Source organism: Lipophrys pholis (assembly GCF_963383615.2).
Source record: "Lipophrys pholis genome assembly, chromosome: 13".
Taxonomy (NCBI): Eukaryota; Metazoa; Chordata; class Actinopteri; order Blenniiformes; family Blenniidae; genus Lipophrys; species Lipophrys pholis.
This window is the reverse complement of record NC_137632.1, coordinates 11358953-11476434: the sequence shown is the minus strand read 5'-3', so window position 1 is coordinate 11476434 and position 117482 is coordinate 11358953. Positions and strand designations below refer to the sequence as shown.

The following is a 117482-nucleotide window of genomic DNA, read 5'->3' as shown; positions in this document are numbered from 1 at the left end:
CATTTCATGGCCAAAGACACAGATAGTACATCGCTAACTCTTACATATATATGTCTATATCTTAAAGAAGGCATTTTAATTTTGTGTTGTATCTATTTAATATTATATATGGTATGTATGTATGTATGTATGTATGTATGTATGTATGTATGTATGTATGTATGTATGTATGTATGTATGTATGTATGTATGTATGTATGTATGTATGTATCTATCTATCTATCTATCTATCTATCTATCTATCTATCTATCTATCTATCTATCTATCTATCTATCTATCTATCTATCTATCTATCTATCTATCTATCTATCTATTACTAAATGAAGACAAGATTTACATACACTTGTAAAAATTATCCTTTAATTTGGTCAAAGGGACGCTCTACCATTTGACCACAAACAAACATGTAATTAGCCTTGAATATAGTTAGTAGTTACAGCATATAACATATATATGAACAAGCAGATCAAAGAAAATGCACATATTCACAATAATTATAAAATAACATATTGCTATTGCTTGATAGCTTGAGACTTCATTTTTAGCAATTTGATTACCCACTTTGATGATAGAATGAAACTTTTTAAGCAGTTAAATCAACAGCATTCATATTATTGTTATTAGTATAATACAACAACAAAAATAATAACAATAATTACTGCTATATAATAATAATAATAATAATAATAATAATAATAATAATAATAATAATAATAATAAAGATAATAATAATGATAACAATTATTATTATTATTGCTATTTTCGTTGTAAATGTTTATGTTGACAATTATGATGTCATAATTATCACCGCATTTAAAGTTTCACTCACACACACACACACACACACACACACACACACACACACACACACACACACACACACACACACACACACACACACACACACACACACACACACACACACACACACACACACACACACACACACACGTAATTGCTTATTACGCGGTACCATATGCACAACACGCTTTAGTGTCCTGATGAAAACGGTCTCAGTAGAAGCGTCTACCACTTTAGCTGTCTCCCGCGGTGCCAGAATTATTCCTGCCACGTTCGGCAAGCTTCATTTGATTGAACACCGACTTTAATCCTTTATGTCCGCATAAACAGTGTAAAAAATATTGCCTCGACACGATGGAAGCAAGAGATTTATTTTATACCCTGTGTTTGTGACTGACAAAGATAACGGTGCGCGCGAGCCACCTCACACCGGCACCTCGGTAGCTGCCTGTTAGCTTCCCTAAATACCAAAGTGAAGTCCTTTGCTGTGTTTGGAAACGAGTCAGCATCACTAGCGGGGTGAGAGCTTTATTATTGGTAACACGGTCAACTGCACGACAAACTGCCGTTTGCATGGAGCACGTCACGCTTGTGAACTGTTTAAAAACACCGCTGTGTTGTATTTATTTCTTTATTTTTTTTAATTCAGGACCATTTACTTCAAGGCTGTGTAGCTAAGTGAACTTCAGTGCGTTGTTGTGTGTGACCCTAATAGCTGTGATTTCAGGACGAGCGAGCACACAAACAACTCCCATGTGGGTTGTTTCCTCCATTGTCAGTATTTTTAGGGGTTTGTATTTTAAGCGTGTGCAGGCGCACCCCGGTGTTGTGAACGAGATAATAAGTTACTGTACATACGTGGCACTGAGTGGCACCTCTGAGCTGGTGGTCTCTCTCTCTCTCTCTCTCTCTCTCTCTCTCTCTCTCTCTCTCTCTCTCTCTCTCTCTCTCTCTCTCTCTCTCTCTCTGTGTGTAGGTACATGATCCGTTGTGATAATGAGGACAGGTATAGTGCTGTCTCTGCTGCTGCTCAACATCCATCACGCTATATCTGCACCCAAAGGCGTCAGTGCCAGTCTGAAAGCCAAGTGGAGCATGACGCCTCTCCTCCTGGAGACAAGGTACGGTCATTTACAGTGAGGAATTCCTAAGGATCTGTCATGAACTGGAACAACACCAGGATGAGCTCAAGCATCACCCCAAATTCCCCTAATGTTAAGTATTTCTGCCAACTGCTGATAAGTTCACATCTTTCCCTGAGAGCCAACTGAGATGACTAATTGTCCATCGATAACTAGATATAATGTTAATTGATCAACTCATCATTTAAGTCCTGCTTTAGTAATCATATAAATTCGACCTGCTACTAAAGTAGATGGAAGATCTTCAGAATAACTTGTGGGTTCAAATACCTGGTGTCCTCCCACTGTCCAAAAACATGCATGTGAGTTTAACTGGTGTCCCTAAGTATGAATGTAGGAATATGTGTTTGTCCTGTGATGGACTGGTGACCTGTCCAGGTGTACCCTGCCCTCGTCCATACAGTAGTTAGTTGAAATGGATAAATAAACCTTTTAAAACCTTCCTCCACTTTGAAATGACTATGTTGAACCGAATTCTGCCATATTTTTCATTGTTTCAATTGGGTGGGCCTGAAACAATACGATAGTGCATGTGTCTTCCTTTTAGCGTGATCAGCATCAGGGGGTTCCGTATTCACTGTGACTTGACAGATTGTGCCACATCTAAAGAACAAACGTTACAGTTTTGCTGCCGATTTATTTCGCAAATCGGCACTTCCGTTAGTTTCAGGTTCAAAATTTAAACGTCCGAGATAAAACAGGTTAATTTTGTGAAATGGGCTGATTGAGAACTGATGTTTGTCCGCTACACTTGTTTCTGGAGTGATCATCTAACATGTTTAAATCTGGGATTACCCTCCGTTACTGCTGTGTGCGACTGACTCTCCTACATCAGGCTTTATCGTCCTATCTGGCACTCTCACTATCAGTTACTATAAGTTCTTGCAAGTTTTCTAAAAGTTGCTGACATTTGTTGATTTTACACGTTACCTTCACGTTTCAAGATCCTTATAGGTCATTCCTTTTCTCACAAGAAGATTGTGAAGCCAAAATTCTTTCTCCCTTATATTGTTTTTTCGGGGGTGAAATTTAGTGTGTCAGCCTTTAATTGTTGTTCACAAACCCTCCTCATACTGCTTAAAAACTCACATTCATCCATGAATCAATAATTAAACCTGACCTAACCTTAATGTCCGCAGTAATAGCTGTATCAGAAAAAAAGAGCTATATTGATGGCAATAAATACAGAATTTGAACAGAGAGGTTTCTTAGTGGCAGTTCTTCTTATTTTTTTTATTGTACACATTGAAACCAGGGACTGTGGTCCCCTAAATTGTATGTCTATCATGCAACAACAACAAAAAATAATTATTACAATAATGATTTATTCCTTTTAACAGCAACTAATAATCGGATGATAACAGCTTTAAACTATAATGAACTTTCTGTAAAAAGTAGCCCAAGGTTATTGAATATTTTTCAAGTATAACACCATTAATGAATGACTTTGCACGAAGCTGTTTTTACAGACCTAATGAACATTCTGGCCATTGACCTATGCTTTTTTTTAGTTTAACTGAATATATTGCAATTCTAATCAAAACCCACTACACTTACTGTGAAGCTTGTATAATGTGGGAATCATTCTTTTTGTGGACATAATATGCACAATTATTTTCACAAAAAAAAGTCTGAACTGATAATGTGGTCTGAAAGTAACTTGAGTGAGAACACGGTTCATGCTGTGCTTGCTGACTTTCATTTTCTGTTCACAGCGAGTTTATTGCCGAAGATGGGAATGAGAAATTCTGGCAGTTTGTTGACACTGTGAAAGAACTCACTGTGTACAAGCACGGAGGTGTGTTTCTTAAACCAAGATATTACTATTGTTTTTTTGGGTTGTTTTTTTTAACAATAAAATGGTGTAACTGCTCTATCAAAGAAATTAACACTTTTTTTGTTCTTGTCTTACAGAGTCTGTGCGCTCATACTACAACCTGATCATTAAGAAGGCTGGACAGTTCCTCACAGATCTTCAACTTAATCTTCTCAAATTTGCCCTGTCACTCCGGTCGTACTCACCAGCTGTTCATGCAGCCCAGCAGGTATGTTGTCAACAAGTATGAATTTAACTACTGCTAACATTGTCTCTTCAATTTTAGCTCGAGATGCTCAGCAGGTTTTACTTGCACTTGCTTGTCAAGCACTTGATCACACTCTCAAAGTGATAGTCTTTCTCAAACAGATCATTTTGGCTGTACAATGAGCGGAGGATGCGGTACCATGCGCTAATGTTGACAGTGGATTTATTGCTATGGCTCGTACCTTTGTCATTTCGGGTTTCTGGTAGCGTTTGCAAGGAGAAAAAAAAAATATTCCTGCTCGGGATTGTAGAGGGCAGAGCTGTGGGAGCGTCAGAGTGAGTAGCTCCTAACAGAGGAAGTGGCTAATTCCCCAGTTGATGTCATGAAGGGAAAAGCTCACATTCGCTAAATAGTGGCGCAAGTGAGGGAGATGACACAATTTCTTCACTTGTCATGCACAGGCTATGGGAACACAGATTACTGTTACGAAACCATCATAAAGTGAATTTTGCATAATATGGGACCTCTAACTTAACTTGTACATTCATCTATATCAGGGTCAGGGCACTGGCATTTTTTGTGAAGGGCCACATGAGGAGCTAGAACTACTTTGGAGAACGGCGCTTTAAATTCATACTAATTCTGATGAATAATAGTTTATACATCACTTAAAAGAACAGCGTGTTGAGAATCTTTACTTCAGACTTCTTGAAATAAGTGCTTAGATTAGATAAGATATAAATTGATAAATTCAAGCGTTTTCACATGTGGCTTTCAGGTACAACTTGTAGACTATCATCCTTATACAAACGGATACTCCAGAGTAGTTTGAGGTACCACAATTCTTCCCAATGGCACAAGCAGACATTAGAGAGGAAGAATATCCTGCTCATGCCCGAAGAAAAGGGGGGGGGGGGGGGGGGGGGTACATGGTGACAAGGTAAGCAGAACATGGGTGGAGAGCACAGGAAAGAGACAGGCCCACTAAATCTGCGGTAGATGCTGTACGTGAGTAAGTTACAGCAGCGGCAAAAGAAAATCTGACAATAGTGAGCAAATATGAGATGTGATAAGAATCCAATGCTGTGGCTAGAAAAGGAAGAAGATTTTTGATATGCTTTTGTACTTATTTGAGATTTTATTTGTAAAATTGTGTATTGAAATATTCAGACTATTTTCATTCAGAGTGAAAGTTTTTGTCAAGTCAGTGCTGGATTTACCTTGGAAGTAGTTACATACAAGAGTAAGTACAGGACGAAGTAAGAGCAGCCTCGGTATACAATGGGGTATAAGTATAACATTTCTCAGCGGTTTGATTGTCTTGATTTCAATAATTACAAGGATAAATTTGGTTTTGATGACAGGGATGCACTCGTTGATAAATTTCTCTCATTTGAGAATGTGTTTAACATTTGAGTGAGTAATGGCCTCTTGCGGGTGAAATGAAGTGTTGTGCTGCATCGTGTAAATTGGTGTGGTGATTAAACTTGCTCTCAGTCGTGCAGCGTACGACTCGCACGTTCTGAACTTGTTCTAATAGTATTAGAAGTAACACAGCTGGAGAGCACGACGATTAAAGTAATCGGCTCGGCCCGGCCGATGTAGGAGAGCAAAAGGGGTGACGCTGGACTCGGTAATTATAGACTCTCTTTGTCAGGTTTTTTTCTTTGATGCAAATTACACCACATGGCCGTGATCACATGCATTTTTAAACTGATGTAACCACATGGGGACAAAAGCACCAGGCAGTCTCAGATCTGTGAGTTACAATCGGCGTGTGTGTGTGTGTGTGTGTGTGTGTGTGTGTGCGTGTGTGCGTGTGTGTGTGTGTGTGTGTGTGTGTGTGTGTGTGTGTGTGTGTGTGTGTGTGTGTGTGTGTGTGTGTGTGTGTGTGTGTGTGTGTGTGTGTGTGTGTGTGCGCGCGTGTGTGTGTGCGTGTGCGTGTGTGTTTTAATGCATTTTCCCTCCTCCCCGGTTCTTAACAGATCGCCAGCGATGAGCCTCCGCCTGAGGCTTGCCCTGCCTTTGTCTCCATCCATGGCCAACATAGCTGCAGTACCAAGGACATTAAGAAGCTCCTGAAGGGAGCTGCAGGCAGGTAACATGGAATGACACTGCACCCCCCTTCCCCAGTATACTCACTGAATCCACCAATATGAAAACAAATCAAAAGTTCAATGTTACTTGGCTTAAAAGTTTGATTATTTGATACTTTCAGTGACTGATTTTTCAAGCGATTTTGACACAGATTCAATTTAGTTTTTGTTTTTTTTAACAGGTCAAAACCATATTTATACAAAAATGAGCACACATATCCAGGGGCCAATAAAACGGAAGTGCCAGTTGTGATCCTTTATGCTGAAATTGGAACCAAGAAGTTCACCACTTTCCATAAGGTGCTGTCGGAGAAGGCCGAGCAGGGTACACTGTCTTATGTGCTGCGGCATTTTGTGGCGGTAAGAAATCTCTTGCATACTTCTTTGAATTTATTTTACTGAGAAATGTGTTTTCCTCTGTGCTTTGTTTAGTGTAACAACGCTTAGTGTGTTTAGTGTAAGTTTATTCACTCTTAGTCAGTAAGACCTGGACAACACAGTTTACCTCGTCTCTCCCCACTTTCATCTAGACCATTACAACAGAAATTACAACACATTTTGTAGATGTATTGCTGTTAATTTAAAGCAAAGCCATTGATTTTCATATTTTAAAAAAAAACAATATTTGATTTGACATATTTTCTTTTGATTGAGTTAACTCTGCTGAACAGAATATATTACCGAACAGAGTTTGAGCAAAGAATTAACAGATGCCTCAAACACCAGAGATGCCTTTAAAAGCATGAAAGGTGCTTTTCTTTGAGATGCGTGGAGAAAAAAAAAAAAAAAGCAGAGTGTGGGTGTGAAAGTCTTCTGATTGTGCTTGTGAAATACTGAGGTGGTGCTTTCAGTCTGGCTGACATTAGTGTCAAGGTTGAATGTCAGTGAATCTGCCGGCGTATATGGCAGTCCCTGCACTTTTTGTTCCCTCTGATAGAATGCTTTAACCTTTATGACTTTCACTGACTGCAGAAATAGCTTGAGAAATAACTGCCGTTAACGGGCATTTTCATACACACATAATCAAGCGAGAGATTATTTGGAAATACTTGGACAATTAAATAGTGGCTCAGAGATGCAAGCAGTAGCTGCAGTTTCATGAGTACGGATTCCTGAATTAAGCTTCTGTGAGTGAAGACCGGGTGAACTGTTCACCTGGTGTATACATTTAATACATTTAATTATATTACGTGAGATCTGCTGCAACCACTTTCCTAGATTGCTCCTCTTACTGAGGCAACCACATTAGCTTTAACCCTCTATATGTGTTCCAGCTGTTTCTTCAGAGCTTTTTGTGGGGGTATTTTTCTTTCCGTGGTTGCCGTCAGCAACTCTTCTGTTTGTCAACTTCCACGATGTCCGCCTGGTAAGCCAGCGGCTGTTTGTCAGTCTGGAAGTTGAAGTCCCACAGAAGCTGCTGAATCTTCCCGTCACTGCACTATCCTCTCTGAGTGGGGCAGCATAGCAGACCTATTGCGCATTTTTGTGATGAAAGCGCAAAAAGCTGGCACAGACGTACCTTATTATGTAATTAACAAATTCAGATAGCGAGCCACTTCAAATTGAATCAGGTGCGGCCATGGGCAGCCATTTTCCAAATTGGCCGCAGAGACAGTTGATCCATTTTCAGAACTGCCAAGTATTGAACACACAACACAAAATGTTTTATTGTCATAAGGTATCCCATCAGTTATACAATTGTGTTAATAGGCCTACTAGTAATCTTTCTATGACTTTTTCTAAATATTTGAAACTGTATAATGTTGCCAGGATCATTTTGCACTTTATTGAACTACCCCATACTTAAAAATGGCTACCGCAGCTGACTGAGGCCAAATCTGTGATGGCTCGCTATCCAGATTAGTTTACACTATAATTGTCTAATAATTGTTTTATGTCGCTCCACAATCTATCATCCTCGTTGAACTGCTTCACAACCTGGTCATTTGCTGGTGTCACTGCCCTAAAACCTATTGAACAGCGTTATAAAAAAAGCCATCGAGGAGTTTGACAAAAAGCCACAGTCACCCCCCCCCCCCCCCCACACACACACACACACACACACACACTTCACAGAGCATAAAACACAGTGTGCTCCTCCAACTCTCACTCTGTACCGTTCTTCTACTCACTGTTGTATCATGTTTTTCACTTTACAAGATATAATTGTTAACAACTGCTCAGATTTGTTGTTGATAAAAAGAGTTAACTCTGAAGAGCTTTTAATGTTAAATCGGGTTAGACTATGTACAATCTCCATCTGTTGTTACACCCATGGTTTGGAAAACAAGAACTATAGTTCTAATTTGCCTCCATTACACTTCAACAAATTCAGCCAGTAATAGTGTTACCCCTCAATTATGTATTTATATTTAAAAGGAAAAGGAAAATTACTTCTGTGAAAGGGCATTCTCCTGAGGCCTGGATTTCTCCTGCCCCTGTGTTTCCCTTGAATTTTTCTTCCTCCTTTTTTACTGTAGTAGCTACAATAAAAAATCTTAAAAAAAAGACTGAATTCATCAGAAAGATGGACTCTCATGAGAATCCCAAGATGAAAGCGTCCAAGTTTGTGGACAGTCCATTATAGTTTATGTGTATTGGGATAAATACATCAATACAGACACTTGGGTGTCGCTGAAATAGCCGCAATTTAAAAGCGATAAACAGGATTCTTTTAATCATGCATTTTCTCCAATAACGTACACATACATAGAAACTGCACTGTTTCACACCAAGCCATTTCTCTGCTTCTTATTGCTGCAGAATCCAAAGCCTCGAAAGATGCTTTTATCAGGGTACGGTGTGGAACTGGCAATCAAAAGCACCGAATATAAAGCTGTGGATGACACCAAAGTAAAAGGTCAGTGGGTGAATTATCAAACATTGGATGCTGGATCTCGCCGCATCCGAGGCAACTAAACGTGGATATTTTCCTTTGTAGATCCAAAGAGTGCGATACATGCTGAGGATGATGATAATGATGAAGTCCAAGGATTCTTTTTTGGCACATTAAAGTAAGAGACGGCAGTGTTTAACATGCTAATCGTGATAAACATGTTTTGGTTTATTGTGTTTTCAGTTATTGCTGCTGGGGGCGCGCCTTGTTGATTAAAAGATTAAAGAAAGTCATTGATTCATTGCGTTATATCTTTTTGTGTCATCCCTTTGAAGGAACTCTCACCCTGAGCTCCAGGAGCAGCTTGCCGAGCTCCACAAACATCTCTTAGAGAGTACCAATGACATGGCCCCTTTGAAGGTTTGGGAGATGCAAGGTACATTTATTGTTAATATTTCTACACATGTAATGATCTGCATCTACCAAGAGTAAATATGATACTGCTTGTATTATTAATCCTGTTCTTTGTCTCAACTATAAAACTGTGGAAGGATGTCCGTTTATCTCACACATACCTAATGCTCATTTATTAGTGACAATACATTAAGGTACTGCACAAGCAAACTAGTATTGAATTGTTTTTAGCGCCTATCCAATACAAACAGCGACTCTGCCGTTGTCTGAAAATAAAAGGCAAAGCTCATCTTGAGAAATGTAAATCAGGTTTGAGTGTAATGAACATGAATGGACATAAGATATGTCTGAAACAAGAGTGGGCAATTCATTTTCCCTTTTTTTTTTTTCTTAATGCAATTTCAGAAAAGTATTTTACCGAGGAGCCACATTAAAAATTAGGACTGCTGGGAAGAGTCAAGTTGTCAATTTAACTCAATTCTACTTGACATTAAAATATCTTTTAATATCAATCACTGTGTTTGATGGTTTCAGGGAATTCCTTTTCTCTCTTACTGGAAGTCAAGTTCCTGCGTTCCTCTGTGGGCTGTATTGCAATGAAAGTTCAAATTGTATTCCTTTAAAACATACATTTTCCCTGAGTATACTCCGTCATTGTTGACCTCCACAACAACATGACATTTTTTCACTATAAGGTAACATTTCTGCTAGATAATGATGAATTTTAATAATTGCTCGCCAATGCAGCACAGACATCTGCCCACATTGCAGCTTTATTGCATGCACCATGTACAAAAATGATTAGTTCAGAGACAACTATGTTGGGAGACTTGTAAAGTAAACACATCGGTGTAAGGTTATGCCAAATCAAGTCAGTCAAGTCAGTCAGACGACAGACAGATTTTTGATGTCATCTGCAAAGGTTTGCAATCTCTCTGTTGATCGGCATCTCCGTATTGGGTACCTGGTATATGTGATTGTAAGTGTGTGTTGTCGACCCAACTTGTCAAACAACTATTGCTTTTACCACAGCCATTTACTGACGCATATGCTGATGATTTTGTTGTTTGATCATCCTGACAGATTTAAGTTTCCAGGCAGCTGCCAGAATCATGTCTGCACCAAAGTTTGATTCTTTGAAGGTCATGCGAGACCTCAGTCAGAACTTTCCAAGCAAAGCCAGGTAAGGAAAATTCATCGGACTGTTTCTTTCTGCCGAAAGCATATAAAGCAGTTCCAAAGTCTATATCAAAGTCTTGCCTTGTGTTGAAATGTGTGTATCCAGGCGCACCAAATGCTGTTGAAATGCTGTGTATTTAAGGATTTGAACCGTTTCAGGTATCCCATTGCCCTTTCACAATGAAAGCTTATAAATCGAAATAAGTCTGTTATACAGAGATCTAATCAGCTCTTTTGATGTCAGCTTACTTTGGCTCAGACAGCTTGTAATAACTGCAGAAACTGCTGAGTAGGAGTGGGGTGTTTACTGGGAACTGACTGCAAAGGCACCATCTTGAAGGCCCACAGGTTTTTGGAGATTAAAACTGGCATTTTACTGCCGACTGGGGATGTGGTAAAAGCTGATGGTGACTGTACATGTTTTACTGTTCCCACAGATCACTGACAAGAGTGGCCGTAAAGCAGGAAATGAGAAAAGAAATTGAGGAGAACCAAAAGGTGCAATATCATAAGCAGTATTCCCACACAATAGTGTTTGTGGTACTTTGATAACATCTGTAACTATTGCACATGATTTATTTTAGAGGCTGAGCTTACAGTCTGATGTAAGTTCCATGAAGACATCACATTTGACATGTCTTTTTCTAATTTGCAAGCACATTGTATTCTTCCTGCTCAGTGCCGGTGTTTCTGTGTGCTTCTGTTCTTGTTAAAAGATTAGACAATAATGGCAGAGTCACTGTTCAGGGGTTCTGGCATTCAACTAACACTTCGAACTTGTTCTTTCAGCATCTCAGTGAGAGCTTTGGTGTTCACCCGGGAGACGGCGAGCTCTTCATCAACGGATTGCACATTGATCTGGACATTCACAACCCTTTCAGGTAGGAACTCAGCAGGAGGGTGCAGTAGCCTGCCTGTGCTCGCCCCAGGAAACCTTAGTTCAACTCATCGACTTTGTCTTCCTCTTGAAACAAGATCAGAAATGGCTGTAATGTAAATCAAATGTTGCACAACAAATATGTAGTAAAAGCTAAGTAGCATGTTTTTTTTTTGTTTTTTTTTACTTTCAGCATTTTGGACATCCTCAGAGGAGAGGCGAGGGTGTTGGAGGGGCTTTACAATATGGGTATAAAGGGAGAACTTCAGGGCAAGCTGCTGAAGTTACCTGTGAATACGGTGGATGACAGCTATGCCTTAGATATCAGACATCCCTCTATATTGGTGAGTTTTGATCAAAAGCATTACTTTCTTGGCACAGATCACACTGCAGGTGTGTGCGCGTTTGTCCAATGGGACTTAGTGTATTGGTCATCAGGCATTTGTAACGTCGAGTCTGCCAGAAACCTCACAACTGGGAAGTAATCCAAGTAAAGTTCAGAAATTAAAAGGTTGCAGCTTTTCCTTTTGCTCTCTGGCCCTGCTGTTATTTTGAGTCTTATGAAAGCATCAAAGAGCTGAAAATATTAACACTTCAATCAAAAATGTTTGTGGTTGTAGCTTGCATGTTTCCTTGAAGAGACTAATGAAGATAGAGCCTATGTTCTTGAATCAGAGAGAACAGGCTGTTGTAAACGTTTGGACAACTAAGAGGTTTAATAGTTGCATAAAGAAAGACTAGTGTTGCAGCCAAAATGACTTAGAGTAATGGATCATTTGGCTTTGGTGTTTTTGATTGTGATAATCCACCATAAAAAGACATGTCTGTTAGGTTTTATTTTTTATTAAAAAGTGTCCCCCTCTGAACCGTATCAGTCAAGTTGACAATATTTACTTTAGACAGTTGAATAAACGAAACGGTCTATTTTGTTCGAGACCTTATGACTGTTATCAGAGTCAAGTACAATTTTCTCATGCAATAAGAGGCCCAGTTACAGTTATCTAAAAAATATTATTTGTTGCGTGGAAAAAGTCAAAATGTTCTCATGTTCTGTCATTTGCCGTAGTAAAACTACAGATATATGTATACACCCCTATGAAACCTTAAACAAATGTAAACAAGCTCCTATGTAATCTCTTGGCACAGATTGTGATCAGCAGTAAGTAGCATTGTTGAAAACAAACATAAGTTATATTCAGAAATCATTAAGCTTTAGGTTCTTGGTCTGACTTGTCCTCAAGTGAACTACTTCATCGCCATGGATTTTAAGGGAGCACTTCTGCAACTCGGACCTAGTTTAAGAAAATCCTCTGACCATCCTTGTTTTTTTTCTTGTTTCTTCCAGTGGATGAATGACATTGAGAATGATCCCATGTATCACAGCTGGCCAGCAGCTGTACAGGAGCTCCTCAGAGCCACTTTTCCTGGAGTCATCCGACAGATCAGACGCAATTTCTTTAACCTGGTGAGGTTATCATGGGGGGGGCGGGGATTAAATTAAAGGATGAATTACAACTGAACCACGAGTGTGTAAAAACTTAATGACCCAGGTTTGACAATGGTGTCTTTGTTTTCAAGGTGCTGTTTTTAGATCCACTGCAGGAGGAAAGCGTTGAGTTGGTGAAGTTAGCCGAACTTTTCTACAGGCACAAGATTCCCCTGAGGTCGGTGCTGCCATTTCTCACTCCGTCACAACTGTTTATGTGGTCCACACTTGGTATTTATAATCTTTACCAGCTAGTGATTCTCAGTTTGCCTGCAAATTGAATATCTGTTTTGTCCCATTTCTATAGAATTGGATTTGTGTTTGTTGTCAACACCAAAGACGAGATTGATGGCTTCTCGGATGCAGGGGTTGGATTTTACCGACTTCTGAATTACATTGCAGACGAGTACGATTTATCCCAGGCTCTGATGTCTATGGTCTCAGTAAGTATATCACAAATATAAATCTCTGTTGTTTTACCAAGCGTTTATTGCCAGCTCATATCTGTCAGAGTGTGTTATTGTCCTACTCATTGAGACATAGTTGAACTACATGAGTCAGTGTGATTTTGCCTCTGCTATCAGATTTTTCAAATGAACTCGAAAGTGATTGGCAGTAGCAGGGGTATGGGGAAAGCGGCAGCCAAATCTGAACGGCATTGCCTCTCTTTCTTTCAGCTCTACAACAAAGTAAATGCAGGGGAGACTCTGGTGGCTGATACAGTCACGGCGTACCTCAAGAGGAAATTTCCAAAAGCCAATCCTGAACGGATTCTCGGAGCAAAATCTGAGTATGATGATAGACGAAAGGTCAGCTAAATCTTTAATTGTGGTTTTTCTATTAGGAAGTATTATTAAATCATGAGACTACTGACAGCATATCCGTGTTTTGCTTGCATTTGGCGTGCTCCAGGATGGTGCCTTCTTCTACAAAAAGAGTGGCCTTGGTGCTCTGCCTCTGGCTTTGTTTAATGGAGTCCCTTTGAGCCCAGATGAGATGGACCCAGAGGAGTTGGAGACCGTCCTCCTGCAGCGCATAATGGACACGACCACTGCCTTTCAAAGAGCTGTCTTCATGGTATGACACGTCTGTGAAGTGAATTAATGAATGAATATGCTATTTATATTCAGACTATAAAACATTATCCCTTTGGGATGGGCAATTATTGTTTACAATAATATACAAACTTACAAAGATTTTGAAAGGTTTGACATCATTTCATTACAGATGTTAAGATTATCAGCAGTATAAACACATTTATTTTTCACTGTGAATTCTTAACAAAAATATTTTTGAACAGTATGTCTTAACAATTTGATAATTTTACCTGGATTCACCAGATTGCAGAGGATTATAGTGTGTTAACTGTATTTACTGTATTTCACTGGTGTTGTAGTTCACATACTTTTTGTTCTTTACCTCATAGGGTCAATTAACCGAAGGCTCAGATGTGGTGGACTACCTTATGGAACAGGCCAATGTTGTTCCCAGGATGAATCCTCTTATCTTGAGCACTAACCGAAAGTACCTTGACTTCACAGCCAAACCAGGTGACCGCTGCTACTCATCTTACAACACAGTTGAATATTGCGCCTCTGTTGAGCTTCTTCTCATGGTGGATCTTCTTGCTTACAGTTGCAGATGACTGGGACGACACAACAATGTTTTCATTCTTTGACTCCAGAGACAAAACAGCAGTAATGGCTAAGAGGATGAAGTATTTCACAAACAGTGGTAAGATTGCTATTTTTTTGCTTCCTTGACAAACGCTACTTCAGTTGAATGCACACACCATCTCAATATGAGAGCTGCGGTGATATAATAACGTTCACACATTTATACACAGATATGCCTGCTATTCGAAATGGAATTAACTATTGCACCTCCTTTCATGGAGTATTTGTGATAAAAGCAGTATTTCAAAAGTATATTATCTACACTGCTTCACTGATCTATGAACATGTGAAATTTACCTTTGTTAAGGCAAATGGGCCATGCCTCCGGTAAGATCATTGCCTCGTCTTCTGAATGGCTTCTGGCCAACAGTCTAAATGGTCATCAGAGGTGTATTTCATTGCTCAGGCCCAGAGTGTAGCCGCAGTGAGGCCGAGGAGGCTGATTGCTATCCTTCCTCTGTGGAATAGCTGACCGGCCGAATGCCTGCTTTTCTAGCCGATGACTGACTGACTTGCTGGGGGGAATATAACTATGACAGGTGGCACAGCGCTCTTATAATGTGCTCTGCTCTTTGGCAGACGTCTTTCTAGCCTTTGACACACAAAATGGAACATAGATTTTTAATTATTGTATCAAATTTCATCCTCACTTTCAACTGATTTTCATTGTGCGTAATCAGAGTGAGACTAGTTAAAAAAGAGCCTGCTTTAAAAAAAAACAAAAAACACACTGGCTGAACATTGATGATGACACAGAGTGAAAGAAATTTTGGGAAAAAGGCAGTGCTTTGATTACACATTTTATGGAGAACTTAACAGGTACACGCCAGGCTGACATCCAAATTTGGCAAAAACTGAAAATCATGCAGACATTCTCAAATGCAGGGGTAGCCAACATGATTTACACTGGCAACTGGTCGCCTGCACAGACCTTCTTGCGTAGCTTGTCGGGCATGTTCTGGTTAATCATCCTAAGAATATTTGTCTAAATGATCCTGATAGTGGACAAAATTGCTGGCACCATTTATAAATCTTCCTTTACGTTCAAACATAAGGTCCTGGGAATTTACAATAATGTGATTGAGGAATATAAATATCTATATTTGACAGTATATTTTGAATGGAACATTGGCAGAATTACAATAGAGGTTGCAGGCACAGTCATAGCTCAAGTGAATATGGTTTCTTTTCATGTGTTGTTAAAAGGCTTGGGCCAATGCAACAACAACAACAAAAAGAAAATATTCCTGGACTGTGGCCTTGTTGTGACGGAAGGGCTTGTATGATCTAATGATCTCCAGAACTATGCCGTCCAGAGTGCATGCTCCTGGTGTTGCCACCCAAGGCAGCAGCAAATCTTGAGTGAAGGCCCAGAAAACACATCCAAACAATAACCCATGAAAAAGCAACACATTAAGTTGTTTATACCCTTCCTGGACAACGGTCACTTGGATCCACCCCCGGAATCTTACAAGCCCCTGGCTAGCGGCCACACAGTGGGATTTTGTCCTGATGAGAGTCGCCTCCCTCCGGTTTAAGGTTGCAGGGAGGAAAACTCTTATTGTGGTTTGTGTTTATACACCAAACAGCAGCTTGGTGGTTATTAGCCTTCTTTGATTGGGTAGAATGACCTGCCCGATCTGAACCCGAGTGGTGAGTTATTGGACTTCTGTGCTCGGCCATAACAAACACCAGGTTCGAACACAAGGACACACATGTATACTTTGTACCGGCGCTCCTTGGGTCACAGGCTGTTGATTGACTTTGTTGTCGTTTCACCTGACCTGAGACTGTATGTTCTGGACATCTCGGGTGAAGACAACCACCGTTTGGTGGTGAGTTGGATCAGGTGGAGGGTTAGACTGCAGGCCAGACCTGGCAGACCCAAGCTCATACTGAGTCTATTAAGGTGAAAGACTAGCAGAACTAGTCTTGTCCCAAACAATTTCAACACCAACCTCCATGAGAATGTTTCCCATGTATCAGGACTTTGGGCACTGTCAATGACCTCCATTGTGGAACCAGCTATGCTCAGCCTTCGTTGCCTCCCATTAGAAGTTTTTAAGACGCAGGGAATCGGCTCCTACAATCATAGTCTTCCATCATCAGCATGCTTGTAGCTTATTGTACACTCATGGCCTTCATAGCCTCAGGACCTAAATCCGTTGGAGTACCTTTGGGATGTAATAAAATGTAAATATGCAGCAGGAATAAGACACAGTTTAAAAATCAGCTACAGCACAGCAGTGCTTTCATGTCTGCACAGACCAGAAAGACCTTAAATACTTCTACGTTGCATTTATGTCACAACAAATGAAAATAAAAGATGTTGGGCTGATTCAGGAGCGAAGGAGAGTTGTTTGGCCGTAGTTAGATATGCTGTGTGAATCCCTTAACTGATGCTGAAATTGAATGCAGCATTAAATGAAACAATTGAGAGAATTACAGAGGCTTTGGTCTTTTATCTTAGATGACGATGGGATGACTGCTGTGACCATGTGGATAGCTGGGGATTTTCAGAAGGTTTCAGGAAGAAAACTATTGCTTAATGCTCTGAAACATGTGGTGAGTAGAATTACTATACTATTCCATTCTCCCTGTTATTTTATCGCATAATCAGGTTGCATGGGGGACATGTTAGGGGGCATAACAAACAAATCTGCTCCCTAAACAATGTATTCAGCTGAACTTTGAATGAAATGTTGCATTTGTTGTACCTACTGAAAATCAATGTCTCACATACAAACAGATAAGATGAAAAGTGATTACTGGGGCAAGTCTTAATGACTCCGAAAAAATTGTCCGTTGTGTGCTCCCACAAAGTCCCCAGTACGAGTGCTTTTCAGCTGAATTATGTACTGTTTACACACTTGAGGTGAATTAGGTGTAATACAAGCCAGCTATTTCTCTGTCAAGAAAAGAAAGTATTACGGGGAACAAATAGAGGAGGAGAAACCTTTACTGTTACTTTTAAGCAATCACACTATCTTCCTGGTGCTTTGGCTCTGTGACATCTGTGGTCTGTGGATATATGAGAATGTGTGATATTAGTGTGAATTATATCACTGCTCTGTGTGTGTGTGTGTGTGTGTGTGTGTGTGTGTGTGTGTGTGTGTGTGTGTGTGTGTGTGTGTGTGTGTGTGTGTGTGTGTGTGTGTGTGTGTGTGTGTGTGTGTGTGTGTGTGTGTGTGTGTGTGTGTGTGTGTAAGCAGAAGGCCAGTCCAGGGGTGCGCGTGGGGGTGATAGATAACCCTAGTGAGAAGCCCTGGGAAGATAACACTGCGCTGTACCGGGCTATATGGGCCTCTCTCATCACCCAGAAGAATAAGGCTGCAGCAGAGTTTGTGCTTAAACTCCTGAAAGAGGAGAGCAGCCAGCTCCTCCAGCAGGGGACCAAGATGAAGGACTTACTGATGCAGGTAAAGAAGGGATTAAGAAAAAGCAGTTACGTTTGTTTTTGTTACTTGGACGATAACCAGAGTCCACATTTGCGTTTCTTTCATATTCCATGCAAATGTAAGTTTTTTACATTCTGTGGTTGTTTTTTTTTTTTTTTTAATTGCATTAAAGTGGAACATTGTATTCAATGGCTTAGGCAAAGTTTATCATCACTATAATGGTATGAAAGTGAAATTGAGCCATGGGACTTAATTGTCGTGGCTGTAATACAGTTGCAACAAATGAGAGGATTTTGCTAAATATATCCGTACAAAAGAATGTTAAAATAGTGAACTAACAGGTTCTCATTGAGGCCTTCATTTATATTCTTGTTCTTGTGTTGCAACTTTCTTTTATAGACAATAAGCAACATTTAAGAGCACTAACTTAATTATAATGTGTTCAGATTAAAGGTATCTGTACTTTCTAAACACACATTTAATCAGCGTTGCTTTTGGAGGTTTACCAAAAGTGAATGATTAATATTGCTGTGTTGCAGACAGTTATCGATCCAGTCTAGGGATATATCGTCAAGATGACAACGAAGGTCTGAATGACACCTAAAGTGAAACTCCAAACATTGTTCATATATGGCAAATCATCATATTTCATAGTTTTATAATTGATTGTATTTTATTTATTGACAATAAAAAAATCACAACAAACAAAACAATTGACTACAATGCAAAACAAAAGTTCCCAAGTTATGAATGACGGGGAGCAGAAGGAAGAATGACTTGTATAATCTGCCCCTTTGTAACAAACCATAATGGCTATTAAGTCTGAGAGGCCTGAACAGCCACTCTCACTTATCACAATCTTTCTGTTATCACAACACAATAATACTATTTCTCCATTTCTTTGTATTTGAACAATATGCTGGTTTCAACTACTTTTTTAAATCTTGTGTGAAATTTTATCGATTTCATAGTGCAGTGATTTTATAGTCACCGCACAAGCTGCTGTCCAGTAATGTGTGCACTGAAACATGAGCCCATTTCATGTGGAAGTGTGATTCAAAGGAACTTTAGAGGTTTAATCAGTGTATGGACTATTGAAGGCCTCTGAACCAAGATTTCATGTTCATAATATTTAGGCGTTCTAACGTAAAAATCCAAAACGGTTTATTCATTTGCCTCAGCTCTGGACTAATGGCATCATGAATGTACAATCCTTTATCCATTTTACCTCAAAGTGGAGGGGATTTCAATATCACATGGGGATAATCTTAGTTTGAGATATGATAACCTACCATAGAAAATCATTGATGTAACATGGCTGATGAGCACAATACTACAAACCTGAAAACAAAGGTTGTGTGTGACCTCTTGTGAGGATTTGTTTGACTCTGCTTTGCTGATGTAAGCACACCGTCCGAGAAAATAGTGATTGATGATCCCGCCTTCTCAAAGCAGAATATGTTTCGGATTAGCCCGCGAGCGCTAAAAGGTGTGCGGCCTGTTTACTGTCAGATCTACTTTAACAGTCACAGCAGCCATAACAAGGTGAGCTGGACACGCCACATCTTTAATTGAAAAGAGCTGGTGCGTACCTGGTGTCGCGAAGCTAATGAATAGCTGCTCTCCTGCTCACCGCTCGTGGTTGTGAAAGCTCGATGTGTCTCGCCAAGCCTGACCATCGCTGCTGCTGCTGTAAGTTTAAACCACTGATGTTCTCCATGCTATATTGTCCAGCACCCACCCACACAATATGTCCCATAAGCAGACAAATTATTAGTCTCTAATCAACAAATCAGCTGACAGCGAAGCTCCAAGCTCTCCCATCAGGAGTAAGTCATAGAGTACATGTTGCAATTGGGACCTACCATAGCAAACTGCCCTTCAATTATACTAACCTTAAACAACAGGGAGGGAAAAGGCTGGAAATAGCAACTGAAAGATAGGTAGGAGCTAGCAGTGTGACTTGAGACCCAAAGCCAAGGGATATGAGTTTATTATTGGCTGCCAGACAGACTTGCTGACTGGATTGTGCTGACATTATTGGTATTTCACTTGTTCTCCTGAGGAGGGATATGTTGGAGAAACTAATAACCTGACTCCACAAACCCTCCATACTCCCACACCTAATTTGTTATAGACCAAAATGGCTGGAGTTTAATTAAGTTTGGTATATTAATTACAAATTGATTAATCTCATTTTCACACGTGCATTTTTGACAGGTCGGCCCGAAGTATTTTATGTCCGAAAACTGTAATAATTATGCTGATGCCAAGCATCAATGATATTGTGAATAATTGCTGGCCCCACATACATCATTTCATCCGTCATTGCATTCACTCTGATGTTTTTATAGACAGGCAGGAACAGGAGAAATGTCCTTCAGCTACTTTACTGGATCCTTCAGTTACATCACCAAATCATGCGTCATCTTACAAATACTTTGAGATTGGGTGAGCCGGCAGTGCAATCAATTAAACTAACGACCTAAACAAACTTTTGCTTTTCTGCTCCAGGGCATGGATGCTGATGCCTTTGAGAAGAAATTCAACACGCTGGAAGTAGATTTTATCCGCAGTCAGCAGCTGTTCTGTCAAGATGTCCTGAAACTCGGTCCTGGACAGCGGGCTGTGATCAGCAATGGCAGGGTGAGTGCTCTCCAGTTTCAACAAAGTTCTACCAGTGTCTTCATCAACAGCCAGACGTTTGGACTTGAGTCAATATGGCTTAGATTTTAGCAAGGCTTAACTATGAATTTTACTCAAGTCTACCTTTTAATATATATAGCACATTTAAAAAGAGGATTATTTGACATGTATTAATTCAATCATCGCACCGCCATGATAATATGAAGATCACAAACAAAGTTCTACCAGTGTCTTCATCAACAGCCAGACGTTTGGACTTGAGTCAATATGGCTTAGATTTTAGCAAGGCTTAACTATGAATTTTACTCAAGTCTACCTTTTAATATATATAGCACATTTAAAAAGAGGATTATTTGACATGTATTAATTCAATCATCGCACCGCCATGATAATATGAAGATCACAAACAAAGTTCTACCAGTGTCTTCATCAACAGCCAGACGTTTGGACTTGAGTCAATATGGCTTAGATTTTAGCAAGGCTTAACTATGAATTTTACTCAAGTCTACCTTTTAATATATATAGCACATTTAAAAAGAGGATTATTTGACATGTATTAATTCAATCATCGCACCGCCATGATAATATGAAGATCACACAACGTTGTGAGCCAGAACAGGCACTAGATACAGTAAATGTCTCTGGTATTATGTGTTACAATGGAGTAGGATCATCTGTGTGCCTGCAGTCTGCAGGATTTTTCCCACTGGTGCTTTCAGAATGTTTGCTTAGCACTGTCAAATCAGCAAGATGTCCATTTCTCAAAGGTCACAGGTGGCACACGCGGCACTGTGTGTGTTTGATCGTCTATGTATGTGCTCAGTGTATGTGTGCACAGAGCCGATGACTGATGTCTCAGCAGTAGCATTGCTGACAGTCACAGATGGAAAAAAAAAAAAAAAAGAAAAGCTAGCCTCGGAGATGGCAGCAACAATTAATACTATCTTACATCCCTCGGCTGCGGTGGAGGAGCTCTGCTCCCAGAATAGAAAGCAACTAAAATAAGGAGCCATCACTGAATACCATGACTTTAAGTGTGTAAAACTCTCTGTCACAACTGCCTGACAGTTAATATCTCCTGAATAAGTTGTAAATGATACATGGTGAGATAAGAATTAGAAAATTCCTGCTTTGACTGCATTATTTCTCCCTGTTAGATCTTGGGGCCGTTTGAAGAACAGGAAGATTTCACTGTGGAGGATTTTCACTTGCTGGAGAAGATTACACTGAGAGGTTCTGCAGAAAAAGTCAAAGCCAGTGTTAAACAGATGGAGATGAAACCAAAACAGTATGTTTTTGCTTTTTCAGTCTTGTTAACTTACACTCAATGTCCCTTATTATTTTCCTCCTAAATGCCTGCAATAGAAATAGTTGCATCCATCCAACCTTTTTCCAAAGTTCGTCGAATTTTATGCATGAACAGGATGTTCATGTTCTCTTTTCCTTTTTGTTGATTAAGTTGTTTGGTAGCTACTTCTATTGTAATGTCAGAGTTGAGGTATGCTTCAGCGATTCCTGAATTCCTTTTGTAAACTTCCATACCAGGATTTTAAAAAAACCAAAAGCTTTATTTTCTTGTGTCTTCCGACAAATATTGTTTATATATGATGGACTGACTTTATTTCTGCCAGTGCCAGTGAGCTGGTCATGAAAGTTGATGCCCTCCTAAGTGCAGCCCCCAAAGGAGAGGTCAGAAGAGATGTCCACTTTCACAAAGACAACCACAGGTGGGAAATGTGTTTTTCCTTTTATTTTTATTTTTCTATGTTTACCTATTGTCCCCTTAGCCCCGCAGGCTCTCGGGGAGGTATCCACTCCCATTTTGTTATGAAGAATCTGAAAATTGCCCTGTCATCATTTCAAGCAGTGCAGAAACACGTACCTTTTGATTTGCGGTTCTGCTGAATAAGGATTGCACAACCTTGCGTTGTTGAATCCCCTTCGGTGTGCTGTTCTCCTCCTCAGTGTACTCCGTCTCTCTCCGCGAGAGAACGAGGTGTTCTATGATGTTGTCGCCGTCGTTGACCCGCTCACTCGAGAGGCCCAGAAGATTTCTCCCCTGTTGATCGTAAGTTGTCTTCTGCTCTCTTATTCCTCGCCTCTATTCTTCATCGATTCCTAATACAGCGAGGACACTCCAAACTCACTCAACATGAGAGGAGAGCGATATAAAGCTTGCTGGAGTGCAAACATTCACACGGAATGAGTTTCGACCTCAGTCTAAAACGACTATGCTTGTATGAACTGATCCTCATGAAAGTACGGGAAAGTATTGAATTGGCAGAACTGATTTAAACGTGAAAATTGATGTTTTTTCCTTGTTTTTATTAACATGCATGAAATGGCATAAATCATGTATCTTACACTGCTCTTCCTCATTAAGCTTTTCTTTGTTTCTAATCGCTAACTGGACCTCTTTTCCAATGAACCTGGCAGGTGCTCAGTCAAGTGGTCAATGTGAGGCTGCAGGTGTTTATGAATTGCAGGGCCAAGTTGTCCGAGATGCCCCTCAAGAGGTGAGATCCAGTTCCAACTGTAATTAAATTTTCCTGTTTGTGTATCCTCTTACTGCTGCAGAGTTAGCATCTCTGCTCGCTCCGTCCCTTTGTAAGATTATACTGCACAGATGCAATCTGCTTAATAACACTGCCTTATTGCTTTGGGCCTTCACTTGCTTCTCTGGGAACATTGCCTACAACTTTCCCAGCTGCAGTTCAACAACAACTACAATAAAAAATAATGATAATAATTATAGTAATGTAAAACGGTAGCGAAAGAAATGTTGTGATTGTCCATTGGCAATATGTGTTTGTTTGTTTGTTTGTTTCTTAAATTTGAGGTGTTTTCTTCTTTGTTTGTTCCATAACGCGCCAAGTCATTTGTGGCATTTGTTGACTAAAGTAGTGTAGAAATACCTCTGACTCTGGAGTGATTATTTACTGAATGACATGTATTAACAAACCGAAATGTGACTGATGACAAGTCTTCCACCACTCATCACCCACATGTCTCAGCCTCCCTCCATAAAGCCATCCATTTTCTGCAATGAGCACCAACAGCTGCACGATACATTTCTGTAAGACACAAACAGGAAGTCTCCATTAGAGCAGCAAACAATCCTGCTACCCAACATATGAGTATTCAGGCACATGTAATCGGCCTTTATAACAAAAATGTTTTCCTGTATTTTTTTTATTTTTATTTTTTTGAATTTATTAAGATTTGGTGTATTTTGTAATTAAGCCCCGTTTAGATGATACGAGCTCAGCGAGCACTAAAGCACACACATGTTGAGCTGAGTAGAGGTTTTCAATCAATACATGATTGTTTTGGATCTTTAATTCATTTGTAATTGTTAAATACTTTTCTCAAATTTACCCACTGAAACTCAGCACTTTTGTTAAGGATAGGCTTCTAAAAGCCAGACAGTGTGAAAACAAAGAACTCGGGAGAAAGTTCTTTTCTGTAAATAATGTTGGTTTTTTTCCAGAGACACTATGCCTTGATGCTGTAGCTTAAAGAGGATGGATGTTGTGACTTCAACAACATCTTGAAATGTAGATTGGATTTGTAACCACAAAGCTCAACATCCTAGTTCTGTGTACCTTTTACAACCAAAAACTTGTCAGTGTTATAGCTCACCCCAGATACTCCTGTCAGTGGGTACACATGAATCCTGTTCCGTGTCTGTGAGTTCATTTCATTGACTGGTATACTTCTCATGGTGGTACGACCGGATCAGAAGCACACAGGGCTGCTCTTCTGCTTTTTCTCAATTTCCCTCTAACTGAGAACGGTTCCAATTCGTGAAATGACCAAATCGAATGGAGATGGTGTTTGTCCTCTGGTGTGCTCGGTTTTACTTCCTTGACAACAACCTGGCTGTCACAGGAAGGCTCCTGTGCTGTGATGGCAGCTCTCATCTCACCCCGGAGTCAACATGGGCTCTGCTGTTTTACTATGAAAGAACTTTTGAGAAAACTTCCTGCGAATAGGAAATGTGCTGGTGTACCGTAGAAGTGTAAAGTCTATCATCAAACGCAGGGGTGTCCAATACTGGCCCTGCATGTTTTAGGTCTCTCTCACTTGCAACACACGTGATTTCACTGAGGGGCTCATTTTTGGGCTTTTTTTTTTTTTTTTTTTACAAGCTTGATGATGACATTAGAGTTTGGTCTGCTGAAGCAAGGTGACATTTAAAGCATGCAGGACCAGGATTACACACCCCTGAATTTACATGTTATCAGTACTCATTATGGTCCTCCAATGTGTCACACCGAAGAAAAGCAATTACCATAAAAAGTTGCCTTGAGCGAGCCACTGCAACTACTCTAATAATAGAGAAAGGGAAGTTGTCTGGTGCACAGGCTGCTCCACCTATTTGGCTTATTGGCAGAGCAGGAACACTGGCAGTAATAGTATTAGGTTCCTCACTTTGAAGAAATTGTATATATCCAGCTGTCACAACAGAGCCCATCTCCTCTGTCCCAGGAAGAAGACTATTGCACAACATGTCATCATTTCAGTACTTGCCGAAGACGACACTGCATTTGTTGTCGGAAATTGCTGTCGGACTTCGGTTCACAAAAAAACCTCGCTTATTATTCCACAGTTTACTGCTCTCAGTTTTTATCTCTATTATTAGCATATTCATTGTATTTCTTGATGGGTAATTCTCATTCGATCAACTCCTGATCATTTTTGTCTTCGCAGTTTTTACCGCTTTGTCTTGGAGTCTGATGTGATTTTCTTGGCCAACGAGACGGTATCTCCGGGGCCCGTAGCCCGTTTCAGCGAGCTCCCAGAATCTCCGCTCCTCACTCTCAATATGATCACTCCAGAGAGCTGGATGGTGCAGGCAGTGCGCAGTCCCCATGACTTGGACAACATCCATCTACAGAAGGTATTGTGTTGCTTAGTCACTACTACCCAGTGGTTTTTATTCTCACCTCCAAGTATGGCAGAGGTCCTTTCATTCCCCCATTGATTTTTTCTTTTCTTTTTTTTTTTGGCCTTGTAATTTGTGGTTCTCTCCAGGTGAGTGGGGTTGTCGCAGCAGAATTTGAACTTGAGCACCTCTTGCTGGAGGGCCACTGCTTTGACCTGTCAACAGGCCAGCCTCCTCGCGGACTGCAGTTCACCCTGGGCATGAGCCAGGACCCACTCATGTATGACACCATTGTCATGGCTAACCTGGTCAGCAGCGTTTTCCCACTCCCGTCAATTACACCAAGACAACTTTGTTGTGTAGTAAGAAATGTTTACATCACTGTTTGTAATTGCAGCTATTCAGATTTTCACTATTTCCACCACAACAGGGATATTTCCAGCTGAAAGCCAACCCCGGTGCCTGGACATTAAGATTACGTGAAGGGAGATCGGAAGAGATTTATCAGATTCTCACGTGAGTCTTTCTGGTCTTATATCCAACATGCATTGATGTGTTTTACTATAAAAAGTTAGTTACGGATATTTATCAGGTAGCTTCATATATTGCTCAGCATCAAGGTTGTTTTCAGTTACCTCTCCGTTTCATACTGGTAGCTCTGAAACCCATCTCTATGGTAACGTGGAGAGCTGCTGACACTGTAGCAGCACAAGGTTTTGATGAGTGCAGGGAGTTCTGCTCAGCATAGAAGGGAGAGAGACAGGTAGGAGGAAAGGGCTGCTATTAAAGAGAAGAGAAGAGAGGTGGGATGATTCAGCTGGTCACCTGCCATGCCATCCACCTCAGACTTTAGAATATCAGCAGCAGAATGTTTTTTAGTCGGGATAGCGTAGGTGTCAAAGGCTGCATACATTAGACTGAGTGCAACGATGCCGTCTCGTGTCCCCGAATGAATAGAAAAAAGATTTCTCTTTAGCTGGTTTGAGAAGTTCCCGACAGAAATGCAACCTTTCGTGCCTGGCAGCTTTTTAATTCAGTGTTTTCACTTTAGATTTGCTTTGGCGCGTTTTATTTTCATTTAGAAGAGGGGTTTGATATGTTGGGGGGGGGGGGGTCACACTTGCACACCACAAAACGTGAAGAACACTTTGTCAACCCCCCTTTTAAAAAAAAAATGAATTAACAAGTATCAGAACTTCCTTGTTCTTTCTTTCTGCGTTTTCCCAGTCGGGATCATCTTCCTCCAATCGGCTCTCTCTCCATCCCCCGTCAGCTCTATCCTCATCGTCTATTTCTCTCCTACAAACTTGACCAAACCATGCCAGCCCCGTCTCTGTCACTTTCCCGCCGTTCTGTCCGACATGAGCTGCCCCACTAATGCACTCATTCCTAATTCTGTCCATTCTGCTCACTCCCAGTGGAAACCTCAGCATCCTCAGATCTGCCACTTCCACTTCAGACTACTGTCCTACTTCTCCTGCCTTCTCGGCCTTTCTCTAGAGGGAAGGCGGAGTATCAGGTCCACTTGATTAAAATCCATATTAAGTAATCACCAGAATGCCTCTGCTGTTCTTACTCTCTTCTCTCACTGCAGATACAAAGAAAGCAACACATCTTGAGTACATGGAGTTGCTAACTAGACGGTTAGACTTATTATCTGGTTTATTTTTCCTGCACTCCGCCTCACGTTCTCTTGTGCCTCCCCAAAGGAAGCACGCCCCACACTTTGAAAACCATTGAGCGACAATAAATCAAATTTGTCCATTTTGAAGGAACTTGTAGCTCATCTCTCCGGTTTCCTCCGCCATAAGGAAGAATGATGGTCCCTCACAGTCAACTGTTGATAATCAAAACAGGGTTGAGTCTTCAGCAGAAGCTGCAGTGCACCATACATGTCCGTACAATCACAGATACGGGCCTCTCTGGCTATCCTCACACAAGATTTAGGACACATACAGCCCTCGGTTCCTTTGGAATCATATCAGACAACCAAGATTTATCCCCCAATCCTCCAGGTGAAGCTAAGAGGTGATGTCATTTTTCACCTTGGCAGTGTCATTATTCTTGTGGTTAGCGGCACTCTGCTCTGGTTAGGTGGCCGATCAGAGCGTAGTGGGAGTGTCTGTGCTCTCCAGTCCCAGAGTGTGCATTTTCCTTCTGAACCCTGTCCTGCTGCTGCGCCTCGCCCTGACAGCGATGAATGAGATGGCCTGCTCTCCTCTGCTCAGTGCAGGGATACAGATTGATCTCTGGTGCTTTCTAACAGGCGCCCTAAAGACTGATTTGCACCCATGACAGCAGAGGGAGCAAAAAACAAGCATCACTGGAACATGGGGTGGGGGGATTCTTTAGGTCCAGTGAAGAGGGGGCATTTATCATAGTGATAAGGCCAACATTTTTGCCTTTAGTAAGCATTTGGGTTGTAATGGCATTTTGTGCATCATAACCTCCTGCTCATCTCTTCCTGACTTCACTCTCTGGCGTTTTGACATCAGACTCTGCAGATTCGGACGGCCAAAACACATTTTCTACAAGGCAAATCAGTCCTAAAACAATTACATTGAAAGGCTGTGTTATTCAATCAATACTGTACAGACTTTGCTCATTAAATCTACCAGTATATACAGCATGGCTGGGAAGTAGTGATGGGTAAAATAATGGTAAGGTGATTCTTAATGATGATGGAGGGTAATGAATATGCTGGAGTGTGACCCTGGCAGCTGTCCCAGCGTTGGCTTTTAAGTGTGCTCTCTTACTGTCTGTCAGTGCTCCGTCCATTAGCAGCTGCTGTCTCCTCCCGTGAAGGGAACCTACAGTGTGTATGTTTTCTCACTCGGTTGCCATGGGTAAAACATGAGTACACCAACGGGAAAAAAAAAAAAAAAAAGGTATTTCTCTTAAGCGGTGGATTCAAGGGAGCAAATTAAAAGCAAATCTTAATCAGAGTGATTGGTTGAAAAGTTCAGTAAATGCCTGTAGAGGCTTTAAAGGAGCATTAATGATATGTTTCCACCATCCTCATTTCCTTTCTTTTAATTATAGAGAACTTGATGTGAAAGCCCTGGAAAATGAGCCTCAATTTTGGGTGATTTCATTAAAATAGACCTTTAACTTTACTTAGTCATTCAGCAAATCATTGCACGATAAACTTCAATATACAGTTTAAATGATACACTTTTAGTAGCAAATCTTCGGTGGACACAAAGTTAATCACGTGGAGTAAATATGCAACTTCACCCCACATTTTTAGACCAATGAAGATAAGTTATGTGGGGTGAAATATCGTTTTTCTTGGGAGCACAAGTGATATATAGATCACTTAGGTTTTGGAAGATGAACCTTGAGAAAGAATTCAAATTTTTATTTGTGTAATTTTTAGTCTCTTAAGTGGGCTTTGTGTTCGACCGCTCGGATTGCTCTGCTCAGAGTATATTTACTTTTTATTCATTCCAGGCACGATGGGACGGACTCTCCTGCAGATGCCGGGGATGTCATCGTGGTGCTGAACAGTTTTCACAGTAAGATCATCAAAGTCAGGGTGAGTATGCTTTTTTACGTATATCTCAGATTAGACGGCTCATATGTCTGCTTGTTACTGGACATACAGCGACATACTTTTCTGCAACGTCTACAACTTTGGCTTCCATTCACTGGTTACAAACCGTTACTGCACAGTCTGAATAATCAGAACACGTCGGGTTGGTTTCTGTTTCATCGATACAGGTGCAGAAAAAGGCGGAGAAGATCGGTGAAGATCTTTTAAGTGAAAGCAGTGAAAGCAAAGGCATATGGGACTCCATAGCAAGGTGTGTAATCTCTTCTCCAACACAGCTAAACCTTGTGTACTGTAGTAGATATAAACCTCTCCTTGTGTTGACCACCGGTATCTACTGTGTGAGCTCATGGATTGATGGATATGCTGATTGGCCTTCCATCTGTCAATTATAAATTGCATTGCAGGAGATCTTACTCCTCTCCTGGATCCAGACTGCAATATTACGCTGTAAGATCTAGTCTTGCAAAAAATATGTGCTTCTGTAGGTATGTGTGTGCATTTGAGTGTTTCCTCCCCTCCCCCTCCCCCGACACTTCCTAACTGTGTGATCCTGTCTCCTTACTTAATGCTTGCTGTGTGAAGTGTTTGGAGCACTTTTGAGAAAAGGTAGGCAGTTTCCCTAGAAATCCAATTAACATCTGAAACTTCTATGTCATCCACATTAGCATGCAATGTTTATTGCTTGTTTTCAGGTGTGAACTACTCCACCAAGTGTAGGAATGAATGAGAATTAGACTCACTATTATTTATCCATCAGTAATGATACTACCGCAGAGCGGTGTTTAATTATGGCACTTGAAATGTAAGTGGTGTTTCTTTGTGTGGTTTTTTTTCTTCATTTAATCTATATAGTGATTTCACTCATTTCACCTACTGAAAAATGCATAAATCATTTGCCCCAAGACACGACGCACTTAGCACACTCACTACAAACATAGTGTGTTGTGAACTTGTTTCATTTCATCTTAAACTCAAACATTGTGATCCATCGTAAGTCTTGTTGTGCTGCTGCTCCAAAATTTACAGTAATGAAAACTGGGGAGGTTTTATAATCTCCACTGACTGCTGGAAATTGATTGGTTTCCTGCCTTTCCAGTGGGACGAAGCCCAACGTAGCGCAGAGTGTCTTCTAGACGTATTTAATGCTCATCCCGCGGTGAGTGCATCCTCTGGAGCCATATTTTAGGACGACCTCAATTTATGGATTTGCCGATGATGACTGTGGGCCGGCTCCATCTGTAGCTACAGCCAACTATATATTACGCTCGTTACAGTATATAGTATACCGTGGTTACTTCCCACCTTTCAGAAACCAAGCTCAAACATTCCAGAAATGCCATTATGTCAAGTTTTTTCCCTGTTAGTCAAACATTAAAGTCTCACCAGAAGACACTCACATTTGAAAATAAATTGAGAGATTAAAAAAAACAAAAATAACTTTTTTTTAATCCATGATTTATACGAGGACCAACCACTAGAAGCTCTTCACTTTACAGCTTCACTTTACAGAAGACGTGTCTTTGTTGCATCTTTAAATCGGTGACATCAAAGAGTTGAAGTATATGTGAGGGGCTTCGTTCTGTTCACTTGTCATTTGTGGGTGATTGGGGTGAATGCATGTGTATATCAGAGTGGGGTTTTTTTTGTTGTTTTTTTATGTCAGTTGTGGTTGGCTGTGGCAACTAACTTTAAAGAACCTGGATTGCCTCTAAGTCTAAAACAGTAAATGTATTCTGTCTGGTCAGATTAAATCTTAGACCTGGCATTACATGTTTTCATAGTTCAATAGGACGGCGTGAACAAACTCTTCATGAAATCAATATATTGAAGTTCTTGGAGTGTCGTGGAAATCAAAACTTGGATTATCATGTATTACTCGCTTCGTCCCTCACCAGGATGACATAAGCTGAAAGTGGGTGAATGCAAAGATGAGAAATTAATAAGGGAATCTAATGAGCAGTTCCCATAGCATGCTTGCATTTAATTTCCCATGGTACACTTGAGTAATAAAAGTACTCATAACATTAAAATGTTACATAAAAAGGTTGAACGGGATGGGTGCAAGAGAAATAATTGCTCCTTAAGTGGCTGTAATGTACAAATGTAAGATTCACTTCCATTCGGCTGCATTTGGAGAGGAAAGTGCTTTTCTTTTGGCTTCATTCCACGGTGTCTCTCTTTTTAAACTGGAGTAAACCAATCATGAGACTCTGAGTTTTCTCATGAAGCAAAAAAAACCTATTCATCATGTCTTTGTCAAACAAGTTTCAGATTAAAAAAGTGCTCTGAATTGTCTAAAGAACATCCTGCGAAGACATATTTCCACCCAGCGGGGGCACTCGATGAATAATGAGAAAAGGACGAACTCTATAGCAAACAGCGAGGAAACCAACAATACAATTTATCCTGCGTTTGTAGATAATAAAATGTAGAAAACAAACAGAATTAAATGTTTTCATTTTCAGAAACACCACAGAATGGTGATAGTCTCTGAAAACTGCATCCAGCAATTAATACTCTACATGAAAATAGCACAAGGATGGCAGATGATAAAATAGTTTCGATGTTTCGGTAGACATATATGTATCTTGAGTTATTTATTAACTTTTTTTTAATGGCTTTGTTGTGGAAGCAACAGGTGACTTGTAGTTGTTTATCTGTCTCCTTAAAATGCTTTGAGGACCAAGGCAGAAGCGAAGGACACGCCAGGTTCACCTTTCGAAGACTCAGTTGGGAGAATTTCTGGCATCAATAAGTCTTAAGTGCCGGGGTTGTTAAACGTCCTCGTGCGTTTACAAGCAGTTTCATCTGTAGACCAACAACCGCGCTAAATGAAAAATGGCTTTCTCACATGGTCGTCGGCTTTGATGTTGGATTTCTTTCATTTGGGCTCTTATTCTCCTTTGCCTCTTACCTAGAGGAAAAGAAGAGAAGCCATGTTTTTTTTTGTTTTTTTTTGCTCCTCTCAGCCTGGGGAACCTTGTTAGTTTAATGTCCTTTCATGCTGCTCTTCAAATTCAGAAACATTGGAGCCATAAAAAAAATAAAAACACATCTTTCTCTAACAAGTCACAGGACTTTCAGCCGGGATGTTTGCCACTCTTTGTTTTTCCAAACTGAATCCAAATATTGACCAGAGTGTTTCTGCCATGTACAATTACCGCGGTACAACAACTCTGCCATAAACTCTACGAACCTCCGTACTGCACAGTCCACTTCAACAACACTACAATCTACTGCCCTCAAAATGAACAGGTAGGAGCATAAAGCCTCTCAGCAGAGCGGCTGTATCGTCCATGTGTTACCTCATAAAGTCAGTTTCTGTCTGACCTTCGTGCCCCGAATTAAGTGATTTGTGTTTTTTTGGGGATTAGCACACGTTTAGGTTGAGCTGTCAATGTCATAAAAGGTTCAGAAGTTGGTGTCGAACAGAGGAAGTGTTGTGGTTTTGTGTGTAAAGAATGTAAATGCAAATATTAGGGAGTGTTACTGTTCCAAGCCGGAGGTTTGAAAGGACGAACAGAAGGGGAGTTTTGTGTAGTTGCTGTTGGATTCATCCGCCGCTCCCCGGGCCCTTTCAGAGGTCCAGATTATCTGGAGTGAGTCAGCCAAACGGGCTCTCACCTGACCCTGTAAAGCTGCTTATCGGAGGGGCGAAGGGGGGGCAGGGGGGGTCCCCATTGTTGTGCTAGAGGTCCTTCATAATGGCTGGCTTAGTCATGGAAGGCAGTCGGTCTCCCCTGACGCCACCGATGTGTGGTGACTACCCAGAAACCAACTCCTTAACTGGAGAGAGGATCTTTTTGTTTGTTTGGGAAAGTTGCACAGGGAGCGAAATGCACTTCACAGCCACACAACTCCAAAATGGCAAAAGAAAAAAAAACAAAAAAAACGATTTCAGTATTGTCCTGGGTCATCGCTGAGTCTGTGCTGCATGGATGTGACTCGCTTACTAGTGAGACCCTTGAACGTGTCTGTCGGAGTTAGTTTTAGAGGACATGTAGAAACATAGCGTGGTGTCTTCCTGCAGCCTGGAGGCCGGCTCGCTGGCTGTGATCGAGTGTGGGAGAGACGCTCCTTCCCTCATCAGCAGTCCGTTACAGACAAGGACACACCGTTGGACTGCAGACACGTTTACCCTCCAGCACAAGTCCTGATTTCTGTCCGCTTAATGTGCCTTGCATCATGAGCCACCGCTCTGTAATAGCGTTTTGGGCATGTGTTCACAAATGCGGTGAACGTCCTCTGGATTTTTCCTGTCCCATTATCTCCTTATGAATGTATTCCGGCTAATCTGTTTGCTCGCCATTTTGTAAATTTGAACTTAATAGTTTAATTCAGTCTGGAAGGTAATGTACTGACATGATGACCACTGTAAAGCGCCACTTTGCGCTTCTTTTTTCTTTTTTTTCTATATGGCTGAGTGTGTGTCTCTCTCTCTCTCTCTCAGTTTTAGGTGACTTTTTAGTGGAAGGTGGAGTTTAAATGAACGACTTTCCTAACTCCACTATTTTCATTAACTTGTGTCCAAACGCCCTCATAAAACTCCTTAAATCCATATATCGTTGTCTTCCTTCACATTATGGGATTATTTATGGCTCGAATAATGACTTAAATCCAAATCCTTAAATCTGTGTGAAATTTAAACTTATTACTCTTTAAATCATTCTCTTTTTTAAAACAAAGAATATCATGTTGCCAGGGGCAACGGCAAATGTAGATCTGATTTGTTTTGAAGGATTTACTTCAGATTTATAGTCGACCAACAAAATATAACCAGATTAGATTGAAATAAGTTTTTGTAAATACTCCTTGTGGTGATGTAGCAGACATACAACTGTGTTATATCCAGTTTAATTCTGGTGTATTACAGCAAAGTCTTTATAGGCTTGTAGTTGACAACGGAGGCCTGTTTATTATTAACAACCTTTCATTGGTGTTTATATAATGTGAAAATGATTCAAATAATGTATTAAAAACTCGTACATTATTATTTAAATCCTAATCTGGATGAGAGTGTCCCAAGTTTAAGTCCCTGCTTTGTGAGTGGAGTTTGCATGTTACCACTGTGTACACATGGGATTTCCCCGGGTACTCCGGTTTCTTCACGCAGTCCAACAAAACATACATTTGAGGTTAACTGGCGACTCCAAACCACCTAAAGATGTGAACGTGTGTGTTAAGCGTGTGTTGTGTGTGTGTGTGTGTGTGTGTGTGTGTGTGTGTGTGTGTGTGTGTGTGTGTGTGTGTGTGTGTGTGTGTGTGTGTGTGTGTGTGTGTGTGTGTGTGTGTGTGTGTGTGTGTGTGTGTGTGTGTGTGTGTGTGTGTGTGTCTCCCTGCGTTCGCTCTGCCAACTCATCCTGCCAAGAGTGAGCTGTGACTGGTTGCACAAGTTGGGGGGAAAAAAGAAACGATAGATGGATGGAATATTTGTTTTAAAATGTTCCGAAGCGTAGCCTAATCAAGGTGACCCTCGCAACTCATGACGCCGATTAAGAATTAATTTTGAAACGTGCACCTACGTGTCTCAAAGGCAAACACGAGTGTCTCATCTGGAGCGGCTGCTTCACATTTCCTGCACCATTACCAAGCTGTCGGTAAACTGCGGCAACGAGAGCAGCTCTTCCCCCCCCCAAAAAAAGAAGAAGAAGAAAAAAAAAAAGTCTGAAAGTTATTTGTCCCCCAACCAGAACACAAGTAACGACACTAAATGCTAATGTGAGGCTAAAACGCACATTTAATGGCGCAGCAGACGTCTTTGACGACAGTGTGCCTGGTATAATAATGTCATTTCTGTTGGCTCCCAAGAATTTATTTCTCATTACATATTTGTTCCATTTGAAACATCTATGTAAAGATCGGAAATTACCCGATGGAAGTGAGTCGCACATATTTCCCGCGTTACAATGTGGATCTTATTAGTTACACAAGTAAAAGTAAACGTTTTCCATGTTTCCCGTACGTGTCTCAACACTTCATTTCAGAAGTATAGACGAGTGCCAGCAGGGGGTAAACGGATCAAATCATACTGCATTTGTTGATTTCCTGTGTCATAACGGGCTCTGCAACAAGCATGGTGGCGACCGGCTCGGTGTTGATTTATTGTCAATATGTGAAACGCATGCCTCCCATCAGGGCACGGCAGCCGCAGTTGATACGGTCTCATTTACAGCATCACAGGTGGTGGTTCAAAGAAGGATGGCGGCGAGAAGAAGAAGGAGGATGTTCTGAACATATTCTCCGTGGCCTCGGGCCATCTGTACGAGCGCTTTTTGAGGTGCGGCACATTACTTCACAAGCACGCGCTCCCTCCCCAAACTCCACACGCCGCAATTCATTTCAGCCCCGATCCTGAAACACGTTCTTATTTCACTGCATCTCTTCAGGATCATGATGCTTTCGGTCCTTCGGCATACTAAAACACCTGTCAAGTTCTGGTTCCTCCAAAATTATCTGTCGCCTTCTTTCAAGGTACGTTTCTCCCAATACTGCATAAGCCGGTTGCCACGCCGACACAAAACGCCACGATCGCCTTTTACCCCGCAGTCGGTTTGATCTTCATTTTTTTTGTCTTTGTGTAGGAGACCATCGCTCACATGGCGGAGTCGTACGGCTTCCAGTACGAACTGGTGCAGTACAAGTGGCCTCGCTGGCTCCACCAGCAGACGGAGAAGCAGCGGATTATCTGGGGATACAAGATCCTCTTCCTGGATGTTCTGTTCCCACTGGCTGTGGACAAGATCATCTTTGTGGATGCCGACCAGGTAGGGATGATGAGTGACTGAGGTTGGTTTTTTTTATCTGTCTCAGCTCGGAGGTAAAGATTCCAAGAGAGTTTGAACTTCACCAAAGTGTCATCTTCCCTCCTCCTCCTCCTCCTCTTCCTCCTGCAGATAGTTCGAGCTGATTTGAAAGAGTTGAGGGATTTAAACCTGGAGGGCGCTCCCTACGGTTACACGCCGTTTTGTGATAGCCGCAGAGAGATGGACGGCTATCGCTTCTGGAAAGCGGGATACTGGGCGTCGCATCTCGGGCACAGGAAGTATCACATCAGGTAGACTCTCAAAGGTTTGGTTGTCGACTTGTAGGGACCGCAGCAGTTGCACCAAAAACATGATTTCCTGTGTCACTTTTACCATGGCATTTTTGTGGGAAACCCAAGCTGGCCTAGATCTGCGTTTCACCGAGCTGATTCAAACGCCTCGACGCACCGTGGCGCGGTGGTGAGCACTGCCTCTTGCCTCCCAGGTTGTCCAGGTGTGTCCTGCCTCCGGCTCCTGCCGCGCTGCCACCCTGAGTTCAATAAAGCGGTACAGAAGAGGGACGGGACGGATGTGATAAATGATCTCGCGCGTCAGCTTGCAGCTCTCCCTCCGTCAGTATGACGGCTAATCAGGTGGCTCCCGGCGTAGGAGCAGACGGGACTGAACTTTCCCTTTCAGCACTGTCTAATGAGGACAGGAAAAGAGGAGTCGGAAATCCACAGCGACTTGATCGGCTGTCAGTGTGGCGCTAAGCTCTTTGAGGTTGGACAAAAAGAAGTGAGGACGAGACACGATGTGCATCAGTGGTCTCGGGGAAAACATAAGGCGGCCAGCGTCCCCGGGGAGACTTCAGTCTAATAGGTGCTAAGTGAAACTCCACAGTCCACACCTTGAGCTTTATTAATTTGCCACGTTAAGCACAGTTACCCGCATGTGCCAGGGGGTGTTTTACTTTATCGGGTCATTATTTTTTATTTCTATAAAGCGCAGGCTTCCTCTTTCAGGATGTGTCTCTCTCTCTCTCTCTCTCTTTTTATTCTCAAATCTTCTCTTTCTGCTCTATAATTTCATATCCAGCGCTCTGTATGTGGTGGATCTGAAGAAGTTCCGTAAGATTGCAGCTGGAGACAGATTACGAGGACAGTACCAAGCACTGAGCCAAGACCCAAACAGCCTGTCCAACCTGGACCAGGTACAACGCCGTACAGCCGCCCGGCACTTGTCCGCACGCGTTTGCTGAAACAGAAGCTTTTCAGACACGTCGGCAAATTTATCACACGAAACAAAACGACCCGTGTCGTTAAGACTTGAGCCCCAAAACTCATTTGAAAACAAAAGCAGCAGGAAGTGAGTGTTTGCGCTGAAACGGTGAGCGTGTGGCGCCAACAACGCACGCCAATCTTCCAAACATGCAGCTTTCTGCAAATGTCAACCAGTCGGAGCCGAACAAACGAAGCTCCATGTCGCGGCTTTGTTTGGCTCTCTCAGGTGTGCGCCGGCCGGCTGGCGGAGCTGCCAGCTTTAGCTGGTACCGAGGTGTTAATCTGAGAATCTGTGTTGTGCCTGGAGGAGCCGGCAGTCTTTCGCTCTCCATTAAACGTGTCTTTTCAGAAAATTAATCCACGACTTAATGTCAGATTTGCGGGAATATATAACCCCTTTTACTAGGAGAGTGGACGGATTTATGTAAAGTTATCAGAGAATATGCATGTGAAGGAGAGCGTCGGTCCCTTTTCCCAGGATATCTTCCACTTTTAATATCCAGCTGTTAATCAATATTACTGTGTGAAGCGAATGTCTCGACACTGAGCCTTGTCTGTGATTGGTCGGCCTTACCGAGTCCTTGAGTTTACTGTTAACTAGTTACAAAGCCTTTTTCCTCTTGGCTGGCAGGTTTGTTTTTTTTGGGGTTTTTTTCATTATTATATAGATATCATAACCAACATAGGAGTTCTGGTAATGAAAAGTAGATTTTCCAAACGTGTGAAGAACAGAGAAGTAGAACAAAGTTAGTTGTGGTTAAGATTATACACTCAAGTGCAGCACTCCTGAGAGGACAGAACGCTTTACTGCATTAACCCAGATGACGTGTTGAGAACCAGCCGTGAGACGTTGAGGACAAAGTGTGTCTGTTCTTTCAGCCGCGCGGCCGTTTTGAAACGAGTCTTGTCAAGCTCCTTTTGGAGGGATGTTAATATCCGATTCTATTTTTTTAGGACCTTCCCAACAACATGATCCACCAGGTGGCCATCAAGTCTCTCCCTCAGGACTGGCTGTGGTGCGAGACGTGGTGCGACGACGCCTCCAAAGTCACAGCTAAAACTATAGACCTGGTGAGTCCCGCAACGATCGCGACGACGCGACTAATTGCCGCCGTCGGAGACAGACTGTCACGTCTGGGAGCCGCTGGTTAATCCGGCAGACCAAATGGTTCATTGTCTTGAAATCTTTAGTTTGTGCCTTCATATACGACTCCAGCTGAATTGGTCACAGTACACTGGAGCTGCGGCAGCATATTCCCGGCCACTAATGTCCATGAGGCACTTGGCATTTAGACGACAACCGAGGAGGAATCCTGTAGTGTCCTAAACTAATTTAGAGAATTACTGGACGGGCTCCAGTAGACTGGAAGTATTGTCTCATTGTGCTATAGGTCACCACTTGGTAATTCAGACACGAGACATGGCCTAATGTCCTTTTAACAGAATTGGAAATCAAATTAAGTCCATATGCTTGTAGCAGAGAGTGCTGGGAATCACTTGTTGGGTGGGGGGGGGGGGGGGGGGGGGGGGGTTGTCATTGGTGGCACTTGTGATGTGTTTTGTCTGTGTTCTCCTGCAGTGCAATAACCCAAAGACCAAAGAGCCCAAGCTAATGGCTGCAGCGCGGATCGTCCCCGAGTGGGTCGAGTATGACAACGAGATAAAGCAGCTGCTGAGCCGGGCGCGGGAGCAGGACGCCGCCGCCGCCGCGTCGCAGGATCACACTCCCTCTACCTCTCACCATCAAAAAGGTTAAACAGAGGGGGGAAATGATTTCTTCTCCGCACGATTTTTACAAACTTGACAGCTCTGCATGATTAACCTTTTTTCCCAGCCAAATTAGTTTTTGTCTGTTGCCGCTGCTCGTTCCCAGCATTGCCTCCTCTCTCTGCCCAGCAGACAACCAGCGGGATGAACTTTAGCACCTGCCAGCGCCACGCTGAAGAAGGAGGAGGCAGCGCCTTTTGCACGCCGGCCACCTGTGAAGCTTGAAGACAGACAATTCCATCTAAACATAGCCATAGTGTTACATCCCCCAGCCGGAGGAGGAGGAGGATGTGATATTTTCAGAGAATGCCATACCTGCCTCTGAAGTCGGAGCGTCGTACAGAACCAACCCCTGAAATTAATTGTTAACTGCCAGCCGTGAACCCGCGACGCGCTCCGAGCTCCACATCAGAGCTCAGTAAAGTGTGTGGTTACGGGAGAATGAGGTGAACACACAGAGAGAGACGGGAGGAGATCAGTGGAAGCGCCCCGACTCTGCTCTGTGCGTCTGGATCGACAGCTGGCGGGTAGCGCACTGACACTGTAAAGGTTTCAACTGAGAGGGCACATCTCTACAAATCTGGTTTTGTTTGTGTCAAACTCCTTCCACACCCCTCTTCTAGTTTGGTGTTTCAGTTTTAACATATAGGAACCAAAGCAGAGTGTTGACTGACATTTAATTGTTGTTACTGTTCCCAGCCTGTTTGAAGGACTTAGGAAAGTGTTACTGATGGCGAAATTCCATCCAGTCCCAGTTATTGATCTGTTTCATCCACGTCTACTTACATTTTTTTTAATCCTCACAAACTATAGAATATGCATTATGAAGTAAACCAGGATGTAAGATTATATGTCAGCATATGAAGACCATTGAAGAACATTTCGCATCGTTTATGTTCAAATTTCTTCTTAATGTGTAAAATGGATGTTTGTGTGCGGTCTTACTCGTCTATTGTTACGCCTTTCACAACACGGGAGTCCCACAATTCTGTGTTATGGAAAGAAATCTATTTTAGTTGGACTCATTAAACCCACCGTGGTGTTTGTTATGTCTGAGCATCGATTCTGTGACTGGCGCTACTTTATTGCTGTTGGTCCGGAAGAAATGTCGAAGCCACCAAACGCGGTCACTTTGCCGATCCCCTCACCACAAACTGTTAATAACCGGCACGCACACAGTCGGAGCTGGAGACGTTCACGGTTCTCACACACACACAGATCATCAAGTCATCCATGTCATCCTGACGAGGGTCAAACAATCGGGACTGACGCACTAATGCAGAAAGACAATCATCCTGGCGGTGAAGTAGCCAGGCGGGAAGATCGGGCAAACACGCACATGCAGGAGGGGCTGCTACGGAATCAAACCGGGGCATTCTTGTTGTGCGGTGGCGGTGCTAACCTCTAAACTGAGACCGATAAACATTTGAAAATAAAAAAAGGTTATCATGGACTAGATTTTAAAACGGAGAATGTTTCACTTTGTGTGTGAAAACTGTGTCGTAATTGGAGAAAACGGGTTGAAACCCAGAGGCCAGGTGGACTCCGCTGGACATGAAGACATGAGGCAGCTGAAGGGACTGACACTAAGGGGCGGGGCTTAACTCATAACGGCGGGCTACACTTTCGAGATCCAGTAGCGTCGACTCGTTCGCACGCCGGAGTTCGGGGGCGTGGCGACGGGAGTCAAGGTTTTAACTTCTCACAGGCACTCGGCTTCACTGTGCTCCTTTTCTAAAAGAACTTCCCCTCTGTTGTAATTCCTCAATGAACTAAGTGTTTTTGTCTCAGGAAGAAATGGGTTTTGCTGCTCGACTGGAGCAAACAGTAATTTATTGGGTTTTTTTTCTTTAAACTCAATTGGGGGGAAAAAAAAAAAAAACCAAGCGGGTGTCATGGAGGCTGCGTTCAGTGCACCCATCAGTCACTGTGCTCTGTCAAACAGAAATGTTTGTTCGCTGTTGGAAAAATAAATAAGTCTTGCTACAAACGTGTGGTTTGAACTGTGTGCTGGGTGGATCTAAAGACACTAGAAGGTATAAATGTTCAAATCCTCATCAGCATTAGCGATCGCATACAGCTTATACTTATGCTCAGCTATAAGGCATTAAATGAAATCCGTTGGTTGTACATAAATAGCTCTTTATTTACAGTTCAGAAATGTTCCATTCATATAAAAATAGTACTGTTTCCTTTGTACAAATCGGTGTGAATGGATCGGGGAACGCAGAGCAAACGGATAACATGAAAGTGATGTCGGATTTAACATCTTCCTCTTTGCCGGATAAAAGTCGCTCGGCACAAAGCAGAGATTTGTTAAGAGCGGAAACCAAAGTTCCTTCAACGAGACTTCAAGTCGTTTTATTTACCAACAGGATGCATTTTTTTTTTTTTTTTTTTTTTTTTTAATTCAAGTCACTGAATCTTTAGTTCCAGTGTTGTGACGAGACGTTGGGTCATCCCCCCACCTTTCTCAATCGAGAATCAAAAATGCTCCGGCTCTGCCAGTTTTTAAAAGTTCCTTCAGTTGAAGTTGAATTTGAAGTTAAAAGGCCCAGAGCCGAACGGGTTGAAGCCCTGGAAGCCCTGAAACCCTCCGTGGAAGTGCTGGTGGTGGCGGCCCTGCTGGCTCTCCGGGTCCATGGGGTCTTCTCCGTGGTCGAACTTGGTTCTCATCTCTGGAACACACAGGAGCCACAAGTCAAACAGCAAGACAAGTATTTAAAAAAAAAAATATATAGAAGTGTCACTTCAAGTAAAACAATCAGGAAATAATGTGACCGGCTTCGTATTGCAACACAGTTATAAATAGATTTTTACTTTTGTACTTGATGCATTTAAAAAACAAAAAATAATCATTTTCAGCTGCTTTCCTGAACAAACATCAAGTGAACCCGAGTGGAGAGTGGATTCTACTTATTAGAAGCTGTCTGACTCAACTGTTAAGGAGATGACGCAAAGTGTAATTCACAATTGAATTCTTGTTATTCCTAAAAATAAATAAGTGGCTCTTAGCGTGGCGTCAGTTTTAGCGACTCCATGCTTCATTACGGCTCCACGAGGTGGCCTGAATACAGTCACGCGTCGAGGTGAAAGGGATTGAGGGTGATGAAGACAATCTGAAGGCTCTTTAGACAAAATAATGAGCCGTTTGCAGAAGCTCCCCGTGGAAGCTGACATTTGCTCTGCGGGCCGCTTCACCTGGATCAGTGAGGACTTCTTTAGCCTGGGCAATGTCGATGAACTTCTTCTCGGCTTTCTTCTTCTCCTCGGGATCCTGGAAGTTGTCCGGATGCCACTGTTGGGCCAGTTTCCTGTAGGCTTTGATGATCTCCTTCTTCTGGGCAGTTCTGTGGCGGTGGGGAAGCATCGTCAGCACATTTACTTTTACTTCCCTTTATTTCCACACAAGCTGAACCTTAAAGGGAGATCATTTGTAATACACTGAAATTTAAACATCCTTGTTGAAACACATTTCCAAAAGCTTCATCAGATCAGAGTCCCCACCTTTTCACTCCCAGGATTTTATAATAATCCCTCTTCTGAGACTGCTTGAGGAGTCGCTGAGCTTTCTCCCGGCCCTCTTTGATCTGACGGTCATTTTCACTGTGCTTCGCTGCCTCGTCGTAGTCTCTGATCGCTGAAATGAAAAACACGCAGGGAAGATTTAGAACCGGGAAACGGTCCGGACTGTCACTTTGTACAGTAAACCAGCTCAACACCATAGAACCTGGAAGAGAGTGTGTGTGTGTGTGTGTGTGCCTCCATTTCTGTTACTCTCACCAGGGCTTCACTTTTCCACATGTTATGTTACGTTATTCCAAAACGGAATAGATTCAATGTTTTCCTTGACAATTCTACACACAAAAGTAAAGAAAGAAATGGCAGCTGTAAATACATTTGGAGCTGCTGACATTGCTCATCTTGAAATCAACAACACGACGAATCAAAGAAAACAGTCCATTTGAACCCAGGTTGCCCGACACGCTGCATTGACGGTCCCGGTTTCCTCCTCCCGGTGCCGATAAGACACATTTCACCCGTCAAGACGGCAACAAGTCACTCAGCTGATCTGCCAGGTGAGAAAACAGGCTGACAGAGAGTCAGACGCCGATCCAGCCGTCAGAGCGGAGCGTTCTCTGGTTGTTCCACCGCCACAAAGTCGGTTCTGGGTTATAGAAGCAGCTCGCAGAGCTACACAGTGTTTCCTTGGAATCCGTGTAACTGTGGTAAAGTCGCGAGCAAATCCCATCAAACGGACCCAGGTGGATTTGAACCAGAGCCTTTTCGGTGTGAGGCGGGAGCACTAACCACTGCACCATCATGCAGGAGGAATTCACAGCGGCGTGCAAAACATGCAATAATCGCCGCACCGATAAAACCTGTAGCCTCAAATGCTAAGCCCACATTAAACAACACACAAGTATTGAGATCAAGAGTTTAAAACTCTAATTATGATTTTGGTGAGTAACAATTATAAATCTACCAAAATCAGCTTGATTGTGTCAAATACATCCAATGTAAATGAACATTTAGATGTGATTAAAATTGTTAAACAAAGTCTCTTGACGCATTTTGAATCATCTCATTGGTCGATTATGTATTTTAGTATATTAGGCCAGAAACATTTGTACAGGGATTTAAAGAAATGTAATGCAATGAAGAGTTGTTGTTCCCCCCATAAATAACTTGTAAAGCTAATTTCAAATTTGCTTCACATGAATTGTGGAAGAATTTTGCTAAACAGGATGGAAATGTTCAGTCGGATAATAAAAACCGTTTATGAGAAGAGATGGACGTTCTAATCACTAATCTAGAATTACTTTGGAAGAATCAACACTGGACTTTCTGGGAACGCAAAACAAAGCAGTGTGTTGCCCGACACGTCTGATCCTCTCGCGACGTAAAGATTACCTCGTGTGATAAAACCAGAAGGATGAAGGAAACTGTTCTAACCAAATTCTAAAAAGCCTCCTTCGCTTTGGATTCCACCAAAACGGCGCAGACAGAAACGATGACCTCAGAGACGTCGTCTTCCTGGCGTCTTTTCAGGATTGTCGGCGCCGAGCGCCAGCGGAGCCCCGTTACCTTCCGACCGCGCTGCGGCAGCTCCAGGCTGTTTGTGTGTTTACGTTTGGCTGCTTTGAGGCTTGTTTACCCTGCGAGGTGCGCCGGGGTGAAGCCAGCATCCACGTGGTGTGGCAGCGCCCGCCGACGTGCTCCTGCCATGTTCATTATGACACGCACACACACACTTTTTTCTTCCTGGTTACTTTTCTAATATAAAAGTTTAGATAGTTGATGAACGTCACGAGGACGCACGAGTGGAAATAAAAGATAAATATGCATATGTACATTTTATTTATTTTTTTATTTCATTTCTCATAATAACGTGTGACTGGGGGACACATATTGCCTTTGCTGCAGCTCAGTGAGTTTCCCATTCCTCAGTATGTGCCAGTTTTAAAAGCAGTTCCTGTTGCATCTTCATTTTATTGTGACGAGGTTGTTGGTTAAGATCCGTGCATTTATTCCTCCTCAAAACCTACAAAGCACTTGTATCCATACTCGTCTTGCTCCTCTGCCATTTGACTTTTATTTGCTCACATTGTGATGATTTACCAAGATCCGATGCGTAACACTTAAAATCACCGATTCAAATTCAGCCAGTGACCTTTTTGTTTGAAATTGTTCTTGTTTTTTTTTTTCATCCTCCAAAAGCTGATTGATTACATCAAAAACGTCTGCAAGACACAAAAGGTACCGTCTGATTCTTTGCAGGAATAGAGCCTGAACATACACCGTGTACCCGTGGCCACATAAAACACTATAGTATTCTACAAGCTTCCCAACTAAAAGAATCTGAAAAGCAGCCGAGTGCCGTCTCATGAATTGAGAGTATTGAAGGAGTGTGATGAAACCAGTGAAGCACATTTTACACGACAGCCGTTCAAGTGCAAACGATGCCGTCGCGTTTTCATTTCATTTACACGGCAATGTCATGACAACGGCGTGGGAAAGGCTGAAAATGACGTAGCGAGCATGTTGGATTGATCTTCCAGGTGACTGGAGTAGAAAACGACTGAATCCCATCGTCGTCACTGTCCATCGACTCAGGCGTGTGCAGAAGAACTATCACTACAGCGGTGCGAGTGCACAATAGCAGCGATTAACACTTCCTCTTTCACCCCGTTTCCAAAAAAGAATCTGGATGAATGTGAACGTGTGACGGGTCCTGGTGGACTGCTCGTACTCTCAGACTGTCTCTGCAGCCACTAAACCATGTCAAGACAATAAAAGCTGCTCTGATTCAAACAGACACGGCCGTCTGATTTACTTTTACCATAAAGACCAGAATAGTTGCGCCGGTTGAAAAAGAAGCACCCAGTCGGTTTTTAAAAACCTTCAGTTTGGACCGGAGGCAGGTCCGGGACCGGAGGCAGGTCCGGGACCGGATGAGACCGCGTCCGAGTCCGGACCCAAACCGCAGTCCGCCATTTGATGATCCTGCTTTATAGCGATGAAGCCCAACTCATTTTAATGAAACAAATACTTTTTTATAAATCCTGTTAACATTTTGCCAATATAACATCAACACGGACAGAAGTATTAAAGCTGGTTTTCATCCAGGTTCTTTGTACCAAGGCCGTCTTACTTTCAATTCAGACATTTTGAACTCCTTGTCTTCATTGAGTAACATTTTTTTTTTTTGCCGTTGCTCCATCAGTGGTTTCCAGTCTGGGACCGGGGGAGAGCCTGGGGCTTCCTGTCAGGATTAGACTCCCTCATCTCAAAGAAAACTAGACACTCCCTGGAATCTAGAGCAGACCTGGAAAAGGCCCACTGCTTTTTATTTTGACGGTTATTTCTTTTGTAGGTTAGTGAACGGCTGTGTCCGCTGTTTTTTTTTTTTTTTACTCCACTGCATTGTTTTGGCAACACAGCGATTTGATCGGGAGTCGTGAGTCACCGTCTTAGCGGCGCTTCTTCAAAAGTTAGGATTTCAGCTCGCCGCTGAGCGAGCACTGCTCATGTACAAGGACAGCTTGGAAGAATATCCATTAGCGGTGTGCAGACTGGCAGCAGTACATCAGGTGACAGGTGACGTACTGAGCGAGAGACGGACTATTTCTGGGGGGGGGGGGGTTTTTTCACCATCTGCTCTCATTTGACAACAGGTAGAGGCGACTCTTGTTTCGGTGTAAACCCTCCTGATAGCAAAGGCTTTAGGGTCATCATGAGTGCACGTGTTTTGGGGGAAACCAACACAGGTTAAGCCTGCAGTACTCTTACAGAAAACACTAATTCGGCCATACGAGATCCGTCCTCTCACAGCTGAGGATTCATTTCCCAGGCTGAAGATAAGCGCCAGTTATATTCTTTAACCAAAACCTAAAATGTGTTGCTGTCTTTAAAAAAAAACACTTGCAATGAATTGGAGCAGACAAGGTCGGCGAGTGTCGGCGTCTCTTCGCCCAGGGTCATTTCTCAATGGACAAACAACTTTGAACAAATGAACTGATGAAGCTATGATGAGGCGACACTTAGCACAGATTTCACACTGACTAGAAGTTGCAGTGTTACAAGGACCCCTTGTGTCAGACCCATGAAAAGACAGCAGATACAAGTAGTGCTTCCACAATACAATGTATTTACAACAAAAACTTTTGTTTCACTTTATTGGGTACAGGCACAAAGTGTATTGACGATCCAATTCAATAGCCCTGCAGTACACCGTCACTTCAAGTAACAAGCTTTGATTTAACTTTCCTTCATTATTGTGAAAGCCATGAGCCGTATAACCACACCTGTACCGAGAGGTGTTCCCAATGTCTTTCCCGCCGTGGTATTAAACCAAAAAGGAGAAACATGCTTACGAATGCATCGACAAGAACGAATTTGCGACGTTGTAATTCACGACGGCGCTTTTAAGAAACGCCACAAATGTGGAAGCTGCCGCATAAAAAACTCTTCACCTCAAAAACGAGGCTGAAACAGCGACTGCAACTCGCATTGTTTTTCCAAGAGCCACAACGTTATTAAAAGTCATCATTTTTACTAATTATTAGTGGCTCTAAATGATCATTTAATTCAAACTATTGTAGTCGAACGTTATTCCGCGCAGTATTAAAAAGTCAAGAAAAATATAGTAACCTGTCCTGATAAAACCCAAAGACAGCCACAGTGGTCAGGATTGACACGTTTATATTCTAAAACTTTCTGGAGAGAAATTTATTTGAACAACTCTAGTTTTCTATTAGGAGCCGAGGACAGGTCGAAACCATAAAATTGTATTTAGTCAAGTTTTCCAACGTAAAGCTGGGGGAGGAGTTGTTGCGTCGCCCAGAAATGTTCCATGAGCAGGCTATAAACGGCTTTCAGGCTTTTGTGAGAAAAGCTCATATCACTGGGATGTCAATTAAGGTCACTTTAACGCTTCTTTCTGAAATCACAGCGACATCTGAGCACCTTGAGGGGTCAGTCGATGCAGGAGTCGAGGCGGTTACATGGAAAAGAGTAGGAAAGAGCGTGCGGCTGTCGCCAACTCAGGGGCGTGCGAGAATCAATGCCGCCCAAAGCCTCGGGAACGGACCAAAGGTTGAGGTAACAGCTTTTTGGAAGTTTTAGAACCGGCAATAAAGTGGCACGGCTGTTACGCTGAACCGAGTGCTGGACTGCAGTAACTGTACCTAAATCACATCAATAAAAAAATAAAATAAAAATGATATTCTTCAAGGGCATTAATCAAAACGGTCCGTAAAGGTTCAATCCAATATTTAATACCCTCGAGGAAAATCAGTACACTCCACCTCTAGCAAGTGTCTGTCAATTTATTATTCTGGACGTAGAGCTCGGGTAAAAAAAAATAAAAAAATTAAATACATAAATAGAATTGCAGTAAGAGTTCATAGCGACCAAGTGAACAGCAGATTGCAACCTGCTGGTAGCAGAGAGCTCAGTGAGTCGAGCCATCTTATCAGCAGTGGAGACAAATTGAGCCATGATGTGATGGAGTTTGTAAAAACATGCAGGCGACAGGATTTTCCCACAATACTCAGAAAAGCAAGAAGATTTTTTAAACCACAAGAAGCGTTCGGGTCAAAGTAGGATAGAAGATTCACGGACGAAATCTCAGGTTGTTCACACACACACAAAAAAAAAAAAAATGCAATCAAAGCAAATATTTCTTAGATATACAGATATTTATCATACTATCGTTTTAGTAGTGCGGCGTACTTAGGATCACAATGAGTTTGTAATCCTTGCTGTAGAAGGTATTAGTTTCAATTGACCATATTTCAATTCAGCTGCAACAAAAACAAGATGAACATTCACACCTGAACATGATCGTGTCCAAGTGGAGGTGATAAACTGTGCAGGTCCGTGTGACGCATCGGAAGCTGTACGGAAGACAACCGAATGTGTCCCCCCCCCCCGAGCTACAGGATTCACAAATAGCGGACACGACAGGTCACACTGACCCTGATCTCCTGCCACCATAATGGAACCAGTGAATGTGTGCGCCCATTTCAAGAAATTCTGTCAACGTGTTTCCAAAGATACAGGAATGAGAAGACGGACAAACTGCTCGGCGGAGGCTGAAAAATATATCGCGTTTTTATCTTACCTTCCTCGTAGCGTTCATCTTGGATGTACGCCTCAGCCCTGTCCTTCAACGTGTTAACGTTCTCTGGGTTTGACTCAAGGACGTCGCTGCACACCGAGACGGCTCGGCCAGCCTGCTGGCTCTGGTGATTCCACAAAGGAAACAGGATGTTTATTATTATTCTTTTTAAATTATATAAAAAAAACAAAACAAACAAAGGCTCGAGTGAATTGATTACTAGCAACTGTTAAAGCAGTTACCTGTGTTAGTGCATGGCAGATCCGCTCTTTGGCGAGCAGCGAAAAGTGCAGCACGTTGGGCTCAGTCTTCATCACGGCCTCGTATTTACCGACTGCGTCTTCATACCTGGAGGAGCAGGGAGCAGGTTTGAACCAGAATGGGACTCTGGGAAATCCAGACGAACGCAACGTGGATCAGTGCCTCCACAAACGTCTCGGCACTGTTATTCTCCGTTTAGGCTCATGGATTATTAAAAAAAAAAAAAAAAAAAAAAAAACAACCTTAAGTGTGTCAAATGTGATGCGACATCCATTCACATTTAGATAGGATTTGCATGGCTGTTTGTAAAACCAGAAAGTGGGGGTGCTTGAGGATAATAAAAAAAAAAAAGCAGTCATTCTGCCGCTGATGTAACCACCGGTATTCAGACGCGACATTATTTTGCTTCACATACACATTTGGACTTCTATTTCTGTGAGGACATGCACAGCCCAAACTTTTCACCACCACAACTCCACATTAAGCTTGAATTTCAGCCCTCAAACTGCTCTTTGAAGTTTCTCTACGCGGCTTTCTGCTTCATGGAGAAGAGAAAGAAAACAAAGATAAGAGTCGGCGTCGTCCTCCAATCCACACATTGGCAGTTTGAGCCCCCCCCATGCCCCCCCGGTCCACACATACCTCTGCTCCTGTATAAGTTCCTCCGCAGACTGGATCTGTTTGTTGAGCTTCTTCACCTGCTTGTAATGACTGTAACACTTCTTGTGATCGGGATCCAGCTTCAGGCACTCGCGCACCTCGCTGCAGATCAAAGGGGAAGGGGAGCCAGGAGAGTCATAAGTGTTGCCTGATCTATGTGCCGCACGCGCCAACAAAAACAACATTTCACGAATCTGTTCAGAAGAAATGTCATCATATTATAAGCTACGATTTTGACGGGAAAAGAATATAAAAAGGCCTTCTTGTGTTGCGAACATTATTTTACAACAGAGCTTTTAGTTTGTGTGTGTGACCTCTCGATATTTTGTTTTTCTACATTAAGTGTTCATGTCGGCCTGCTGAAGGAGCAGTTTTATTGTGTATCTTACTTGAGGGACATCTCATGGTCTCCAAGATTATAGTAGATGGTGCTGAGTTTGTAGAAAGCCTGGGTATTGTCATTTCTCAACTTGGATGCCGCTTTAAGATCGCTGATGGCCTTCCCCATCTCTCCCAGTTCAATAAAACACTCCGCTCGCATTTCACGAGACACCACATCCCAGACGCAGGTCTGTAACATATGGACAACACCTCTGAAGAACTGTAATCGTCATACAGATGCTGGGAACACTCGGCGGCCTCGACAGCAGATAATGTAACGCCCGTGGTAAAACAGAGCACAACTGAAAAGTTGGATCTCACCTCAATGACGGCGTCGAGCAGGGCAGTAGCCGTCACATAATCGTTGCTCTTAAAGCTGCTGCGTGATTGGGCAACCAGCCGCTGGAGCTCGTCTGACTTCATCAACTGACTGTGGGCTTCGTTCTGCTCGCTGTCGCCGGGGTTGGACTTCAGCTGGAAGAGAAATCATACCAACGTGTACTTAATAGATGGGAGCTACACCATTTTAACTGAAGAAGAGAAAGAATAGATTCAGGGCAGGAGGACCAGAGTCCTGCAGGCAGGAATGACTCCTGGAATATGGAAGAATATTTGCACCTCTTGTTCTCCCGTCTTAAAATCGATTTCTGGAATAAGTTTTTGGTGATGAGATTTGAAATAAAGCACATGGTTCTCAAAGGCTAAATGGGGTTGGGGTTTTTTTTGGTGGTCTTTTTATTACAACACAGAAATGCATTACTAGGAACCCAATGTGATTGCACACTTTACAAGTGGTTAGAACGACGACAGTGGTCTTCATGGTCGTTACATCTACATAACCAATTTTGCTTGAACAGCCTTGTTGCGTTCATATTCCTACATTTGTGAGCTGCTCAAACTTTAAAGACAGTGTGTCGACTTCTCTATGTCCTGTAAGATGGCACCGAAAGAAATAACTTTTTTGAAAAAATTGCAAATCTTAGGGTTTACACTCTCTTCTTTTTTTTTAACCCCACTTTTGCTTCAAAATGTCATGAAACTAGTGGTAAACTAGTCTTGGATGTTGTCAAAGGCGTGGATGCGGTGGTACACCAGAAAGTAATCTCAAGAAAACTGAAGTCAGTCTCTTACATTTCTGGTGCCAACTTGTGCCTCCAGAGAGCGGAGTCTAAATCTGAGCCGTGCTCACTCTTCCCTAAATCCATTACATTATAATCAGCCTCATCATGGAGGTCATCCCAGTCTGAGAGCAGCTGATGACACATCCCTTACAAATAGATCGGGCTACCTTTAAAACGCTTCCTGCTTGCTCAGCTTAGGAAAAGAGTGTGATGCATAAATGTGGTGCATTACATGAGGCCAGTGTTGTGGGATTGCTGAAGCAGCAAGACAACTCTGGACAGACCACTTGACATTAGAGCAGTGAAATGTCATCTACGTGGAACTACAGAAACCCGCAATGGATTCTGCATTTCACTTGATTAAACTTACAAGAATTTCTTTGCCTTAGACGGTGACAGAAATTGAGTGTATTTGAAACATTAATCACAGATTCGAGCAGCCTGTAGCACATTACCCTCCTCCAGATTAGTCACCAGGGGGTTCACATTTAAAAACCTGCCCAACTGAATACAAAACACAATTCTGACCTTCAGCCTGGACAGTACCAAGTCAAAGGTTTATTTGGTTTCTCAGCGATTAGCGAAAAAAAAACAACCAAAAAAACATAACCTCACTACACAAGCAAGTCATGCACGATCAGAATTTAAATGTTATAAGCAAATAAAACATAGGCTTTTTGTCTTCAGTAAGCCCTCAAGTCCAAACTTATAAAAAGCACTTTAAATCATACTGAACTGAGTTTCCTGAGATTTAATATAAACATCTATCTAGATGACCGAAGCAAGGGTGATTGTCCTGGGTCTTAATATCAATGTGTCGCTGTACTCAAGAGGGTAAAACCAATATAAGTTAACCTTAAAGTCATAATGACCTCTCCATTTTCATCTATGAGTTACACTTTATGCAGCAGTAGATAATTGAATTCAGAGACATATCTTTGCAATTATATTCAGAATAATGCCTTTATTCTTTGGTGACATTACTCAAATAAATACATTGAATAGAAATGAAATTATTATATAACTTGATTTTCCAGTTTGACTGATTTAACGTCACAGAAAAAAAAGATTCCTTTTAATTCAGTTTCACATAAACGTCATACTACAGCTCAACACTGACACCTCCTGGTGGACTGGAGCATCTCACTAAGAAGCTCCAAATCACTTTAAAAGTTTACCATATGGGCCCGTTTTCCCCTGGCGTTAACGTGCGTTTCAGGTGATCCAGTCACAAGTGACGAGCTCTGAAAACAAGTGTGAACAGGCGCCAAACTGCTTTCCCTCAAACTATGTCCCGAGGTGGTCAGAGACACATCTGACTACATAGGCTTTGCAGTATAAACAGTGGCGTTGCCAACGCGCGAGTGGCTAGCTCAAAACACGTGATATGGACAAGTTTAAACAGTCTGCGGGCCCACGGGCCTCGTCACACGTGATTGGATCACCTTAAATGCATGTTAATACCAGCTGTAAATGTGGCCCAAAGTAATTCTTGTACTTACCACCTTTTTGAAGTCACTTTCCGCCTCATCCAGTTTCCCCTGCTTCAGCAGTAGGTTTCCTCTCTGAAGCCGTGCCTGGTGAGTGAGAAAGAACTTGTTTAGCGAGTGCATACTTATTAAACCAGCTGACAGACCAGAGCAATTTCTCAGCACAAAGGGTCCCTGCAGCTGATATAACCAGCAACGCAAGCAGACAATGACCACTTTTGTGTCTATGACCTTTGAAGTTAAAAAAAACTTAAGATTCTTAAGTGACATCTGTTTAACTCTTAGCAAGTGTCACACAATTATCCTTCATAGATATTCCCTTCAACAGGCACCTGATATATGGAATAAAACATTTTTAAAGTGAGTTTTTATTGCAGTCAAGTCTTATGCTCTCCCTATGAAATACCTAGCCTATAAGTGCATGCATTTCACATGTATAGTACATAGGTCTACTGGTATGATTATGTTTATATACTCCATCAGTGCAGTATTCATAAACACTTTTCCACAGGGTCTGTTTTATTCTAACATTGTTTTGTTTGTACTTTTATGGGAAAACAAATAAAAATGCATAAAGAATATGTGAGGGGAATGCTTTTTCTGGAGTTACTGTTTGATACATCAAGGTTTGACTAGGAAAAAGTTAACAGTTCCTCTCAAATGCACCTGAAAGTAAAACTATATCGTTATATATTAGTACATTGATTCTGTTACAAATAAAGAGGAGAGGTTCCAAAGAAAGGAAATACTAAAATATATGCAAAAAGAACTCTAAAGTGAAGCAATATTTGCATTTCACTATAGCAAACTTACAGATGTGAAATCGGGCTTCAGTTCAATCACTCTGCTGAGATCTGGGAGGGCAGACTTCGACTTCCCCATGGCTAGAAACACCGTGGCCCTCCTGTAGTACGCCATGTAATTCTTGGAATCTCCATCTGACAGGCGAACAGAGGAAACCATGACTGCACACGTCTCGGGGAGCACACCGTGGGGCAGAATCCCCAGGAGAGATCGACACCTACTCACCCACTGCAGCGTGGAAATGAGAGAGGGCGTCAGCGAGCTGGCCAGCAGCGAGCAGCTTCTTCCCCATCTCCATGTGGTTGTCCACACTCCCATCTTTACCACAGTTCACCCCTGGAAAGACGTTATAGCGGGTAAACCGGAGAAACAGTACAACAACAACATGCTAACTAAATGACAGCCAGCCCACGTCGCGCGCGGGGCGCATGAATGTGACGTGGAGCTAAAGACCCAAGTTAAGTTAGTTCAACTACTAAACGACACAGGTTGAAACGTAACTGCGCGGAACATTATACAAACACTAAAGCAGGAATACTTTCTATTCCAAATTAAACCGATGGGTTTCCTCGGGAGATCGCTGGAAGCGATTAGCTAGCTTAGCTGGGTTAGCAATTTCGCAAGCTAACTTGACATTAGAAGGTTAGTTTGACCACAAACAGGTGACTCCACCACGGTCAAAGTCCAACAGCATGAAGGAAAGCCGCAGCTATTGAGGGGCGTTCAGTAGTTAGGACAGCAGAGTACATGCAGTCTGCCTCTTACCTTCATATCTCATGTCCATCAAAACAAAAACATAAGGAATGTAAGTCAGTATTTTGTGAGCGACATGGTCAATGGAAACCATGGTTGCATAGGGATAAAAAGTCCTCTGTCGTTGTCGGCTTCACAGCTAGTGTTGTTAGGTTAAATGTTTCTCTTTTATCTGCTCGGACCCATGTGTTGTCTGGACGCCGCTGCTCTGCATTGCTTCCTCCTCCAGCAGGCACCGACAGGAGCTCAACATACTCAACGGGCCGGTCGTGGGGGCTGTTGATTGGCTGGTTTCTCCCGGAAGCCCCGCCCACCAATGTTGCTTCAACAGAGAAGAGCCACGGCAGCGCGACAGTGAGCGTGCGCGCGCATACGTCAGTGTGTGCGCGCATTCCAATTAAATAGAATAGGATAGAAATACTTTATTAATCACAGAAACAGACAACCACACACATCTGTGGACAATTTAATGTCACTGATTAACCTTTATTTTGTTATTTGATAAATTTCATATGTAATTCTTTTTTTTTAGTATTCCAGGTGAGTTTCTTAGCATACTTTAATTATTTCGCTTCAAATGAGAGCAAGGGAATATGATGTTCTTAGTACTAAATGTAGATCTGTAATTGTCTCATGGCTGCACAAAGCATGTAAAACAACAATTTGTATCTTTTTGGGATTTATAAAAATGATTTATAATTGTCATGGAACATCGGCATACACATGTGAAGTATTTTTATTCCTGTCCAGCTAACTACAATTGCTGTGTCATGATAAAAGTGTTCAAAGACAAAAAAATCAGCACATAAAAAGAAGAAAATGGGTTTCATGAAAAAAACAAAACAAAAAAAAAACATGTCACATTTGGAAATTCAGTTATCATTGTCACCAACATTTTCAATAAATCCAAACTTTCAGATCAGACTACACCAACTGGACAATGCAGATGAAACATATTATTGATTATATATTGATTTAACGAGTTTTCAAAATTTGGTCTTCCCCGGGAGAGCCAGAGATTTGGGAGGATTAAAAAACAGCATGAAAAATCCAGGGATCCGGGGAATACTTTTTCTCAGTCAATTCCTTTCACTCGATCCTTTTTATTCTTTATTTTTATTTTATTTTGACAGTTAAAACGACAAATCATTCAATCAAGACACAAATGTTTAGAACCATATCTGTGTCTAACTGAGCCTAATTAAACAAATAAAATAGGCTGTGATACAAAACCACAAGTACAATAGCTATTACAGTTTCAGATTATATATTGCTTTTTATTGCCTAATAGATGCCAGGAATATCATCTTATAAAATGATAAACATTTGTAATACCAGAATTCAACCAAACATTGCCTCCTGATGTGGGGCAAAGCAAGTATTAGCATAAGAGAAGAAGAGGTTAGAGCAGCACATAGAGAATAAAATGACCAAAGGTGAATGAAGAGAAAAGGACACAGAATGAAAGTTCTTCTCCACCTGTAAGTCAGACATATGCATTAGTAGCTGATGACTTGGTAGTGTTGGTGATGACAGAGACGCTGCTGTCTCTGCTGCTGTCCGTGCTGCTGTCTCTTCTGCTGTCTCTTCTGCTGTCTCGTCTGCTGTCTTGTCTGCTGTCTCTTCTGCTGTCTCGTCTGCTGTCTTGTATGCTGTCTCGTCTGCTGTCTTGTATGCTGTCTCTTCTGCTGTCTCGTCTGCTGTCTTGTATGCTGTCTCTTCTGCTGTCTCTTCTGCTGTTGCTGACTGTGGTCCTTGATTTTCTACTCTCACTTATCACAGTGGGAGCAAAAGATACAACGCTCCTATTTGTTGGAACAACTGTGTAGGCGTTGGGCAGTTGGTAGGCAGGGTGTCTCTTCTTTGAGCTATCAGGATTAAATTCAAGAAATACACTGGGTTTTTTATAATTTATGGAATGATTAAAACACAATAACACGAAAACAATGTTTTTTGTTGTTGTTGTTGTTGTTGTTTTTGTTTTTACCTTGAGCGGCATCCTTCTCTCCCTGCAAAGATGCTGTAAATCAGGCCTCCGGAAACAAGAAGGGTCGACCCTCCCCAGCCAATGAAAACTCCAACACCTATTTCGAATCTGGTAAGAAATTCAAGAAAATAAAGCACTTTCTTTACAGACAAGTGAGACAAACACTAATAGTGTATTTGAAGAGTGCATTGAATGTACACTTTGAAAATGGTACGTACTTCTGAGCTCTGAAGTTGGGGTCTTGAAATTCTGACCTGATTTTGTTTCCATAATACGAGAAAGCGACCATCGAACACATGCCTAAAAACAATACGCACACATTCATTTACAGAGCAGTCGTATTTGCCGTGTCACTTTGTTCGGCGTCCAGTCTTACCTCCTATTAGGTAATTCATTCCTCCGGCAAAGGTCACCCTTGCGTTGATAATTTCCGATCCCCCAATCTTAGTGCACTTCATTCCCACTAATACCAAAATTGAGCCAAAGAAAGCCAGTATAATAGAGATGATGATGAGAGCCCGGCACATGTGAATATCCCCTGTCCAAACACGTGAAAGAAGTACAACATGCCATAAAAAAAAAAAAACTAATTTAAAATGACTAAATGACTTGGCTTTAATCATTTATATCTCTCATATGTGGAGTTTACTTACAGTTCAATGCAAGCATTGATGGGATTCCTTTGCAGTCAGAGACTCCAGTGGAATCTGATATACAGTCCTTCCACAGGTTGGAGAAGTAGTTGGAGGTCGTCAGGACTATGCTGTCAACTTCAGACCAAGTCCAAATCTCTGTTGGCATTGTAGAACAGACAAGGATCCATCCGGAAACACAGATCACAAAGAGGCCAATCTCCATATACATCACCACCGTCCTGTAACCCATTCTTGCGTTGAATTTCTGCAGCTGGAAGAATCCAAATGTGTCTGCTCCCAAATCCCTGCTCAGCTGCAGCATGCAAATGAAAAGCTAAAAGAAAAAAAAAAAAAAAGGCTTGCACAAGGACACAAAGCAGGATTGTGTACATCATCACATGTTTTGCCTTGGACAGCGTGGCTTGTTTTGTAAAGATCACTTTAGCTCATGTGTTTGTTGTTGGTGTCCAAGAGCCTGTCGGGGCTGCACTTCCAGTGATGTGCTAAAGTCAAACATTAGGTGGTAAAGGCACACACCAAACCAGGAGAAAGCTCACTTAATACTTAAATGACGATCATGATTTGTGATATTGACATACATTTTTTCATGAATACTTTAAATCGATTTTAAAAAAAAAGTATCAAAAGTATAATGTACGAGAGAATAGAATAGAATAGAATAGAATAGAATAGATACAGCTTTCAACTATGGTGGGTATTGCCAATACTAATACAATACTGCTACTTTTGACAAAGGATGAATGTGAGTCCTTGAGCTTATGTAGCAAAAAGTTAAAAGACTTCGAGGTATTTTCCTTTAGATTATCACTATTAAAAAGACACATTTCGAGCTCCAGCATGTGTTGGGCATTCATACAGCCTTATATAAGCTTGATGACTCACATATGGAAGAAGCAATGTCAACCAGCACAAACTAGGATTTTAATACAGCAGTAACTTCTACATTTGATTAAAAAAACAAACATATTTTTCTAGAATTACTAATAGTACCAACATGGTAGCTGAAGAGCTTTCCAATAATAGAAATTATAAAATAGATACTACATGGGACCAAGTGCTTCCGTGAGCCTTGATGGCTCATAAACCTGTTAATCGGTTCATCACTTTTTCTCCCTTTGATTAGACTTGATAGACGCTGACTCCTACTACAGCTGCAGTCTGGCCCACCCATCACAGTTTGGTTCCTATCAAACTCTGAAATCTTTATTCCTGTTCATGTCCCCCCCCCCCCGCATCCAAAACAGCAACATCAAGGGCAAAATGTAACATATCCCACTAAAAGACGACATAATAATGAGATCAGTGTTATTCAACTTCACTAGTCATGTTATGGTTAACTAGTGTACAGCTGTGGTGGATGACATGGAGCATCGGCAAGTAAATAAAATACACAATGCTTCCCGAAATGTAAAAGGTATGATTTTATCATATTTCTTTTTTCTATTATTAAATATACAGTCACAGATCATCATCATCATCATCATCATCATCATCATCATCATCATCATCATCATCATAATCATCATCATCATCATCAGTATTACAGTGATATTGTCAATGTTCATACAAGTTTTGTTTAAATCACAATACAGTCAACAATTTAACAGTAAACAAAAGACAGTTTATTTGATTGCAAGAATGACTTGGTCAACAAACACAAATCAAATCTGAAGAAACCTTCTTGTTTCCATTGTTCGTGTTCTCTTTGAAATAGAGGATTGACTATACAAATGCATCTCTGTCGGAGAATTTTGTCAGTGTTGTTTGAGAGAGCTTTGAGATCCTGGAGCTGTTGGTCCGTCCCGATCCGTAGTATGATTGGTACTGCCTGGACGGCCCGTAGTATCCAGTGTACAAGGACCTGCCTCTGGAGTAAGGGGCCATGTAAGTTCCTCCTCCATAGACCTCCACCACTTTACTGAAAGACAAAAACAGTAACATGAAATCAGTGTGCTCAAGAGCAAAAACAAAAAGGTGAAGAAAAGCGCTTGAATTACCTCTCTGGCCCGATCACTCTGCAGACTGTCACTGCATAAAGCAAAGCGCCAAACATGATAAAAAAGGCCCCCACCAGGCCTAAAAAAATGGGGGGTCCTAAGTCATACCTGGAAAAGAGTGAAAGAAAATTGAAATGGTGCCTTTCAATTGCGTTTTTAACAGTAGATATGAGTACATTTCAAAATAAGAGGTGTTTTAAAAGACTGAACCGTAAGACGCCAGGTCCTATACTGGGAGCCAAGGCTGTCCTGGCGACTCTGTTGATGTATAAGCAGTAACCAGCGACATCCGACACACCTGTGAAGAGACGTTTCATCGAAACCGAGAAATAAATGAGGGCAAAACATTTGTGTCATTTACAAAGACAAGTGGGCCTTATGCTCCGTACTTACCACCACAAAAATGAAAAACTGCTCCGGAAAACAGCAGTTTGTCTTTAGTTTTTTCACCTCCGCCAATATAAGTGCACTCCATCCCGACAAAGCAAAGTGTCACACCGAAAAACCCAAGAGCTAAGCCACACATTAGTAATCCCCTCGTTGCCTGGACGTAATCTGTGAGGAAGAGGGAAAGTTCAGGAATTACAACAAAGACAAAAAAAAAAAAAAAGGGGGGGGTCTGTCAGGCTAATCAAGTGTTATCACACAATCGGGTCTGATTTTGGAAGTTGTGAGCATGTTCCCTCTTTAAAATCAATCAACTCCACTGTGTTTTCATTCCTGAATAAGGATGCCACTGAAATCTATATGAAAGAGTTCAATGGTCTTTTTTGAACAACATAGTAGAAATAGTTGAGGCTTCTCGCAGTCATATTGTGAGTCAACAATTATCAGCTGTGCTCCAACATACCCCCGATATCTTTTCAATGTTTCTTTTGAATATGATATTGCAGGAAGCAGCAGTTTACCTAAATTGACTTTGAAAAATAGACAAACGTTCTGACATTGATCTCACATTACAAACTACTCATTTAACACTATTTACTCACTTCATGAGTAAAAACCTGAAAGTGAAATGATTTAAATGACATTAGCTCACATTAACAACCTAAGTTTCTTAGCCGTCGAATGTCAGTAATTTGATCAATTTAGGAAAGTAATCCCACAATCAAAAACAAGCATTTTCTTTAATCAAGTGTCACACGAATTTTACTCCACAGAGTAAACTCAGTGTGCGTGCACAGATAACCCCCCCCTCCCCTGCCTATTTTCAACACGATATTAGAAAACAGAAGATGATTTGACCGACTACTGTCTTATAGTTCAGTGTCTAATGTTTGGCAGCCAGTGTAACTATGAGGTGAACGGAACATACAGGTGACGCTCCAGAGCACTGGGAAGTCCCTGCAGTTGGTGACTGCAGTGGACTCAGTGAAGCAGTCCTTCCACAGGTTGGACCAGTACCAGGCCACCTTGATGATGAAGGAGCCCCCTTGACCCCCCAGCTGGGAAATCCTCCAAAAGTCCATCGCCATAGTGCACAGCACAAAGAGCCATCCCAGTGACGAGATCAAAAAGCCGAAGATTTGAATCAGACGTTTCCTCATTGCTGAGCCGAGAACTCCGCCAGTATTGCGTCAAGTGAAGGGATCCAAAAGCCAGATAACAGACGCTGAGGAAATTGGGAGGATGAGAGTCCGTCAGCGCCACGTGTCTCTAATGTTGATGAGGGCTCGGTGCTTTTGTCTGAGATGTTTACTGTAAACCGACACTTTAAACCACTCCTGGACATGTTTTTTACTTATTTAATCTTAAGCATTGACTTTCATGCAGAAACTATGCATACAATAAACACGTGATGAAAAATCTAATTAAAATGTGTTTTTTTTCATGCACAAACCTTTTTCAAGTTTAAACATGTCGTATTAACTGGAGTTTCAATTTACATCACAGATCAGAACGTAATACAACCTGCTTAGCTGCAGAACTCTGCAGAAATGAAAGGAGCTCGAAGGAGCCAGATGTTTCCCCTGGATCCCCTGAATGCCCCCGGGACCTCATCTCCAACCTGCGATCTGCTAAAACATCACAGTGAAGCCAAATGCTGGAGGATACGTCCACTCACACAAGTAGGAGCCCTTAAAAGCTCTTAAAGAAGGTACCAGGTATCCTAGTATACCGTACATTCATGAAAGCATCAGCTTATGGTTTTGGTTCACATTTCTTCTTTCACCCTTTTTGTAGTTTCCAGTTTTTGGAAAATTTTCATTATATATAATGAAGTATCTTTTAAAAATAAGGGATTTCTGTCCATTTATTTTACCTTATGCATTCTGAATTCTTTCGAATGCAAACCATAGCAGAGTTACTGTTGCACATTTGGTGGCAAGCGTACATTTAATGATTTTATCAATGCCTTACAGTGGCTACAGTGAGATTGGCTTTTAAACTTCTACGTTTATTTACACAAGTGATTTTATTTAGATACTTTTTCTCAATTTCAGGAGGAACCTGTAAAAACGCACATTTAGTTGTACATAATATTACAGAAAGTGAAAAACAGGGCAAGAACAAAAGTAGTATTTGGTTGCCTTTTTTGGTCAGTAATAGAAATGTAAAGCTTGAAAAGGATAAGTACTTCAAGTATCATTGGTAGCTCCTCCGCAGGAATCTGTTGGATGTTAGACTCAGTAAGGAGAATTTCCGGGTGTCTTGTTTTTTATGTCTGCAGTTCGTTTCTCTTTCCCATGAATCATACTTCTTTCTTCTGTCCTGTAGTCTCTTAAGATGATCCAAAGCATCAGAATTCAATCTGAACGAGTAGAAATCGGAGGGACAATACTCTACTGTTTGAGAGGTGGAAAAGTGGAAACGGTTGACAGTCAGCAGAGATTTACAACGACCAACAAACAAATGCTAATTCTAGCAGAAGCAACAGATGTGGAATTTTACCAAGTTGTGTTTGGAACATTTTAAAATTAAAAGTGCATTTTTCTACAATTCCTACAAGGCATTTAAATTTTTTATATTTGGACTGGATAATTCTTAAGATTTTAAGAACAAGACTTGATGGATTAATCAAAACAAAAATTATTCAACTTCAGAAACGTCATTTAATTGTTTCCCATTTCGCATATCGGTCAGATTCCTCCCTAACACACAGGAACGGAAGTAGAATTCAATTGAAAACCTCAAGACTCTATATGAATCAGTTATAATGACATGCACACAGATATCTGAAAAGAAAATTAGGAAACCACACAACAATTTTTCAGATTTCTTCTGAGTGGAATGTGTTTGAGTAAAATTAACCTTTTCATTTTATTCTGTGAACTATTCACATTTCCCCCCAAAAAACTCTCAATTAAAATCTAATTTCAAAAAGCAATTAAGATGTGTTTCCAGACCAGAAATAATGCATTAACGTTTTATTTAACATTTTTAAACAACACTTGATGCAAGAACTTAGTAAAGGTTTATAAATCAATATTTAAAAGAATAACACAGATTTATAATCGCATGCAAAATCTGCAGTGGCCTCTTGACCTGTGTGATCATCAGCGTCAGTGTAGCAGACCTGACCTCTCCTGTAAATCTACATCAAGTACCTGAAGAAATTCTCCATATACTGCTGCTTTATCTGTCCTGAAGCTTCCTCTATTCAGCCTTGTCAAAGGCACGGTGGTTTGATAAAACAGTTCTTATATATATTGGATTAAACCATATTACCTTCCAGCAGGGGTCATCAGCTACATTTGTCTCCGGGCCAGAATATTGCCCAACAGACATATAACATTTTGTTTCCAGACTTGTATTACTTGTACTTCAACACGTCACTAGAGGGCGATAGTGTGATTTTAGGATCAGTTTGGGGGCAAAATGTGTTCAATTAAGTTACAATGCCAAAAATAAATAATAAACGTTTGTATGTGCAATCACTCAGTCTTTTCACCTCCTAACAGGAGCCAGACTGAGAAAACACATCGCCTCCTTTAAATGTATACCCAACTCACTGGGTGAATCAAAGCCTCAGAAATAATTGAAACAGGTTATTCTTCTAGGAACATCACTTACAGCCCCCTTTTCTGTTCTTTAAAACATAAAACATAAATAGTTTGTTCATGTGACAGAGTTCTATATTTATAACATTATCCAAAATATTACACTAATTTCTACAAAACAAAAAAAATCGACTTGTATAAATAACATATTATGGATTAAATATGACAGAACATTCAAAGTAAAACAAGTTAAAATTCAGGTTATCTGAGGGAAACAGGAAGCTGCTGATCTTTCGGTGTGGGTATGGAGGAAAGCTCTTCACCGTAAAATAAAGTGGCACAGCTTTTCCGCAGGTCACAACTGCAGAGATTCATATCCCATACAGATTTATTAGAAAGTGTATCACAAAACTGAGGTGTTATATAATTTTTCAACATGTTGAATTAAAGATGTTTAATTAGATGCTGAATCAATATAAAACACAAACAATAAAAAAAATGTTTGTTTCAGAAAGCATTATAGGTTTTAAAAAGGTTAGTATCTTTCCACATCCTTTGATTTCTGTTCAGCTTGATCATTTGAAGATGAAAAATTGCCTTTTGGGTTTTTTTGTCAAAACTCTTGGATATTAAAACATCTCTCAGAAATAGGTTTGTCATTAATTAAGCATAAAGAATATAATAAGGAATAAGTTTCAAACTGTGTTTGCCTCCTATATAGCTGTTGGTTCTCTGTTATTTAGGTGTATATGAAACTGTGTGCATTAGACAGTATTCCACACTATTTTCAGCTAAATCCCGGTATTTTTCCTATTTACATGCAGCAGCTACACATTTGCCTTGCTCCAGTCACATATTACACATAGTTTGAACAAAGTCGAGGGCCCTCTCGTCTTCATGGCAATCGACACGATGAAGGGTCACTCGGGGTTACATTATCCATGCACAAGAACCAAAACCCAAATCGTAAACAGCTGCAACTAGATTTTGCTTTTCCTTTCTAAATTTAACTTCAGTAAACTTGTGGGAGATTTGGGCGTGCACGTCACCCACCCACACATCTCCAGCCTTCTTGACCTCCTCTTCAGTTTGCACATTACAAAAATAGTTAATGGTTATATCATGTTAAACGGGATAAAATGAGTGCTGGACACAGGTTTAAATGTTGTCATTACAGATTAACAACCCAAAGAGGTTTCGTCCACTTAAAAAGCACAAGAAAACCACAAAACCATGTCTTACAAAAGTTGACAACACTTTTATTAGGATATTACAATAAAAAAACAAAAAAACTAAAGCAGTATAAAGACTTGATTCAACAGGCACTTTTGTCACAAAAATTATATTTAGAGCTTGAAATTGTAGAAATTATACACAAAATGGAAAATCTGGACCTAAAAAACATTTAAAAACTCACCAGTATACAATGTGCTATTCTTTTTATGCATAAAATACACGTTAGCCCAGACTAAAAGTGTTTTAAAATAGTTTTGTTTTTTTTGTGTTCTCATTCATCACACGTACACATTTTTATCAAAGTTTTGCACCCTGGAGGAGATGCTGTATTCTGGAGGAGACCTGTGGTTTGTGGACTTCACCTGTCCCCTTGGGTTAGAAGACAGATGCGAATGCAAGGCGGCGCTCTTATAGATGTAGCTGTTATGGCTGGGGCTGTGAAGACACAATGCGATTAAATTAAAACACAAGTTTGCCAAGCAAATAAAAGGTGCCTCAGTAAATATAAATTCAACGGCGATGCGAACCTTGTGCTAGAATTGCTCACTAAGGAGAAGCAGAGCATGCAGCCTCCCAGGACACAGAGGACTGAACCTGCCCAGCCGATGAAGAGAGCAACACCCAGCTCGTACCTGCAGACACACATTAGCACTTAGTGAGGAATAAAAAAAAAAAATAAGAAAAGAAAAAAGAAAAACTATCTTAGTGGAATTAAACACGTCACTCACTTTTGAGCCACGTACATCGGGTCAAAAAACTCCGACGTGATCCGGTGTGCATAGATGGAGCATGCTGAGAGTGAGCACAGGCCTGAAAACACAACAAACAAAGTCATAAAGCTGCGGGAGTGAAATAGTGACTGCAAGGACATTTCTGTCTGTACGTACCACTGAGAATGAAGTTTACACCTGCAAAGCAAGCAATTCTGGCTTTGTTTTTGTCAGATCCTCCAATTTTAGTGCATTTCATGCCCACGAGGGCAAATATGGAGCCAAAAAAGCCCAGACACACAGCTGAGATCATCAGTCCTCGGCATGCTTGGATGTAACCTGCAAATAAAAAACTGAAGTCAACTTAAGAAGACTTCACTCTGCTGCGCTTCTTTGCAGTGGTTTTACATTTCTTCTCACATTTGCACTATGGGAGGTCAATGAGTCACTGACCCAGTGACCAATTTACACCAAAAACAAGCAATACAATTAGTCAACAAAGATTAGAATCACTTTCGGACTGTGTTAGGATGAAACTCGCCACTGAGATGTGATTTGGAGGCCAATACAGCCTTGGAAGTGTGAAACTAGTCAGCCATGCTCAAAACCGCCCGAGGGTCCCACTCAATCTTTTTTTATGGCTTTCCATCTCTGGGAACTAAAGCTAAACATTGACACGATTAGAGGTAAATGAGTTGGAGACTTACTTCAGGCTTTAGTATATTTATTAGTCGGGGGGTTTCTAATAGTGTGGACATAACCTTGAACATGCATATCGTCGAGGAGAGCGTTCACTTTCTTTGGATGTCACGGATAAACAAGACGTGCTCACAGACAAAACATCGTGTGACTTTGGATGAACCAATGCCCCAAAATCAAAGAAAGAAAAATCAGGACACCCGTAAGGTTAGATCACTTAAGGTGAACAGAGAAGAGCTGCTGACCATCCAGTGCCAGCATGGAGGGAAAGTCTTTACAGTTGGAGACTCCTGTTGAATCGGTCACACAGGTCTTCCACAGGTTGGACCAGTAGGTAGCTGTCGTGATAACGGTCCCGTCCAGGGAGGACACCTTCCAGTAGTCCGTCGGTAAGGTAGAGGACACCAGCACCCACCCCGAGGTCGACAAAATGAAGGCCAAAATCTCCGTATACATGCTGCTCACGGTGCAGAAACGACTCCTCCACACGCTTTGAAGCGGGTGATCGGCGGCTCCTGAAATTGATTAATAGCTTTCGTCCTGGTGAGCCTTGTTGAAAATGTGGCCGGCCTCAACCTGAGTGGGTTCAATGGATAGGCAATGATTGATAGTTAATGTGTTGTGGACTGTTATATTCTGAGGGGAGGAGTTTGGCCTTAAACGTCAACGGGTGACCAATGGTCACTGATGGCCTCTGCCACCCCCTCGCGTCACGTCACGATGACTCAAAGACGTCCTGATGAGGACTGAAAGTTCAGGAAATGTGAGCTGCTTTACAAAGTCACAAAAGACTAAGAATTCATACACAGGATTTTCAGATGTACACAGGGTGTAAAATACACATTCTATGTGTGTCTGTGCAATATATACTCAATGTGCAGCATCTGATCTGCATCTTCAAGGCTTTTTAAATGAGGTTAGCCCATAAAGGATTAAACTGCTCAACAGGTATTTTGTAGGTTTGTCAAATTTAAAACAGTTTTAAACAACCATAAAATGATTATCATGACTTTAGAGTTGTTCAACAAACTCGAATTAAACGCCATTGTCTTTTCACTCTCTTTGACAAAATATGCCAAGCAAATGTGAGACGTGTGTTTGAGAAAGGATGAGTGTCACCCTCGGTCTGTCATCTTTCACCTGCAACCTATGATTAATACACAACAGAAGTGCGTCAACTTCCGCTTGGACTTAACACTGCAGGACTGAGATGACTTATTAACAGCATGTCAGTAACTCTGTAGGTAGAAGGAAAATATTTTCAGTTCAGATAAATGTGTTTGGAGACTGGGTGATATGACCAGATCAGGATGTGGAAATGACATGACCCCCCCCCCCCCCCCCCACCCCCAAGAAGGATTTAATTTATATCACACGTGTCGAACTCCAGGCCTCGAGGGCCGCAGCCCTGCACGTTTTGCATGTCTCCCAGCTTCAACACAGCTGATTGCAATGAGCAGCTCGTTATCTGGCTTTGTGCTGAATGTGATGATGAACCATCAGGACATTCAGGGGAGGGAGACATTGAAAACGTGCAGGGCTGCGGCCCACGAGGATCTGAGTTTGACACCCCTGATTTATATGGTGGTTTTGGGCTCCACCTTGTGGCAATGCCCGACCGGTATAACTCTCTTTGACCATGTTGACGCTTGGTCACCCAGTTGGTCAGATACACAAGAAATGAATGAAAGTGTTTGAGTAACAACAGGAACACAGAGGATTTAAGTAAAAAAAAAAAGTCATTTTAACTGCAGCAAACAGACACTATAAAAAGCATTTTTTTGCTTGATGGACTTATCTATATACACTCACCAACCATGGGCTCGTCTAAAGGCAATAAATAGCTGGGGTTTCTAAAAATGAAGCTAACTGAGTCTGAGAAAATAGTTAAAGGCTGTAAAGTCTATCAATGGGCTTCCACAGTGCTCGGTTTCCACTGCAAAACAAAATGTCATTAAATACAGCAGTTAATGGGGAAGTACAGATTTAAAGACAAGGTCTGGAAGACCAAGAAGCAATTCAGATAAGGCCGTCTGCTGGGTGGAAAAGGAAATGATAGAAAAAAAAAAAAGAATCACAACAAAGAAGACACTTAGATTATTTATCATACGAGTGCTTTAGCACCACTGGGAGGCAGACAGCGTCTACATGGGGGAAAAACTGACAAAGCAACTACTTAGCAAGCAAGGGAAGGTGAAATCTCGATTTTTCTGACCCAGTTACACATGCAGATTTTATATGTGTAGTGTGCAGGCAGTATTTTACAAATGTTTTGTATATCATTATATGTAATGATATGTATTGACAACGGATGGTGATGAATAGCTAGAACAGGAGTATCCACTGCAGTGGGGCTCCTGCAAGGAGTTTGTGAATCGCCCACAGGGACTATGTGTTCTAAAAATAGTGATCAGCAACAAATAACACGGAGGCCAGAAGATGGCGTCTCAGTTTTTTTTTTGTGGAAGACGCTGTCCTTTTGGCTCCACTGCTTGACTGCCTCCAGCATGCACTGGAATGAGTTACTAGTGAGTGGGCTGAGGATCAGCACCTGCAAGTCTGAGTCTATTCTTTTCTCATAGGAAACTCTGGCAACTCCCCTCTCCGGTTGGGGGGAGCGGCATCCTTAATCACCAGCAGTGGAAATTGCGGAGGCGAGTGAGTTGAGCTGTATAAGGTCATTTTGCATCACCACTCTCTCCTATGTTCATGAACTTTGGGTCAGGGCTGAAAGAATGAGATTCAAAATACCAGCTGCAAAAAGGAGTTTTTGAGTAAGAAGCTCAACCATCCAGGAGATACTCAAAGTTGTCGCCCCGTTTCCAGACATTTCATTTGAGGTGTTTCCGGCATCTGAATAGAATGCCATCAACCCAAAAACCCAAGTGGAGAGATTATATCTTTCAGTTGATCAGGAAATGAGGATTGTGTCTTCAGACTAAATGCAGGCTGTTACGGGGCACGGGGATGTTTGAGAGTCGTTGCCCTCCATACTGCCACCACGACCTCGTGTGGACAAACCGGGGACGAAGATGGATGAACAAATAACTTGATGGAGAGTGAGAAAATGATTAATTCCCGACAAATGTCACAAAAAAGGTGAGAATTCATTTAGAAATGTGTGGAAACAAATCACCAGATGTGGTCATTCAAAACTATCAAGAAAGATATTTACAGAATAAATGTTCACTGTCTTTTCAAAGTAATTGAGATGAACAAAACTCCTAGCATGTTGCCACACTGAGCAATTTACTGGCATTAAAGGTGAACGATGTGATTTCAATTCAGGACGTTTCTAACAATTAACCATTAAATTCTCTTCGGTTTCAAAGAGGTCGAGCCCCAAACTCTAGTTGTTTTTTTTGGTTTGTTTTTTTGATAACTCAAAGTAGGCTCTCTCCACCTTTTCCAATAAGTCTGAACAATATTGCAGCCCACATTATGTATACTGCCGTCCACAATTTTACATGACACCTGGAGCAGGATGTATGTATTAGTATATAATCATTAAGCTGTATGTCACATGGCAGCCGATTATACAATAAACAAAACCCAACAAACATGATTAGAGAGACTATTTGATCCAACTGAATTGCAGCAACTTCCATCATGCATTGAGCTCAGAGAGTGAAACTTTAAAGACGGCTCGGCCTCATGTGGACGAAGATATGGAGCACACAGCAAAATGCACTCTGCATGACAAACCCTTTGTCTCTGACCTGATATTAAACATGAGCGTGTAAAGCTGTCTGAGATAACATAAGTCGAATGTCAACAAGAGGATTTTTAACTTGAGATTTTGCATTGAAGTTGAATTTCTGTTTTTTCATACCACTGAAATGATCACTTTCAAAAGTTTAAAGTTTAAACTATTTAGTTTACTGCCTTCATTTCTCCATCTTGCATCAATGAAAAAAGAAATCTCAGTTCTAAAATCTGAACTGTGGCAATCAAACATTTGCCACAGTTAACACATCAACCGCAAACTGCACCGTGAATGAATATTATGAAATGCTCTGACCAAGGAATTCTTCTATTTAATCCAGATAGATTTAAATTGATATTGGAGGGAACTACTAATGAATTCAGTATAAGTCACACACTTTCATGTTATGGGAAAATTTAGACATGTTCTATAAGACGGAGTGACGTAATTAGATAGTGAATCGGATGACCTATTTAAGACTTTTTAAGACATTATCAGAAATACTCCCAATGAAATATAGTGCAAAACTTTCAGCAAGCATTATTAAACAAATGAAATTAGGTGTAATACTTCATTTTATAAATCAATATCAAATCTTTGGTTTTTGGACTACGTCTTTGCTGTTGCAGTTTATGGTTCAGAATTCAACTTTAAAAAAAAAAATCAAGCTGCAGCTTAAATTCATAACCTGATGAATAACATGGTTGTCTTTGTGGTAATCGGTAGTTTATACTGCATTCTTACAGATTAGTATTTCTTTTAACAACACGGCTACTCAATAAACACATTTACATTTCAAACAAAGAAGCTATCTCGCCACTGTGATTCATTTAGTATTCGAAGGTAAAAGTGATCAACACAGAAAGTGGCACCAACACGAGTCGGTATGAAACAATGAGCGCCTGCACTCACCGTCCAGCTGCAGGATGGTGTGATGTGGTCTGCAGTGCACAGCTCCAATAGCATTTCCAGCACAGTTGTTCCACAGACCCTGGAGGACCCAGGTCACTGTGATGACTGAAGATGCCCGGCTGGTTACCCTCCATTCATTGGACACCGTGGCACCAATAATGGCGCCCAGTCCCGCCAATCCACTGAGAAAAGCCAAAATCTGCACTGCCGACATTTAGTGGTTTCAGATATGAATCCCCAGTTTTTTTTTTTTGTTTTTTTTAGGAAAGTAGAAATAAAATCTCCCCAGGCGAGTAAATTACACTGTGGACATGTGTTTCACTGGGATGATTAACAGTCAGGACATCTTGCCTATGGACTGAGTCGCGGGGGATGGACGCAGGCTTTCAAAGTGGAAGGTTAAAGGCTGCATGGGCTGAAAGTTAGGCATTTAATAATAAAAAAAAAAAAAAGGGAGGGGATGGGAGGCAGTATGGGAAATTGTTTGTGTGTTCATGTTTTGGTTTAAACAATGGTTGACTATCATTTTAACATAAAAAAATAAGAAAGAAGTAATCAGTAAACTTAAAAAAAAAACAAAAAAAAAACAGAAAGCAGTGTAACAAAGTCCAGGTACTGGGTCATCTATTTCTACAAGCGATATTTAGCAACACGATGACTAATGATTACCAGCTCATATGTGCACTTCTATGTGCTTTTTCTGGTTTCCTGTCTCTCACTCAAGTGAAAACTTTACATTTAGAACAACAAAACGTAGAATAGAATGGCGGTTTAATATTGAACAGGGTGTGTCCAATGCTTCGTTGATTTTAAAAACACTTTATGCTCCAAAAGCTGCAGTTGAATATCCTGGATGGGAATAACAGGGTAACTTCATGCAGTCAGATAATCCTTTAAAAGGTCATGTGCCATGCATGACTCGGATGGAAATACTCCACTAGAAGTTTCTATGAATGACCCAATGACAGTGCATTGATGCTCTTTATTCTACTTTAACCTTACCATGTTTTTAAAGTTCTATAATGAAGGACAGTCGTCACGGCAACCGGCTCTTTAAGATATCTCTCTGTGAAAAAATAAGAACAATTCGAAGGTTTAGTGACAGAGAAACAATAACACATTTTTATGTGAATCGTATATTTTAAGTACCCTGAAAGCATGAAGCCATAACATTTTCCTCCTACAGTCAAATCCAGAGGTTGGAAGTGGTGGTGCTTCACTAAAGCGCTGCGTGAGCCAAGCGAGAGACTTACTGTATCTTACCTATAGTTGTCACTTTATTCACTGCAAACTGAACACACACGGTAGCCAGTTGTATTATCTTTTCAATTGTGACCTGATATTGGTTGAGTATTAACGCGTGCCGGTAACATTTAACAAACGGGAGGAATCTCAGAGGAGGTGCTTTTAAAACAGAAGCCGTCAGAATCCACAAATGATTTGTGTCGGAATCTGAAATGATCTGCAAAGCACAGCAATATGATTTCATACAGCCATACACAAAAGAACAGAAAACATATACCACATTCAGTAAGTCAGTAGCATTCCAGAATAACTTTTTTTAATTCACATTTGTATGAATCGTCCCAAACATCTCATTACACTCAATGACGATTGTATCATATCTTCTTGAATGAACATATACAAAACCTCAACATTCAGATTTGGATCAAGTTTTAAGTTTGATGACAATGGAGTAAATATTGTAGAAGAAGTGGGTTCTTTTTTCTGTAAATTCAGCAAGTGTTATTATTTATGGGTAAATATCCAGAGAGTTTCCTTCAGAATGTCCTTGGCATGTAAAATATTGCTGTGTTTGTGTTGTTCTACTGTAATTTCAAAATCTGGGAATTCATATTTCGATCGCATTTCAGAAGAAATCATGAGAATTCACCACTTCTATACCCGTATGCTTGTTTGTTGTTTTTTTTTTCTTCCCACAGTGCAGTGCGGAAATCCTCATAACAGATGAATGGTCTGTGTGTTGCCTCACAAAAAATAAATACCCCCGGTTCAAGTCTTCAAGGTCTCTCTGTGTGGACTCGGCATATCCTCCATGTACATGCAGATATTTTATCCAGTGTCCTTCGACAGTCTAAATACATGTGCTTGAAGATAATTAGAGAGCAGGTTTGAAACTGGGCTTGGTGGTGTCACAGTCCTTGTATTTTAACTTTGTGCTTTGCACTTGTTGTTGATTGGAATTCCCTTGTGGTTTCGGGCGTTCTTGTTTCTAATGCTGTTCTTGTTTTAGTTTTTAATTTTAGTCCATATCTGGTTTTATATTGTCTTGACTGTGTTCAGTTCAGTATTCTATTGGTTCACCAGTGTGTCCTCCTCTGTGTTCCCTAAGCTCCTACCATTACCCTTGAATGTTGCCACCAGGGCCTTATTCCAGTCGCTTATGCTTTCTCAATAAGTTGTTGTGTTTTCTCTTGAAAAGTTACTGAAAATCCAGACAGTGTGCAGTTACTTCACCTCTCACTGGTGCTGACATTTCTTTAACTAAACCACCAAGTCATTTATGAGATCTTTTTCGCTTCAGTTACCTTAAGATGAACAACAACGACAACAAACATTATACTCTTGCAATTCACTGTGCAGCAGTACACTTGCTGTACAATGTTACTAGTTTCCCAAAAGAGTGTTGAATACTTGTCTTTGAGCACAATTACTTTGCATGGATTTATGTGTACTCAATAACAAGAAAACCTTATTGTGTAAAAAGTGCTGAAGCAAAAGTACAGAGTACTCATTGTAAAGACTTCTGCTGGTATAATTTTATTCTTAACAACTTTTAATAGCAGGGCTTTGATTCAATTTATCTACCATCTACATTCACATCTCAGACCAACAATAAAATCTTATAAAGTCAGTCAAACCATTGGTTTGATTTAAAAAATAAATAAATATATTCATCTTCAGTACCATTTTTCCATTTAAGGGATACGGAATGCAGAAGCCTATTCTCATTAACTATGAGTGAAGGCATGGTACACCCAGGACAGGTCACCAGTCCAATACTGGTCAAGGACAGAGAGACAGACACACACTGACATTCCTACGCAGACGTTGGAATATTAACTCAAATTGTGAGAGTACAGCTCCAACTCATAGTCGTAAAGTATTGAAGTATAATATTATACTAATTGATTAAAGGTCAGGTCTGACTGTGCTCACCTTGGACAATATTTTTTTTCTCTGCTACCATCTTCTTTAGCAGACAGAAAGCTTGAAAAAGGGCTTCTTTCCCAGGGTCATTAAAGCTGCATTGCGCACACTGCACCTTTTAATATATGTGGTCCTTTTATACATCCTCCTCAATCTGCATATATCTTGGAGCTGGTCCCTCACACATCACGACCAAAACCTCTTGCAACAAAAACTGTTTTTTTCCTGTCCACAAACGGACTCATCAATGTGTCCCTGCCACGCTGCTGACTTTTAACACTTGCTTACACGCACTCAAAACCATCACCGCAATGATCAGCCATACATACATATGTATATGCAAATAGGCCACTTCTAAATATAATAAGTAATTTTTTGGTATTTGTGTGTCTATTACATTATGTTGTTATTGATATTTTTTTTCCTTATGGCTATATATGAATATGTGTAAATGTACATCTTATATGACAATATATAAGTAAGGGTAAATATCTGAAGTTGCCCCCAAACCAACAAAACCCAAGAACCCATGTTTCATGAACATAAATCCTGATTCGGATATGTCTTTTTATTACTGTTCATGCTTAACTATTATTTCCATTGATTGATTTTATTGACTGTTAACATTTTCACTTTTCCGTGAATGAAAAGCTTTAAAAGGAACTTTATTGTATAGAAATGAACAACTATAAATGAGAAAACAATTCACATTCAAGAGCAACTACTTAAACACACTGCTCAATTCCAGTAAAGTTGATATTTGTAGTTGTTATTTCCACCCCTACTGGTTTCTATAAAACTATGATCTAAGCTAGAAATGTTTTAGCTTGTTGTTTTGTTGGGGGGAGGGAAATGAACTTATGAAGTTGCAAAATTAAGTCAATATTTTGGATGAATATTTGAACAATTTGTACTCTTGAAGGTTTAGGCAGTTGCAGAGCAGTAGCAGACGCATTAAGACTATAAAGACACTTGAACTGGAAGGAAACAAAAACAAGAGTTCATGACATTAAGAAGTTTGAGGAGTGATTGACGCTTGTCTTGACCAATCAGAGAGCGGGGTGGGCGGAGCCAGGCAGCGCTGCAGACCCGGCTGCGCTCAGCCTCCTCCGGGGTAATCCTGCCTTGAATGTCGGTAGGTGTAATATTGACAGATATTGCTGTTAACACCAGCGACTTTCCCACTGTTCCCCCCCCCCTCTGTGTGGCTTTCCTCCCCCTTTTATCGATATCCCCTCTCACCGTCCAGGGCCTGTGGAGAAAGTCTTCAGGTTGCTGTTACTGTCGGGGGGCATGGAGCCTCTGCGGAAGGAGGCGAAGGATAATCCGTCAGCTTCAGCTAATCTTCTCTCCAAGATTTTCTTCTGGTAAGAAAACCGGCCTCACACTGACAGCTTTGTGTGACATTAATTGAATGGAGAGCTCTCCTGTGTGACAGTTTGCCGCCACTCAAGGCGGCCTGTCCCTGGATGTGAGAGGTGTGCGCCGAGCATCCGTCCATGCGTAAAGATAAGGAGAGCTCAGGCTCCTTAGAATAACTTTATTATAGCAGGCTGAGATCTTAAAAAGGAGGCGCACTACTCAAATAGTTTAAAAAAGAAATGAGAACTACTTTTATTTCAGTGACACTTTTATTGTTCTTTTTGCCTGTTTCACCTAAATTGTGCACGTGCGCCATTAAACATCGCAGACTGAGCTTGGGTCACATCATGTCGTACTTTATACCCTTTGCACATTTGTTCATGGCTTAATCACCCAATCTGAACTTTGTTTGCGCTTTTTTTGTGATAAAATGGTGTCTAATAATATAATGATATAGTATACATTAATGCAGCAGTTGACCGACTGGAGTCCATGCAACTGTTGATAACTGTTCATTGTGTCTTTAGTTGGCTGAGTCCCTTGTTCAGAATCGGGTACAAGAGTCAGCTGAAAGAAAATGACATGTACAAAGTTCTTCCAGAGGATGCATCGGATAGACTTGGGAAGGAACTGCAGTGGTAAGACACTTGAGTATCTTTGATAATGCATATATTAATTGTCTGTGTTTTGACTTTATCTTTGTGGAATCATTCATGCCTACCAAAGGAACATTTCAACATTAATCAACATTAATCCAGACTCTGTCATACACCTTTTTTTTTTATCAAACTGATCAGTGCAAACTAAGATTCGGGTCATGAGCTCAGCTCAGGTTCAGATTTATCACACCTCTGGAGGTATCCACCATGATGATGCGCATTAAATAAAAGCGGACAACATGTTGTTCTGTTGTGTCCTTATTGAATAACGCCCACAGTTTGGTGTTGGTTGCTCCGGCCGTCACTGCCAACCAGCTTCACTTTTTACTCTCCCACCTGCCTGCTCACTTCCATTTCCGAGGTTTTCAAGAGTGAAGACATAAACGTTTCAGCCTTTGTTGTCTTGTATTGATATGATATGATGATTCTGTGGGTCAGCTTGTCAACACTTTAATGAGAAAGTAACAGCTCTTGTAAATACTTATTACGCAAGTGTTGTGGGTGCGTGACTTGAACAAAAGACAAACAATAACGTGAGGTTGTTGTTGAAAATCCGTGCTACGTCACAGTTTGGAGTCATTGTTGGAGCGTTGACACAGCAATGAATAGCGATCCAAGCTTTGGGCCTTTATTGCTCCACTCTCTTACAGCTGCCTACTACACGCAACAGCCTGAGCCGGACAGCTGTAATAAACAGCTGTCACATTTAACCGACCTCGGTTTCACCTGGGAGGACATCCAAGTGTATGGTTGCACACACACACACTCCTGACTTGGTCTGCTCGGCCTGGATATCCACTTTAGATGGGACATGCTCCCTCCCCTTCGGGGAAGTTGACATTAGAGTTGACAATTTTTGAGCCCACCTATATTTAGATAGTACTTCTCAAACTCTCACATGACGGCTGGCTCCTCCCAATCTCTGACGCATTGCAGTGACGTTTGAGGACGTCACATGAGATGTTTGTAACTCAATGAACCTTGCTTGCAGTGCCCACTACTACGAGGCTGGTCACTTCTGGGCCCAGGCTTGGAGACGACGCCAATGTCTTAGTTCAGTGACGTCATGTGTAATTTTGCCTGCAAGCATCTGGCTTGACCGCATCGTATCCATCCACTTATCTTCTGTACTGCTGTGTTCTACTCTGGGCCATGGGGTGCTGGAGCTGAAGCCAGCTGACTATGGGCCACTTCTTGGACAGTTCTTAAATCCATCACAGGACAAATACAGAGAGAACGACTGTCAAACAAACACACTCACGTGAACACCTACAGGCAGCCTCACATACGTGTTTTAGGACTGAAGGAGAAAACCAGCGTGCTGATACTGAGAGGCACTGAAACCAGGGACACTCGAGACGAGGAGACGGTGGTAACCACGGGTATCCTGTGCTTCACTGTATTTCTATTGAAAATACTGAAGTCCTGTTACAATATTTTTATATCTGTAACAAAAAGACTCCACTTACATAGCTAGTTTTCACCGCTGTAGCACTCTCAAAGCACTTCGCTCTGCTAGTCACTTCTCCCATGCATTCACACATCATTGTCAATAGAGCTGCCATCAAGGGGCTCATCCTCCATCAGGAGCAATTTGGATTGAGTGTCTTTCCCAAGAACACTTGCAAACTTGGGATTGGAGGACGAGCTGTTTTACCAACCGGGCAGCAGCTGCTCAGTAATACTGTTCTATAAACAGATGTTACAATGTGGTGAAAATTCTGTGAGGACAGTTCAGTAAAAATGTTTGAGACTTGCTTTGTTGGAGATGCCGGCGCTTAATTCTCGTATTTTATTCTCTGTACATTAAGCAGAAGAAGATTTTAATAACACTTTTGAGACTCTTTGATTTATTTGTCTAGTCATTTAACCTCTACAGTTGTATCCATGTTAGGTTCATGGGGAGCGGGTAGCAGCCCTGCTAACTGTGAAGTCACCAGTCCAGGAGATACCATTGCTTTTTTGATATTCGTTATGAGGTGTATTTTTAATTTGGGGGGGGGGGGCTTAAATAAATATTTTATTTATTCATAACTCAAACTCAAAGTACATTTTGAGCCCCTTTTGTTATTATTATTTGTTGCTAGTTAGTTACACTAAGAGTTACCACCAGGTGGCCATATTATGAATAATGACTCAAAGTTTACTTAAACAAACGACTGAGCAGGATGTCAGTGGCTTAAGCACTTATTTGTTTGCCTTTTGTTTGCGAAAGTCTTTCCGACCTGAAGGAACATGCTTGTCGTTTTGTTTTTCTTTCCAAAGGTACTGGAATCGGGAAGTTCAGCAGGCGGCCAAAGATCAGCGGCCGCCCAACCTCACCAAAGCTCTCATTAAGTGCTATTGGAAGTCATATTCACTCATTGGAATATACATGTTCATAGAGGTACAGTACAAGTCACCCAGTGACTCCACTCATCTGCATTGAGCAATGTTGCATTATTTAACATCAATCAAGATGTGATTGAGAGCCACACTCCTGCAAATCTCCATTCCATTTCATTTCCTGTTAGGAAATTATCAAAGTCATTCAGCCGCTGCTACTTGGGAAGCTGATTGAGCACTTTGAGAGTTATGACCCCGCTTACCCAGACGGGGTCTATGAGGCTTACAGCTATGCTGCAGGCATCGGCCTGTCCACCATTACCCTGGCTATCCTTCATCATTTGTATTTCTACCATGTCCAACGAGCAGGAATGAAGATCCGTGTGGCTATGTGTCATATGATCTATCACAAGGTCGGTCGTTATGTGTCATACATTCACATTCATGTGTGTTTCATGACATTGTTGAACTCACTGATTTGTTTCCTGTTAAGTTAACTTGGATCGATTATATTGCTTTGCAAAGGCTCTTTGTCTCAACAGTGCAGCGCTGGCCAAAACCACCACCGGACAGGTTGTGAATCTCTTATCCAATGATGTCAACAAATTTGACGAGGTGACTGAAAATTGCAATGTGACCTCACTTTTCAGTTTAAATGTTGCATTTATTACCGCTATAATGATCACCTCTTCTCGGGAGTGTTTTAGAGAGGCATTGATCTGACTTTATGGTCATTTTGAAGCCTGTCGAGTGTGCTGCTGCTGAGATGAATTGCATAACTCAGGCAGGTGCTTCAATTATTTAGTCCACTGCATTTGCTTCAGTGAGGGTACAGATCAAAAACACAAAGATATAAGTTTGGTGAAAGCAAGATTATAGCATTACGTCCCAGTATTTGTTAAATGAGCTCTATTCTAATAACTTGGCACACTAATGTAAGTTGTAGCTTTATTGTATACTGTTATTATGTCTTCAAATTGAGTTTCCTGCATACTACAGTGACTCATTTGATGTTTATTATATTCTGCTTTTCTGCTAAATTTTATTTACAGGTCACCTTATACTTGCACTTTTTGTGGATTGGTCCTTTACAAGCAGCGACTGTGATTATATTGTTGATGTATGCCATTGGGCCGTCGTGTCTCGCGGGAATGGCCGTCTTCTTCATCATGATGCCGGTTCAGACCATGTTTGGCCGTTTATTCTCAACTCTCCGGTTAGTAGGGATTTTTCACATTCTGTACTTAACTGCATGGTTTCAGTCGCGTGTGTCTTTGGTTTCACTGATTCGTGTTTTCTGCTTCAGGGCTGAAACAGCCGTCCTAACGGATGAGAGAATTCGCACGATGAATGAAGTCATTTCTGGCATCCGGGTGATAAAGATGTATGGGTGGGAGAAACCTTTTGGTGCCCTTGTGGATGAAATCAGAAGGTATAGTGCATATTAGCCAGTATACGGATCATCTATAAACACAATGAAGAGTGATGTGAATAATGTCCATGCAAAGAAAAGTCGTAGGCGCTAAACTTTGTTGTCGAGAGTAGGGGATGCTGGTTTCTGTTGTTGAACCCAACAGACGAGCAACGTTCGGCCGCATTGCTACAGACGCTACTGCTGGTTCTGATAGGAAGTGCTTGGATCGCACAGTGTGTCAGACTGTATGAGGCAGAAAAGTGGCCGATAATATCTGTCGTAATGTTGTGGTCGTTCAGTGTGTAGTTAGAATAATTTTTGCAATAAATAATTAGGGGGAAACATTGCTTCATTTTGAGTAATTAAGCCATTTTTGAGAAATAAGTCAAATATCCATGTATCTATTTATTGTGCATTTATCAACTTCATTTTTTTTTTACAGAATGGAAATCTCCAAGATTATGAAGAGTTCCTACCTGCGAGGCCTGAACATGGCGTCTTTTTTCGTTGCCAGCAAGATCATTGTCTTCATCACCGTCCTTGTCTACGTGCTGACAGGAAATAAGTTGACCGCCAGCAGAGTGTTTGTGGCCGTCACCCTCTACGGTGCGGTCAGGCTCACGATCACACTCTTTTTCCCCTTTGCCATAGAAAAAGTTTCAGAGTCTCTCATCAGCATCCGAAGGATTAAAGTAAATGAATCGCCGACGTCACACCGCCATGTAAAAAGAGCTTGTGTTGATAAAGGAAGGACTATAACCTTGAATTTATTATACTTTTTCAGAAATTTCTTTTGTTGGATGAAGTTGCTCCTCAGCATCTGGGTCTTCCTGTGGCAGAGAAGAAGGACTGCATAGTGATAATACAGGATTTAATGTGTTACTGGGATAAGGTAAGAACTCTGTGGGAAGATACTGGATGTCTCTATTTCTTATCTGTATTTTACATCATTTTGATTATTCAGCCATTATTTTTTTGTCTTCTATGCAAACTGTATCCGCAGTTAATGAAGTTTGTTTAAACTGACTTTAACGTATCGACCTTTCCTTGCAGAGTCTCGAGGCACCAACTCTACAGAATGTGTGTTTCACAGTGAGACCCAAGCAGCTCCTGGCAATCATTGGACCTGTTGGCGCTGGAAAGGTCAGGTCTGTTCTCTGGTCTCAGATTTGGCGACGCACACACACACGATTGTAAACCTGAGACATGTAAAGTAACCTAAAGTTGCTTTTATAGTGGAGATGCCTTTGTTCCCCATCAAGACTGGATATAAAGTGTCCCTATCAATATGTGTTTGGTTGTATGAGGCTAAACCGGTTTTAACACTTCATTTTTCTACTTAGTTAAAGTGACATTGAGATTTAAAAATAAAGGAAAACAAACAGAGGATTTAAGTTGTCATTTATATTCAAATGTTTGTTTGTGTGTGTCAGTCCTCACTACTCAGTGCCATACTGGGCGAGCTGAGCCACGAAAGCGGCGTGGTCAAAGTCAAAGGAGAACTGACGTATACGTCTCAGCAGCCCTGGATTTTACCCGGTACAGTTCGGGGCAACATCCTGTTTGGCAAAGAGCTCAACCCCAAGAAGTATGAGAGAGTCCTGAGAGCCTGCGCCCTTCAGAGAGTGAGAACCACCTTGAGTACTCCTATATTTCTTTGTCATTTGCCTATGTTTCGGCTCATGCCACCTGTCGTCAGTCCACTCTCAGTGTGAATACTTGTTAAAGTGACATGTGGACCCTGCTCAGGACATGGACCTGTTGCCAGGTGGTGACTTGGCGATGGTCGGGGACAGAGGGGCAAACCTCAGTGGAGGACAGAAGGCGAGGGTCAGCTTAGCGAGGTGACTGTTCAAAGACAAAATGCATCTTTGGTGCGTGCGACATAGAAATAACTGTGACCCGAATGCATTTTGCAGAGCAGTGTATCAGGATGCAGACATCTACTTGCTGGACGACCCGCTCAGTGCTGTGGATGCAGAGGTGGGCCGGCATCTTTTTGAAGAGTAAGTCCCGTACCAACATCTCACCCGTTGTTGTTGTTGATGATAAAAAACGTGTTGGCACGTCGACATTGCGCCTGGTCTTGTCTTCTTTCCAGGTGCATTTGTGGACTTTTGAGAAAGAAGCCTCGAATCCTGGTCACTCATCAACTCCAATATCTGAAGGCGGCAGATCAGATTGTTGTCTTAAAGGAGGTGAGTATATGAGGTGTTGCTGGTTACAATGCTATATTTACCCTGGAAAATGGCTTTTATTAGATATATTTCTATGTTTTACCGAGAAAGCCTCTGAAAATGTAATTGAATCTCAACTAATATAGAAGACAGTATTTTGGCATTGATTAGCAGCAGTTATGAGGCGCAGTCCGTTTAAGATGGACCCCAGCGCGATAAGCTCTTAAGCTTTTTTGGGTGGTCGTTTTTTCACAGTATTCACATAATTCATGCACAAGTAAAAATCCTTGGTTGTATGTGTGAAATTGTGGAAATAAATGAAATGAAAAAAATAAGATGTGCTTTGAAAGATCGCTCCCAAAAAACAAATCCCAGCATCTTTACCAGCATATTAAATGTTAGTGGTAGTTTTTTTTCCCCCTCATAATTACACATCACAATTGGTTCACAGCTTATCTGCAATGGCATTTATTGCTGTAGATAACTGCATGTGTGTGCACATTATAAAGATATACAATTACCTAAAAGTAATTTAAGTTAAGACCGTGTGGAGCTGGAGCTTATCTGAGAGGACTTTTGGCACATTAAGAGTACGTCTTGGATTGGTCACTAGTCCATCACAGGTCAAACAGTTAACAGAAACCCAAATCCAGCCAATTTAAAGTCACAAATTAACTTAATGTGCATATCTTTGGAATGTGGGAGGAAGCCGAAGAACTCACGCAGGCACAATGAGAAGTGCTGTGAGGTAATGTTGCGAACCACTACTCCGTCACGATAGCTGATGTTTCTTTTCTCCCTCGTGTTTATATGAAATTCACTGTGTTAATATTGGCTGTGAGTACATTCTGCTGATTTTATCTTTGAAACATGATTCAAGAAAAAAAACCTCTATAGTAGTCGTGCAGCAGGTAAAACAATAGGACGGATTTGCTGTAATCCGGTCTCTGTTTCTAGTTTTCATTTTCTCCCCGTGTGTGCATGGGTGTTCTTCATGTAGTCCGGTTTCCTCCCACTGTCAACAAAACAAACAAACAAACAACAAAATTGCCTGTAGGTGTGAATGTGAGTGTGACTGTTTCTTTGGGTTTGCCTTGTGGCGACCTGTCCAGAATCCACCCTGCCTTCGCAACAGTCAACTGGGAGCTTGTTAAGCACATTTCTTTTTCCTATTATCAGGGTCAGATGGTGGCAAGGGGGTCCTACAGTGAGCTGCAATGCTCTGGGGTGGACTTCACTTCCCTGCTTAAGGAGGATAAAACCCACGAGGAGGAGAAGAAGGAACCAGCTCCCATTCCTGCCACAATGTCCCACTTCCCTCACGACAACTCCATGTCCTCCATCTCTTCCCTTTCCTCCTCTTGCTACTCTCTGATTGACTGTGCAGAGCCACTTGTAGTGGTAGGTATATTTAAAACATTGAATCATGATTAAAAACGTTGATTCTCCGGACTCTCACTGAAGAAGTGGTGAGACGCTTGATTTGCTTCCTTTCGGCCACTAGAGGGCAGAAGATCCTAACCTTTACCCTGCTGTTTATTATGGCCTGTTTTGAAGTGTTGCTGGATGAGTGGCATTGACACTGGTGTCTATCTGTAGGCAGTGCAGCCCACAGAGGAGGAAAGCCGCTTAAAGGGAGACGTCGGCCTGCATCTATATGTGAAATATTTCACGTCAGGCGCCAACGTATTGGTCCTCATTGTCCTCATTATGTTGAACGCTCTAGCACATGTGAGTTCGCTTCTCTAAATAATTTGTTGACACATTGACAGTCGATCTCAAGTAAATTGTATATGAAATGTAATTATTTGATAATTACTGGACAGATTGGTAATTGTGCTATGTTTTCATTGTTTGATGTATTTAAATGTTTAACCTAAAATAATGCTGGTATTGTTTTGTTTTGGTTTTTTTTGTGTTCGTTGTTTAGATTACATTTGTCCTGCAGGACTGGTGGCTTGCACACTGGTGAGATTTCATTTCTTTGCACTCCCAAGAAAATGTCTTAAAAAACCAAATGGACATATGTCCTCAGGCTGAAAATGGTTAATGATTTAATAAAAGAGGACTGGACCCAACTGTTTTTTCTTGACATTGTCTGTAACTTGTTGAAACTGACCTTGTGCTTCAAGATGGGAATGTAATTTGTATAGTGCCTTCACGTTGTGGCTTTTCTTCTCTCGCCATGTTTATTTGTCCTTGTGGATTTTTGTCTCCTTTGTGACCGACTTGCAGGGCTTCTGAAGAGAAGCACATCAGTGTGACAGAGCACCTCAATGGCAGCTTCCCTCGGCAGCTGGACCTTGACCTGTACCTAGGTGTTTACGCAGGTGAAGCTCACTGAGCGCACATTGCTTTTTGTGTACCGCTGAGGCTCTGAATACTAGAGCCATTCAATGAACAGATCCACAGTTCTTTGGCTGTGGCCCAAGGCCTTCAAGGCCCAGTGTATGTGTACATGGGCCTCAGCTGTACAGGAAGATAGCAGTGCTTTTCTTCTTCTCTGCTGTTGGATTGCTCTGATTGTCTCCCTTTGACTCTCAGCCTCTTCACCCTTTCAGGCTTTGTGCTCACTGTGATAAATCAACATTGAGGAGAGAAAAAGAAACATAATTGACGAAGAAAATAAAGTAGAAGGTTTTGTGTATGCTACAACTATGCCTAACAATGCACCTTAAATGCATAACTGATCTTGAAACAAGCACAAGGACGACATTATATGGTGTGTTTATATTTTTCGCTTGTACTCTTTTTCTAGGTTTAACAGCCTCTACAGTGGTGTTTGGGTTCTTTCGCAGCTTGCTCTTCTTCAACGTCCTTGTGAGCTCTGCTCAAACCCTACACAACAACATGTTTCACGCCCTCCTCCGGACCTCAATACACTTTTTTGACATCAACCCAATTGGTAAGTGTCATTTAAAGCACTTCTTGACGGCACAGTGGTGGGTTGATTATCAGGCGTTAACATTCAGATGCGCCGCCTATGGAAGTTATTGTTGTGGCCTCTCGCCACTAGAGAGCAGACTGTTACTTCACTTTGTCACATTTTGATCCAATCGCCACAAACTCAAATTCTTCCGCTTAAACTCTGGCTTGTCATGTGTCCCAAGAGCCACATAATAAAATAATTTACAATTTAAATGTTCATTTTTAATTATTTGTATTTTTATGAAAGCAATTTATATATTTTTTTTTTAAATAGAAAGTATAAACAGCCACTTGAAGTTCATTAAAAGGTGTAAAAATCATACTAAATAAATTTTACAGTTATCAGTGAAAACTTGATTGTGTTTTACAATTAAAACTTTGAGCTATCATGATCAAATTTACATGAGGGAAGTATATTTCTGTGCAACCAGTGGGCCAGTTCGATGAACATCTTGTTATAATATACAGCCTTATTGTATTTAAAATGAGCTCATAGAAATATAAGCAAACATCAGGTCCGATAAATACTAGTTGAAGTAGATCTCAGGCAATGCTGTGTTTGGACTGTGGAGCCGTGTAAATACATATGTATTTATCTTGTGCGCTGTATCAGAAATGTCGATTATTTGTTTCGCTTTCCAGGCAGTATCTGCTGCATCAATGGAGTAGGCAAATGGCCAAGATTTTAAAAGTGAGCAAATACTTCAAAATAAGTCTGATGATACTGAATTGCATTTTTGTTTTCTCCTTTTAATTTGCACCACATTATTTAAAGAAAAACAACATCGAGTTAATATTTCAATTCATCATTTCTTTTTTCTTCTTTATATTTTATCTCTATGATTTTGTGGTATTAATTAAAGATCTGTTTCAAGTTGGGAATGTTACTGCAATCTGTCATTCATATCCAAAGTCAACTGTCAAGTGGCCCACTTTGATAACTTTAATTTTTCTAGGGCATTGTTCACCTGTCAGCAGATAATTACTCAGCCTAATCTCTTCATAGTGACATGCGTGTACAACACAATCAGCTCGGGTGGGAATTCTCAACAAGAAGGGAACTTGTATCTGTATAATGAGTCATAATAAGCTGGTAACACAAGTCTAAATATGATTTGAGGGTGTTCGGCAGCTTGCGGTTTCCACTGGCATTATATGTGGGTGTAGCGATAAAGCTGTGTTTGCAGCAAACACCACATGTCCTAATCTTTGACTTTTGTTTTTACTCCCGCCGTCGTGCTACACACTGGACGAGTTGACGTCTTATCTGGGTGTGCCTTGCCTGGTAATCTATGCACAGGAGGAGAACAAACACTTTGAATAATGTAATAATCTGTTTAATAGCGCAGTAAAGGAGAGGCTTAGCAGGACCCACTATCTGATTGCTGCCGTGTTGCTATCAGTAACCATTGTGTGACCAGTGCAGTCATTTCATCCTGGCCTCCAACCTGGCAAACACCCCGGTGTTTAACTGGATTTATAGACAACTGTACCGGAGTCTGTGTTTTCTTTTGTCGTCTGTGCAGTCAACAGTCGACTAAGCATGACTACAACCATTTTTATACGTACAATATAAATATTTACATTGTATTATCTACTCCTTATTTCATTTTTTTTTTTTAACTCATTCTCTCCCTTGGGTGAAGTCTTATAGAAAACAACAGGACAAAAGCAGCTCATTCACAGGTCTCTCTTTTTTTCTCTCTTAATGTCTTCCGTATGGAGAGATTTTTCTTTTTCTTTTACACAATAACTGCCAGTTTCATCACTGCTTTCACATCCCGTCTTGCCATAAGTGTGAGTCATTTGTAACTGTGTGCCCATGTGCTGCTAAGGATTTGACAACTGTTTACATGTGTAAGTGATAGGTGCGGCGCTGTTGCTGAACAGGCCCGGTGTTTGATAGCCGTCCTCAGAGTTAAAGGTTACCATTTCAAGCATCGCTGAACAAAGGTCTTATTTGTTATTCTGTGAATGTGGTTTATAACAATAGACTACAACTGTGGTGAATTATGATTGATGGAATGGTATTATAGCCCGTCTGTATCTGCCACTGAATGCCACCGTGCTGTGTTTGAATCCGTGTGTTATCTTTTGTGCTGTGTGGAGACTTCCAAGTTTCGGTGATAGAAAACCTTTTTATTTTGTAACAATACTGGCTGATAAGTTTTAAAATGACCAGATGGAATGGATATAAAGACAATCTTCCTATTTTATTTTTTTTTTCAAAATTTATATAACTTTAATTATTAATATTTCTCATTTTCAGTGATATGTACAATCTTATTACAGCTGTTCATCCAAATGTGATCCAGTTAGAGCAGCGCAGACAGCGGTGGATGTGTTGAGCTGATGTTGATCCCTGTAATTTAGTGTCATTGAGTGGGCTAATCCCCTCAGAGACTGCAGGCCAGGGCTGCAGCTCATCAGCACAGTCAAGGAGTGGAGTCTCAGTCAACACACACACACACACACACACACACACACACACACACACACACACACACACACACACACACACACACACACACACGCACACGCACGCGCACAAACACACGTACTGTCCCTCTTTCACATCAGCATAGTGGACCATCGCAGAGCCAGGTGTCACTCAGTTGCTGTTGACACAGGGAACATTAGATCCTCTGTAGTCAGTGATGTGAGATTCTAATTGTGTCTACAGAGGCAATGTTTTTAATGTCTGTATTTCAGATCTGGAATGCAAGAGTGTTAAGAGTGAAGTGAAGGGAGTACTGCAGAGAGGATGATGATATCGAAGTGTGTAAATTGAATGTGGAGATGGAGCCGTGTGTGTGTGTGCAGTATGGCTGATAGGGCTCCCCCTCACTCGGCACTTCCACTATTTAATTGCATGAAAGGGAAGGAGAGGAGATTGCAGGAGTCTGGCGGTGTGAGCGAAGAGAATGGATTTAGAATGTATTAGTATTGGCAGCAAGGCGCCGGCGGTGGGAGGCTGCCCCAGGCCTCTGGGCCCTTCATGGAAGTGCAGGTGAGCTGTGCCACCTCCAGCCTTGGCAGCCCCCTCCCCAGTATTCTTTCATTATCACACTTGCCTTACTGAAAGGCCCCTCCAACTGCACTGGGGCCCACACATGGAGCGGCTCTGAGTCGTCCCCTTATCTTGATGTTTACAGGGAACAGCGATTTGCCACACGCCCTGCTCTCGCCGGACCCCACTGTTCCACTTCTTTAAGTGTGATTGGGGGCCCTGCTCACCTAATATCTCCACCTAAGAGGCCACCTTAGTTGGGAGGGCTTGATATTTCCTCAGCCTGAAAAGTGGTGCAAATCACCCCTGGAGTCTTAAAGCATAAGAAATTGTTTGATACTAATGCTGCTGATATCCTGAAACGTCTATACCCCTCTCAACACAATAGGTGATATTGTTGACAACCACCCAGAGTGATTGAAGCCATTGTCCCATGCCGATCTTACCTCATAGGCATTTCCATGCAGTGAATGTCTTTGTGTAACTGCATCACTGTAATGTATCCCTTCTATAGTCTATGCAGGATGGAGAAAGGTCTTTACTTCATCTCCTCTGAAACTGTCTGTTAACTGAGCCGCCTGTCAAACAGCTGATAGCTGACTGATGTTTTCTGCTCTAACACCCTCCAACCATGGTATGATGTAACCCGGAGAAACCTATCCTTTTCTTATTGGCATTGTTTGTCAGATATGCATGAATTTGGGTCATCTATGGCTTAGACAGTAAAATTACATAAAATATTATTGGATCTTTCACAAACACAGTTTGACATGTACTCCCCCCATTCCCAGACTAAAGCTGCGATATGCTACAGTGTATAGCAGCAGCTCTACCCCCTTGCATGAACCCTCCCCTCGGGATGTCTGTATGCTAAAGGGGCACTCACACTGTGAATAAGATTAGTCTGCCTCCAAGTGTACAACATGCTTACGCCACTTGACTTTGAATCAGTACTGATTTGGAGCATTGCTGGGTTGTTTGCGGGGAATAATGCTCTGGCTGGGTTTATGCAATGGCTGTTATGGGGAGCCCGGCCTTGTCTGCATGCATGTTTTTAGGCGGGAGCGGCATTTTGGATAAAGCTGTAAGCTGCTTACGGCCGTGGAGAGAGGTGATTACAGGGCCCTCCTCCGTAGGACCGACACAGACGCTGGGAGGCAACTTTTAGGTCAGTGGTGCCCTGGCCCCACCACGCCTCCGGAGTGCCATACCACCACATTCTGCCAGCGTGCCGCTTAGCCGTTCCCCTCCCTGCACTTCTACCAAGTCCCACCCTGAGCAATGGCTCATTCTGTGGACCGAGATAAACTCATCTGCATGCTTGTATGGTTAGTTTCCTTTTTTATCAGGGCTTGTACCCTCATTTATATTCTCATTTATATTCTTATATGACAGACGTTGTTTGCTTAGCAATGTCTCAAGGTAAGAAACGATTGTCTCTTAAGTGCATGACACCACATTATAACATCATTTTCAACACTTTGACAGGGAAACAACAGAGTAGGCTCACACGCAGAACAATTACCACTGGTTTGAGCCTCTTAACATGAGCCCAGTTGTAGCTGGCACTGCTTTGATACTCGTCTGCCTCTGAGAGTCTCGTGGCTCCCCTTCAGGGACAGAGATAGTAAAAGCCTTTCTGTCTTGCCTATCTTTAGGAAGTGTAGTGTGGGGATTGGCTATCACTGACCTTGCAGTAAACAGTGTGTGAAAGCCGCTGAAGCGCAATCTTATGTGCTGTGGGATCAGAATAGGGGGGCAAAGTTCCTAAAAGGAGTAACAATAAAGGGCTGCTACAGCACCTGCAGAGCAGCTAAAAATAATGAACACCTGAGCAGATTGGAGGCAACTCAATTAACGTCACCGACACGGCCAGTCAGAACATAAAAGCAGGTACGCAGCTTCTGTTGCACCTTTGTTTCCCAACAAAAGGTTCCCTCACGTATTCAACCAGGAGTAGGGCAGTCTTTATTAAATGCTAGACAAATAATGATTCATTGTTTAATCTAGATACGCCTGTGTTTTCCATCTGATATCACACTCAAGGCCTAAGCTTTGTTCTATTGTATCTGGGGAGACTTTGCTAACAGTTGTTCAATACTCAGGAGAGATTGATGGAAATTGAAACAAACAAAGTATTGGTTTTTATGGGTGCAGAAAAGCTAAGGGATTAATTATATCCTTATTTGATTAGGATATCTTGTTCTCAGAATATATTTCAGAACTTCAACTTACATTTCTTAACAAACACTCAAAATAACCTTTCTTTCCAGCTCACTTCATTGTATTCATATTTTTTTTTTATATACAAACAGGACAACATCTTCATGACATGTTCAACTAAAATGTGATTCTATTATAAAGATATTTACTCTATTCCTGCTTAATCTTTTCTTTTGTGTTGTTTCTCAGGAAGAATCCTCAACAGGTTTTCGAAGGACATTGGTTACCTGGACTCTCTGCTTCCATGGACGTTTGTGGACTTTATCCAGGTGAGTCTCACCTCGGCAGGTTTGGTCGCTGGCGCTGCAGCATGGGGAGGCCATTTCATGCCTGGCTAAACCTGCTTTGTGGTCCGGGTCCCCTAATCTGGAAACAATTACTGTAGGATTACCCGCTAGCGCGGCCCAGCGCCTGCACAGATTTAATAAAAGTGTGCACATAGGCTGAGGGCGTGGCTCCCTCTGTGTGACACAACAGAAGTGGCATCTTCAGGGAATGTGTATGGAGCCTAAGCAAGTGATTTGGAGAGAGAAAGCCACCAAAGAGGAAATAAGACCACATGACGATGGGTGAGATGTGAAGGGAAAACAGTGAGGAGGTCAGGAGGGTGGGGCGGAATTGATGTGTCAAAGAAGAAAAGTGTGAGCAGCCAGCTTATGATGTGTTTGCAGATCTGGACCTGGTGGTGGTGGTGGTGGGGGGCGGGGACTTTTCCCCCCTGAGCAGAAATCTATTAATGCTTACAGTTTTACTGGACTGCTACCCATGGGCCACCCTGGTTCTTAACCAGGTTAGGTTACCAAATGCCACCCTGCCACCGTGACAGCCATCTCCCACAAAAAGCCTGAGGAGATGAGCCAGCTCATGCACCTAGCACCACAAAGAAGGGAATGTTCACTGCACAATTCGAGGTAGAGGAGCAGGCGTGGCTCCTTGGTTCAGGCCAAAGAATAGAACAAAGACACGCTGAAAATGAATCCCCCTTCCACAATGCCTGAGTGATGTTTGTGGCAGATACCCATCTCACAGTAGACAAAGGCCATCTTAAATGCTGAAAGCACAAAAGATCATACGCACAAAACCTTTTTGTCTGCTGTAGTTCTCCTCATTTTGATAATATGGTGAATAATGGGCAAAGTAAAATAATAACTTTGTAGAAGGGCCATATGTTCAACAGAAAACCGTGAAAGTGGACAGTGTCATGAGAAAAAACAGACTTGTTTTGCACGACTTTCTATACAATCCTTATATAGGGCCATGTTCTTCTACTCATTTATTTCTCAATGGGTAGTAGTGATAAAATGATTTAAAGCATTCAATAAATGAGGAGCAAGCTCTGTCAAACAAGGCTGAATATGTGTTGAGTGAGATTCAATAAGTCCTTTGCTGCAGCTGAAAGGTGATTGTGATAGGAGACAAAGCTGGCATCCTCTGGACAAAACACTTTTGTTTGTGCTACGATCTGCTCCTGTTTGCAGGTGTCTTTCATGAAGCAGTCTTTAATGCTTTCAGGAAGGAAGATTTTTCACTCTTTTTATCAAAGTATTAGCTACTCCGAAAAGCCCCTGATCTTGACTATTGTTGCTCATTCGCAGAGGGACATTTCCCCATAGTCATTGTTTAAATGGTTGTCAGGAGGGAATAAAGTGAAACTTCATAAACAATGCCCTAACTGGTTTATCTCTCTCTATGGAGAGAGGCCGCTTCTGTGCATGGATTTGTGCCTGAGCTTCCCCCTTTATAGTGGAGTAAGCACTTCACAGCCCTTCAGCACTGCCCCCATACCCGCCTAACAAGGGGATTCCCTCAGGCCGGGGGAACCTGGTTACACCCCAGAGCCCGATTTTTTTCACAGGTCTCATTTAGCAGTAATTTAGTATATTGGAGAAAAAAAAGAGCTCTTTCTTTCCTTTCTTTATGGTTAGGAGACAAAGACAGAAATGTCAATTAAAAACACCTCAGGCTTTGCGGACTGTCAGCTTTTGTGTGGACTTGACCTTTAAATCCTGGGTTGCCTCTATTTTCACAGAGAGGGCAGAGGAGGATGGCAAGACAATAAAGGGTGAGTATGGGGGTCTTTCACTGGATTTTGTGTGAAGGCTCTTGACCAAGTCACACCACTAACTGTGGGGTCCTGCACTGCATTTATGACCCTTCTTGTCCACACAAATTCAGTTTGTCAGGGTGTTTATGCTGAGGCACCAGTTGACAGTTGCTTTCAATTAAGTGTGACTTAGTCTGCTCATGTCAATGTTAATGGCATGTAAAGATGCATAAACACCGACTCAGAATTTACAAATTACAGCAGTAAACCCCTGCGGTCATCTGGAGAGAGAAAATAATTGGTATAGCGTGATTTAGAAAAAGAAATCAAAAGTAAAGTAAGACAAACTCAGTGGAGAAGGACTGAAGAAGCACACAAACCCAGAGCAAAGATGGCTATTGTCTGAAAACACTAGCGGGTGGATCGTTGTGTGAGTCTGTATATTGTGGCACATTGTGTGTCAGTCCTCTTCAGTGGCTTTGTGGGATATGAGAACTGCTGACGTAACCGTGAGTGCTGTAGGATGGGATTTCACCGGCTTTCTCTGCTTCTTTACCACGCCGGTGACAGAAGACGTGAAGAATGCTCTGGCTCCAGGCACTACAAAGGTTAGCCTGAGAAACACAGAAGCCTGCACTGTGTGGAAATATATAGGCTGTGCCATACATCCTACGTGGGCATTGTTTTATGACAGTGCCATTGTCTACCTGCACAAGGTGGAAAATACAAGTGACACAGTGAGGTGAAAGGCCTCAAGACGAACTGTCCTGCTCGTGGTCGCTCCGACTATATGAATATAAGCAAAATCGCATGAAAACAACATGTTGTGAGTGTGTGTGTGCAAACATGGGTGTGCTTCACCAGCGACTCAGCAATACCACACATGGTCATTTGATGGCGAGCATTGGCCAGCAAAAGCTTCCCGTGTGTGTATGTGTGGTCTCCCTCTGATGCTGTGGTCCAGCACCTCAGCTGCTGTGACTCAGACACACACACACACACACACACACACACACACACACACACACACACACACACACACACACACACACACACACACACACACACACACACACACACACACACACACACACACACACACACACACACACACACGCGCACACACACACACACACACACACACACACACACACCAAGCCCAGCGTTCTTTGAGCCTGGGAACTTGCATAACAACAGTCTCGATCTAATCTACAATCTCACCTCATGTCAGTATGACGAAGATAATGAATTCTGTGCTTTATGTGACTTTTGTATGTGGAAATTGTTTTGTTTTTTGTTTTTTTGGGGGGGAAATTGGAAAATGGTTTTGTCTTGTTTTGAAGAGAAAGAGAAAGAAGAAATGACTTGAATGAATTGAATTTGCTGGACACTAGTGATTTATAGTAGAGGGCCAGAGAGTGAGAGAGCGCATTTCAAAGCCTTTCTCTTATTTCCAAAATGGGGTTGGAAATCAGCAGCTTGACTGAGCCCAAATAAGTGACTTCTTTTACCTTTTCACAGCACACAATAGCCTAATCCTAGGACTACTTGAGCCACCAATGTAGACAGGGACTGAGACCACCACAGAATGTGTCAGACCCTCCTCACCCCACACAAAACACATTGACTGCAGCTTTATGAAGTGAAAATGGCCCAGAAAGGGAAAATGTGAAGGAGGTGTCCACAGTCATTTCTCCCAAAGAAAAGCCACAGCATCTGGGCATTTAATGCTAAAATAAAGCCCAAACACAGAGCAGAATGGATTGGGTCACTTGTATTGTTCCAGAGCCCAAGTGAAACAGCGCTGTTTTGTTTCAGTACCACTGACCCTTGCAAGTTATTGTGCCGCTCTGTCACAGAAAGCGTGGGGTGAAAAAGAAAAAAAATTCCAGCAATGACAGAGGACTTCTTTTGAGAATTTGTCTTTGCTGTGCGCTCCCCTCATTTCCTGTTTGGTTTGCACTTTTTTTTTTCTTCTTCCCAGTGGCAAATATTGCACACTGTCAGTAAATAAAGGGAGGATGAAAAAGAGGTTGTAAAAAGCATAATGATTCTCTGTGTCCGGAGGGATGTTTAATTAAAGGGACGTGTTTACTTTCTGCTCTGGAACAACAGTCGCTATCATCGCCGAACACAAATATAGCAATTAACTTCAATTTTCTACATTTATTTTGACATCAAAGCGCTGATATGATCATTGACAAAATAAAGCAATTAGGGTCAGCAGAGATCTGAATGGTCTTTGGACACAGCAGTGTGCCCAGTCTGCTTGAATGACTAAATCACATGCGTGCGGTAGCTTTCTTTTCCTGCTAAAGAGCTATTAGCGGTAATTCTTTATTTGTATACAAAACCTTTCATCCTTTTATCCACTTTTATGTGCGGCGGGATGTGGCTTTGGGAGTTTTCTGTTCCTGTGTGGTTTCATAGGCGATATGAATGTTGGTCTGGGGGGGGGGGGGGGGGGGGGAGGTGTGTGCTTGTAGGATCAGTTATCGGAGTCATCTGTGTGTCGTGTGGGTGGGGGCCACGGTGTCCTCGATGCTGACACGATAAGCACCAAACCACGCAAATGGATCACATCAAACAGGGTCCTGGCGACAGCGGGCCCATGGGAGCAGGAGGAGGAGGCAAGACTTCTATCTAATGGTTCCTGTTCCTCCTCCGTCCCCTCAGATGACCCCCGCTGTCAGATAAGCCGGCCCGGTTCAGACCTTCGCGGCCCCAGCTGAAATGGCCCCAATTAGAATTCAAATGAATCAACCGGCAGAGGTGTATAAGCGCCGTCGCTGTGTCACCAGTCATGAGCTGGAGAGTGAAAGAAAGGCAGTATACACGATAAGACATTTGTTCAGTTAATATTTGATCCTCTCAGGGGAAGGTTGGATAACATGCCGTAATGGCCCGTGTGCCATCATCTCACTTTGCAGTCTGGTAGCCTTCCATCAAAGCTAAGATTGAAACTTATGTACTGTGAAATTCTTGGGATCAGTTGTGCTCAGTAGCTTCGACTTACTGTTTGATTGTGTGGGCTCCACCACAGCAATGGTGAGACTGGTAATTCTCTCTTATCTGAACTGCAAATGGAATTGAGTGGCTTTTCATCATAAAACTACACTGAAAGTGATCATGCTTAAATGTGTGCTTAAGTGGCAGATAACATCCGTAATTAAGGTGCTAAATTAAATTTTCATCTCTCTGGGCCAGTTTGAGACCACTGAAGGTAGCAGTACGATCCTAATCTCTGCGTTTTGGGATTCATCTCTTAGGATGTATCTAATTTCAGGGTGTGAGGTTTCACTTTTATCATGTAATAATCAAAAGTGAAATATGCAACACGGTATCCTTTTGAGTTTAGAAGTGACGGCCACAGATATTCAGGGGTAGAGTAAGTCTCCCACATGGCAAATCCTTTCCATCTTACTGAAGTAAAATTGCTTAAAATATTTGAATAAAAATGCTCAAAATGAAGTAAAAATAGCACAAACATGTACATTATTTTGACGAGAATGTGATCATTGTGTTCTATCCCTGCAAAAGCATATGATTTCTAGATATGCAATGTCTTTTTTGACTCTTCATTCTGATTTTATTTCCTCTTGTGACAGAAGTATTCAAATCTTTTATTTAATCCTTACTCTATCCTGTTGCCTCTGACAGGATTTGGCATGCATGTTTCACATAAGCACAACTCCTAGACCGTTTATGAAATTCCAGAAAATTCAAAAACCACCATAATGGAAAGGAGTACAGCTTTGTGCCCACATACGAGTCATCACAGTGGTCCTCAGGACTTCCACAGTATGGCCATCCAATCATGAGCTCCCCGGTACAATAAAAAAAAAAAATGTAATGATGAACTGCAAGATGTTGGTATTTGAAGTTGGCTTGGGGAAATGAGCAGAAGCACTTACATATTGAACATTTTTGGACAGTTATACAGCCATAAGACTAAAATAAATGCAGTCAATTTAAAGTGGGGGTGTCAAACATGCCGTTTTGTGGTCGGCATGAACCCACCAGGGGGTCTGATCTGACCCATGAGAAGGTTTTGCATCGTTTAGAAATGACAATTTAATTTGACTTTTTCAATAGAAGGAACCATTTTACAGTTTGTACTTTTGATCCAAGAGATGAGTGATGCTACTTACCGAATTGTTAGCAAATAAAACTAACATTTTCATGGATTGTTTTAAGGGTGGGTTTATGACATCACGTAAAATGAACAGTCTATTTCCAGCCTGAACAGAAAGAGTGATCATCACAATTTCAGATCCGCAGATTTGGAAACATGTCATTATGTTATCATTGTACATGTACGGCCCTGTCAAGATCAAATTGGATTGTATGTGGCCCCTGTAAGTGACACCACTGATCTAAGTCATTAATATCAAAGTAGTAGAAAGACTAAAAATTCACTCCTGTAATGACATTTTACTTCAAATTGCTTATACCATACAATTGCACAGTCGTGTTAATTTTCCTCCCATATTTTCTTGAATTAAAATATGGGTTTGAGACTTGAGGCTGAGCACTGACAATAATTTGCCATCCAATTTTTTAAATGACATTTTGATGTATGATATAGGTTTGTCTAATTACTTTTGGTAGCTTAATAAGAAGGTGGAGGACCCCAATGAAATGTGTTGTATTTCTTGTTCACCTGGTTTGGATGTACCCGCAAATTAAAGCACATCTTGATTGCTTGACTTTAAATCCATCGTGGTGGTCTATAAATCCTAAATGCAGAAAATTATGTCAACGTCCAAATGTTCATGTTGCTGACTTTACCTCAGAACTTAATGAAGCGACTGATAAATGGCACTACACGTTGAGTAAAATCCATTGTATTTATCATCTGAACACTCATAATGATACTTTATTGGATGCTTATTTCATACTCTAAACACAGTTCATGCGTGAGCGCTCTTAAAGCTGCCGGACTCACTGCCTCCAATCCTGTTTAGGCAGATCTGGTATCCTGGTCTAGATGTGTCACTGAGCCATTAACACGGGTGATGAGTCACTGTGTTGTTGAGGGCTGTGTGGTTTGAGTGTGATGTATCAGACACCCACAGTGTGGTTCCCAGAGCTCTCTGCCAGTCACTGTGGCCATGCCTGTTGGCTGGCTGCACTGCCAGGGGAGGCTTACAGGCCAGAAGTGTTGAAGGGAAAGCCCAAGAGAGCCAGGGATATGAGCTGCAGTGGCCAAGTGGTAAATTCTCACCTGCTACTAAGTGAGAATTAGCGCTGCGATCGTTTTCCTTTCACACTGTGAGTCACATAAGCTCGGTCCCACAGCCTGCTGTTACCTTACTGTACGCCTGCCATGGTCTCACACAAATATACCTGAAAGATCTTCTCTTGTTGAGCCTTAAATAATAAGCCTCGCTGCCCCCAACAGTAGCCTGCACAGCTACAGCAGTGCATTTAGACTTTGCTGCGGTCTGGTTAATATTTTGTTCACACCTGTTTCTCCGCCAGGTGTTTCTTCAAGTTGTCGGAGTGGTTGCCGTCGCTGGTCTCATCATCCCCTGGATTCTCCTTCCTGTCGTTCCTCTCCTCGCCGTCTTTCTCATCCTGCGTTGCTACTTCCTGCAAACCTCCAGAGACATCAAGCGCCTGGAGTCCACCAGTAATTTTTCTGTTTTTCCTTTGGGTGGGTGGGGGTCTGCATGTCCATTTGTGGTAAGAGACAAAGGCGGACCACAGGAATGCTAATAGACCATTGAAGAACGCTGCGGTCATTAGCATAAAGGCTAAAGGTGGCGGTGCCCTATGGCTCGGCCACACGCAGTTTCCTCCAGAGATGAGAGTTCACGACATCACACACAATGGGAAAAATGCCAAGTGGGCATGACAAGGCCATAGCAAGCTTTAGTTCATCTATTTTATTCTGAGCTGAGGGCCTAAATGCACATTGACCAACAGTTACTCTCTCTCTTACAGAACAAAAGTTCTATTAAATAGCTCAAAAGGAAACATTTTGGCTTTGTCAATGACTTTGTATGTCTAATAAACAGAAACAAAAGGCCACTGAATAGAAGCTTTTAGCTCAATCAGTGACAGGCATGTTTAATGGAGTACACATTAGGTTTGTCTTATATAACCGGAGATGGAAAGAGCCCTAACAATATATACTCAAGTACAACTACTGTTATTTTGTGGAAATTGTAATTAAAAGTGAAAGTATACTGTCACTTCAAAATATAGTAAAACATCAGAATTAGGCTGGAGGAATTGTAGGATAGTGGGTGACTTCACTCACATTTTCTGGGATTGCCCAAAGATCATAGACTTTTGGAAAGCAGTGAAAATTTTAATCAAAAAAAAATCTTGGTATTGAGCCACATCTTGACCCAACCCTATACATACTTGGAATATTACTTGATGATCTGATAAAAATCCTGCTGCTGATAGCAAAGATAATTATCACAATCAAGTGGCTGAATCCCCCCCCCCCCCCCCCCCCCCAAACATAACACAGTGGATGGACAGAGGAAAAACGGTTGTTTTTATGGAAAAAAACTATTGCAAGACGACAACTGAAACTAGACAAATTTGAGAGAAGATGGAAACCAATACTACAAGCAATAGAGATCTAAACAACCCCCATTTTTTTTTCTTTCTCTTCTTTTCTTTATTTTAATGTATTTCGTTGCCAACATCTGTTTTAGTGTTAACTGTTAGTCTTATCGGACTACTTGAGAGAAGTCAGAACTGAGTAAATGTCTATGTTATCAGCTCAATTTATATGTGATACTGATTTATCTTTAACTTTACTGATAAGTCGTATGTAGAAGTATAGGTAATATGATTTCTATTGTTGACTATAAATTGAAACAGGTGTGATCTTATGCTACATCTTGATATGCTTTGTTTATATGGAATAAATAAAAAGTAAAAATAAAAGTGAAACTATTTAAATTGTTATTTTAGGGGAAAATAATAAAAAATAGTGGCTACAAAATTGCATATGAGAGTGTTTAAATACATTAATTACATTAATGCTTTATTTTAGCTAAAGACAAATTATACTGTTGCAGAAATCGACTCACTTGGCAGAAAATATTTGTTCCGTCCTTTATTGCTAAGTTGTTGCGTGTCCCTGTATCTTATGTCACCTCAGTTTCTTGTTGTCACATGGTCGTAGTGACACTCGGGTCTTCTGCTGCTGTTGACATGTTCTTTGCAAACCCCATCCAGTCAGGTCATTTTTTTCCCACTGATCTTTATCCACACAGCATCTTTTTCCAGAGAAGTGCCTCTCACTAGACAGATTTTCTTATTCAGACCATTCTCTGTAAGCCCTAGGCTACGTGTAAAAATCCTCATCGATTTGCTGCCTCTGACAGACCAGCCTGTCTGACACAAACAATCACTTTCTCTCCCTCCTTATACTCACTTTAAACGTCAGGTCATTTTGACCATGTCTACTTGCCTGAATGTGCTGGATTGTGGCCACGTGTATTGCTTTTTGCATTGTTAAGAGGTTGAACATGTGTGTCATGTCTAGTAACTGTACCTATTTGCACCAGATTACACAGATATCCATATTTATCGTTTTTTTTCTGCCACAAGGCCCCCCCCCCCCACCCCCACCCCCCCAAAAAAAATGTTTCTCTCTGGTTTTGCGTGGAATCAGAACTGGTTAGAAAATCATCACGTGGTCAATTACACCCAACGCTGGTTTTCTCAATGCTTGCTTTTTCGCCCACTGACATTAGTTTCTTTCTATTTCTTGCAGCTCGAAGCCCGGTCTTCTCCCACCTTTCTTCTTCCCTCCAGGGTCTGAGCACCATACGTGCCTTCAAAGTACAACAGAGGTTTCAACAGATGTTTGATGAGTATCAAGACCTTCACTCAGGTGAGGATAACTGTAATATCTCACTTAAAAAAGGTTGACTTCTATTCATCTTTCTTATGATTGACATTTGAAGAATTTCTTTCATTTCAAAACTGGAATTTCACACAAGGTCTTGTCCAATGTTTGTATGGTTGTGCTTGTTTGCAGAAGCTTGGTTCTTATTCCTGACTACCTCTCGCTGGTTTGCAGTGCGTCTTGATGGGATTTGTTCGGTTTTTGTCACCATTATTTGCTTTGGCTGCCTTTACCTCAGGGACGGTAGTGTATAGCTTTCATTATTACAACATGTTCAAGTGCAGCGATACCAAAATAATACAACTGCCTGCTGATTTTTTTCTGCTGTTATAGGTCTGGAACCGGGAGCAGTGGGTCTGGCTCTCTCTTATGCCATTACACTTACCGGCATGTTTCAGTGGGGCGTCAGACAGAGCGCTGAGGTTGAGAACATGGTAGGAAAATCTGCATATATATATATATATATATATATATATATATATATGGTCTGCAAATGTTGTTAAACTTAATTTATGGCGGTATGGCCTATTTTATATTTTCAATATGTATTCAATACACTTACAAGAAATTCAGCCATGCTATACACTCTGTTATTCCCCATTTCTTCCTAGCCCCCCTCCCCCTTCCCCTCACCCCCAGATTTCTCATGCTGCTCATCGACAAACTGTATCACTAAAATCTTGGCAAACAGAACAATCTATCTGTGCAATAGAAATCCAATCGTAACTCCGAGCTTTGTAGTTTATTGGTCAAAAAATGTCCCACTGATTGATGACGTTTAATGTTACAAGGCGAACTTGTAAACGGGCCAAAAATACGCATATTTGATGTTTTTTTTCTAACTCTGGATTGAGCTTAATTTTTTTTTACAAAATTAAATAAAAAAGATAGAATATATTTTAGATTTCTGTGGTTTCAGTTTTAAAATTTATAAAGCCTGCATTGCACACTAAGGTTGAGGGTTTTAGATGGGAAGTTAACAGGTAGAGCTGTACTTTTAGGATCTAAGCACACAGTGAAGTACTTGACTTTAGTGTATTTTGGAGCTTGTCCAAACATAAGTAATGATCATTTAATGTTGCTATTATGAGCTCTAAGCAAAGAGGACTGTTCAGTGAAGTTGTGTCACGTCATTCTCAATTATACGTTGTGTTTTCTCATTTCTTTGATGGCGTCATCACCACTGTTCCCTTTGGATGCTATTGCATCTTTGCAGTGTTCTAATATTATGTTCGATTTATGTTATCAAGCATTACTCTGCATCTTTTTTTGATGTAACTCGTTGAGTTTGTGTGAATTTTGTAGCTGCTTTTGTCAGTCAATATTTTCACTAAAGGGGTTGTCAAAACCTACTGTACTGTACTACTAGCTGTGTTTACATGGACACAAATGTTCTGAATGAAAGCCTGAACAGAATTGAATAGCTTTATGTCAACACTCGAGATTCTGCTTTGGAAAAACACTATATTTTGGAAGAAGCAGGATGGTCTATGCTCCTTATTCTGAATGAGACCATGTAGACCGTCATTGTGATCATGTCCCCATAGTTGTGGTCAAAATATCTTTATTGTGCATGCCTGTTTGGTAATTTCATTGCATTCATCATTTCATTCATTTGTTTATTACCGCAGCTTCACACATACAATCAGGTATTATAAATATGTGAATATTGTAAAAAGACGTACACCCAAGAAAGTCTAATGTCTTAATGGGATGCTTCAGAGATAAAAATGATACTGGCAAATCACATCTGATCGATTCAGGAGACATTGCTCCTCTCAAATATGGAGAATGTTTTGTGTTTTTCATCGGTGGAGCCAATAAACCCATCTCCAACACTTTGTCTGAGTAAAGCTTGATATGGGATCATGTGTGTATGTCACAAACAGCTAATGTCACCGTACAAAGCATTGTTAGAAAGATTCAATGACTGAATGGGATCATATGTTTGGTGTGTGAAAACACATCAGTCTGACCATGTTATGCAGTGTTCATGTACACAGGACATACACATTGGGGGGAAAGTGACCATGTAAACACAGCTAATGATTTTAAACAAAGTTCTGTCTTGATGATCACACTATGAACCATGCCTCCATTTAGAACCTATCCGGACAATAAAGCTCACCAAGACATTTCTGTTGTACCAGATGTAAAATTGAGCCCCCTGTTGTTGAATTATTTAACCATTTATATTTTCTTTAATGCATAGAAGCTCATTAATTGTTTTAAACTTTTTTCAAGTCCAAAAAAGCCAAATGAATTCAAATAACATGACTTTAATATACTTGTATTTTTAGATGACATCAGTTGAGAGAGTGGTTGAGTATGCAGAGCTGGAGAGCGAAGCGCCATGGGAGACTGACAAACAGCCACCAAGTGATTGGCCAAAGACGGGCTTCATCAACTTTGACAGAGTGAACTTCTCTTACAGCGCCAGTGAACCTTTGGTCCTAAAGAACCTGAACGTTGTCTTCACATCCAAAGAAAAGGTTGCTGTCTCTATTCCCAACCTGTAAATGCTCACTGGTGTGTACAGCCCATGACTGAGGTTGATATGCAGACATTGTAGAGAGTGTTGGGTGGTTCCTCTTTATGTGGCATTATTTTCAAATCAATTATTTAAAGGACAGCATATTGTACTGCTGAATCTTCAGGACTATACCATTTGTGATTCATGGAATACATATCATGTAATTAAGACTGTTCAAGTGGATCCATTTGTTTCCCATTTGCATTTTGAGCTACCTGACGGTGACAACTGTTTATTCACTATAAGAGAGAAGGAGAGGCCAAGGGAGCAGGGTGAAGAAAAAGAGCATGGAAGGCAGAGAGAGATGGTTGAGGATGATTGAAATTGTGTTTAATGCAAGGGTGGTGGGGAGGTGTGTGTGGGGGGGGTATTTTGCATGGCTATGGTTGGCCAGGGCGGCTGATTTCACAATGGGTGGGTTGATAAGTGTAGAGGCCCTGGCTCTGGCAGCCCATGGGAGGGATCTCTGCAGCAAGTCGTGGGGGTAAAAGGCTTTGTGCATATTGACAGTTTCCTTTACACCCTTTCACCTGCACTACCATCTGCAGTGCAGGATCTTCTCTCCCTGCCCCACACTGCAAACAGTCACTGTACATGATCAGACTGAAAAACACACAAATTACCACATAACTAACTTAACAGTTGTATTTAAGGAGACAGATGGCATGGAAAGTGCATACTTAACTCTGTGACTTAGAAACTGTAAATTATATGCTTTGTTGTGTCTATGTCGGTGTATCCTTTTTTATTACGTTCAGTGGCTCTCGGTAAGTAGAGTGTTGTTCCTTTTAATGCAGGTTTCAATTAATATAACTTTTCACTGTAATGCATCAATTACAGTTTGAACTTGATTTTCTAGTGGAAGTCAAGGTTTGTTTATATTTTTCTGGGTTTTCTGAGAAAGCTCAGCCAAGATTTCCCCTTGACAGAAGAATGAGAAATACTTAGACTGTTTATTAACATTTCCATGCATGCATCTGCAAATAACCTGTTAAGAAATTATGGTAGCGTCTGATTAGTCAAAGCAGTAGGGACCTTAACACAAAAGAAAATGGATTATTTGGGGTTATGAATGATTAATTGTACAATGTTCAGCGTTTGATTAGCATTCTGTAATCTGTATTTGACTAACCACTCGCTTAGAGTTAGTTGATGACACTGGTCTAATCCATAGATAGAACACTGTTACACCCAAGCGGAGTCTTTGGTAAACCTCTATTTAAACAGGTTGATTCCCACTGGCGATGTAATGACACGAAGCAAGCCTGAGTGATGCCAGGTGGCTGTGTCGGTCATTATCAGACCAGTTGAGCCGTACAAGTGGTGATTTGAATTGTGCAGTGGTTTTAACATCTACAGGCTTCATTTGAGTTTTTCTGTGCTGCACGTCCGTCTATCCATCTTCTTTACCAACTTTTAGGTTAGCACAGATATGCACCCACATATACATTCACCAAATATTCTAGCAAACATAATCTAACACTCAAACTGGCCAAGAATCTATATTAATAGGCTACGCAAGCGCATGTAAGTTACATAGTGCTTTTCCACTTTTAGCAGATTTACATGGTTAAACTGTCACGCCATGCCATCAAATGCCATGCAAGGCATTTAAAACCATCACACAGCTAGTAAAGCACATTGACGTGACACTGAGGTGAGCCTTATAAAGGAGTTTAAATGAAGATTCAAAGTTTTTAATTTTAAAAATCTAATTGAGACATTGTTTAGAGGTTCATCTAAGATTAATTTTTTTCTTTCTCATCTGCCACGATGTATTTAGAAAAAATGAAAAAGGGTCACGGTCTCTTGATAACATAATTTCATCAATAAGTAATAGTGTAGATATAAAAAATAAAGGAGCAAAGTTTTGATTTTCTGTAAATGTATCATTTTCATTCTGCTATAACTCCTTTTCTCTGTAGGTTGGCGTTGTTGGGAGGACTGGAGCTGGTAAAAGCTCCCTGATTTCAGCCTTGTTTCGACTGTCAGAACCTGAAGGAAGAATTATGATCGACGGCTTTCTGACTTCCGAGATTGGGCTGCACACGCTGCGCCAGAGAATGTCAATCATCCCGCAGGTGCTCCTTTAAAATCATAACAACTACAGTTTGTGTGTCTCCTGAACCAAACCACATATAATAGAGACATTCTGGGCTGTTTGATCTCACCCACAATCAATAACGTTTTACATGATGTCGTCATTTATTAGAACTCAAACTCAGAAACTATTCAGTTAATTTCTTTTTGTCGAACTCTACAACTGCTTTACGTCTGCTTTGACATCTTATTTAAGGATGCTGTGACTCCTTATGATTGAGCAATGGCAGAAATGTTAGACGAACCATAGTTACAGCAACCTTCATGCTTTGGCCCCCTTCTTTTTTACACGGCTGGCTTTAAAAAAGCTAAAACAAGTGAGGAGAATTACAGTCGTCACTCAGGGGATTTCTGAAAGTGAGACAAACGGATGCCTTGAGACAGTTTAACTTTATTTCCGCTTGTTGAAACTGATACGGCATTAAGAAAATGCCAGCCTGCGGGTGAGTGTCAGCAGAGTGGAGGGAGGGGAGAAGACTCCCACGGCCTGCACTGTGAAGAGAGCAGTTCCCCATCCCTGACAGAGGATTAGCCCTCTACCCCCCAAACATGGGAAAGCTGCTTAGAAGAAGTCTCCCCCATCCTCACAGTCAGAGTCTCCTTGTACACCGTCACTTAGCCCAAGTCTCAAACATTTCTCGGGTGCAGCCAAGATGCCCAAAAACAGTTTCATTAATTCTTTTCTATGGATTTGATGGGTTTCTGGCATCTTCGCCGCTTCAGATAAAGTTTGACTTCCTAGTCCAAACTAGTTTGAGATGGATGTGATGTACGTTTGATGTGATTTTGTTTACCGCTGTGTCTCTCTCCTAGAGGGAGAGACTTGTGCAAAGTGGCAGGTTACGAGTCAGAACTTTAGCTTCATGCCCATCTCTATCACACACCGGCTGGCATTTTCATTCTGTCGGCAGCTCTCAGAGGAGTAGGATTTCTCTGTTCTGTACAAACTTACATATGGAGGAAACTCTCTTGGATTCACACGAATTCATCTGAAAGCCTTTTTTTTTTTATGCTAGACGCCAGAGATGAAGTGATAGTCAGTCAACCTTTCACATGGAAAAAAAATGGAGTCTGATACGTATACTATACATTGCGAGTGAGGAGTTTCATTATTTGCCACCCACAGATTTGATTATGATAAGCTTGTATTAGCATACAGCATTAAAAAAGGATCCATTTCAGTTTCTATTGAATTCTCAGGAATGACTTCGTAAAAAAAATGAATTCTGAGGCAAACAGAGGGCTTAGAATTGGTGGAGCACATAATCGGTCTATGGAAAGCTGTGCTTGAAAGCAGTTTTTCCGACCTAACATTGAATCCTCAATTAAAGTGTGTCACAAAACTAGTTTGAATTGGGACTTCAGCTGGCTTAATGACAAGGTGGTATTTTGGTGACAGGGAAAAAGCTCATAGGAAGTAAAGAGGTGGAACATTTTCTGAGGCACAGGTAGCGGGGCTGAAGTCCTGAAAGCATTATTTTTCCTGAGCTGTTAGTCTTGAGTCTTCTAACCCACAGTGCGTTAGAACACAATTTTTGAGGCGGGTGTACACTAAATATCTTTGGCAGTGAAGCTGGCCTTTAAAAGAACAGACATGCTGTTGTAACCATAATGCAGGACTCTCAGCCTTCTGGACCCATTGTGCACTTCACTTTAGCTTCTGGCCTAATCTGACAGTTGCCAGGGGAAGATTTCATATCTTGATTTGAGGTTGGATCCCTATCTGAAGTGAGCCGGAGTTATCATATTGCCTGGACTGTGATGTGGATACAATGGGAGCATCGGTTTTGGTGATGGATACTTCCTGCTCTGCGTCACTTCCATTACAGTGACACGCTCTGTCACATCGCATTAAAGTCTGCTCATATGGTCATTATAAGCATTTAGGTGTCATAAAATCTCTGCTGTGTTCCATAGGTAACCTCGGATGTTTGTTCAGAGATAAAACAATGTGAAAACGATGCTATATGAAAAGCTTATCTCCAGCAGTTGTGTACCAAAAGAGGCGACTGGGTCTGTTTATGCCGACTGAGGACAATCCGCTTGCAAGTGTTAAATCACTCGAAGGTTGGTGCAGGATTTATGAATACATACAGTATCTGACTTGGACTTGAGAAGATTGCTCCTGTTTATCAGGTTTACCACAAATGGAGTGGCATGTTGGAACAGTGCCTGTGGAGTCGCAGCATCTTCCCCTCGCACTGTAATAAAGAGCTTTATTTACTCTCTTAAAGATGGCTCTGCAACTGAACCGTTATACAGGTGCGTGGCTTACCATAAATACATATCTCAGGCTTTCTAGCTGTCTAGGATCTAAGGGTGTCCCTTCGTGAAAATAGTCGGCTGACGTGATCAGCAATATTGACCGTGTGTACATTTTGAGATGATGACTCCTCATGCAACAACTTGAAGAATATTTTAGTGTTGACCTGTTAGCACTTTTGTGATCTTTTATATATTTAGACAACCTTGCAGAACTATTCTCCTGTAGCACCAGAGCACAAATGCTGGTTTTTCAAGTAAAAAGATCAACTTATTGAAGCATAGTTGGCGAGAGCATTGAATAGAGCTCCTGAGTGGGGCAAGTCCTTTGTGGACATCTTCCCCTCACACATTGCCTAGTGGTCTTCTATAAAGCCTGTCTTAACCCTTTCAGACATCTTCTCTCTTGTCATTATCTTAACTGGCCACGGCCTTCTCTTTCTATATCCATCTATCCACAGGACCCAGTTCTCTTCACGGGCACCATGAGGAAGAATCTGGACCCTTTCAGGCAGCACACAGATGAGGACCTGTGGAATGCACTCCAAGAGGTACTCCAGCGTGGCTCTGAATGATTCCCCCTTGCCGGCCCAGGGGGGATCCCTCTGTCCCCACGTACAATGCTGCCATTCAGCCTCCCTGCTCGCCACAAGTCATGGGGGGAAATCCCATTAGGGCCATGGGGCCCAGCTCAATGTGCGGCTTGTAACTGGGAACCATTGAAAGTGCTGGGGGAGATGTGTTTGGGCAGTCAGGCCAACCAGGATGAAGGCTCCCCCCACAGTGAAGGGCTTCAGCTCCTGGTCCTGCCTCTGAATGGGTTTGGTGGCCTGGATTAAAGCTAGAGGCTGGCCACAAGAGAGCACTGGCCAAGGTCATCAGTGGACCTGGCTCTGCATTGTGCCAGGCAGTTAATGGGTGTGTTTGGATGGCTCTTTAAAGACATCCCCACAGGATGCTTTTATGCAGGAGTAATGAAGGGTTGGGGATGTGCTCTCCTGCTCCGCAGGTGCAGATGAAGGCCACGGTGGAGGAGCTGCCCAATAAGCTGGAGACAGTGTTGACGGAGTCGGGATCTAACTTCAGTGTGGGCCAGAGGCAGCTGGTGTGTTTGGCCAGGGCCATCCTCCGGAAAAACCGCATCCTCATTATTGATGAGGCCACGGCCAATGTGGACCCAAGGTCAAGAAACCCTCCAAAAGTGTTTATGATCATTTTGAAAGAGTCCTACTCAAGATTGGTCATTTTGAATCGTGAAATGATTAAATAAAAGTGTAGTTCTACTCAGAATTTCTATGTAATGATTCAGAAAATATATTTAAAAGGCCCCTCATGCTAAAGCGTCTGTGCAGATATGCAGCACGCAAGTGAAAGTAAATCCTTGAAAACTTTCCACTCTGTCAGACGTTGCTTTGTGGTGAGAGGAATATGATGATGCTTTTGTATTTCGTATTTTTGAAGGAGTCTGGTCAAGGAGGGCAGTGTGTCAGCATACTTTTTTAAGTCTTCATGATCTGAAGATGTACAGTATGTTGTAAGTGCTTAATCTAGAGTATAGTATAATGTTTTTTATTGAACATTTTAGCATGTGAAGAAACCATAAAAACCCCAATATGTAATTGAGTTACCGTTGATAAGATCTGCAAAACAGTATATGGAAAACTACACTAAACAACCTTTTAACACGTAGCATCTCTAATACCTTTCAGTGTGTGTCTGCTGCTCCACATATTTTGCTGCTGATGAACTATTGTTCTGGGTTGCGTAAAATCCCTGCCCAAGGCTCTATAGGAAGAGAGTTTTTTTGTTCTCAGGTGTTGTGTTCCCTGCTCCTTTAGAACTGACAGCCTCATCCAGGAGACTATGCGGGACAGGTTTCAAGAGTGTACCGTCCTCACCATTGCTCACAGGCTCAACACTATTATCGACTGTGACAGAATACTGGTAAGTCTGGATGCAGTAAATTTCCACTGGCCGCCGCTTCAGTCAATAGTCTGAAGTGACACTGTTGGGAGAGTTGATAACAATGATAGTTATAAGGCAGCTTTTGATTGAGCGGAGGGGACAGTCTTCAGTTGTTTGTGCAAGAACAATGTCCAGACATTTTTTTTTTTTTTTTTTTTATGATTTTCAAACGTCTGTCTCGCCTCCGATTGTTTTTACAGTCTGACGTTACCTGCCAAAACATCATGTTCATTCTTATTGTATGTATGTCAAACACACCTGAGATACACCGAGATGCACACAAACCCCTTGTTACTTTCTTGTCTCGCTACATAAACTGCAGATTTAATTCACTTGCCTCATTCTGCAGCAGCTGGGCTGATTTCTTGCTCACAGCAGTCTTTTCATTGAACCCGCACTCATGCCACTTGATCTTTGGCCCCCTTGCTTCCAGTGCCTGCAGAGGTGCCAATTAGTGCCATTTGTGGCAGCATTTGTTAAGCGTCGATGGAGGACAGGGCGCGACCTGGTGGCTGCTCGGTCACTGAGAGGGGTCTGCTGAGGAAAGCCAGAATATCGCACAGTGGGGACTGCTTCACACATACACTTGTGTTAAATGCCCCCCGATGCCACACACCCCGGAAGAAACGAATTGTGAGCCGTGTGAATTTCACTCCTCCAAATCTGAACCTGTGCCACATTTTGACACAGAGTGTTTTCCAAGATATAAACTCCATCTCCTGATGGCCTGCCCTTAAACTTTTTATTACTCCAGCAGCTGTAGAAGTCACCGTTTTCTATTTAACACTCGAAACTGGGCTTTACTGATAACAACCTGCTCATTACTGCTGTAAGGGGATCGAGCTTTTTAAAATTTGTCTGTGATTTAATTGTAGTCTTTTTGCAAAGTGCTTGAATTGGCACTATTCTTTGTATAGGGTACATGGCATGTGATGACATAGAAATGATGGTAATTTTCTTGAGTGTGTTAAAGGTGTGATTGTTGGATTTGGCTGAGGACCACCCATAGGCCACTGAAATGCCGGGATAACTACACGGATAAATCACTGATCTCCTGTCTGTCAGAGTCAGCGTACTGGACTTTCACACTGCGAACAGGTTACCCTCATTGTCCACGGTCCTTTTGAGCAGAAACAGGCGCCGGTGTTTGCTGATGCATGAGTCACATCAAATGGATGGTTCCTATGTGCACAGACCTACTGTTTCTCTATTCAACTTGCACTGTCTGCATGCATCACTCAGCAGTCAAACAGCTGAAATGTCAGTTTTCCCCAAAGCAAAGTATACAGCCGATGGCACACGCATACACCCTCACACCCACCATTGTACGAATGATTGCAGGTCCTGGATGCTGGCAGGATCCAGGAATATGATGAGCCATATGTGCTGCTCCAGAACCAGGATGGGCTCTTCTACCAGATGGTCCAACAGACAGGCAGAGCCGAAGCCGCCTCGCTGCTGCACACAGCCAAACAGGTAACCACATCCACCTGTATCCCAGAACCAGGCTGTCACTAAATAAGAGTCCAGTCATGGCACACTAATCCCAGACTCTGCCTTTAACTCCAGACTCCATTGCTCACCTCCAAAATAATACAGTTAAGCAACACAAGATGTGCATAGCCCTGACAATGCAAAGACACTTGATTACCATTTTAATTTAAAGTGTCTACTTGGAGCATTGCGACACCATAACATTAATTTCAAGAGAGAAATTGTCCCTTTGTAGATTTACATCCTCTGATATTATCGGAGAAACTCTCTGTATAATCTATTTTCTCATAATGTAATTTTGAGATCATTTTAGTGATGATTCAAGAAAAGCAGCTTTCTTTGCACTATATCTATTTTGAAATATTGGGTTTAACTTCATTGCGATTTGGGATAAACTTTCTATGGGGATTACTGTAATAGAGAATGTCCATATTTTTTCCCTGCGAAATTCATTTGTGATGTATTTCCCCTTCAGACACTGAACAGATAAGAGCCGGCTATTCATTGTTCAATTCCATTTTATGTGCATCTGTCTGGGACTACAGATACCATATTGCAACTTCAAACAGGTCTTTGTGAAATAAGAAAAAGTAGGCATCATTTCATTTTCTCTCTGTCCCTCGCACAAATTTATCAGCGGAACTGTATCTTCTCAGCCAGAGGAGTGAAATGAGTAAAATACTGATTTCAAAGACCCAGCACACTGTGGTATTATTTGGTATCGTCTTACCCTGCACACTGGCGGATTGGTAGTGACATTGTTCAAGCCCTTACGTTTTCCTTTCTTTATTGTAGGGTGCTCTCCTTAGATCAGATTACTGCAGCATCCATAACTGTCTAGCACCACTTATTAAATACTGAGATGGTCCACATGTTGTGTGTCAAGTTTCTATAGTTGTCAGTCAAGGTTTAAATACATTCAATAATCTGATATCAACCTCAAGCTCCTTTGTCCATGGAGAAAGAGAATCTTAGAGGCAACAGTATATCTCAAGCTTTGGCCAAGCTTCTACCTCTTTTTGCTTCTTTTTCCACAAACTTTCTAAAGTGAAATAGTGTGTCTGTCAGAGCCTCTTTTGTATAAAGATTCTTTTTGGACACAACACTGCTAACCAGTTTTTTGTTGGGTTTTTTTCCGAAATAGACACGCACTGCTCTGCCCAGCAGCTGCCATTAGATAAAATTAACACCACAAATAATTCCTGTGATTATCTCCCCCAAAAATTTTCTCCCCCGAATTTCACAGTCATTTACGAGGATAAATAAGCCACTTTTGCATGCTTCAGCGGATGATAAATCCCATCACCGTGCTCTGACTGGATCTGTCATAAATCACACCTTAGCAGATCGTAGCTGAGATTGGACAGTGTGCTTGTGTTCTGTGACACTGCTTCCCTGATCCGCTTTCAGGTTTACACAAACAAAAAGCGGGTGACTGATGCGCGCTGTGCCAAGGACATCAGTGTCATCTTTGAGACGTCTCTTTGACACTTTGGAGAGTCGCTGTGGTCTTCGTGCTAGCCGTCAGTGACCGAACCTTTTTACCAGATTCCTCGACGTACAGTGAAAATGTCTTCAGACTCCCAGAAGGCTCAGGGTACCACGTGCTGCTGCTGACGGGCACAGGCCTTTGGTCCAAAACAGAAAAGAGACAATTATGCGAGGCAGGCTGTCAGCCTATTACTGCATGGGTGTTTATTGATCCCACACTGCTATGTTTATGTATGTGTGCTCTGGCCTCCTGAGTTTCTTCAATATCCATGTCTTCTGCACTGGTGCTGGGATAAGTGCAGATATTGGATGTGTTTAGTCTTGGAATATTCTTTTAAGTCCAACATTGTTTCATAAGACTGAAGTCTTTTCATTATTTGGAAAGTGCTTGACAAGACAAGGAAAACCCGAGAGGACACACCAATGTTTTTAGTAATTATTGTGCCTTAATCAGACCATTGATTTTTAGTAATTGCACTGTTTTAATTAGTGTTCCTGCACTTTGACACGAGTGGTTTTGTATCTACCTCAACTCTTAGCAAATTACACAAATCAGCCATAAGATTATGGCCACACACACATTTTTCATTCTTGTTCTGACACAAACAATAGGAGAGACTTGATTATCATTGTTTGAGGAACAGCAAGAAAAATATTGGCAAGCTATATTTGGCAGTTCAAAATGAATAAAAATTAAAAATTGTAAAAACTGTGCAAATCAGATTTGAAGGATTAGTACATCAATACTACTTGTGGGTGGAATTGTTTTCTAGTGTATTTGGTGAGGTTTTAGGCAGCGTGGATCTGCTTATAAGCAGCAGAAAAGGAGAATAGTTACTGTCCAGGATGAATAGAGTCTTGTATAATGGTCAGCTCTCGTCTTGTAGCCGGTGACACTCTCGCCACTGCTGTCAGTCCATTCTGTTCTCTACAGTCCGGCTGGAGAACCACACAGTAGGCCCAAAAGCTAAATAGCTGCAAACATGGCCAGAGTGCCCATGTTGGTCATGATCTTATGGCTTATCAGTGCGTGAGGGGTAATTTTGGAGGACTAACACCAAAACTCTTGGGGCAAACATTTACTAACTTTTTTTTAAGTATTTTCTTCTGTCTTCGTGCGTTTGCTTTTACTTTAGCAATGATTTGGATGAAGTTTAGTCTGAATGTTTGTAGGTCACACATTTCTCTTGTGTCTGGTGTCTCACGCATATGAAGTGTTACTGAAGGTTATATTGTATGGAGTTTGCACTTTATTATTGTATAGTAAATACAAGGTGATGAGAATGTTCACCTCAAATCTGCACTGAATACTAAATGTAAATTTCAAACAATAAATGAATATTGCTCAAAATGTTCAGTGCTGTCTTTTTTTTGCTTCGTGTGGAACCCTCCCAGAGCTGTGCATCATCCTGTATTCAGAGGTCTGAATGGTTTGTTTGCCTCAGGTCAGCGGTTACAACTGGTCTTGAACATGATGCTACAAATTGGTAAGTGGTTAAAGAAGACAACCCAGTCATTACTGTGTTGAGTCAAGCCGTTTTGAAATTCTGTTTGAGTGGTGCAGTGGTGCAGCAATCCACTGTTATTCTAACATGTCAGCAGTGCAATATGACGATTAAGTCCTGAATTGTAATTTTGTCATTACCAGCTCCATTAGGAAGGAGCTGTTTAATTTGGCCTCGTATAGACAAGGGCAGAGCCAGTGATTACACATTCAGAGATTGTTGTCAGTAAACACTTGGTTTGGTCTAAAAGGCACTATTTAACTGGGCCCAAATTTGGGTCGTGAACCGCAAGACTTCAGCTCCTTTAAAAGCTGAGTGATTTACACAATTCATTAAAGCCAATGAATCTTCAGCCAGCCTCATATTAAATGGTTACTTACTCTCAAATAGCCCCCTGGGAGTTGAATTGTTGGCTTGCGAATAGATTAAAGTTTACATTGAAAAGAAAAATTGAATTCAGAGGTAATCAATAGCATAATGGGCCAGTGAGAGGAGCCTGCCGACTGAAATGAAATTACCATATTTTTAATCTTAATTTTCCACTCTGTTTATCTGACAGTGTGGATGTGCAATCCAAACAGATAATGAGAGAGTGGGATATTGACAGTGGGGTCCTCTGGAGTGCTTGTTTCAGTGATTAAACGCTGTGATCTGTGATTACTTTGTGTCGGGTGTCAGGCTGGCGGCCAGGGCCCGGGGAGACACAGGCACATAGCAGCTGGAGCATCACAGGTCTCTGAGGTGCTAATGCACCTGACACAGCATTGACAGCATTGGAAACCCTATCAGGGACTTCACCACACGGCAGCTGTCACAATAGAAATACTCATGGCACTATCTACATCAGAGTCAGCATATATCCTCTCTGCTCTCCCCTCGATAACAGCCAGCACAAGAATGGTGACAACAAAGTTTGCACAATAAGTATTATTAACCAGATACCTTTCCATGCAACCCCAATAATAGCACCATTTTAAGACATATCTGAATTGGTGTGTAAATAGCAACGCTGTCAACATAGTGCTGAGATAGCTTTAATAAACAAATGTGGGAGAAACCTGGCTCTCTGCACAATGAAGTTTAATCCCAAAGAAATAAAACACAAAATAAGAGTCAGCACAATGTGGAGGCAGTGAATACAGTGATGAATTCAAACTGTGGCAGCGAGTCCGCGCGCACTTTTAAGAGAGAAGTGATACGCCGGTGCTGATTTGAGGGTGCGATACCTGTTGTATTCAGTTAAAGATGTTTTATTGTCGGCCGAGAGAAGAATAATGTAACAAGTATCTGGAACAACTGAAAGTGCTGTAAATTGTTTAAGGTTGTTTTGTTACGGGCCAATAAGTAGGTAGTCTGAGGGCCATTTTGGGTTTCGGAGACAATGTTTCTTTTTCACAAACTTTCTGTTGTGCCAGCATTTTCTTTTGTGATGGATACTGCTGTTTGACAAATGGAAACAAATTGCATGGTGAAGGCGTCTGAATGGCAGGGAGCTGGGGAGTGTCAAACCCGGTGCTGAAAGACGATGAAGCGAGAGCCTCAGGTTTTTGTGGGCGACTCAGACCTGACTGATCCCAACATAAAGTACTTGTTGAAGAGAAGGAGAAAAGGAGAACGGGATTTCGACAGGCTGCAGTGAAATTAGGAGAATTGACTATGGCGGCTTTGTTCCTGGCTGCTGACATGGGGTGGGGGAAACGGGGAGACTAGAGCGATTCCCCTGAGACTCTGTGCTCAGCCTTTCTAAAGTGACTACAAACTGAATATCTGACAAGTTCCCAAGGACTGACGGGACTCCGTGTACAGCTAAGAAAAACAAACAACAAATAACACATTTTTAACACACGTCTGATGACACTGGATGCACTGTGTTAGAAAATGGCTTTTTATCTGGTTAAAAATAGGCGCTCCATGTTAATGCTATACCTTCTCTATCTTCCTAGTTGGCTAACCTAGTTAGACTGAGTTTTCCCTCATGACAGACTTTGTGAAAGTAGAAAAATAAAAATACCAAACGTCAATGTCTCCCTTTCGAGAGGACATATAACAGGCACTGTCTCTTTCATCTCGGATCATAAACAAACACAAACCAAGTACTTGTACACGTGAGGTTTAATAAGCCGCACTGTATCACGGTGCCTCAGCAGTTTGGTGACCGCCCTGGCTTTTACGGACTGGCTGAGTAACACTGTTGCAAACAGTAATTATAGGTCACACATGTAATGCATGATTATATTTTGTAAACTACGGTATCCAGGCTGTGGTGTGTTTCACACATGCCATTTGTAATATCACTCAACATTTAAATCAGAAGAAGGCGCTCACCTATTTAGATTAAACCTGTTGACAAAAAAAAAAAAAAAAGCTTTTTAATTTTACCTGTTCCTGCGACTTTGAACTAAAGGGGCTAATGTGATCCTTTCAGAGGCCAGCACATAGGAAACCTCTTTGCATGCTTTAGCCTTAAATCCTGGACATGCTCTGTCACCTACCAAAAGTGCCGTTTGATTCTTCAGCTGCGAGAAAAAGAAGCAAAGTGCAGGGTAGACAATAGCCGTGGGCTTATCTCATCAGTAAATAAGGCTTATTGCTTAAAGCTATAAATGGCTATGCTTATTGGTGATGTCATCCCTTTGTGGAAGATTGATGAAGCTTGAGGCAGGGGGGCATATTGTGTGTGTGTGTGTGTGTGTGTGTGTGTGTGTGTGTGTGTGTGTGTGTGTGTGTGTGTGTGTGTGTGTGTGTGTGTGTGTGTGTGTGTGTGTGTGTGTGTGTGTGTGTGTGTGTGTGTGTGTGTGTGTGTGTGTGTGTGTGTGTGTGTGAGAGAGAGAGAGAGAGAGAGAGAGAGAGAGAGAGAGTGCAAGAGAGGGAGAGATGGAAAGGAAGAGGGAGAGAGGGGAGGTCTGGTGCACCAAACTCTGGAGTTTCTAACTTTCGCCTGCAGAGTTTGATTTGATTTAAAATGTATGACATATATTTTAACTGCTGCTGCTCTAAAATTGCAGTCTTTGGTGGTAAACTAACCCAAATGTACTTCAAAGTTCCATCTGGCCAGGGGGCTTTTATCCTCGGCCATGAGAGCGGTTGATGTTCTGTGCATGTAAACGTGCAGCTTTGGGTAAAGGTGGGGACAGCTTGTGTCCCCCCATTATTGTCTGGTTGCATTTACGTGGGTCCAAGGGCCCACTGTGTCTTTTCGGGTTACTTTCTCATCATTTCTCCTAATGTAGAGACCCACAGGGTTGGTGGCAAGCGCACAATGCGGCTGTTGTATGGTTACTGTCAGCTCTCTCAAATAAGGCTTCCTGTTCATTAGACTTCTTTTCACCTCCGCACAATGCGCCGGCTTTGCAGCAATAGTGAGTCAACGCCCATCTCTTCAATGCCATGTGAATAGTTCTAAATAGTGTTTATGCAAGCCATTGTTGTCTATTGTGTGTCCAGTCTTAATGCACAGTGATTTGCCTGCTTTTGTAGCCTGGGATACATTATCTTGCCTATGTGGCTTCAGATGCATGCCTGGCCTTTGAGCCAGTAAACAGTCTAAAAGTTAACTCCCAATGGACAATGCTGGAGATGCCTGATAAAGTGGGGCAGAGTTTTCTTACTGGCCCATTTATGTCCTTCTATAATTGCTCAAATGACTTCTTCCTCCGTTTTGTACATATCTGTTTCAAACTCTGCTGTCTGTGATCTTTTTCACTGAAAGTCACAGATCTATAATTTATTTGAAAGAATTTGCCCTGATTGTTTGTTATGGTTTTTGTACGTGAGTAAGAAAAGAAATAAATTCATTTAAAGGAAACTTTGGAAAAGTGAGTCACACTTAACCACACAGGGTGAATAGTTTCCTTTCCTAAACATGTAGTAAAGTCGGCGCTGTTGCTTGCAACGATCAGACTGACATTATCTGTTGCACATCTGGTGAAGAACGGCGGTTCAGTGGGGGAGATATATTTAAACCCTGTGTCTTTATTCTTGAAACCGTCAGGGTGAAAATGAAAGGGTAATACAGATAGACAGCCAGGTAGATAATCTGACGCACATCACAGTCAAAGAATAAAAAAACTTTTCTATCTGGGAGATAATGTCAAAATGATTTGTGTCTCAGCATGGGAATTTTATGTCCTGTCGGTCAATGTCAATTTCTGCCTGTTTGCACAAAAACCTCATTGATTAAGTAAATTTGTAAAATGGGAACATGGTAAGTTGTTCATTCTACTCGTGTGTCACTTTTTACTGCTGCAGCTTTTCTTGTGCGTGCTTTCATATTGTGTGAGAAAAGTTCTTGTTTGCTTTGTCTGAACTTGACTGAACTGTTCAGTTACCTTGAAGTCGTCGCCAGCGACTTTCCAATGCTATTAATTGCCGTGAGTTAAACCGGACATAAAAAAAAATTTAAATCAGCTTTTATTTCTGACTAAGAAAAACAAGTTGGAGAGGCTAAGTTTTTTTTGTTTTTTTTTCCAGTAGCCAAATAACCCTGAAAAATGAGAGAGTAGGAATAGGCTGCATATTATAGCCTTCATCTGTTTGTAGCATTGTTCTACAGAGTGTATACATCACCTGCAGAGAGTAACTGATAGGCCCAGCCATTCACTGCTTGGATAGATGCACAAAAGCAGAAGATATCTGCGGCACAGATTACATTATACTCATTTCAAAAGCATTCACAGTCAGCTATGCAGAAGAGAAAAAAAGATGCTTTTAATGCCGGCCAATGATTACAGGTGAGAGATGTAACTGATAGTTAGCCCATTATTGTTCAGAGATTTGGTGTGTTTGACCCCCTAAAGCATTCTGCTGCCAGGGGAATTTAAAATAAGCTGTAGACTTGAAGGGAAGGAATGTTGTGATTGCTCTCAGTGACACTGATACAACGCCGTCACATCGCTGACTTCAGACTCGGGGAGAAGCCTCGCCGCGACTGAGCCGAGTCTCGCAAAACACCAACACTTCGCAGCAGGCATTTCATTCCCCTGTCAAAGAGAGGCGAGGGGCGGCTTTGTCTTTGATTGCCACATCCCCTCACGCTCACGCTGCTGCTTACACGTTTGACCTCCATTAGCCCACCAGGTGCGTTTCACATTTTATTTAATGAACTGTAGTCATGAGGTAATTCACAGCCTGCGACGACACTCCTCGAAGCAAGTTTGTTTTTGTACGGGAAAGTAGTGGTGTTGAC

General features: G+C 41.6%; 6 protein-coding genes across 6 annotated transcripts; 2 read left to right on the top strand and 4 right to left on the bottom strand.

The window, feature by feature from the left end:
• The first annotated feature begins 1778 nt into the window (after window positions 1-1778).
• uggt2 (UDP-glucose glycoprotein glucosyltransferase 2) lies at window positions 1779-40800 on the top strand. The gene is made up of 39 exons (XM_080478742.1): window positions 1779-1923; window positions 3660-3742; window positions 3859-3989; window positions 5954-6066; window positions 6247-6424; window positions 8828-8924; window positions 9006-9078; window positions 9236-9336; window positions 10398-10497; window positions 10931-10991; window positions 11283-11374; window positions 11564-11714; window positions 12716-12835; window positions 12949-13034; window positions 13164-13299; window positions 13534-13665; window positions 13769-13933; window positions 14283-14406; window positions 14492-14590; window positions 17003-17097; window positions 17745-17951; window positions 20445-20576; window positions 21734-21864; window positions 22208-22303; window positions 22542-22644; window positions 23013-23092; window positions 25290-25479; window positions 25614-25772; window positions 25895-25980; window positions 28918-29002; window positions 29188-29270; window positions 35193-35297; window positions 35407-35491; window positions 35602-35784; window positions 35914-36074; window positions 36862-36976; window positions 38001-38117; window positions 38626-38797; window positions 38946-40800. The coding sequence occupies exons 1-39, from the start codon at window positions 1799-1801 to the stop codon at window positions 38966-38968; spliced, it is 4575 nt and encodes a 1524-aa protein (XP_080334868.1). The 5' UTR covers window positions 1779-1798; the 3' UTR covers window positions 38969-40800.
• A 136-nt stretch (window positions 40801-40936) lies between these two features.
• dnajc3a (DnaJ (Hsp40) homolog, subfamily C, member 3a) lies at window positions 40937-54173 on the bottom strand. Its single transcript, XM_080478122.1, has 12 exons — window positions 53921-54173; window positions 53381-53491; window positions 53165-53289; window positions 52364-52438; window positions 50062-50214; window positions 49749-49930; window positions 49342-49461; window positions 48681-48786; window positions 48442-48562; window positions 42321-42453; window positions 42015-42163; window positions 40937-41491 (listed from the first exon to the last, which is right to left on the bottom strand). The coding sequence occupies exons 1-12, from the start codon at window positions 54000-54002 to the stop codon at window positions 41337-41339; spliced, it is 1512 nt and encodes a 503-aa protein (XP_080334248.1). The 5' UTR covers window positions 54003-54173; the 3' UTR covers window positions 40937-41336.
• Window positions 54174-54321: 148 nt separating this feature from the next.
• Window positions 54322-56918, bottom strand: LOC308118619 (claudin-10-like). The gene is made up of 5 exons (XM_080478121.1): window positions 56549-56918; window positions 56272-56433; window positions 56114-56195; window positions 55896-56003; window positions 54322-55776 (listed from the first exon to the last, which is right to left on the bottom strand). The coding sequence occupies exons 1-5, from the start codon at window positions 56850-56852 to the stop codon at window positions 55395-55397; spliced, it is 1038 nt and encodes a 345-aa protein (XP_080334247.1). The 5' UTR covers window positions 56853-56918; the 3' UTR covers window positions 54322-55394.
• Window positions 56919-57451: 533 nt separating this feature from the next.
• On the bottom strand, window positions 57452-60206 carry cldn10l2 (claudin 10-like 2). The gene is made up of 5 exons (XM_080477847.1): window positions 59864-60206; window positions 58942-59103; window positions 58759-58846; window positions 58549-58656; window positions 57452-58469 (listed from the first exon to the last, which is right to left on the bottom strand). Exons 1-5 carry the CDS (start codon window positions 60093-60095, stop codon window positions 58274-58276), a joined length of 786 nt encoding a protein of 261 aa, XP_080333973.1. The 5' UTR covers window positions 60096-60206; the 3' UTR covers window positions 57452-58273.
• A 3797-nt stretch (window positions 60207-64003) lies between these two features.
• On the bottom strand, window positions 64004-69966 carry LOC308118671 (claudin-10-like; the record flags this gene model as incomplete). Its single annotated transcript, XM_080478181.1, has 6 exons — window positions 64004-64160; window positions 64253-64357; window positions 64454-64535; window positions 64613-64774; window positions 65380-65550; window positions 69753-69966. 6 exons carry the CDS (start codon window positions 69964-69966, stop codon window positions 64004-64006), a joined length of 891 nt encoding a protein of 296 aa, XP_080334307.1.
• A 4048-nt stretch (window positions 69967-74014) lies between these two features.
• On the top strand, window positions 74015-112139 carry LOC308118670 (ATP-binding cassette sub-family C member 4-like). Its single transcript, XM_080478180.1, has 32 exons — window positions 74015-74058; window positions 74173-74290; window positions 74813-74923; window positions 77210-77330; window positions 77458-77682; window positions 77795-77884; window positions 78322-78485; window positions 78576-78701; window positions 79126-79375; window positions 79468-79575; window positions 79737-79826; window positions 80117-80308; window positions 80433-80527; window positions 80603-80689; window positions 80785-80881; window positions 82040-82261; window positions 82460-82591; window positions 82791-82828; window positions 83096-83190; window positions 83619-83765; window positions 89211-89290; window positions 96550-96700; window positions 98813-98932; window positions 99080-99190; window positions 99281-99381; window positions 101248-101439; window positions 103406-103561; window positions 106304-106393; window positions 106852-107024; window positions 107681-107786; window positions 109149-109283; window positions 110712-112139. Exons 2-32 carry the CDS (start codon window positions 74217-74219, stop codon window positions 110787-110789), a joined length of 3957 nt encoding a protein of 1318 aa, XP_080334306.1. The 5' UTR covers window positions 74015-74058; window positions 74173-74216; the 3' UTR covers window positions 110790-112139.
• The last annotated feature ends 5343 nt before the right edge of the window (window positions 112140-117482 follow it).

Excerpts from the sequence above, each read along its gene's own strand:
- dnajc3a (XM_080478122.1), bottom strand. The coding sequence starts at position 54,002 with ATGGTTTCCATTGACCATGTCGCTCACAAAATACTGACTTACATTCCT. Across the intron at positions 50,215-52,363 it reads AAAGTGACTTCAAAAAGGTG|CTGAAGTCCAACCCCGGCGA; the intron begins GTAAGTACAAGA and ends TTTCTCTTCCAG. Across the intron at positions 48,563-48,680 it reads TCTGCCATGCACTAACACAG|AGCCAGCAGGCTGGCCGAGC; the intron begins GTAACTGCTTTA and ends TGGAATCACCAG.
- uggt2 (XM_080478742.1), top strand. The coding sequence starts at position 1,799 with ATGAGGACAGGTATAGTGCTGTCTCTGCTGCTGCTCAACATCCATCAC. Across the intron at positions 13,035-13,163 it reads AGGCACAAGATTCCCCTGAG|AATTGGATTTGTGTTTGTTG; the intron begins GTCGGTGCTGCC and ends CCATTTCTATAG. Across the intron at positions 29,003-29,187 it reads GTAAGATCATCAAAGTCAGG|GTGCAGAAAAAGGCGGAGAA; the intron begins GTGAGTATGCTT and ends TCATCGATACAG.
- cldn10l2 (XM_080477847.1), bottom strand. The coding sequence starts at position 60,095 with ATGAGGAAACGTCTGATTCAAATCTTCGGCTTTTTGATCTCGTCACTG. Across the intron at positions 58,847-58,941 it reads AGTTTTTCATTTTTGTGGTG|GTGTGTCGGATGTCGCTGGT; the intron begins GTAAGTACGGAG and ends GTCTCTTCACAG. Across the intron at positions 58,657-58,758 it reads ATAGGACCTGGCGTCTTACG|GTATGACTTAGGACCCCCCA; the intron begins GTTCAGTCTTTT and ends ACTCTTTTCCAG.
- LOC308118670 (XM_080478180.1), top strand. The coding sequence starts at position 74,217 with ATGGAGCCTCTGCGGAAGGAGGCGAAGGATAATCCGTCAGCTTCAGCT. Across the intron at positions 79,576-79,736 it reads TAATGTGTTACTGGGATAAG|AGTCTCGAGGCACCAACTCT; the intron begins GTAAGAACTCTG and ends CTTTCCTTGCAG. Across the intron at positions 107,025-107,680 it reads ACGGCCAATGTGGACCCAAG|AACTGACAGCCTCATCCAGG; the intron begins GTCAAGAAACCC and ends CTGCTCCTTTAG.
- LOC308118619 (XM_080478121.1), bottom strand. The coding sequence starts at position 56,852 with ATGCTGCAGCTGAGCAGGGATTTGGGAGCAGACACATTTGGATTCTTC. Across the intron at positions 56,434-56,548 it reads ATCAATGCTTGCATTGAACT|GGGATATTCACATGTGCCGG; the intron begins GTAAGTAAACTC and ends GTGTTTGGACAG. Across the intron at positions 55,777-55,895 it reads AGAGAAGGATGCCGCTCAAG|CTCAAAGAAGAGACACCCTG; the intron begins GTAAAAACAAAA and ends TAATCCTGATAG.